We start from the raw sequence: 144179 nt of genomic DNA, 5'->3' as shown, positions 1-144179 counted from the left end.
CCACAAAATAGATCTAACAAACTCTGAAAAGTCGATTAACAATTTTGAAGTCTTCTAGAGCAGTGTTTCCTAACCTTTTCTGTCTCACGTACCCCCTAAACCTCTTAGTTGTGCCATGAGTACCCCCTAATTCATGTTCTATATCGCTTTCTTATGTTACTGCCCCGTTCATTTGATATAAAAATAATATTTTTCCAAGTACCCCCTGCAGTGTGCTCGCGTACCCCTAGTGGTACACATACCCCTGGTTGGGAAACACTGTTCTAGAGGGATGTGGCTGTCGTGAAATTGGCAAGACGTTGGTCACTTTACCACAGAGTTATGAAATGCATCCTTACAAAGTCATCAGTCAAATAAGAAATTTCACTGCCAAAAATTGAGAAGAATTTAAAGCTACAAAAAAGTATTACCCTGCAGTCCTATAATATTACACAACAGAAACCTACACCAAGTGTCCAGAAGAACAGGGCATTGAGCACTCAGAGATATGGCCAAGGTAAGAAGGGATGACACTAGACAAGTTAATTAAGTCAAGACTGGGTCAGAAATACCTGGGGACAGAGTTTTCAAAGTTAGGCCTATATGGACTTGGGAAAGTGACTCTTGACAGACAGGGTGGATGAGCCCATGGCTGGATCATTGAGAGGAAGACATTTGCATCTTTTGAAGACCATGGTATTTATGCTGTACTTTGCTGGCATTTGAGTGGAACTCAGGAACTCATCTAAGTGTGCACATTGCTGATCTAGCCATAGACTCATCTACCTGGTCCATTAACAGTCACCTTCACTAATTCATAAAAGCATTGAAAAAACTGTCTTAAGACATTTCTTGACCCAGTCTTACCTTGGCCTTGTCTCTGAGTGCTGAATACAATGTTCTTGTGGACACTCAATGTAGGTTTCAGTTCTGGAATAGAACAGCACTGCAGGTAATACTTTTGTGGTAGTTTCATCTTCAATTTTTCTAAATCTGGTTGTGACTTTGTGAGCTCATGTAATGCGACACTGGTGGCTTTGTAACAGTGCTTTAGACGGATGGGATCAATATTTCAAGACAGCCACACCCCTCTGGAAGACATCAAAATTGTTTATAGTATTTTTGGAGTTTGTTAGATGTCTTTTGTGGCATATTTTCCCATAGGAAAGCAAAGTTGCCTAATAATTATGCACATTAATGCTGCCCTGATATAGGCTATTGGGCTCCTCCGATCACACCGTCTCTTATTACACAAATATGCATGACTTGGAATGCTTAAATCCAATAGGTCAGCAGTGGTCAACAGTGGTCAAAAACAGTTTATTTGTTCCTGACTGGAATCCTTTTAAATATATTTTAGTTCCTAACGTGAAACACTTCAGACTTAGGCTATGTCTGCAGTAATGGGGGAAATTATTTGTGTGTTTATTTATATAAGATACAAAAAATAACACCCATTTTGTGCATTAACAGCCTAAATCACAACTTTTAATCCATTAGCTATTAAAATACATTAATTGTGGAAGTTATTATAGTGAAAGATTTAGACTTCCATTAGAAATGAATGCGGGCCATTTTCGGTCCACGTCTAGAAATTAGTGATTTCATTCCAAATTCATGTTTATTTGTAAAATAAAAATATAAGAACATTTTAAAAAATACTTTTTTGAATTAAGGACCACCTATGTAATTACTTTTAGAAGAATTATGGGATAAAATGTATTGATTTTAGAAGTTGTGTGAGAGAATACATGATTAATGCTCAGAAATACATTGGAAATGAATGCGGGTCTATTTAGACCCATGTTATGCGTTAGTGTGAGTCCAATGACTTATGCATTAAAGGGTTAAAAACTGGAGCTCAAAGATGACGCCTTGTGCGGAGGTACAGTAGGAGAGGAAGGATTTCAGTGGTAGCTCACTGGACACATTATCATAATGGCCTCTGCTCTAAGAAAGAACTATGCAGTCTATTAGCGCTCTCACTTACTGTATAGCCAACACTAGTATTACAGTATATTAATACTCTCTCTCTCTCTCTCTCTCTCTCTCTCTCTCTCTCTCTCTCTCTCTCTCTCTCTCTCTCTCTCTCTCTCTCTCTCTCTCTCTCTCTCTCTCTCTCTCTCTCTCTCTCTCTCTCTCTCTCTCTATGCCATGTTAGTCTGTGATAAAGTTATTTTATGGCCTCTGTTACAGCAACTGGGATCAAAGTAAAAAACCCAAAATGCAACATTATATGCTTGTTTACACTTCTGTGTGTGTGTGCGTATGTGTGTGTTCATGCTGTTCATGTGACCCCTCATACTTCCTGCTGTGAAAGAAAGAAAGAAACCAACGGGACCCACTAGTTTGACGCCCTTTCGGTACTTACATGGTACGTCACATGATAATCAAACATTTCAAACAAGCGATTTAGGTTTAGGGTTAGGAGTAGGGTTAGGGTTGTATGATGTAAGACGTAAGTACCGAAAAGGCGTCAAATTAGTGAGTCCCAGAAACCAACACACACACAAGCCCTCCTGTAACTGTTGCTATTCTATGTAGCACCATATGTCACAAGGTTACAGTTATCACACCGCCTGCATGAGGTAGATGTCTCCAGAGCAGGTCAAGAGAGAGCAACCTATTGCATGTGTGTCACCCCATGCAGGTGTGGGGTACAGGTAAGGTGTAACCAGCAATTGGGTTGATGGCAATGTAGGCATTTGTGACGCCTGTTAAATAATGATAATAATGATCAGAATAATTTTAGATGTTCATCAACTTGTAATTTTAGATGTTCATCAACCGGTGAAAAGCGGCCTTTCTCATTTTCATACTCTGATTGATAATGGTGCGCTGTGTAGGATGGTGGCCAGAATAGGTATTGCAACTATGTATGCTTCTCATTGAAACTATGCTGCCTATTGCCAAATGTGAGCTTTCCAGGAATATTAACTATGTAATGAAGTAATATTTATTATTAGTATGAACGAAATAGGCCTACAGTATGTTTTGCAGCTACAAATGTCTATTTCTGGAAATTAAAAATGGCGGACAAGGAGAAGGTCAATTTTTCAATGTTTTGGTCCTTTGAGTTTTTACAAGAACTTTTAGGTTTGGGGTTCTTTAAGGAACCTTGTCTGACAACCTTAACAATATAAAAGCCAAACTTGTATTGGATGTGCATGAATTTTGGGGGACAACATTTAATTATGCTTTTTTTGCTGACTTATCAAGCAAATGACATCTGAGACACCTGAGACAAAGTTTTTGTGTTCAAGGTTAAGAAGAGGATCTGTAAACTTGTTCAAGGCTATCGGTCAGCTTTATTGCCATCTCTGTTTCCTTGATGCTTTAAAAAAAAAACGAAAAACAAATACGAGGACTAGCTCTTTGAAATAATACATTTAAAGTAAATGTTCCAGCAAAATAATGCGTCCCTGACAAAAATAAATAAATAATGAAAACAAAAACAGAAATACAAAAACAAGAAATATTCAAGGACATTCCTTTTTCAGTGCTTTATATCTGACTTGTCAAGTTTCTTGTATAATGTATATAATGTGTGCCACTTTTTAAAAATTATATCTGTATGTACTGTATATGGGGCCTGTATGTAATTTTTTGACAACATCATATGTTTCATTCCATTGCCTTTCACATTCACAATTTGTGAAGATCGGGGTTTAAACGTAGTGCAATTCTAAGCAAATAAAATAAACAAATGAAAAGAAAATACCCTCAAGCTCGCTGAATAAGGTAAACACGGTTACTACATAAAGATGCCCCCTTCTGCATATTAGTATCACACTTTCAATCATGAAACTGTGACAGTGCGAGTCCAGTTGTCCTCAATATGCCCTTGTGATACAGTACGGAGTATACAAGATAAGAAAGGGCCCCCAAACATGGATATAACTGTATGGAGTGTGTACTTTATACAGAGATAAATCCCCCCCCAACCCCAAAACCCCACCAATAAGGGTCTGGTATGCAGGAGATGCTTCCTCCCAGCATGATTTGTCAGAGGACTGACAAAAAAATTGGCTCAATCTTGAACCACCTTGCAAATTCCACTCCGCATTGCAATTTCCTTAAAATATTTCTAATCTTAATGCTATTTGACTGGGGGATTTAAGATTTTTCTGGCAAGTCTGAGCCGCCTTTCCCCCTCGCACATTAGCATATTGTAGGTTCTCCAATCACATTAATGTATTCCTTTGGGCTTTGGGCTTGGCCCAGTGCTGTGCAACAGTTTGACACGTTTTGAGTTGTATTTTCATAAGCAGTGTAGGACTAATTTGTATATTACACGGTCATAGTAAAAATAGAATATACACGCATGGATCCTTTTATGTTGGTGTGTTTGACTTTATGAACATTATGTTATGTATCTTCTACTGTATGTGTACTGTACAATGAATTGTATTGTACCGAGACATGGCATTTCCCCAGTGTCAGGGCTGTTGACAGTTCTTTGCACACTGGAAGATAATTCCATAATTTTACTGTAAAATCGTTACTGTAGCCTGGAGTTACTGAGCCCTCAACACAGAGCCTCCCAAATTGTTTCGCGCCATGGGAATAGCAAAACCCCATGAACCTATCATTATCAGGGACACAGGACGGAATTGAATGGGGTATTGGCAGCAGAGGTAGTGGGGTGGCAGTGAGATGATGCAATGGGCATTAATGAATTCTCACAGAGAGACACCCAGCCTCTGCCTCTGACCCTGCCTCTGGGCCACTGGCCAACCGTACAGTTAGCATTGGAATGACAATGACACTGGATTTTACCAGGCGTTGTTTTTCATCTGAAGAAGACAAAGGACTTGACATGCTGGAATATCAGATACAGATTGAGAAATTGGTGGAAGAGTTAAAAGAGAGAGAGCGGGAGAATGCATTTAAAATAATTAAAAATCATAAAAATAAAAGTCCAATAACAATTTGGTGCAAAATCTTTGGCAGTGTCATTATGCGTATTGCATTGAATGGATGCGATGTATGGGGTCCACTCAGCAGGCTAGATTATGCTAGATGGGACAAACATCCCATAGAATCCCTGCATGCACAATTGCTCCCACGAATGCACGCACGGCAGAATTAAGCAGATTCCCATTGACATTTAACATACAAAAAGATCCCTACATTTTTGGACTAACCTATAATTCAGTGCGACTGGTATTGGGTCTGAGGTCAGCTGTGATACCAGTCCCTGAACCGATTGATGCTGGATGTTGCGCTGCAGAACATTGACCTTTGGCACCTGAATCTGCATGACGCCGCATTCAAGCACATGAGATTTGAGACAATTTTATTACAAATGTTTGTATGTTAGAGCTGAATGAGCACATTTTAAAGCAAGATGAGGGTCTTAGCATTTAACCCATGAAGACACTGCATTATAAATGTGCTGTTACCAGAATGGCAATGACCAAATCGTAGTGCATTACTAAAGGCCTTGTGTTTTGTCATAGTAGTGTAACACTACGGTAGTTAACTTTTCAATGCCTATTACAGTGTGCTACTGGAGGTACGGCGTGTATTAAAGGGAAACATGCAACTTATTTCATGTTTTTATGTGCTTCAGAGGCTGAGGGCAACTTTTCCCAAAGAGGGCTTAGCCATTCAGCAGGCGGGTTTTTTTTTGCAGATGCTTTAGGCATCAATGGGTTAACACATTGAGTACCAAGTACTTAAAAGTATGTATTTCACACCCCTGCATTGAGTACCAAATGGTAAAAATACTTTTTTTACGTTTAAATGGAAAATTTCAAATCTAGTTGTGCGTGGAAATTCACTCGGCGTAAATGCAAAAGGGCAAAACAATGAGTAAAGTATGACATTAGTGCATGGACAAACTATAGGCCTACATTTCAGCCATTTATGTTTTGAGAAATATAGTAGTACATTGTCATTTATATGTACTGTTAGAGCCATTTTGCCTATTTTTGTGTTTTGGTGAAGTTCTGAGTTATTATTTATATATTTCGGTTATGGAATCATGGTAGTTATGTTTATGTTTATGGAATTCTATTTGGTAATTATTGGTTATTTATTTTGTTGTTGGACTGTCTTGCTTGGGCTGCTCAGTTTTAGTTGTTTGAAGTGACGTCTCTAATTGGCTTGAATGACGTTTCATAAAAGCGCGTCACTCAGATGGCTTGACAGGGCGGAAGAAGCAAACAGTTTTTCAACCGCGTTAAGTGGAATCTCCGAATAGAGCCTTTGTTTGTACCTTTTAGTTAAGTTGGATTTCGAACAAATAAATAGACTTTATTTTTCTACTACGCGCGTTGGGACAAAAGTTTTTATCCGCTCCAGAAGAGTCAGCTGAGAAGCTGGCTCTATATGTACAGTACAGTGAATCATTTCTGTTTGCAACACACTTTTCATTCGTCCCTCATGCAGGGGTCTTTAATGGAAGAATGGAAATTGTTAATGCACAGACAAAAAGTGTCTAGTAGGCTATGCCTTTTCCCCCACACACATAAGCGTACACATTCAGCGTGACATGGATAACTGACTATCTCACTGGGAGGCCCCAGTTCGTCAGGCTTGGTGACCATACATCCCAGACTGTTGTCAGTAACACGGGTGCGCCACAAGGAACGGTGCTCTCCCCCGTGTTGTTCACCCTGTACACCTCTGACTTCAGCTACAACACAGAGACCTGTCACATGCAGAAGTTCTCTGATGACACTGCTATTGTGGCATGCATCAAGGATGGACAGGAAGGAGAGTACAGGGAACTGGTGGAGAACTTTGTCAGATGGTGCCGGGACAATCAGCTGCAGCTGAATGCCACCAAAACAAAGGAGATGGTGGTTGACTTCAGGAGGACCACCCCACCACTGTTGCCTGTCTCTATCGAGGGAGAGACAGTGGAGACAGTCAACACATACAAGTACCTAGGAGTACACCTGGACAACAAACTGGACTGGGCTGCCAATTCAGATGCTCTTTACAAGAAAGGGCAGAGCAGGCTCTACTTCCTACGGAAGCTTAGATCCTTCAATGTCTGCAACAGGCTCCTGCTGATGTTCTATCAGTCTGTCATGGCAAGTGTCCTCACCTATGCTATTGCCTGTTGGGGAGGTAGCGTTAGGAAGAAGGACGCTGGACGCCTTGACAGGCTGGTGAGGAAAGCTAGGTCTGTGGTGGGTATGGAACTGGAGGATCTCACAACCACAGCCGAAAAAAGGACACTTAGCAGATTGGACTCAATACTTGAAAATGACAGACACCCCCTGCACCCGTTTCTGGCCAACCAGAGGAGCCTGTTCAGCTACAGACTCCGGGCCTTCCCCTGCCGGACAGACAGACTACGGAAGTCTTTTGTCCCCAGGGCCATCCAGCTCTTCAACACCACACAGAAAGAGACAATTAAAGAGATTGTCATTGGTGACTGGACTGCATAAACTAGCCCCCCACACTGGAACACTCAACCTGCAGCCACTACACCTCCCCCCTGTGTCTGTGCAGGGATGTGTGTGTGTGTGTGTGTGTGTGTGTGTGTGTGTGTGTGTGTGTGTGTGTGTGTGTGTGTGTGTGTGTGTGTGTGTGTGTGTGTGTGTGTGTGTGTGTGTGTGAGGGGGGTTGTGGGTGGGTTTGTGTGTGTGTGTGTGGGTGGGACAATGTGTGTGTGTGTGTGTGTGTGTGTGTGAGAGAGAGAACATGTGTGTATGTGAGATAATGTGTGGCGGTAGTACTCAAGATATATTTTTCCTGTAACTTTCAATTATGTGTATAATGTATTGTGTATGTTTTGTATTTGTGTATTTATGTAAGCTGACAGACACCTTAATTTCCTTCGGGATTAATAAAAGTACTCTACTCTCTACTCTACTCTACATTCTACATCAGGGGTGCTGGTTACAGGGCCAGTTTTTCAAAAATCCTCCCAGTAAAAGGGCTGAACAACATATTACACATTTATGTCTATATTCACATTCATTACACATTAATTTCTATATGCAGCCCAATGTCTTCTCTGCTGTGTCAATGAAGGCCTGTCGCCTAACTCATTTTCATACAATTGTAAAACAAAGCCTGGGGAGTGTCAGTAAACTCATCCCAACTATCCCTTCTCTGAAGGTTTATATTGCTCCCAAACCCAAGTTAACTACAACAACTTGACTAAGCTTTAGATCCCTCTGTCTTTCAAGCACTCATGGTTTTCTCTATAGGATGTATTTACTCCAGGAGGAAAATGCAAAGGACATCGTTTTAAAAAACCGGAAATCGTTTTAAAAAAAAGAAAAAAAGTTATTATTATTTTTTTTTTTACATTTTCAGAAACTATGGCGGCCAGTATTAAACTATGGCGGTGCGCCATAGTTTCCTCAATGCATGGGAAACACTGAGTGTCCTTCAAGCAATTCATATGGTGTCTGGCTGAGTATCTTGGGCTGGGTCCTTATCGGATCCTTAGCAAGATCCTTACCGTATCCGTGGCTAGACCCAAATGGCACCTGAACTGGATACCCTTGGATAACCCCCCATTTCAGTTGCAAATGTTCGGAAGTGACAAATAGTTCCATGTAAGGAGTTTGTGTTCAGAAGTTGTGCGATAAACTGCAACAACAAACTATGAATGTTTTATTTTGCCAATAATTTCTCTGATGAGGGTGATCAATTTGAATATATTTATTTCTTTTTGCTTCAAGTAACTTGTCTGCCTTTCACACACACAGACACACAGACACACAGACACAAAGACCACCACCAACTTGCAAGTGCCAACTACAGTTCAGTGTTGCAATCAATTAGTGACAACAAACTGCCGATCTGTCAACCAACCAGTCCATCAGTGAGTTACCCAGCCAGCCAACCTGCCTCCTTCATCTATTCCTGTATTTGCGCAAGTCTCAGCGGGGGATGCTGGCATCTTCCGTCTGGCCTCTCCTGGCCTTTAGCTTACCGCATCCACAATTAGCATCCCCTGGTTTTTATTTCCGGAGGGTGCCATCATGCGCAGGAGAGAGAGAGAGAGAGAGAGAGATTCAGGTCCTGAACATTAATTAGAGCCAGGGAAAGGAGTTGTTTTTCTGGCTCACCTGAGAGAGCAATTAAGCAAACTTGCACACTCCCTTGCGTCTTCCACGCTCAGTTTAGATCTGCCGTCATCAGATCAGCTCAGACTCCTCCGGCTTCCTTAGTCACACGTAGTGTGGCGCCTTGCCGAGTGCGCTGCTCTACATCACACCCCCTATCTGCCCACCGGCTGGGTGACTCAGCAAAACCACTACCTCCAGCGTAAACAAAAAGCATGCTGTTTGAGTCTGGTGTTCAGTAAATGATGAGAGGAGATATGCAGAAAGACAAAAATGGGGTTTAGAGGCTGTGTGTGTGTGTGTGTGTGTGTGTGTGTGTGTGTGTGTGTGTGTGTGTGTGTGTGTGTGTGTGTGTGTGTGTGTGTGTGTGTGTGTGTGTGTGTGTGTGTGTGTGTGTGCGTGCGCGCGTGTGTGTGTGTATGTGTGTGTGTGTGTGTGTTGTATGTTTCCAAGTTTTCAAATTGTGCCCTTCCCAAAACCATCCCTAAACCTAACCTGGCAGAAATGCAATGTTTCTGAGTTGTAAATTTGTGCCCTGACCAAAACCATCCTTAAACCTAACCTGTCAGAGGTGCAACGATAGGCTCGTTCGTGACGAAGCAGTGCTGCTTTTGCTAGGCAGCGAGCATGCACACTTTGCCAGGATTAGGATTTTCTAACCAGAATGCATCAAACTGGCAAAGTGCGCATGCTCGCAGCTTTGCAAAAGCAGCACTGCTTCGTCACGAACGAGCCTAATAACCTGCGCTTTGCCATGCGGCAGCAGTCTACTTGGATGCAGTGGTGAGCATAGAACCCTTTTTTGAAAAAAAGCTCTTAAGTTCCCCGCATTGTATGTTTCCATGTTTTCAAATTGTGCTGTTCCCAAAACTATCCCTAAACCTAACCTGTCGTAATGTGATGTTTCTGAGTTTTCAATTTGTGCCCTGACCAAAACTATCCCTAAACCTAACCTGTCACGGTTACAACAACAACCTGCACTTTGCCATGTGGCAGCAGTCTACTTTGAAGCAGTGGGGAATATAGAACCCTTTTTTGAAAATAGGGTCCTATGTTCCCCGGTAGAGGGGACAGTACAGTCACAGTCTCATCCGTTTTCTCTCTCTCTCTCTCTCTCTCTCTTAATCTTAACATATGGACAACAGTGCTGACAGGGCTATATTCAGCCCCTATGAAAAGGTCACTTCTTACCCAACAAACCAGAGCTCATTTTCCACAGGGAAACAAAGGTCGGCCTTGAAATCACTCTTATGCTTCTAATGCCGCAAACGTGAACGGGCGAGAATAAGGGATGTTGTGCAAGTGATCTTTCTAGCGTCTTTCCACAGACTTCTTCATGAACAATACATTTTGTCTTATAAGGGATTGTGGAGAAATGGTGCGCTTTAACTGTCTCCTAAATTGATCTCTGATGGCTTGTTGTTCAAGGGAGAGGCCAGCAACCCCAACATTTAGCCCTCCTCGCCATCTCCTCCAGCTGCGCCTGGAACTTCAACGTGCCCATAAAAGACCAGCCGTGTTGACATATTAAGGTCTCACATTTTATGTGACATCGATTGAGTTTGGCCATCACTACCACAGCACCTACTCAAAGTGCAATGTTAACACAGAGTTTTGTGGAGATGAAATTGATGATTGGGGTTGCTGACATACGTCCTTCATGTGCTCTCTGTTTGAGGTATCAAAGGCTGGCAAAAAAACAAAAACATTTTAAATGTATTGTATTGATGAGACAATACACTGATTCACTTAAATGTTTTTTTTAAGGTCTTCAGCCCATTGTCTAGTAAAGTGTCTGTGAAGATTCTCATTCATCCAGGTCATGACAGGTAAAATAGCTCAATTTCAAGCATTAGTTGAAAGAAGTCTTGAGCTGCAATGGTGTATAGCAAACCTCTTTTTTGTATTGGGTTCTTGGTTTCACATTATGACCTCATGTTCTACTCACCCCTGTATGTTTTGGGTCATTTGGAGCTCTGCGGAAGACATCTGTTTTGGGTATGTCCATGAAACAACTTCCTATCGGGTAATTGTTTGCAGGCACAAACTATGCTGTTTTTAATTTATTCATCACGGTACGCAACCACTCATAACGCGTAGGTGGATTGCTTGTTTGGAAACTTATTGGTTTTGTGAGTAATACAGTTTTAGAAAGTCTTTTAAAGGCGAATATTCCTAAAGCTGCTTTTCTATTACAGAAAGGGAACAGAATTTAAAAAGAAAAAAATATGATTTTATTTCCTGGTCATTCTAAAGAGCTTATTTTGAACTAGCCAACTGCAAGCCAATATTTGGGCTGTGTCACCCTAAGACATTCCAGATGTTCTTCCTCCGAGATTGAGGCAACTTGATGATAGAGAGTGGGCTCCACTCCGGGCATGAATCCCTCCTGTTCCAACTGGTAGGCTATTGAGGAACCATGGTGCTATTGAAGTGCCCATGGCTTGCCAGCAACTACAGTAGACCATGTTCTTGCTTGGGAGGGGTGAACTCTGAGTTTGAGACCAAACTACAACCACCACCCCATTCGCTAATTATTCCAGGATGGAATGCATCTTGTGATGTATTATATGGGAGATATCACTAATGTTGATCTTGTGTACTGCTACACTGGCCTGGGCCTAAATCCTGTGTGGCGCAGACCCTTGTGCTTTCAAGTCGTATTACTATATATTAATGTGTATAATTGTATCTGTATTCATTTGTACATTGGCCCACATATGTGCAAGTACATCATTTGAGTTGATCTTGCGATCCAAGTGAAATGACATGGCCGGCCGCAATCGTATCGCAATCACAATGGTGTAATCGTAAAGGATAAAAGCATTCCAGTATCTTAATAACTCACAGATCTGAAATGATATATTTAAACAGGAACACTAGCTTTGCAACATTTTTCTCCAACTGACTTCTCTTCACCTGTGCCAGCACGATATTATAACTTATATAACCTACACTGTAAGTTATCATGGTATAATTTTTACACAGTTCAAAGTCTGACTAAAGCACATATCATATGCGTACATCAATAAATCATGATTTAATGATTAATCTTAGCCCAAACGAGTGGTTTAGGTCAACATTCCCACATGCTCAGCAATATATTCATGGCCCAAGACAGACTTCACATTCTTATTGGAGTGTACACCATTCCGGCCTCTGTAGTGTGCCCAAGATGGCTCTCATTCCCCCACCTCGTGTAATATTCATTGATGTCCGGTACATGAGCTTGAGAAGAAGTGTGGCATTAGCCAGACCTGATATAACCATTACATAACATGTCATTTCACTGATGCTATTATCCGGAACAACTTATGGCAAATTAGGTACAGAGAGACTCCCCTTGGAGCCCAAGGGCAGCTCAGGTCTGGAAGAGGATGCAGGAGAAGAAAAAGTCTTTACATATAGGCCGTATGCCTAATAATGACCACCACAGACCTAATATTTTAAGATGTGTATAAGAATCACCATAGTGCATTTAATTGAAAGCTAACATTGACAACTGCAGAGAAAAACAACTAATTACCATATCCCCCTGCTAGCCTCTAGATAATGCAACACGTGCCGGCATTTTTAAAAAGAAAATATTGTAAATGCATAAGGGCATACTATGTGTTTTTTCAGGTGCCCGCATAGTTAATACATTCACAAGCTGTGACTACAGAGCAAGCCTGGAAATGGTCAAAAGTTTTGTTCTCCTCAAAAAAACTGAAGTTTCTTCTGGAGCAGTTCATATAAGTCTGACAGCACTAATCTGTCAATGTATACTCAGCCCACATGTCCGTGCTGACGTTCCACTTTCATGTTGCGTTATGCAAAGATAACAGCGTGTGCTCATTCTGCTTGAAGTAGACAACGTTTGAACATCAGTCAGACAGTGGTTACATGCACACACCTGTCGGTACTGTAACGTTAAGATTGACTAGCTGGCCGCAGGCTGACAAGCGCTAGTTGGCGGAAAAGACGCCACGCCAATCAGCATCATTTCTCAGTCCAAAGAACACAGCGGTACTGAAATTAAGTCATCATCTTTCTGCTGAGGGTTTCATTTATTGTGAAATTGAAAAAAAAACAATAAAAATGTTGTGCAGGGTTTGAGCTTCCCAAAGCCTCCCACGATTCGACAAGTTCTCTATTAAAAAAAAAATAGACAGGAAAAAAGTTTATTTCAAGAAATTCAAGCTGTCAAGGACTCCCATGGTATAAAACGACTGTATGAAAAGTAACAGTAAAGCTTGTGTAACAATAGCCTACTATTCAATAGACAGCTGCAGCAAAATTATTCTGCCCTATGTTGGCTCAACAACAATACGTGGCTGACATGAGTAAGTCACCTTCATGCTGCATGTATCCCACAGATAGTTTGAAAGCTTGTTTCGACTCTGGGTTCAAATTTCTTTATTGGATTTCACGTGCTGCAGCTGCTGCGGGAGATGATGATGCAAATTGAAATGGGTCTCCAATCCATATCTGTCATTAATTAGCTAACCATTAGCTGTCAGAGTAGCAGACAAGCCTCGGTAAAGTGGCTCTATAGGAAGCGTTCTCATTACGTAGAAAGTGAAATGTGCCACAAATCTAGACCCTTGGCTTCAAATGGACTCTTCTCTTTGGCACGCGACCCTTCACAACATATCAAGAAGATGAAATAAATGACGAAAGAAGAAATCAATTCTCTTAGAGAGTATATATGTGAGATGGGTGTCAAACATTGAAATTGGCAGTCACTCGTGTTTTCACATTTCCCTCTTCGGCGTACATACCAATGGTCTTGCCGCCATCTTAGAATACCATTAAAGGCATCAAAAAGTACAAAGTGAACCTGTCACAGACGGCTGTGCTGGTTGGGGGGGAACTCATTCTTACCTCTCTTCCCCTTTTGACTTGAAGGTGAACGCCGGCCGTGACACAGGTCTCTCAGAGGGAACAGGGTTGCCAGATGAGGCTGATGATTTCCAGTCCAAAAAATGCTCAAAACCCGCCTAGAAGCACAAAATCCCGCCCAATTCTATTGATTTCTATGGCAAAAATTGGGCAGGTTTTTCTGATAAATGCCATTTTTACCCGCACACGGCCATCATAAGCAGCCCAATTGGGCGAGAAACAGCCCAATCTGGCAACACTGAGAGGGAATTGGATGTGGGCATGCCACCTCTCACCACTAGGGTACCACCTCTCTCCACCCGCACCCCTCCCCACCCCCCGCTGTGTTGAAGAAATGAAGGAAAGCTTCTGGGCCGCTTTCATGTCAAGCGTTTAGCTCAGAGCGGCTGAGAAATGACAGACTGACAGAACCCGCTCTGAAGTATAGCGCGGGGGCAAAGCGGAGTACCGTACCGTAGGTGGTAAAACTAATGAGCTGATATGGCTTACATTTATGCCAGGCCTCAAATCACACATTTGACATGAACATGAAATCAAAATGTTGGTGTATTTAGTTTGGTTACATGCAAAAAGACATGCAGCATGACACACTGACTGAACAGAATTTAATACTGTGCTTACTTACCTTAGTCGAGGAGTTCGGAGGAAGTCAACGTTTGAAGAGGAATCACAACATACCACATTACAGTAGAATGCTGTAACAGCCAGAGGTGTGTGTGTGTGTGTGTGTGTGTGTGTGTGTGTGTGTGTGTGTGTGTGTGTGTGTGTTTAATCTTCTTTGAATGTTATTATTTAATCTCTATTTTAATATTTTACTTTTCGTACTTTTATTATGTTTAATGTTTTCTGTCTCTATTTCTTGTTTCTCTATTCCTTTTATTTTTGTGAAGCGCACTGAATTGTATCTGTGTATGGACCATATGCTCTATACAACTTAACTTGCCTTACCGTGTGTGTGTGTGTGTGTGTGTGTGTGTGTGTGTGTGTGTGTGTGTGCGTGCGTGCGTGCGTGCGTGCGTGCGTGCGTGCGTGCGTAGTGTACGGTGTTCATGGTATTTGTTGAGTTACTCATCAAGACTGCTTGATCTATGCAAAGTTGAATTACTCTTGACTAATTAATGTCCCCAAGAGGTTTTGGTATAGTACCATTGTTAGGTAATGGATGGACCCTCTGGAAATCATTAGCCACTGAGGCTATTGTTTTCCCTGTGATTAATATGTAGGAGGCCACAATGACTTCAAAATTGTGGGCCTTGATACTGCAGGTGGCCCTCCAGAGGTCCTAAAATATCCTCATGTTTTTTAAGGTGGTTTTAATTACTGTACAGTGTCAAATATATGTGACTGAGTAGACAAAATGAGGGAATATAATAAAATAAACCAACGGAACCTTGTTTGAGTACCATCTTACGTTGATATGACATGAGTTTGCTTTTGGGGGGAAAGCATACTCACATAGTCCTGTTGAGTTGTGAAGGTTTGGTGGGCGGCAACCTTTCACATTTCAAAGTGGGCCCTGGAACGGCTGGTGTAGTGTATTCTCCATGATTAGCCCATGTTTGATATTTCCTTCCGCTTGAAACCTTACGTGTTCCTAAATAGTGCAGAAAAAGAACATGCCTTGAGGAACCATTTACGTTGAATATACTACATAACTTCAAAGGACTTCCTTTAACTTATAGGCCTACACCTCAACTGGTCTGAATGCGGTGAGAGCTGCCCAGTTCCCTTCAGTGCCTCCCCAGTCTCATTTCTTCAGTGGCATGCTCTGCTGGTCGTCGGTCTCCATTCCTAGTAGAGATGCACAGGATCCAAGATCCGGTTCCGGATCCGGCAGGATAATAGGGTTTTTCACAGGATCCGGATCCGGCAGGATCTTAAGCAGTGGATCCGGTATCTGGCAGTTACCTAAAATCAGGATCTGGAGCATCTCTAGCCTAGGTTTTTCAGTCAGTCTTTCACAACCCCAATTGCTGCATGGAGTGAAAGAACTTTGGAAGCGGCCAGTGCAGGCAGTGTGGCAGTAAGCCAATGAGTCTAAAAAATAGTTTGAGCCAACAATAAAAAGGGCCCACTTGTGCGAGTAGGCTATGTGTTTCAACCCTTTTGTAGGATCCGGTATCCGCTTCCGGATCCAGCAGGATCTTAAGCAATGGATCCGGTATCCGGCAGGATCTTAAAAATCAGGATCTGGTGCATCTCTAATTCATAGGCTATGTTGCTTCAGTGCGGTGTGGACGACTGACAGCGAGCGCGAGTGTGCTGAGGTTGCAGATATTGCCATGTCTTTTCACGGAGTGAGAGCAGGACAGCGACAGGGTTCAGTGCAGCCAGGTGTGTGTCTAAAAACATCCTATCAGACAGTTACCAGAAAGTCATTTCCAAACACCTTTGACTACAGGGTTCAATCCCTGGATTCAGATGGAATCCATGCCCCACATTTCACCCAACAAACTCTCAATCAGATGATCGTAATGAGAACTTGAAGTCATCAATGTTAGACGAACAGGACATGGCAGCCCTGTGAACCCTACACAAAAGAAGAATAAAATAAAAAACTACACAGACATGGCAACCCCATAACAAAAGGAAAAGAAGACACTTCACAGTCAGACAGGCAGCCACAAAAGTGAACAACTTTGGCTTGGTACAGAAAATCCTGCCTGACCTCACACAACACCAAAACAAAACATGTACTATCACAGCAAACAACTGTCGATAGCAAATAACTTAAAGGACCAGTTCGGTCAAATTCAACATGCAGTTGTGATGCTCACACTACCCTGGACTTGTCAGTACCTGAGGTTTTTTTTTCTTCTTCTTCAGCCTTTTCCGAGATCTTGGTCATTGTAATGGGGGCAGCTCTGTGTTTACATTTCATAAAAACATTTTTATTTATTCCCAAAAACATCCGAAAGGTTATACAACATCAGCAGACAACTAGCAAACAGCAGTGCCTTATGGGAAATATTTGGAGTAGGCCTATGTTAATTAGAAAAAAAATGTAAACAAAAGCTGCCGCCATTAGAACAGCCTATATATCGGAAAGGGCTTAGCCGAAAAATGTGGCATCACCGAGTACTGACAAGTCAAGGGTAGCGTGAGCAATACAACAGCATATTGAAATTGACTGAAGTGGTCCTTTAAGATTTTTTTTAAAAAAAAGGCCAAGCACACCTTTCCAAAATGAGATCAGATGTTTTTTTAGAACAACACAGCGGTATACCAGGCCTGCACAGCAAAGGCCATCACCCTGCCACACATTGCACCCTGTTGCCCTGGACCTACTGTCAGCCAGTGCTGCTCTTCCAACTCCACATGCACTCTGCTCCAGAATTCTGTTTTCACACAGAGGAGCCATTTCTCTCTCTCTCTCTCTCTCTCTCTCTCTCTCTCTCTCTCTCTCTCTCTCCCTCCCTCTCTCTCTCTGTCTGTCTGTCTGTCTGTCTGTCTGTCTGTCTGTCTCTCTGTCTCTGTCTCTGTCTCTCTCTCTCTCTCTCTCTCTCTCTCTCTCTCTGTCTGTCTGTCTGTCTGTCTCTCTCTCTCTCTCTCTCTCTCCGTGCGTGTTTGGATTGAGGTGGGTTGTGCAGGCTTCAGTGCGTCTCTGTTCTTCGTCAGCAGTCACATGTACAGTACATGTATGCATGAGGTGCAGTGATGCCGAGAGCACAGCACAGGGGCTGAGAAAAGACACACACACACACACACACACACACACACACACACACACACACACACACACACACACACACACACACACACACACACACACACACACACACACACACACACACACACACTCTCTCTCTCTCTCTGAGAAGACACACACATGCACGCACGCATGCACACATGCATGCACACATGACTGGTATTGTGTCACTGAGTTTATTTCAGGTGACCCATTTTTCTGGCAATTTCTTTTGGGCTTCCAGAAAAGTTAAGATAGATTATTGGCTTGGAAACGCATGAATAAATATGTTGTTGATTTAACTTGCTGAATATTTCCAGAATACCCTGAGCCAAAGGAGAGATGGATATTTAATGAAAAGGTCATCGCGCAGTAGAAAGGTCAGGCATGGGCATGCTGTCACTGTTAGTGTTAGAGGGGGATGACTGAAGTGGGCTGAGTAGCCTCTCTGCGTGTGTGTGTGTGTGTGTGTGCGCGTATGCATGTGTGTAGGTGTGTGTGTGTGTGTGTGTGTGTGTGTGTGTGTGTGTGTGTGTGTCTAAGTGTGTGTACTGGTATGCCTGCCTTTGTTTGCAAGTCTGTGTGTCTGTGTGAAATGAAAAAGTGACTGGACATTATGATTCACGATATGGTAGCATCTCAAAGAGCGGGGGAGAAGGGACAGTGGGAGAAAGAGGGTAATACATCGGCCCCATATATCTTCTTAACTGTCATTTATGAAAATGTGTACCGGAGGAGTCAAAGCCTTGAGTCAGACTGCTATGAAGTCAAGGTTACAAAAAGGTATCTTGTGAGATTTTTTTTTCACCTCCCAACCTCCAGTGCACCAAACCAACTCCACCTTTCTGTCGTTTTCTCCTCTCTTACTACCTTTCAAGCTGCCAGGCGTGAATCGAAAGTTATTAATCCAGAGAGCTGTATTTAAGCGCCAAATTGACTGAAATTTACACAGCACCTGTCAGTGGCCGGGGCAGACAGCATTCACCATGTGCGAGCCCAGGGCCAAATACTTCAGCAGCGCCCAAAAACATGGACTAATTTGTCTTGTGGTGCCTGTCACTGAAAGATAAGTGTTATTGGGACGCAAATCCATCACTTTGGCTGGCTGGCTTCGATACGATACCAGCGTGGGCCTCCCCTGATGCTCTCACATTATCTAGTGTGGCCCCTTGTGACAATATTTTCATAACTGCCACTGCAGGGGTATGTGGGGGTGGTGGTGGTGTGGTGGTGGTGTGCCATGATGGGCCCTGTCACATACAGCATATTAATGTGTCCGCTGGTGGTAAATTATGGGGCCTCTCTGATTAAATCTCCATGGCAGTAGTCATTTGGAAAAGGACAACAAACGGTCCACTGATATCAGGAGGGAGGGGGGTAAAGTTGACTGCCATATCCCCATCAACAGCAGCACAACCCTGAGTTCAAGCAACCACAACAACTGGTTGCCATCAAGACTGCACATTGCCAATACATTTCTTTACTCTTCATGCTCTCTGTTGACTGTTTCTGTTTAAACAATGACGAAAAGGATTATTGCCCTTGTAGCAATGCTTTGTATGCATTATGCACCTTGAGCCAAAATTAGACACAGTGGGGGTGTTGCGTCTTATCTTGGGTGTCCTGGTATGCTGTCGGCTGAAAGTATAATAGGCCTATATTTTTTATCAGTGGAAGTTATGAGACCAGATTCTGGCCTACTCTGCGTTTATATCAGAGGCTTCACATCTCATTGCCACCTGATCTCTTTCTTTCCGTAACCTCTCCTGGCCAATACAGATTAGCTCCGTCCCCTTTTTGGCAGAATGGAATCAGTGGAGTTCTCAATTTACTTCTCTTGTCAGTCAGTCAGACTGGCCAAAAAATTGCCACCAAAAAAGTCACTTGTTGATGGTATCATACTTTGGACATAATTGAACGGCATAATTTAGCATTTATTATAAGGCCCGATTGAAGTGCATAATTTTGCATTTATTATAAGGCCCTTGTGAAGAATATTCTGCCGCCAATGTTTTCACAATTGGCCACTGGTCATGCAGACAAATGACTGATAAAATGACTGTAGGTAGGGCCTACTAGTTTCCTTTTACTGATCAAGTTTTTGGTGTGTGTATAATATAAAAATCAATGCCACCAATTTTTTAACTGTCATACTGAGCATGTCATTATTTTTATGGGAATACATGTAGCCTAGGTAGTCAACTAGCGTATTTACAATGCTGACTTATATCATATACAATATAATAATAGTAGTGCTTTAGTACTATGATAGATGTTTTTACATATTGTTGCAATACATTTTAAAAGTCCAACTGATTACAGGGACTTTTCACTTATTAACTATTTCTGTGCATTTTTCTTTGGGTCATGGACGTCGAGTGCCATTTCGCTCCTGAGAGAGAGAGAGAGATGGTGAGGCATGCTGGGGCATCCCTCCCAGTGGTCACTGCATGGGTCATGGAGGCAATGTGGCTTTCCATTGGATCATAGGAGGGAAGCACCCCCCCCCCAAACTCTATCTTGTCAATCTCCCACTGCGTTTCTACTAGTATTTCTCACTATGTTACTTTTCTCTTGTTATCTCCCTTTGTCTCTCCCCCTTTTTCTCTTTTTTCTCCAACTATAGTTTGCACCTGTCTCTGTTCCTGAACTTTTGGGTTTCAAAGAATCACTGTTTTGAGGTCTGGGTTATGCCTGTCATTTCTCTCGCTCAATGGTTCGTGAACGTCTACAGAATTGCAATAGTTACAGAATCGGTGACTCATGAGGACCAAACTGCATTTCTCAGAAACTTTTACAAACGCTGTTTTCCCCATGCACTGCATCGCCTCCATAAGTACATTGGACAGCACATTGTAGTCTTTCCCAAAGACAAGTTAGCATTGTCAGATGATACAGGCTAAAATATTGAGCCAGTAAGAGGTATTATGCATGTACCCCCATTAACATACGTACGGCTGTTAACCAATTTGTGGTGCTCTGTTTTTATTCTGTGGTGCTGCACCACATAATCGTCTGTGGGAAGCACTGCATTCCTAATTAAGTGCGCTTACAAGGGTATAGTGGCTTTCTGATGTTCTGTGGGCTGCTTCGTTGAGATGAGCTACCAATAGGCTGTTAACAATCCCAACCCAAACCCTATCCGTCAACCCAAGAGACAGCACAGCTCAACCTATAGGCCTAGCTCATATTGGCACAACAGTGGTAGAGGGGGTGGCGACCAAAAATGTATAAACTAGAAGTAAACATAAATGAAAAGTAAAACCCTCATGAGGTACTGTAGAATAACTGGTGTGAAAACTTTGGATGGATCTCTGTGCACTTCCATCAGACACGCCCACTGGCACAACTTTGATGTTTGCTTGTGTGTCCCAACGTTAGTCCCTATGAACAAGACTTGGATCCATTTCCTGAGCCAGTTATCTCGTTTAATATGGAAGTTGGCTGGACAATGGATGGGAATGACTAGGCTTAGAAGGCTAAATGAAACTGTCAGAATGTGACACCAGAGAGGCAGATCCAGTCCTCAACATCAGAACGTAAAATCCCTGCCACATTTTTCCCAACCGCTGTGCGGACCAGCTGATCCTAATGAGCCTCAACATCAGACAGGTAGATGAGCTCATTAGTGAAATCCCCTGTGATAGGTGCACAGGCAGAAGAAACATGTTCAGGGTTTAATTTATTACACACTCATACAGTAAGTCAAGAGTGGACTTCATTATTGCCCATGGTGTTTGGCCGGCACTGTTTTCTATTTTATAAAAGCAGGAAAAAATGTTTGTTCTCCGTGTCAATTTTAATTCAACCATCAACAAATAAAATCCAACTCTATACCTATACTACAGGATGTTGTCTGTGCAGTGGGGTAGTAAAGAGTTGAATAGCATCCAGAGCACCTAAAATGTCTTTCCGAGCCCACTGTCATCTCTGGGTGTGAAGATGGAATGACAAGTCTCATTTGTATGCTGTGAACAGTTCTTGTGAATTTCTCAACATTGCTTTCCACATTGTCTTTTTTCCTTTGGATACAATGCCTACCTCTGAGGTTTCACAGCGATAACAGTAAGTTTAAAGTTGAGATTGAGGTCAAAATCTCCTGCTTGCCAGAGTTGAAAATTTCCCATGTAGGCTAGTTAAAATTCACATCTGAATGTGGTATGAAATCCTTATCAGTTTGTAACAAGTCTTCAGACATTTCAATTTTACCTACTTTTGTCAGTTGGGATGAGACAGACCTTTACAATGAATTGCTTTATTTCTTTTGACAAGATACCTATTTAACTAGGTCAAACAGATTTTGTCACATGCATGTAGCCCAAAAGTCTTGAACAGTAACGTGGGCTGTCATTCTTTCTTTTTTCTTTCTTGTTTCTTTTCTTTTCGCAAATTGTTTTTTGTGAAGCACATTGAGTTGCAGCTGTGCATGAAATGCACTGTATAAATAAACTTGCCTTGCCTTGCCTTGCCTATGATAGATAGACAAACTGGACTGGGGAAATAAAAATCCTGAAATATTCCCTTGAGCTGAGCTCTCAGTGCATATGAATTCACTAATAAGCTCTCTCATCAAATTTGCTGAAAATTGAAAAAAAAATAAAACAAAGCAAGTGTCTGACTCTCTTTGCAATCACAGTTCCTTGTGTGATAAAATTCATCTCAAACAGGACCAGAGTGGTTGACCTCAGTGGTGTAGTCTATGCAGAACGCGGGTATACGGAGTATACCCACTTCTAAATTTCAGGGATTACAGTATACCCACTTAAAATTGATTGATCTATTGTTTTGAATAGCACAAATATATACAGTATACCCACTTCAAAAAATGCTCAAATATACAGTATACCCATCATAAAAAAAATAGACTACACCACTGGTTGACCTCCAACTGGCCACGGTTGTGCGCACCTTAAATTACACCAGGAGCATTGAACTGCACCTTACTGTCATCTTGGCTTCAGTGTAATTAAACTCAAGAGATACTGCCACACTCCCATGGTATTGCTGGAAAACACTGTGATTGATATCCCAACATCATTATAAACTTGAATGCTGTTAAGTCTTCTATCAATTATGATGTTCTTCTTATCATCGGAAACCAGACAATCATTTAAAGAATACGTTTAGTAAGTGTGCATACTCAAAGGACTCAAATGACTGATAAAATCAGAAGATTAGAAATATTATCGAAGTAAAACTTTTCAAGGTGTTAGACATTATACAGGGGAGGACTAGCCACCTTGTACTGTAGATAAAATGTATTGCACTACTGCAGAAGGCTAAGGGGGCTGAACCTTGGATTTGAGGCTTTATGGAATGTCTTTCCTGCCCTAAGCCAGCCTGGGAGCCACTGTACATTGTGCACTTTCCAAAATGTGAAATATTCATGTGACACCCTCTTAGAGGTAGTTGTGAGAGTTTCAGGGTCTAGCTACATAAACTTCCCCTCCTTTACCTCCGAGCAAGACCAGGTTTAGGCTTCTTTTCCAGGCACTATGCTGCCCTACAAAGGCAAAGTGCAGTAACTACACTTTTTTTTTCAAAATTGAGTTTAGACTGAAAATAGTATTCATCTTGAGTATTATCTTGTGACAAAGCTGTATGGTCCAAATGTGTCCGGTTTTAGTGATACTGCCATGACACAATTGCAGTAACTACAATATCCAGCCTAATACCATGGCTTTGAAAGGCAATTGTTCTCAGTTTCAATTTTGACATAGTTACTGCACTTTGCCCTGGTAGGACACTATGGTCATCCAAAGAAAATGAAAACATGCTTACACATGACTTGCACAATAAGAGGCATCCATATCTTGAAGGTCACTTGGTAGCATATAAGCTACAGCAGAATAAAGGCTACTATTTATACATTTTTTCCATTGTCTCTGGTAATAAATGACTCAGGCAAAACAATCAAACAAATATGCCTAACATTTATTTTATGAAAGTTGTGCATATTTTAATATCAGCCTGGAAACATGAATGGAAATGCTGTAGATTTTAGCAGGTGTGCAGTGTTTAGCATATGGCTGATTTCCAGAGGGCTCAGCGTTTATGACAAACTCTCTGAATAGAAACCTGTTTCCACAATGCCAATTGTGATCTGGCGATCTTGTATTGAATACAAATAGATTCAGTGAAATTTATGAGTGCATATGCATATTGAAAGTCTTTCATGACTCAGGATTTCACATAAAAACGTAATCATTCATTGACAATGCCAAGGTCTAGCAAACAACAACTCACACATTACAAGCCATCACAATTTTTACCTGATAGAAACCCTTGTTCTATCTCAAGGCCCAGAAAGTGCACCTGCTTACACACTATCAAATGAAACTGATCCAAACACTTTGTTTACAAACCTCAGTAGCTATTGATTAATGGTAGAGAGATGCCCGCCCTTTTCTTCTCTCTCCTCGGCCACCCTTCACGCCTGACTGTCAGCCTGCTCCTTTGCGGTCCTAAATGAAATCGAATTTGCCAGCCAAGTTAAAATATTTCTACGTCAAAAATGTCTCAAGCCAATGTAATGAGATACACAAACACAAGCTCTGTATATTGAGCAGACGGCCCGTTATATAATGAGTCAGTCTCATTTTATGGATGGAAACTTCCGGCAGCTGCCCAAATTTTGGCCTATGATCTTCTCCCTGTATGTGAAGAATGATGTATGCAGAAAGGAGAGAGCTCTGCTCTGCTCTGCCTTTCAGGCCAAGTCTTCCACAAGGGGAAACAGCATCAGCCAGTGCAACGGCTGTACTCGCCAAACCTAAAAACAAAATGTTTTAAAAGTTTGTAGCGGTCACCTGCTGTGTTTCCGATGCTTTGATTTCACAGAAGTTTTACTGTTCACAAATAATGCCTCTAAAATCTTTGCTTTGTCATATGCAGTCTCCGCTTGGATGACGGAAAGTTGCTGAAACACTGTGACAGTCCACACAGACCCACGAGATTAAAATGCTTTGACATGTAATTATTAAATATGCAGAGTGCCATGATTGCTCCTGAAAACCAGCCATGTTGCCCATAATTCCCCTTCAAGTTTGCCTTCTGCCAACAAGGAAATTCAAATAGCCATGACTAACCTCCAGTGTAATAAGGTCATGTGTGTATGGTGAGCTTTGGCTGGGGGAGCAGAATAACTTGCATCCTGCCGTGATTCTCATGAAGCCTGTTTGAAGGATGTAGTGCAGAGCAGAGCAGAGCAGAGGGTGAACCCCATTAAAACCTATAGGGGATCTGGATAGGCATGCACACAGACATGCGCATGCGTGTGGCCACGCACGCACGCACACACGCATGTGCACACACGCTTGCTTTCTCCCTTTTGCTCTCTCCCTCTCACACACACACACTCTCTACCGCTGACACGCACGCACGCACACACACACACACACACACACACACACTGTAAAAGATTTCAAACTGAAATTTACAGCTAATTGATGGGGAATAATTGCCAGCAAATTGTTTTAAATTTACAACAAATTGCAGAAAAAAAACAGTTGCCAGCAAGTCGTTTAAAATTACAACACTGTTCCGTTTTCAAAACTACTCTGACCATGGCACATGTCCTGCCCCCTCATCCGCCCGCCTCCTCCCGCCTCCACCCCCACTGCCCGCCTCCATGTCTGAGATGCCTTCAACAATTGTCCTCATCCACCACCATGACTGAGATAGCATGGTACCATAATGCCACTCTGCTCTAAGCATACTTCTACAAGTTCAGCCTTGCAAGGGTGAGGCACAAATAATAAATCACTCAGCATAGTCTTGTCACAGTCACAGTGATGGTTTCCTCAAGAGGACTTTCATTTATCAAGTCATCTCAAAGGGGAATTCAAAAACAGTCACAATAAGGACTGTATGGAAATGTATTTGTCAAACCAATCAAGTGGTCTAAATTTAACATTATGCAGGAAACGCCATAAAACACGCTATGCTACAAGATGGCTCTCAAGACATGAAACAACCCAACTTGTCAGGCAGCCAACCAGTTAACCGGCCAGGTAGCCAACTGGCCTTGACAGACTGGCTGGTTGACTGGCCAGCTGCCTGTCCGATTCACTGACTGGTTGACTGGCTGCCTGGCTAAACCAGCCAGGCAGCCAATCAACCGGACAGGCAGCCGGCCAGTCAACCAGCCAGTCAACTGACCAGGCGGACAGGCTGTCAGTCAACCTGCCAGGCAGCTAGCTGGTCAACTGGCACTATGCTGTCAGCCACCTTGTCAACAAACCAACCACTCATCTAGTCGGCTAATCAATTGATTGCCAGTACCAGTGAGCGCCAGTGAGTCAGGCGCTATGCTGTGCCATTCAGACAAGCAACCAAAGCAGTGTGACAGTCCAGGTTTATATAGTGGAGCAAGTGAACCATGTGACCAGAGTAATCAGGCATTGGGCAGGTGCTGGCAATCATTGAATCACGGCATGAAAGTGATTAGTAATAAAGTGAGGCAAGGCACTAATTGACAGATTGGTTAGGTATAGAGTGTGACAACAGAGTAACAAGAGAGATCTGTATCAAAAAGCTAACAAGTTCCTAGAATGTTCCAATCATTGATGCTCCTGCTCTAGAACTACAGTTTAAAAACAGACTGGGCTCCTTCTAAGATAGTGTTTAAAAAAGTATAAGGATATTCTTAAATGGATTGGTTTTGGCCCTTGTACATATCAAAACTTCAGTTCAAAAAAGTTTTCATTCTGATCCATGTTTATAAGTAAACATTCCATATATATATGTGGAATTGTCTACACAGTGGTTGGACAAAATAACTGAAACACCTGTCCTTTTAATGTGTGGGAAGTTTCATGGCTCAAGTGGGCCAGCCTGGTGGCCAATCTTCATTAATTGCACATTGCACCAGTAAGGTGAAGTTGAGTTGAATTGCTGGTGAAAAGTTACCACCTAATTGTTGTAAAATTACAACAAATTTGCTGGCAAAACAGTTGCCAGCTCATTGTTGTGAAATTAAAGCAAATTGCTGGTGAAAAGTTGCCAGCTAATTGAAGTAAAATTAAAGCAAATTGCTGGCAATAAAAAAGTTGCCAGCTAATTGCTGTAAAATTACACCAAATTGCTAGCAACAAGTTGCCAGCTAATTGTTGCGTTCTTCCAACGCAAACACTGGAAACTTCACAACATACAGCCTTTGAAAATAATGGTCCTGGGCCTCTGCTTCCATTCCTTCTCATGGGATTTTGAGATATATTCTGTTGCCGAAGCCATCAAAAAGCCAAATTGAACCACAGGGGGGGCTGCCACACCTGAGCATTGTTTATGCTCTATGACCTGCCCATCGTCTGTATAAATGAACAAAGGATCATTGGCCTCTCCCATGCCCTTTTAGCAGAGAGAAGCCCGTTTTGAATTGCACTGAGCTGAAATTAGCGCACCTGGACGTCATTTACAATCAGCTGGCTCATGACCAAAGAAGGTAGATTGGATAAGCAGTATCACTCAATGGAAAATGCATTGGCCACAGTGTAGTAGTTGGGGGCAGTCGTGGCTCAGTGGTTAGAGCACTGGGTTGGCAACCCAAGGGTTCCCGGTTCAATGCCCAACCGGACCGCAGCTGAAGTGCCCTTGAGCAAGGCACCTAACCCCCACACAGCTCCCCGGGCGCCACTCAGCAGGCAGCCCACTGCTCCTTCTAGTGTGTGTACTTCAATGTGATGCACTAGCCCAAATGGGATACATGCAGAGAAAGAATTTCCCCTAGAGGACCAAAATTGGCTCCAATCCAAATTGGCTCCAATTGGCTTCGTAGTATGAGGGTGTTGCTTTAATGCCATAGAACTCATACATTTATGCCTAATGACATGGTGCACATGGTCAGTGTGTGCGATGCCATGATGGACAAAATTTGTACTCCACAAATTTGGTCGAAAGAGGATATCCGGTTGTCAGTGCTCAGTTTGTGGCCAAATTTACTGCAGCTGTCGGTCAGCATTAATTGCGGGGGATAATTAAGGACAGGTGACAAACATTCACTATTGTATCCTATGACCTGTTCCACACTTTACCATGCTTCCAATTTGACCATGGAAAAAGAAAATTGGACTCCCCTTGCTATCATTCCGTACTACGCTCCGATGATGTCTGTAAACCCTCCTATCTCTACCTCCTTGCTCATGACCAGGTGTGTGCGATTGAAGAGTTCAAATCAGTTCAAATCCTTTCCACCTCTATCAGGCCTGTATGCATTTAAAAGCATCCAATCAGAATGTGACCTGAGCTCCATAATTCCTGCATGTGGCTTTGCATACATTTGCATTAGGACAGCAGCCCTGACAAAACAGATCTTTACAACAGTATGTTGTATGTGCTACTGTACATTTACAATTGTGAATTGTACTCTATATGATATCCCACAATGCATTGCACATTACAGCAGTGAATAGTAAACTGGTATATACATCTTCTTGATGTAGAATTCTAATGTGAAATCACGACAATCTTTTACAGTGCACACACACACACGTGCTGGCTTGCAAATCTATACCGCTGTGCATTATTACAGACACACACACAGCATTTTCAAAGAAGAGCCGAGAGGAGGTGTGCAGATTTCAGAGTGCCCTTGTAGTTTGCCATTATAATGTCTTGGCAGATGAGTGCTGAGGAGTAGAGTACAGGACTCTGGGCCTGCACTACAAAAGGAACAGGAGCAGGTGCCTCAGAGTGTCTTCCCCAGATAAGGCCATCCCATGCTGAGCTAAACATTCACAGGGATACATATGCTCTCCCATTCTCAGTTCTTCATCATTGCCCAGTACACACACACACACACACACACACACACACACACACACACACACACACACACACACACACACACACACACACACACACACACACACACAAAAACACACACACACACACACACCTGTATATCTTTGTGGGGCCCTTGTGAGGCCCTTCACATATTAACCCTAAAAATAGCAAAAGAATGCTAAACTGTGCCCAAGCCAAAACAATCCCTAACCCTAACCTGTCAGTGAGGAAATGTTTTACACTTTCACTGTTACCATGTAACAACAAAACTACCCCAGCAAAAGGGGTCAAAGCATGTGGGGTCCAGGATTTGGGCCTCACATGGAGTGAGGGCCCGAGCATGTGGGTGTGCTCCAATAGCAGTGGCCTCACAAACACACACACACACACACACACACACACACACACACACACACACACACACACACACACACACACACACACACACACACACACACACACACACACGTTTTTTGTCATCAAAAACAAAGATTCAATTTTGCCACTGTATGTTTGGATGTGCTTCTGGCCATGCTAATTCTGACCACATGATGCCGTTCCATCTGCATTGTCAGTATACAGTACACACATGTCTGTCAGGGATACAAAATGAGGAACTTTGAGGAGACTACTGTGGATGTTATCTGGTGCTGCTACAACTTATTCTACAACTGACCCTCGATGTGGTGTGTTCTTTACAATTATGTACATTTGTTGTTTTTATATTGTAGCATAATAACCCATTTGCTTTAACATGTACAACCACCCACATGCGCTTTCTCACTCTCCCTCCCTCCCTCTACCCTAATCTCTCCCTGTCTCTGTCTGTCTCTCTGTCTCTGTCTCTGTTGTCTTTTTGGGGTGCTTGTACACACAATATGATGGAATGTTGTACAGTATGTATCTATTTCTTTTATTTATTTATTTATTTAATGTTTTAAAGTCTCTCTCTCTCTCTCTCTCTCTCTCTCTCTCTCTCTCTCTCTCTCTCTCTCTCTCTCTCTCTCTCTCTCTCTCTCTCTCAGGATCTGCTATATAGTTGTCTGCCACATTTCATCATGCTAGCTGTTGCATTAGTCAAGCTGGTGGATATTAGTCCAGGCAGGAGAGCCGGATTCATTTAAGATGGGTAATTGCACACACAGAGACAGAGAGAGAGACAGAGAGAGAGAGAGAGAGAGAGAGAGAGAGAGAGAGAGAGAGAGAGAGAGAGAGAGAGAGAGAGAGAGAGAGAGAGAGAGGTGGATTTGTTGATGAATGATGAGCAGTCAAGAATTGTGTGACAAATGGAGGGTAAGTAGTGGTGGAACTGTGGATGAAAAACTGCCAGTAGGTCTATAGGATCAAACCTAACAAATGTTATGAAAAAACATACATACATACATAATTATTAATTAAACATTTATTATGTTACATTATAGATTATGAATCAATGCAACCAGTTTTTTTTTTTACTTTATACTTGGCATTTGGCCCATTCTGTGATTTATCCTAGAGGATTCTGATCAGAGAGGGCTATATTTATTTTGAATAATCAAGTCTAATTACTGTAAAGTAAAAAAAAAAGATAATCACAGTTTCCTTCCAACACAGGTAACTTATCTGAGGAACAAGTAGACCTGTGTATCTGTCTCACGATCAGCTGACTCTGCACTGGTTGGATTAAGTTTGTGGTGGGTCCTTATAAGGTTTGTAGTGTTTTCCAACACAGTCTATGAGTGCGTTACAATATGCGACCTTGCCTCCTCCACTTGTGCTTGTGGCCTCGCCCCACCTCCTGGCCCCTCCTCCGTGGAGAAAACGATAAAGTTTCCCACCTGTCAGCCTAGCCACAACAACTTTTGAGGGACTGTTTTTCATTCACCATCCCAATTGCAAATGAGAAGAAGGCTTTACAATTGAGCTTTTGCAAGATATTGAAATATAATGCTGTGGTCAGTGATGTCATCATGACATATTACTTCCTGGTCCAAGGAGACAAGCATAAGTGGAGGAGGCAAGGTCGCATATTGTAATGCACTCTCATCAGGTACAATGGAGTAAATGGTGTTCATTTAATGTGGGAATAATAATGATTCAGGCAGGCAAACATTATTTGGTGAGGTCTGCAGAAATGTATTGCGATTGATCGGAGGAGTCCTTGATCAGAAGATAGTGTGTCTTCTGACCAAAATGCCTAAAAAAGGAAGTCTCCCCGAAGGCCAGGGCTGGATTAAAATGGCGTGGGACCCCTAGGCTACAGGTTGCTGTGGGGGCCCCTAGAGGGCAGATTTCGTGACAAACGTACATAGAAAGTTTCATAATGACAAGAAAGGAATTAGGATAATATGTCTACCAGTTGTACTCAATATGACTGATGAATATTTCAACATTGTATCTTGTCACAGTTCAGTTTTTTTTCTTCATTTTTGGTCAATCAGGTGCCCTCTGGCAGGTGGGGGCCCATAGGCTGCAGCCATAGCCTTTGCGATAATCCAGCCCTGCCGCAGGCATCTCTGGCCTAGTGTCAAAAGCCCTTTGGGTCATTTCACGTGAAATCAGACGCTTTGGGACCCGACCGATCCGGATTTCAATCATACTTGGTGTGCCTTTTTAGTAGCAAGGTAGCACCCCAGAACTGCATTGGTTTGAATCTGACACTAATATTAAGGGAGAAACAGACTAGGAAAGGTTCACATTTTAGGGTAGGACACTATACATTCAGCCTTGAATATATCAGTCAGTGTTAGTCACAAAAAGATGCCTGTGGTATTGTTTGAAAGCTCTTTTCCGGCTCTACATATTACACAATCAGCTTGGAATACAACGACTCTCAGAATATGAATTATGATAAATTGAAAAATTAAAAATTGAATATCTAAAAAAACTATATTTTAAAATGGCCAGTTCCTTGTCCAAACGTAGCCGGCAATGCCATTAGCAACACCTCAAATGCTGGTGTTCGGTTCTTTATTCATTTCAGAGAGAATTTGACTCACAAATATGGCATCATACAGACCACTTACTAATAATATGGTAATACCACAGTAGCATCACATGACAAAACAAAAACAAATAAAAAATGGTCAGTTTCCATGGTCCCAGGTTTCAGAACTAAGGCAGATGTCCATTTATACACACCAAATGATGATATGTGAATGTTTGAACATTCCTTCTCTGTGTACCTGTGTCATCTTCCCTTTACCGTACTTTAAAGAGATAATCAATGGCTACACTCTCATTTTGTACTCTACCAGTGCATTTGAAGCAGCAGCTGTGTCTTTTGTAGATAATGTATAAGTACGTCCCGTTGCAGTTAGGTTCCACTACCAGAAGCACATCCTGATGATCCATGACAAGTCTATCTGGTCTGAAGGGAAAAGTGAAGGATGGAGATGGTCCATGAAGATGCAAGAAGTTCAGTTTCACCTCTCCAGTGCCCAGCATACATTCCTCAACACATGCTAGCCACCAGTTGCCATCATATACAGCTACAACATACCCTTTGATGCTTGAAAATGTAACACATTCCTTTACTGAGCTCACTCTTTCAACTCCTTCTCTGAATGCGGAAAATGGCCTAATGTCCATTGACAATGGGCAGAAGCTGTGTAGTTTTTGAGTACCTGGAATAGTTCTTGCAGATTCAAACCTCTTCAACAGGTTCTCAGCTTCATGATGGTGCATCTCTCTCAAGAACATCCATTGCCAGTTTGCCACAACAGAGATGTACCATCATGAAGCTGAGAACCTGTTGAAAAGGTTGGAATCTGTAAGAACTATTCCAGGTACTCAAAAACTACACAGCTTCTGCCCATTGTCAATGGACACAGTGGAAGTTAGGCCATTTTCAGCATTCAGAGAAGGCAGAGTTGAAAGAGTGAGCTCAGTAAAGGAATGTGTTACATTTTCAAGCATCAAAGGGTATGTTGTAGCTGTATATGATGGCAACTGGTGGCTACTAGCATGTGTTGAAGAATGTATGCCGAGCACTGGAGAGGTGAAACTGAACTTCCTGCATCCTCATGGACCATCTCCATCCTTCACTTTTCCCTTCAGACCAGATAGACTTGTCATGGATCATCAGGATGTGCTTCTGGTAGTGGAACCTAACTGCAACGGGACGTACTTATACATTATCTACAAAAGACACAGCTGCTGCTTCAAATGCACTGGTAGAGTACAAAATGAGAGTGTAGCCATTGATTATCTCTTTAAAGTACGGTAAAGGGAAGATGACACAGGTACACAGAGAAGGAATGTTCAAACATTCACATATCATCATTTGGTGTGTATAAATGGACATCTGCCTTAATTTCTGAAACCTGGGACCATGGAAACTGACCATTTTTGTTTTGTTTTTGTTTTGTTATGTGATGCTACTATGGTATTACCATATTATTAGTAAGTGGTCTGTATGATGCCATATTTGTGAGTCAAATTCTCTCTGAAATGAATAAAGAACCGAACACCAGCATTTGAGGTGTTTCTAATGACATTGCCGGCTACGTTTGGACAAGGAACTGGCCATTTTAAAATATAGTTTTTTTTAGATATTCAATTTTTAATTTTTCAATTTATCATAATTCATATTCTGAGAGTTGTTGTATTCCAAGCTGATTGTGTAATATGTATAGCCAGAAAAGAGCTTTCAAATAACACCACAGACATCTTTTTGTGACTAACACTGACTGATATATTCAAGGCTGAATGTATAGTGTCCTACCCTCACATGTGAACCTTTCCTAGTCTGTTTCTCCCTTAATATTAGTGTCAGATTCAAACCAATGCAGTTCTGGGGTGCTACCTTGCTACTAAAAAGGCACACCAAGTATGATTGAAATCCGGGTCGGTCGGGTCCCAAAGTGTCTGATTTCACGTGAAATGACCCCTTTAGATATGCCCCATCCGGCTACCATCCCAGGCCTAGAGTCCGTAGGAATCAGAGCTCAATTGGAATCAGAGTTCTTGGCATCTGATGGTGTGATGCTTATTATTCCTTGAAATATCATCCTCCTATAAATCCTCAAAATGGAACTTGTATGTAATCGGAAAAATATTAACCACAGTTATATCATGTGTTACTGTTGTAGTTACAACATGAATTTACTTTTACTTTTACCTTTGACACCTCTGCAGTTAGGCTAATTAAGGGTTAACAAGACAGGTGCCATCAAATGTTCTGCTATTTCAGGGGGCATCTCTGTGCTAGGATAAGTAGTCGAAACAAGCTTTCCTCATACTCTTCAACTGTTTTCAGTGCCCTGTTTTCTGTAACGGTGCCAGTGGAAAGGAGGGTGTCAGTTTTGTGATTCAGATGGCAGGGCAGCTACAGGTATACACGGCACATTTTCTTTCGGTTGTTGGTGATGAAATCAGGAACGCTTCCCAAAGAGATCAGAGACATGCCATATCTTCACATTAACAGAAGTTCTTACACGTCGTCCTGCACTTCAGTTCAAATGTTAACGACCTTGTCATGACCAAGTCGCGATCTGCTGGCTCAAGCTGGCCAGTGAGCCCTCTGCCAAGCGAACGAGCCTAATGAAGGCAGGCAGGGCCGCTGACAGTTTTGGCTGGGCCCGGGACAAAAATCTCTGATTGGGCCCCCCTTCCACCGACACAGACACCCCCCCCCCCACACACACACACACACACACACACACACAAAAAAAACCTAAACAATTTTACCATTCTGAAAACATACCATTGTTCTATCCATGCAGTCCAGCCTACATTTTTTTAAAGAAACAAAATAAATAGGATTCTCATTCCTATTAATAACAGAAGTGTAGCCTGACTGTAATTTGGCAATTTGAAGGCTTGCACATCAAAACTCTGACTGAGGAGTCACCGTTTGCTAAACTGGCCTCAAGTGACATGACAGAGCAAAAACACACAGAGTGTGCTGCTGTGCTCCCTCCCTCATCAAAGCCTCCCACAGCAGGAGTAGCCTAACACAGGAATATGTCAATTTACAGAAAACTATGCACAACGAATCTACACTGTATTTCTCCTCACAAAGTTAACAGGTTGATAATTTGTTAGCATCTGTGCTAAGCGGAGATTTAGCAATAGCGTTGCATAGCGCTGTTTAAAAAGTTGGTTGTCCCTCTCCTGGCAAACGTGCGCCCAAGGCATTATCCCACACAACCAGAGATTATAATAGGCTACTCCTACAATCTCTGGTATGATTGTGTGGGCTCATATGCATTCTATTCTTAACTGACAGTCAGATTTGAAGCACAATGTTATTAAGCTGTTCTGGTTAGGAAATAATACAATGTCCGTTTTCTATTGTGTTCATCCGTGTGCGCGTCCCTGCCTGAAACATTTGATTTGGAAACATATTTGCGGAGTAGGCTAATGCGCATATTCATAGATTCTATTAGATATAGGCATAAGCAACACAGTGTAATTAAGCCGTTGTGGTTATGAAATTATTCAGTGCCCCCTCTCTGTCTGATTGATCTCCGTGTGTCTTGCTCACGGCCTCCTGTGTCAGTGTTAGGCTAGGCCTACTTGGCGACGGGACTGGAAAAAGTTGGCCGTGTCTTACCTGGATCTGCTGCACAGTTGCTTTTACTGGTACCTGCTGCATCACTGAGTCTTTTCTGAAATATTTATGTAGAGAACCCCTCAGGCTTTTGGCTTCTTCATCTCTTTTTCGCCTTTCTTTCCTTTTCAGCCCTCCTGACTTGTGCAAGTTGTTGACTAATTGGCTCGCGCACTGACCACTTATCGAATGATGTCGTCTTTTTTTTCTAGAAAGACCAAACCATTTTGGAATAGGGGTGATAGGGGGTTATTGGCCGTTTTTTCAAGGGCAATGAAGGCAAATATCTACAAGTCATTGTTTGAATGCAAATAAAGCACATTTCTTCCCTAAATCAACATATTTTTGAAGTGACCATATAATAATTAATCCCAAAGTCATGGGGGCCCATTATGGGCCCCCCTAGTCCAGGGCCCGGGACAAAAAGCCCTTTTGCCCCCCCCCCCCCACCCCCCCCTGTCGGCGGGCCTGAAGGCAGGAAACAGTCCAAGTCCTGAGTCCTGCCACATTACCACATTCACTCAGAGAGCAGGCAAGTTCTTCAAGTCAGCTGCCGACTGCTAATGTTATTCTGTTAGCACACATGTCCCACTGCGTTGCAACAAAACCTGCGCGTGTGCGCGCGCGCACACACACACACACACACACACACACACACACACACACACACACACACACACACACACACACACACACACACACACACACACACACACACACACACACACACTGCCTGTGATATTTTGTTGTTTTTGCTCCTTTGAGAGTTTTCACATTAGTTGCTGGCAACCATTTTCCACTGGTCCTTTGGTCCAGAGAAACTTTAATGTTGAGAACTTTGTGGGGTATCGCACTAGCACCCCATGATCATTAGTATTCACTCTCTTCCTCTGTCACAAGGACTTTGGCTTGTCTCTGATCCCAGCAAACAGGCTGAACACAGGGAATGCGAGCCAAAAAACCCTACCCTGCCTCTTGCTCTTTATAGCCCGTTGTATGGGGCAGCAGAGACCTGTGAAAATAGAATGTTACTGCTGGGCATGCTTTTGTGCAAGAACGCCCATGGTACTTTTTAGATGCGTCCCAGCATCTCTATAAGAGGGTCTGTCTGTCCGTCCGTCCGTCCGTCCGTCCGCCTTCAATTGTGTCTGAAACGCTTTCATTAAATTGTTCCTTCCTGTGGCCACAAGGCGGCAGACTTGCCATTTTGGACCGGAGCGAATGCGTGCAAGCATAGCCTTTCTATACTAAACCGGATGCTAACGTTGGCGAAAAGTAGCCTAGCCACAGGCTAACTGACAAACGTGAGGCCAACAACTCAGCCGATCGTGATGTACGCCACAAATAGACCAATCGACCTCATATTTAGACACTACAATGTTGATTTCTGCCTTCGATTTTCATCAGTTAAGAAATCTAGCGTCGGATTAACACATTATTAAGGTAGTAAAGCGAGTTGCCGCCATGTTTGTTTTCCAGAATCACCCGGGTAGAGCTGACGTGCAGCATTCTGGGTAATTGAGTTTCACGTTATTAATGCAGACAATGCGTGTTTTTAAAAAAATGCAGTGAGTTTAAAAAATCAAACCAACTGCCATTTGGAAGGGCAATGGTGCTTTTCGTTGCGCTCAGAGAGAGTACAGGAGAGAACGCGTCTTTCGTAATTGCTTTGCAGCCCTTACTAGAATATTTCTGTTTGCAGTCGTGTGCATTTGATAAACTCTGGCACGGAAGTTCAATGCTTTGTGCCTTGACGGTGAAGCTGGTATTGAAAAAAAGTCTATAATTCAAGGGTCAACCCATAAGCGCATGATTCACCCAAACGATGTTATTTATTTATTATTTGTCGATGTTTAGATTCTTTCCCACATGCACATAATGCTGAAATGGCGTGATACTAAAGGTTGTTAGGCCTAATAAATGTCTGGTAATTTGTAATGTAGCCTATTTCATCTAGGCTATGTGAAATTTCAAATCATAGCCTATGGTTCTTTTCCAAATCCAAGAATGATGATAAGCTTATTATACCCTAAACTGCAAAAAATAAAGCCATGTCTCGCCATTTTGCTGCCTTGCTGCCTGCCACAATATTTGGAGTGTCCATGATGACCAATAAACAAAAAGTACATCCTCGGGGGGCGTTGACAGGCTAGGAGGAGGCCAGGGGGGCGTTTGGGGGGAAAAATGGCATAGTTGGAACTGGCATAGAGGGACGCATCTGTTGTCCGCCTGTCGGCCTTGTTATATGGCATTTCATAAATGTAGTTTGTCAGAAACATGAAGTGCTTTGTTTGAACAAAAAGAGAACCTTTTGGGACCATTTAGCTCTCAGTGCCCACTGCCCACACTTGTAGGCCTACTATAATAAAATATAATGTTTATTTGCAAAGTATTTGACTTTTTCTTCTCTTGTGAGTTGTTTTCACACATGAAGACAACTTGGACACCAAGTTTTGGAGTCCCTAAATGATACCTGTTTTTGTACTTTGCTACTAATTTCATTTTCAGCTATTATTTGCTGTGCCACCTAGGGAGGGTGAGTAACCTACTCAGTGAATGTTTTTAATTTTAGATCAGTTGAAGCAGTCCGAATGACTAAACATGACAGGGGCTGTCATAGCTGTCGAATTCATGGCTGTATGCCTCACCTCCAATGCTTGCCCAACCGTTCACCGAGCAATGATGCTCCTTTTGGCTTTATTGTCATTAGGTTTGCGAATTTTGATCCTTTGAAGCCAATTATTCAAATTGGGAGTATCACTAAAAGCCCACCAAAGAAATTAGATTGACACCAAAAAGCGTAATCAACCTTCAGATGAATTAAAAAATGAAGCAGAATTTGCTGTCTCTAGGGTGGCATTGTACACAAGGTTGCATTGGGTGACATTTTAAAACTTTTGTTGAGGGAGAGAAACATTGATGTGTACAGAGAGAAAGTGTGTGTGTGTGTACACATGGTCACAACAGATTCTTAATATGCTTAACACCCATATGTTCAGGAAACACCCACATCAATTTGTACTCTCAGTTTCCGATCAAATAGAATTACAGTTCTGGTGTATTCCTATAATTTGTTATTTTGACGAAAATGCCTAATCTTCTAGGTTCTAATTAATAGTAGGTTGATGCTGAATGTTCTCAGTATGTTCTAGCTTGAAGTAAACAAACAAACTTCCCCCGTGAAAACTTAAATATATTTCTTAACTTAGCATAGAAGACAGAAAACTTTCACTTTTCTTCTAAATTGTAATGATTTTCAATGATATATTGAAATTATCATTCATGGCTGAGTAACTGTGAGTCCTCCCTGTAGTATAAAGACATTGGTGGATTCAGTGAATTATACTGAATGCTACTTTCATTAAATGGAATCCTTCTGTGGGAGCCATTAGGCCGATTTCTTTCATAGCGGTTGTATCCTATCCAGTTTCATTTTACCAAATAAATCCTCCTATACAGTTTCATTTTTAAAAAATATATACTGTGCTGATTCTCTCCACTCTCCACGAACGGTCAGTGGCTACCATGGTTACAGCCACTCCACGGAGGCCATCAACAAGCTGTATTTAGCAAAGAGCCAGGAACCCTTGTCCAAGAAAAAGACAAAATACAAAAACAAAAATTAGAGCCAATGGTCAATGATGGCCTTCTCTATGGTGTAAATATTCATGTTAATCTGGCTGTTATGCTCCATGAAATGTTCATATGCACCAGACAGGTTTCGTCACACTCATCTCGAGCCCTGCGGGCAGCAGTCCAGCATAACCTACAGGCTTGCCATGCCAGGATAGCCGTGAACACTCGAGGATGTGAGTAATGATGGGTGCTTAAAACTTTCAGTTCATTGCCAGATGCAGTCTGACTCGTCTGGCCCAACAACGCTGTTTTTAGCAGAGTGCCAATCACCCCTTCCAACAGTGTTAAGTGTTTTTGGAGAGCTTGTTGAACTTAATTTAAGCGAGTCTGTCTCATGTCTGACGGATACGTAATGGCATACATCCCCCCCCCCCCCCACACACACACACACTTTGCCCAGCTTTTAATGAACTCTCCCTGGCAGAGCATCACTGACAAGTTCACTTGGAGTCACATGCTTATCTGATCATGCAGTATACTCACCCTAATCTCCAATTGAAATAAAATTAACTCTCTTTTTTCCAGCCTTCTTCTCACAAAGGATTGCACTGATAATGTGTCTAGTCTCTTGTTGCATCTCTCTCTCTCTCTCTCTCTCTATCTCTCTCTCTCTCTCTCTGTCTCTGTCTCTCTCAGTTAGCACCAAAGATGGTACAGAGGAAAACAAATCAGTGACATCATAAGAGTGTAGTACACCGTGGCCGTGCAGCTTTTGTTCTGACACACATTACCATTTTCAAGTAATTCTACGTAGAGTCTGTTGAAATTTGGTGCTTTGAAATGCGCACAAACTGTCGTTATATCAATTCTTCTCAGACTCCTCAATGATAGTCTATGGAAACGAATGCTACATCTGGAACACGGTGACGGTGCTAAATTGAATGGGACTGTGAGGTCGGTCATATTTGATAAGGTCGGTTTTGCAGCCAATTTTGTCAGCAGAAGTTCCCACGGGATCCTTTGGTAACACGCTAACTTATTTTATAACTTATTCTACGGCTCTGCTGTCAGACTGAGTCCTGATGGGGGTACTGTGGATTCTGTAAACGCTTGTGGTCGTTCGGACATATATAAGGTTCTGCAACTTAATAGTCGTTTCCCTGGATTCACAAGACAGGCAGTGAACTTTGAATGAATGAAGGTTCTCTCGACGATTAGGCCCTACACGTCCAAAACAGCAGAGTTTATCAATTGCTCGTGTCCTCAGGTCATGCTTCCATGCTACACTGTGACCACTGCATTTTCTGGCGTGTGATAGTACTTTGGTTAGTCCTAGTATCCACACATTACCACACATGTTAATTTGACTTACCACTCAGTGTCCTTCATCAAGTGTGCTTGGTTTGCTAACTTGCCTTTTCACCCCCTTTAACTGTTTGTTGTCAGAGAGCTGTGATGGATCACTGGTGTCTCACCTCCCTCCCTCTGCCTTCAAGAGCTCCTCCCAGCTGTCCAGCAGCCATCGCCCAGGCTTTGCCAAACACAACCGTAGAGACGGTCGGTACATATGTTTTCCTCTAAAACTTAATTCATTCATTTATTCAGGCTTGACCCTTTCTCTTTAATCTGATAGCAGAGTAGAAAAAAGACAGGAAATGATTAGAAGAGAGATTAGGTTGTATTCTTTGAGGTCAAGCGCCTCAAGGTCAGACTGAAAGCCAGGTCTCCTGGTTTATGGTATGTGCCACTATGTCGGAGGCGTCAAAATTAAAAGTAAGTAAATTCATTGTGTAAGTATATACAACACTAGCACAAGACATTGCAAAGTTGTTACGCCATTTACTCCATTGTAGCCTACCTAATGAAGTGTAAAGACTATTGTTACCCAACATGATCTCCAAAAATTCTGTGCTCCTGGACACGGATGTTAAAGACACAAAATCTGTGTCCTGGAGCACGGATTTTGCCAAAATTCCGTGCTCCTGGACACAGAATTATTTTCTGTGATGGACACACAGAAGTGCTCTCTATACTCCCACAGCTCTATGTTTCCACAGTCTTGTCTTTCTCAAGTTTTTTCTAATTTCAAATATTTTGTCTAAAAAAAACATTTCTTACTGACAGGTTAGGGTTAGGGATTGTTTTGGTCTGGGTACAGCTAGTTTTCTTTCATTCATTATATGAGTTTGATAGCCTAGCAACCAACTGGAAAAGGTATTTCTCAAAAATATGTCTTTAAAGGTGACATATTAAACCCCTTCATTTATCAGTTAGAATTGGTCTATGGGTTACACAGAACATGTTCATGAAGTTATTTGCACCAAATCATCCAAACATAGAAGTTTAACCCACTCCCTTTCGTGTCAGTGTCAGTCACTTCTACATTGCGCCATTTTTTGATTTTGGTCAATATGTCTTTAATGACAGGTTAAAGTTAGGGAATGTTTTGTCAGGGCACAACTTAAATTGCTGTAGCATTATTTTGTTTAGGATTAGCATTTGGTATGTATTTTCTAATGATAGAGTTAACACAGTGCTGTGGTAATAGCCTATAGAAAGCACTTCCTTGTGCCTATCACAGAACACAATTCCGTGTCCAGGTGCACGGAAAACAATTCCGTGTCCAGGAGCATGGAATTTTGGCAAAATCCGTGCTCCTAGACACGGATTTTGTGTCCTTAACATCCGTGTCCAGGAGCACGGAATTTTTGGAGATCAGGCTGTGTTACCGAAAGACACTAAAAACCTGATCCAACCAGTGAAGTGAGTAAACTGTGTTTACTGTCTTCTGTGTTTCTTTTTTCACTTTTAGTTTTGACACCTCTGTACTGTGCTCCATTGTCTTTTGCCCCCAGAAAAGATCAGGTTTTGCAAAAGGGAAATTTGGCCTTGGCCCATTCTTTTGGGGCCAGAGCTGGATCAATGAAAGAGTTTAATTGCTCCACGATGGCACTTTAGCTCCCCAATTGACTCTGTGAAGAAATGTTGCTAATCTAAATTAGCTTGAGGTTATTAGGTGAGCTTGAAAGAGTTTGTCTGTCTTGAAATTACCTTTTGAATCCCTTTTATGATTCATGAACAAAATTAATAAATTACCTTTGTTTGAACCCCGTCAAACATTCTGATAAGCAACTGAGAGCTTGTCAGTTGGGTGAATCTTGTGGTGCGATTGATGATTCATGCATTTGACCTTCACCGGCGACGGAACCCTGAAAAGAGGCAGATATCATTCAGATGAAGCTACAGTACATCCAAGCAGCAAATGCATGGCTGCAGAAAGTGCATCAAGCATTCTCTCAGCTTTATCAGGTCCCACTCTGAATGTGAAGTGTCCCAACTGGTAGGGTTTTTCAAAAAGAATACAGATTCTCTGCAATGCCTGATGTTTTGTGATTGCTTGCAGGCCTGTAATGGCTCAATGGAACTGTACCCGTCATGGTGTTTTTGTCATCATGACACAATGTCGTTGTTCAAGGCCAGGGGAGGGTATTCGCCACCATTGCCAATGATTGCACACCATGTCAATTGGAGTGCATCAGCGACGTAAAGCTGTCACGGCTCTCCATTATGCAGTTTTAATTAAAGATCTGATTCAGTTGCGCATACATGCGGGTGCTTGCTGTTGCCGTCAATTGCTGTGTCTTTGAAAAGGGCCTCCAATTAATTGTCACCCAGGAACAAGGGAACGCAATGTCTGCTCTTTAAAGATATGATGTCAACAAGGGCCATGCAGAACCCACTCCAGAGCAGTCTTGTAAAAATGAAAAGGTTTTTAAAAAGGAAAGTTGGACCTGTATGCTGTCTGGTTTTTCTGGAGGCCTTTGTTTTTGCATTAATGTTCCACCGCATCACATCCCTCGCTGCTGGCTCCCCTTGCGAACATTACAAATTTCAGGCAAGGATTCAGGTCAAAGCTGAGCTGACAGAGGGTTTAAGACTGTGTGGGTGCTCTGCATGTTGTAAGTGATTGTTAGGTCAGGCCCGGGGGATTTGATTTAAATTGACTGGCGTTAGTATAAATAGTGTTAGGATGTGATCAGCAGGGGAGTCGGCTTATTAGTTAGCTGTCTTAGAGATGACTGCATGCAACCCAGCACAGCTCTGTGGACCTGGGCCTGCATTATGCCACTCCCCCATAGAGTGAAAATGGCAGAAGCAGATTAGCATAACCCACCACTGGGCTGTAGCTTGCCTTATTTGTTGTGTATCTTTAGCTTACTGGAAAGACACCACGGTGTGGAATGCAGTAAGTATTTTGGGGATGATGACCAAAATATAGAGAAGGCAAGGATAAGCTTCCTGAACTTTCTGAAGACACTCTTGACAGCAGGGGAAAATGCTGCCAACAACAACATGTAAAAACCAAGCAAACAGTTTGCTTAATCCAGTTGTGTGGCGTTCACCCCCTGCTAACTGTCTTGGCTTTGCGATGCCTTCTCTGCTTATCACAGGGTTTTGATAGACAACCAGAGAACAAAGAGAGTCAGATTGACTGTATCTGGACCACACACATGCAGAAACCTGATATGGCACCAGGGCAGGGTGTTTGTCTTCCTTTATATCATGTTGCTAAGTAGTCTGGACTGGTTGGATGGGCTGACTGACTGACTGGCTGTTTGGCTCGCTTGTCATCACAACAGCGCAGTGCCTGTCAACAACTCATTTACATCACTGAGTGGACTGATTGTGTTCCTCCATTGCCTGTGTGGCTTGCAGGAACTATTGCACAGTGGAAGCCAAGCTAAATGCATGCCACTGCCCAAGGGCCTTCCTGTCAAGGGCGTAACTTTATGCTGACAATTGGGGGGGTCAAGATTTCCATCTAAATGAATTAAATGGCTAAACAGTTTTCTTCAGTATTTGCATGTACAGTTATGTATGTTACCTGGTCATTTGTGCCTCCTGCGCTGCCTCTCTCTGTACTCTCTCTCCCTGTTTTTGGTCATCTGATTCTCCTTCGCCTCGTTCTCTCCCTCTGTCTTCAACTGATGCACTTCCTCCATCACCTCCTTTCTGTTGCTCAACTGCTACATCTCCTCCGTTGCCTCTCTCTCCTTCAACTGCTGCACCTCCTCTGACACCTTCATACTCTATCTCTTGAACTGGTTCACCTCCTTCTCTCTCCCTCTCATCTGTGCTTCCTCGTCTCTCTCTCTGGACACCCGTCTCTCTCTCATCACCTGTACCTCCTTGGCCTTGGATCTCTCTTTGGTGACCTGCACAATCAAGTTTTTGAACCTGATATAAAAAAAACCTCAGTTAATGTTCAAATGGCTTGGCAGCAAACTCACATCAGAGTTTTAGAGAATGCATTTTCCCAATCAGGCTAAAGTCAAGCTGTCAGAAAATCTCCATTTGTAATGTGGCATATAGCAATAAAGCAAAGATGAGTTAATTAATTAATTAATTAAAAACATTCCTACCCTTTGCTTAGTAGGCCTAATTCATATGATCAGAATAAAGCTACAGTCAGAGATGGTTGATAAAATCTTTGATGCAGTGCCAAATATGAATGACATATCCCAACCATCAATCACTAATCAGGATGCTGCACAAATAGGATCTCTTGTCTGCTGTTCGCCATGTTGTTAATCATATGATCAGAAGAAAGTTGCTGTGGTAGAAATTAAAGTAGCCTGCTGGCTACATAATATCCCATACCCATTATTTATACAATTGACTGTTGTTTTTTTTATAACTAAATATACAGTGGCGACTGGCGACAAAAATATTGAGAGGACCTCCTCTGTCTCACTCCAAGCACAGCCACGCATAGTGTCACGCGAGGAAGGAACCCCTCGTCTCCCCAACCCTCTCTCGTGTCTCTCTCTTCATTACTTCACTGGCGAAACAAACTGTAATCGCTTGGCTGTTGTCAACAAATGCGATTTTGAAAACAAAATATAATGCCACAATACATCTTATTTAAAATGGATGTGTTTACTATTGGTGTCAAAAAACTTACAGGCATTTTGGTTCAGCTGCATTGAACAAGCTTCTCATTTGAAGTGGATACTATCATAGGAAATCACGCAGGCAACTGGACAGGGGGTAACCAAAAACTACTTAAATGACGTGAAATAAAACAAACAGACGTCCGATTGCTAGGGTTTCATAAAATGTGTTGGTTTGAGGGAGTAAATATCCCAAGTGCTATCCATCAACGAAGTCCAAAATAGCCAGCCACGTCCAGTGTTATTGAACTAGCTGTCTGTCGTAACCTAGCATAAAATAGCTATATAACTAACTGACAGGCAGAAAGGCAGTGGTACACTATAGGTTCTCAAAACACTCGGAAATAATGTCTCTTATGCCAAAGACGCATCCACGCATGATCATGTGGCAATTGCAAGTTAAAAGTAGAAAAAAACAATTGCTCAATACTTGATAAAGCTGATCGCTAATCAGTTTGAATGTGGGATAGTGGAGAAGACGATTACCCATTGAGAGATTCCCTGATTGTCGCTCCCAACGCAGGACACTCCCCTGTCGGCTCGCTCCCACTAGCCAGACTATCTATCCCACCGCCATATAACGGAGCTAGTTATCTTTTTGATGTTAGTTTTTTGTTTCTAACCCTAACCCTAACCCTAAACCTAACCCTAACCCTAACCCTAAATTGCTTGTATGTGGCAGTGTATGATAATACGTGAAATATAATCGGGTGGGACTACACGTCCGGGAGTGATAGAAACACCTGGGACTACACGTCCGGGAGCGATCTCAGTTGGGAGTGTCCATCTACCTCCCCCATTGGATACTACGTACACAACTAACGCAGATTTGGGGAATACCAAGGGGGGCAGGGGGGGTTACATTACAACATGATTAAACATAACTGAACGAAACTATTTTTCACTATTTTACATAAAATGGGTAAAGTTGTTCATGCAAGACAAGTGCTGTAATTATATAGGGGGGGTTGTACAATTATATAAGGGGGGTTATATTGTCAGGGTTTGAAGTCTGGGGGGGGCAAAACCCCCGTAACCCCCGTGGAAATTACGCCCATGCTTCCTGTAAGGGGAAAAGCAGTAAACACAGTTTCTGCACATAGTGATGATGATGATGATGATGATGATGATGATTATTATTCTTGTTATTTCCAAAGACTTGCAGACCTACAGTATGGTCTTTATGAACACTAGATGGTAAATATGGAAAAAGGCAGAAGTTGTTAGTAGGAATTTATTCTATGCCTCTCCAGTAGATACGGGGAATACAGAAGTAAATAATGTTTCTATAGTGCATGGTGTATAGAAGATGGGAAATACAGAGATATCACTGCGCTTGTCTCTCTGAGAGTCGTAAGTGTGCCGCTATACTGCAACAATGAAAGAGTATCTCGCAATATAAGACAATGGGGATCACAGTGTTCAACATCAGCCAAAGTCCATGGGTCACCGCAGATCTTTTGCAAAAGCACCGACACAGTAACTTACTAACCTTTTATTGAAAGATAACCATAATCATGTTTATGTTAACTGTTTTAAGTGGAATTTTGCAGCAAGAACAAAGAGCATTGAAGGAGGCTTTACCATACAACATGACGCCTACAGTATGTACTTGCGTATTATTACACAACTACTGTTGTGATCACTTACTGAAATTCAAAAGCTGTTTTTCTCAGGCTGAGCCATGAAATCCTCTCGAGGCTTCTAAGCAGAAGAGTGTTCCCATTTGATAGGGTATTAACATTTTATAGCAATACCAGAGTATTTAGGTGTTGAAAAACCTCAGGACCCCTTTAGATATACCAACCAAGCTCAGCCTGGAGCAGGATCTAATTTGCATAGAAGTGTCAACACTTGGAAAGAAAAAAGAGTGACCTGGTATTGTCCTGCCATCTGTATAGAGTGGCATCTTGCCCACGGAGCTTTGTCACCATATTGTGTGTTGAAAGGACAAAAGACGCAATGCAGAGCATCTACAAAGCAACGAAAGTAAATTGGATAAGAATGATTACTGGCTGGAAAATGCAATTGACATGTTTAGTATGGGGGCGTAGCCTGAGGACACGGTGTGCATGGGCAGTGGGTGCAACACCTTGATGTATATGAAAGGTGAGTTCCATGTCACCCTGGATATCCGGAATTTCAATTGCATTGTGGGTGTGAGGGGCTGCTGCGAGTTCCAGGCCCTGTCGAAAGAGGATGTCCAGTTCTCAATGTTCAGTTTGTGGTCAAATTAACAACAGCTGTCAGTCAGCATTAATTGTGAGGGATAATTAATGACAGCTGTCAACAATTCACAGTGTCCTGACCTGTTCCACACTGGCAGTAGGGGCATTGCACTTTAACATGCCGCCAGTTCTGACCGTAGAAGAAAGAAACTCCCAGGGGCGGCCAGGCTGTACTACGCTTTTATGACGTCAGTGAGCTGTCTTCTCTCTATCGTCTTTGGTACCAAGTGCTGTATGTTACAGGATACTGCAATACGCTATTTTGCTTAAGATTAACATGCCGGTGTGGCAGGTCAAGGGCAGGTGAAGGTCATACTGTTTGTCATTAGCAGTTAATTTGAACACCGTTGCAGTTAAGTGGAATTCTGAGCAAGTGAGACATTAATTGGTTATAAAGAGACACAGAGAGAGTTGCATGTTTTTTATTACACCATTGCGAATCTTAATTGCTCTAATTAATGAAATAAATTAAATTAAATGTAACATTTTATACATGAGCATGGGCATCTCCTCCATTTTGAATTTCCAGAAATAGACCATTTTAGCTGCAAAACATACTGTAATTTGGTCATAATAGCAAATATTAGTTCATTATTTAGAACATATTCATGACAATTTGGTAGTAGACAGCACAGTTTCAATGAGCAGCATAGTTCATGTCCATGAAAGATCAACCAAACTCTTAACCAAAGAGACTTAAGGCTCTTTATTCAAAAATCTGCACCAAGAATCACAAATGAGCTTTGGGCTGATGCCTCACACATTAAAACCAAAACAAGGGCATGTGAGATGGGATACCTATAATTCATTGCCTCGAAGCATGGTGCAGATGGAATTGGCCATCTGCTGGTAAATGGAGAATCTTATTAAACTCAAGGTAAGACCTGAGATCCGCAGTAGCTCACTACCCAGTGGAGACTGTGGTGTATGTGGGGGCGATCTAGCCAGCACTGGTCATTTATAATATACACAGAACTCCCACTCTAGGGCATGAAATCACCTTGGAGGAACAATTATGTATTTTCACTTCTGTTAAATTTATGTTCCTGTCATGATATTAGCAAAGCATCTCAGGACGTTTTTAGCTGTGTTGCATTATAGGTGCACTGTGTAAGATTTTGGCCGGAGTGGGTATTGCAACTATGCTGCTCATGGAAACTGTGCTGTTTACTTGTCTACTGCCACATTTGATCTTTTCATTAACTTTATAATGAACTAATATTTACTAGTATGGCCAAAGCACAGTACGTTTTGCAGCTACAAATGTAGATTACTGGAAATCAAAATGGCAGACAATGGAGAAAATCACCCTTTTCATGACCCCTTTTTTAGCTTGGAGCGGACGTGGTTTTCCCCCACTTGACCCATTTGCTTATTACAGCCCATGAATGTGTTCACTCTGTATTTGTGTCACCCAGCGCACAGGTGCAATTATGCACCGTGAACATGAAATAAGGAGAGCTTTGTTGAGTTCAGTGGTCTTACGTAATTCTCTAAACACACAGTTTCCATATGACCGAGCATGTCACCTTTGCCTTTTCAAGATGTTGATTTCAATAGAGAGCCTCATTACTACACTGTCCTCTCAATTCCCAAGTTGCAAGCAGGTGGAAAACCTGCACCTGGTCCTTCACAGGTATAATGTTCTCCTAGTCAAAATACATGTGCGGACTGTTATGTCTCGCTGCCAGACTAAGCATGGATTTTATTTCCCCACGTATTTGTCCTCTCTCATCTTGTACTCTCAGGAAAAGAGGTTGGCATTTCACATCTTGCGTCTGTAGGTTAGGTTGTGTCATGATTGATCGACCATGGTAATTAAATGGCTAATTAAGTCATTAACACACTAGCCCATTAACACACACTACCAAGGCCATACCTAATTTCACCAGCATGTGAGCTGATTTTCTATTGCCTTTGTTAAACATAAGTGTGTTACAAAGAAACTGCATCACTTCTCCATCAAGTAAAGAACAAAGGTTTGTAAGGTGTACCCTCAAACTGTTAAATATATGGCATGTCTAAGTCTGACGTCCAAAGTACATTTTATATAAAATATTTTAAAAGGGCAGACTGGCAGGAGAATGCAGCTCCGCTTCTGATCTACCCTAGTTCAGTGGGAATGGCCTCTACCTTTTTCATATTCTTTTTAAAGAGGTGGTGGTAGAGAATACCACATGGACTCCTTTATTCTCATTTTTGAGCACATCCTTTCAAGAGAATCTAACTATACAGATAACGTTCGATTTTAAGACGGTGCTCTATACCAGTGCCCCTATACAATACTTCAATTAAAGTTATTTCTTTTTCACAATTTGTTTTTCACTTACTGTATTTCCTTGTAGAGGTCAGATTAGTGTCTGAAAATAAATGCACATATGCAACAGAATATGTTCATCTTGAATTTAATCTGTGGTTTCAGTAGCAGTATGCATTAGTGTGGGAAATACACCACGACCTTGCATAGCCCTGACTCAATGAATGAACAACAAAGCATTTACACAGGTTAATCCAATCAACAACAAGAGGTTGCTTATGCTTCAATACTGCGTTCGATGCTCTGGGCTCAGATTTCCGTAAGGCTTAACCAGGACAGAGGACAGCACTCTAAATGTGTAGTTTCTGTGAAAAGAGCATCAGTATAATTTGGGTTAACAATGGAACTGCTTCAGCAGCATGAATTGTTTATCTCTGCTTGCAATCAATTAACCAAATGCACTGTGCATCCAGGCTTGAACAACCATCAAATCCATCTTCAAAGCAGTGACAAAATGAATTTCCTTCATTGAAGACATTAATGTAATGCTGTCAAGAGTGTTGAGCACCCAATCTGAGGAGGAGAAAGGGTGGGGTTGTTCATGAATACATTGTTCTCTGAGGAGGTAGCTAGAGGTCAAGCTAACTTTGAATTTAATGATGTTGCATATTTAGCTTGTGCTCAGTGGAGCTTGACTTCTTGATAACCCAACCGCCCAAAAGAAAGTGGAAAGAAGAGCACAACCTGACTGGAGATGAGCTTCAGAGACTAGATTGTCTCAAGCTCTGGGAGATTAGCTGCTCATGTCATCCATTAATGTTGCCCTCGTGGGGACCTCCTGGCTCATATACCATTTACAGTAAAATTGGATTATTTTTCTTTCTTTCAGGGAGTGTTCCTGCAGTTCTGCAAGGTTGCATAATATGCAATTAGTGTTTAATGTAGTTTTCATTAGCAATTTGGGTAAAACTTGCCTGCTTATGCCCTGACAGTAATGAGGAAAGGTAAATACTTTTGTTCACTACCAGCACAGTGTCAATGGCAGTGTCTAACTGAAGCTGTCATTAAAAATAACATTTTAAAAATTTCCAAATGTCAAAAGCGTTGTTATTCCACAACAAGTGCACTTTAAAAAATACTGAGGGCAATGGTATTTCACTGCTAATTTGTTTTGTCTCATTCCCACACAGAATGCTTGGCCCTTAGATTCATAATGCGATGGTTTTTTTAGGGTATGACTATAGCCACTTTAGTAATTCATTGTGAGACTGCTGTGGAAAAAAAAATGTGGTCAGTCTGTTTCAAAGTGAAAAATATGTTGAGCTCATCTGCTTGATATATTGCTTGTGTGTAGGTGCAGATGGTAGGACACGATGCCAGTCTTTGACCTCCCAGGCTGGGGGTGTAGGTGTTTGGAAGGGAAATTAATGAGTCTCGATAACTGGCAGTTGTAAATTCAGGCAGGAGGAGAAAGGAAAAAAACAAAACACAGTCCTGGGCCCAAGCCAAGCTGTCTAGCGATAGCACATGTGATTCAGCTAACAGCTAATTAAGGGCTGAGGGGGTGCCGGTGATGACTTGAGTCAGGAGCACTCATGCCAGGAGTGTGCCAGGAGGCTTTCTCAGTGAGAGCCCAAAGCCTTATTTGGGCAAGGAAGGAAATAGAAAACAGTAATGGGGTAGGATGCCAGGAGTACCTGTTACAGGAAGGCTTAAAAACTGCTGTGATGGGATTTAGTTTGTTTTAGGGCCATCTGTTTTGACATCGGAAACAGTGTCACATAAAAAGGAGAGGTGTGCAATGGGGTGGGGTGTCTGCTGTTGCATTGTGGTTGCTGTCATCTAGTAGTAATTCCTTCTCAAGTCAAGAGAGACAAATCTAAGAATCCTAAGTTTACATTCTGGAAGCTTTGCACTTCTGCCCTTAGTGTTGTGTGTTGCCACTTGACCTCTAGGCCCAATTCTGGAGAGATTTTCCCACTTGTTGTAGTGTGGCCTGAACTGATGCTATTGTACGTATCTATCTGGGGGTGGGATAGGGGTCTAAATGTGCTACAAGACGACGCTGTTCCACCATAAAGTGCATCTGACAACTTGGTGGTGGGGAAGTGAATGGAGATAGAGGAATTCTGCATTATCTTTGTGCCATGGATGAAAACAGAGAGCAGGTGTGGGGTTGTTCCGAGTGAAAGAGAGAAAAGGGCATAATACACACATATGATATCAAGACCTGTGCAAAATAGGGTGATTATTGGTAACCTTTTTCCCTGAGTAGCATTGCATTTGTAAGGTCTGTACTCCTCTTATTAATGCATACCACCTGGACATCCACTATGCACATCCTGCTCAGCCATATGGGGTTAGAAGGGGTCGCGTTTGATGGAGCAAGGACACAGTCATTTGAGCTCACATGACCTGTTCCACTTCTGTGTTCTTCATTCCATAGGAAAAAGGTAAAACTAAATGTACATGGCAATGCAAATTTTATACAATATTTACCATATGAGTAAGTATGCATGAGCCTCGGTATTTCATGTGCAATGTTAATATGTTGCAGTATATTGAATGTGTATGTGTGCCTACTACCTTGGCATAATGAGAATGAGGAATGGGCCACTTTTATAGTGCAGCATGTGCCATGTAAGACTGATACAGTTTAGTCCATGTGAATAATTTTTCAAGTTTTGTATAGATTTGTTTTGCATTGATGGCAACTCACTGAGAATGTGGATGTCATTATTTGACACTTTCAAAAAATGTTTGCCATGTTTGCCTGTGAAAGCTTCACCTGGTTTTTTCACTTGGGCTTGTTTGCCTGGCCATCTGGCCATTTGCACTGTGGTGGGCATTGGGAAAGACTCAGCACATTTTTATGTTGTGCACTGGATCCCATCACCTCCATACAGGATTACTGAACCACCCCTACACCCCCCCCCCCCCCCCCTCTCTCTCTCTGACAGATAGTGCTTGATTATAAGTTACCAATAGAAGGCTGGTGGTGGTGTTAAGTACTGCCATTCTCTGCAGAACAGTGAGTCAGGGTAGATACACTTTTCACCCTGTCTAGGTCATTGAGCAAGCGTAATGAGTGTTGTTCCCTTTACGTCGGAAGTGCCAAGAAATGCACACAGCCTCCTAATGTAGACTAGACTACGGCCCAGAGCTTCACAATCTACACGTTTAACATGATTTAGCACACACAGCCTTTTGCCTACTGCACCACCGATGTAGGCCTACTAGTTTTTTGCTGGGGAATTCAGAGGCATTATTCCAGCCCCTCATTTTCAGGACACTGAGGTCAAGCCTATAACTCAGCAGGTTTTCTATGACCACTTGCAAGGCTATTGCTCTCAATAAGAGGACGTTTCAGATAATGCAGAGCTTCTCAGTCAGTGGAATGGTGTGAGGGAAGGCGTCACACAAGAGTATAGAAAAACAGCCCATGGGCTTTTGCAAATAAGGTCTGGGGTTTTTATGTCTATTAATAATCAATACTTCCAGGAGGGTAACAACAACAGTTCTCACAAGACAGCTACAATAACCCATGTCTTCTTAGTTTGTCTCAACATGCATGTTCAAACCAAGCTTTACAAATGCCTTACTTTGCTATTAATGGACAGTTATGCATTTTCCATTATAATATTTCATTAGAGTGGAAACGATGAAAGAGACAATTGAAACACTTGTTCTGTGTTTCACTTATGTGAGCGAATCCGTAGCATATGTTACTCATACATACTCTTTATCGAATGGTATGTATTAATGGTTAAATCATTTGCCATTGTCCACCGGACATGTAACCTTTCAAGTTGCAAAAGTTGTCTGCCTTGCTTAATCATATTTTCTACATATCATTTTATTCTACATTCTAAATGTCTAAGTCTCATTCTGGACAGACAAAAACTGCTCAATTAAAGTTGCAAGAGGCAGCCATTGACACTGAAAATGAACCAGTGATTGATCAGTTCTCTGAAGCAGCACAGTTGGGATTGGGAATACGGTCTCCTCAAATATGCAAAGACAGAAAGCAGCTCATGTTTTGGCCGCATTTTCAAATATGTCCTCGCAGTTGCACATTCTGTGTGTCGAAGCTTGGATGAGAATCATAAGAATGATGAATGATGATTCGAGATATATGCCAAAGAGACAAAGGAAAGCTGTTATGAAAACTAGGTGTATGAAAGTGTCTGCCAAATGTTAACGTAGCCACGTATGTGTCACATAGCATGCTACAGTGCATAAACACCATCTGGGAGGTCTTTAGCAGCATCCAAAGCTGTTGACTGTTGTTAGCTAATTGTAATGCACAGAATATTTGTGCACCTATATACTGTTTTCAGACTGGTCAAAATAGTGCTGGTGCCCGTCCTTGCACCAGTTACATTAGGAACCAAAGTTGTCACATGAGAACCACCCACGCACAGCTATAAAGAAAGCAGAATTCGGCAATGTTTTCATCTCTTTTCATCCATCTTCATATCTTTCATCAATGCTTTCGTCTCTGGTTACATGGTTTTATGCTAGCCTCAAAAGTTCAAAGAAAACCCATGTCTGCCATATGTTTGTGTTAGCATGACCAGTTAGGCTACCTGTGCTAATTCTACAAAGTTGGCTTTTCTGCGTTTGTCCTGGAAAAAGCTACCATTTAAAGTCAAGTAATTACCTCCTCCATGAGTAATGAAAGAAAACCAAGGTGGCACACATATGAATAACAGGGAACGACACATACAATAACATAGAACATGGAAACATTGCACAGAGTTAGGAAGGCCAGCTAGTAGAGTAACTATAAAGTGCTAGTGCATATTCAAGTATCAAGATGGCTTGTGGGTAGGGACTGTCCCTAAAGTGTGTATTGCATGGGATGCTGTGGTACCTTCTCTAGTGGTGTGGATCGGCAATGCCCTCACGATCCGATTCGATCACGATTCGATCATGATTCAGGAGGTAGCGATCCAATTCGATTCGATTCTATGCGATTCGATCCGATCCGATTCAATTCTACAATGCATTGCAATGCATTACATTTCTACTGAAAGCAAAGCAAATGTTTCATCAGTCATGATGAGGCAATACAAGTAGTCAGATACTGAGCAACAATTTATTGGCTGTTTTCTGGATCAGTCTGGATCAGTCTGTATCAGTCTTGCAATGCTTTGAAGTACTTTCATTTAATTTAACATTCATTTGCTCTCGAAATATCCACGGAAGTAATTGAAACTTTAAAAAATTGCCGCATCGATCCTGGAACTTGCCGCATCGATCCTGGATCGTCCATGCCCCGGATCGATTCGGATCGCAGAATCGATCATTGTTGACACCACTTACCTTCTCCCTGATTGTAGGAGTGTGCAGGTGGTGTGCTTGATATATATTGTCATAGGTGATGTTTTTGGCTTTCCTGGCAATTCTGGTGTTGTAATGTGTCAGCATATAATCATGCGTACTGGCCACATGAGAGCACAGTGAGTAGAGAGTTGGAGTAAATTAACCACAAATTAGGGCTGGGCAGTAACAGTATAGGATTTTCAGATTTTCACAATAGCAATATTGTGTCAATATGTATTTTTCAAATTAAAACCCTCCCCCATTCTTCTTTGTCAGGCTTTCATGCACCATCTCTCCATCATAGAGAATGCATTTCACTCAATGTTGACATTGTGAATGTTTTGTATGTGGGGGTAGATTGCTTAGACTAAATGTGAACATTGGGAAGATCAGCCCACATCATTTGTATTCTCACATTTTAGGTAATGATAAGGTCCAAAGCCGCCCGCCAACAGCTGAGCAACCTGTGGTCGACCATTTAGTGCTCTCAATGTCTAAATTTCAGGCAAGTGGACAGCTGCAGGTGAAGCAATTTTGACATTTAGGATCCATTTCCGCTGAATGCAGGAATGCATGTGTGGGTGATTCTCACGAAACGCGCAACAAAGTTGTTTTGACAACCATTTTTTCAAAATGCTTTTTTGATTGAATTTCTTTTTGAATCGGTTACATTAAAGTGTACAGTTACTAAGCACAATAATATCAACTTTCCTGACAACTATTTAAAACAATTTTTTTAACGTTTTAAAAGTCCATGTCTGCTAAAATGCTCATTACCGCAATTTTTGTCTTTCATGAAATGTATTAGGAAACTTAATTGTTCTTGCAGTTTTGTTCATTGAATATTGATAGTTGTACTAGGGGCTACATAAAACACTCAAAAAAGTTTTTTTCCTTATTATTGTAGTTTAAGAATTTTACCATTTTACCTCATTACCGCAATAGGATCATTTGTTTTCCTCTTTAATTTTAGAATAAATCAGTGAAAACCTACAATTTCGGTCCAAAAATATATTGAAGTGAAAGAAACATGAAAGGTACTGTGTTCATAAAAAATATATATGAATACAGTTTTCCTTTAGTACTTTTTTTTTACAATTAAGTGCTCATTTCGGTAATGAGGGATACATTTCGGTAATGAGAATGAGTTTTCGGTAATGAGAATAAGGAGGAATAAATTGAACTAAAGCCTAATATTAGTAAGTGATGTGATTTGTTATTATTATTAGCACAATGACAGAGTCTCCAGGGCAGAACTAATCAAATGACACCTAATAAGATGATAAATATATTCTATATAAAACCATTCATTAAGCTACTGAAGGATATTGGGATTCAAGACTTGACCCAGCCAAAGACCATAAAAGACCATAGGTCAGGGGTGGGGAACCTGTCTCGAGGGCCATTTGAGGCCGTTTAATCAGGCCCCCGATATAAAATCAATGTTATGCAGCTTCACATGAAATATGACATATTTTGTAAAGGAATCAACATTTGCAATACAATTAAGTTATATTCAGGGGAACTAGAGAAGGTGGGGTCTGTTTTAAAGGTGGCTGCCTTCAATATAGGCCTAATGTGCAGGGGGAAATCCTCAGATAAATTTGAAGAGGCCCCTCGAATGAAAAAGGTTCCCCACCCCTGCAGTAGGTGAAGAGGTGAGGCCCCTCCTGGGCACCAAAGTAACATCATAGTATAGGGGGTGAAGGCCATGGGGTGCACTCTGAATTTAAAGTTAGTCCATCATCAAAACACCGGAGGGTAGCCACCTGATGACCCCAATGAAGCGCATACATCCCACTCCTCATCCCCACCCTGAATGACATCACAACTCACCACTTATCTCTCCAGCCAAAAATCTATAGTGGACCAGAAATCTAAATCTGTCATGAGGAAAATCATGTCGCAGTGCAAGGTCGTGCACTGGACTTTTTTTCTGACTCAGCACGCACCGGCAACTAGGAAGTAGGTAGTAGAAGGAACAAGAGATGACTAGAGTAGCTTGTATGGTATGCGGGTTTGGTACACCTTGGTTTTAGGGTCACAGTTCGGTACATTTTCGGTACAGTATCACCATAATGCTGTCCGGACCAAAGCTGGAATTCACAATGAACGTTATGTGTTATGAAATATCACTGAACACCACTAACTGCTTGTGTTGCACATTGCACATCAATGGCAGTCATGGGTTACGTCATCATCAGACTCCCGATTCCCGACCCGTCAGGTTGGTGGAGGGAGTAATTAACCAGTGATCTCCCCCATCCTCCTCCATGACTGAGGTACCCTGATCATAGTACTGCTCCCATTCAGGTGCTATTGGGGATGAGGCATAAATGCCATTCTTTTGTGTGCAGTGTTCATGTGTGTGCTGTGGAGTGCTGGATCACAATGACAATGGGAGTTGTAGTTTCCCAAGTGGGCTTTCACTTCACTCGCATTTTTGAAAAAGAAAAAATGTTTGGTTTTCAGGACAATATCAGACATGCCCATAATAGTATAGGGTGCATGAAACAGAATTAAAATGTTGTTCTCTTGCAGTATTGTTCCATTGCATTACCTTAACTTCCTTGTCATTTTCTAGCATGTTTGGTACTTGTCAACGGGTGGCACAATAGACTTGGAATTTTGAATTGCTGTGAATGGGCATTTTCAGCTAAATCAGTGCAAAGTGCATTTGGAGGCTGTTTTGATCCAGTTGCCTCTCCACTTACCCAGGACATCAAGAACCCACAGCATGACTAAAAGATGGGTACATGGGTGTTTGAGCATGGCTAAAGGATCGGAGTATGGGGCCTGAAACCTTGCTAAAAGTTGCAAACAACATGCATAAGCAGTTTCTAATTTGGGAAAGTGTAAAGGCAACTACAGCATTCCTCCAAATGATTCTTCTTACTAGTTTTGATTGAAATATTCTAAAAACTGCTTCACACTGAATTCGCTAAAAAGGCCTATTCACTGCTATTTCAAATGCCAAGCCTTTTGTGACACCACAAAGATTTTGGAAGGAAGTCAAGTTAGTAAAAAAGGATAAATACTCAAACCCACTACAAATGAGGGTATGACAACCAAACACAGGAAGCAAAAAAACCTGTCAATTTCTGGGAAAGCACATAGACTTGAAGTGAGTCGATTTTGTCTCCCAACTTTTTCCCTTTTTGCCATCTACGCAATCTGACAACTTCACAGCGAGTGCTGGCTTCGTTGTTTGCAATTGCCTTTGCATTGGGTGACATCACTAGGCAATTTGACCATTTTTTGCATCAAAAGACCACATTTCGAGGGTGGAAACAGCCAGAATATTGATTCATGGGTTGGCATGTGAGCAAGAATTAAGTTGTGACTTGCTACTCTCAATTAACTCTCACAACAGGGTTTCTGGCCCATAGTCGATTAAGTTATTGTTCTTCCAAGGGTGGGACAAAATGTAAATGTTACCACAACATTAGCCAGAAAGGATGAGAACAGAAAAATGGTCTATGAACAACACCTATATGACCACTGAATTTAGCCTATGCAATGTATATGGAGATGATCACTTTTACAGACAACCCCCATTAGTTGAAGGAACTATTGTTTATGTTAGGCATTTACTTTTGCTTTGTTTACTTACAATATTGTATATCGAATATCGATTCAATTGCATATTTCAACCTGAAATGGATGCAATTTCACTTAACACTTCCATCAAGTGCTTTAACTATAATTAAGTGACATAGTGACAATATTTATACTGCAAAAATATAATTTCTATTTAAGGTTGCAGTTGCATGTTTAAAAATGTACATAAATAAAAAGTGAAATACATATATGTCATGAAAATATATTCTAAATGTAAATCACCATAGAGTCTCATTACCGAAATTAACAATCCTCATTACCGAAAGGTACTTAAAACATTGCGGAAATGAGAATGTGTATTGCGGTAATGAGATGGCTCAGCACAATAATGCTAACTGTAACTTGAGTAATTATGACATAGCTAATTCATGACCATTGTTGAATTCTGAAAAGGAATACCCTATTACCAAGCAAGTTTAAAATGAAAAAATCTTTTTCATTTCGAAATATTGACTGATTTCGGTAATGAGAACCACTTTTGTCGTATTTGCATATTTTTGAGACAAATTGTGACATTGTACAGGCACAAACAATAAGGCTGACTAATCATGTAGCAATCTTGAATCTCCTGTTAGTACAGATGAATTGGAGGTAGTTTCAGCTCATATTGAAATTCTGATGGCTTTTAATTGTAGTTCTGAAATATATTGCGGTAATGAGAAGAAAAACTTGGGGACACGATCTTTTCTTGAAATATTCATTAGTGTTCATTATTTAAATTGCCAACAAGGAACACTTAATGAAACTTCGGACATAGACTAACGCTCTTGTAGTGTCATTTCTGTATTTTTAAAGTTTTTATTATGTTTTACCCTAATTCAAAGACCAGAAATTTTGGTCGGGACACATTTCGGTAATGAGAATTTGCCTATAAAATGCATAAAAAGTGGAAAATAAAAATAATATTTCTTAAAATGAACTAGTGTGCCAGAAAGTACACGTCTCGCTCTTCAGTCATGTATATTATCAAAAGAATCCCTGTCATATTTAACCATTAAAAAGTCATTGCCATTGTTTTTTTTAGCTTCGTGAGAATCACCCGTGTGCATTTAAAGTATTTGTGCCCACACCTGGGTGCCAGTTTAACTCATCCCATTTTGTGACAGCAAAATTCGATTACTGCAGTGCCTTTAAATAGAAGTGGCTTAATTGGAGCCCAGGGTTGCAGGCAAGAAAATTTTGCTGAATGTTATACTTCTCACTTTGTTTTTGTCTTTGAAGTTACAATTATGGCATCAGTCGAGTGAATGTTTAAAAGAATCCATGGTTTAACACAGTGATGTGAGAAAGTTTGGGCTACCTTTTGGAAAATCATTATCAGTATATCTCTTGTTTAGCTTTTGAAGTAGCAGCTGATTAGATCAGCAAAGGTGAGCTCTACTTCATTTTAATGGTCTACATACCTTCTTTAGGGTTCTGAGTTCAAATTGTGAATATAAATGTGTTTTCATTCCCCAAGAAGTCCAGTAAGTAGCCTATTTTAATGGAAAAAACCCCACCTGAATCAGAAGGCCTACTATGTTTACAGCAATATATTCTGAAGTGCTAGCTAATGTCACTTAACAGGCATTGTCTTTTAGAAAAAATAAGACTCACCAAAAGCTGCTTGTTACTGCTGCCATCCCATCTGTTGTGCTATTTTTTCCTTAATCTCCCATTGTCGCACTTAACTTTTGAAAATTGATGAGAGCAAAACACCTTGTCCTTCCGTATGTCAACGAGTTGAAAAAACACTGGCAACACGGCTTGTTTTGAAAAGGCTACCCCATGAGATTTGACACAATGTGATCAGGAAGTGCATAATTTGATACTTCACTCTAATAGCTGTCAAATATTGTGTTGTGATCAAATACCCAGATGAAATATTCAAATTGTGAATATGTAAGAGTTTTCATGCTCAGTGTCAGTTATGTTCATCACAGAGTTATCAAACTCAACATTCTAGAAAGAAAACCCAACAACAACAAAAGTAAAAACATTTTTACGAGTTGGGAGTCAAATCATGGCGAGTAAATAGGCCTACCTAATTTTATGTGACATATGAGGCAATGTGTAAACATTTTAAATTTAAGTTACTGCTGAAATTAAATTACTGCTTCAAAAACACAGCCAGAAACAAACCAATATAATGATTTCCCAAACTTTCTCATAGCCTTATTCTAAACTATCAATGATCACATCAGTGGTGGTTGGAGGAAAGAACAGTTGTGTGTTCACCTCTGCACATGGTCCCGCTGTTACAATCTGCGGTTAGCTGCAATAGGTGCACATTAGCGAATCCAGGTGACTTTAGAGTGAGATAGCCTACTTACTGTAGAACAGTCGGAGGATGCGTGGCTCCCTCCAGGCATGAACTAAATCGTGCAGTGTCTTTCAGACTGTTACCATTGAAGTATTACACACTTTTTTAATTGCACAGCATGTTGTTCCTTATCATGTGCCTTCCCTGATATGTCCTTCGAAACCACTGAATCTGCCTGAATATGGTTTCTGAAAATGCATGTAACATGAGTGCTTTTGTTCACAAAAGGCTTAAAGAATACGATTCATCCATGAATCAGACCCGTTGTTTAGACTATAGCCTAAAAGTACAGAAGTGAAGTGCAGGACCAACTTTAAGGGGCAGATTCTGCTTACTACTGTAAGTCACTGACAGTGGGTTAGGACTCTGGTTTATAATACTTGAAACATTGGACATATTGAACCAAGAGATTAATACCCATACATTACATTCCTTAGATTTATTATTATTGCTGGGATGGAAGCAAACAGTGGACATTACAATGGACTTTTTCCACAATTGACTTATTTGTTTGAAGATGTCTGTAGACGTAGGAAAAGTTAAAAAAAAAACAACCTTCAACACGTGACTTAACAGAGCAACTAGTTCGCATCAAACTGTGCCTGTCGTAAGATCAGCTGATTCTGAGGTCATTGTGTATGTTTTTTTGTTTGTTTGATTTTTTTTGTTAAAACATCATTCTAAGGGTCACTGTTATTCTACCTCATTAGGTACAGTGAAATAACCGCTGCAATAACTGTGTCATATCATCCACTACTTGTATTCACAATTCATCACAAATCTACTTCTACTTTTGACACTTCCACACATCTGTCTGCCTGAATATCTTCCACTGCACAGGAGCTGGAGGCTGGTCGCCGCTGGACTCCAATAAGTACCAGTGGGTGGAGATCAACCTCGGGGAGCGGACTGAAATCACAGCCATCGCCACTCAGGGCCGATATGGCAGCTCGGCTGTTCAGTGACACGAGACAGACAGTATCGACAAGAAGACAGCACCGGAGTGAGTTGGCAAACTCCTACCTTTAAGATTGTCTTTCTGCTGTGTGCGTGTGTGCGTGTGTGCGTGTGTGTGTGTGTGTGTGTGTGTGTGTGTGTGTGTGTGTGTGTGTGTGTGTGTGTGTGTGTGTGTGTGTGTGTGTGTGTGTGTGTGTGTGTGTGTGTGTGTGTGTGTTTCTGTGTGTGTGTGTGTGTGTGTGTGTGTGTCTGCCTGTCAGCCTGTACTGTATGTGTGTGTGTGTGTGCCTGTTTATGTGGCCTTCTTATGTGTGCTCCAAAAGTTCCCATGTGGATACAAATAACCAACAAAGGGTCCTTTTTGGGGTCCAAACTGTAGTCCCACACATATTCAGTGTTTTCTTGGTCATTTTGTTGTAATTGGTGAGGCTGCTGCTGCTCAGCCCTGAAAAAATCAGAATAAACAATCCAACTTATCTGTCTGGTGACCCAACTACAAGTCAGAGGGTATTGATTAACTCACAGTTCAGTTGCCATTTGTAAGGATCTAACGATCCTTGCGTTATTCCCCAGACAGTTTAACTCGGCCAGACACAATGCAAAATTGCTGTCTTCCGTGTTTATTGCCTGAAGGATACTATAAAGTGCCATAGAGTGGATGCTGACTGTACTAGTAAAACATATTTTTGCCATTTGGGAGTCAACACCTGGTAAAAAAAAACATGGAAAAAGGTCATTTTACCTACATGGGAGTCAATGTGTTAAAAGGGTGGGTGATTGGGCATGCAGGGTCCAGTGATCCCGAAAGAGAAGCCGTGGCAGAAGAAGCAGTGAGAAAGTACAAAGTGCTCGTATCGATCGCTGGCTGCCTGCACAGTTGCAAGCGACTTTCCCAGGTCAACACCACAGTGAAATTCTCTCTTATCCTTGCTGCTCAAACATGCTGGGTTTAGTGTTTAAGAGACTGCCTAGCAAAATGCCCTACTGTCAACACATAGTGTTGTACACAATGTTTAAGGCATTAAGCTGATTTCGCAGGCTGTACTAAAGGTGTAGAGGTCCAAAGTAGGGGTAGAATGTAAACAGGTGAATACACTGTTAGGTGTTCTGGTTATTTTCTTATTATGGAGATGTACGAATGAATGAACAGCTTAATTTGCGCATAGAGCACGTACACTTAATGGGTCATTGTGATAATTGAATGGAGCACAACATTAATTGACCTGCTCTGTCACCTTGTAAATAAGCGTAATCAGACCACGATCACAGGTTCATTATAGAGAGGGGAAAAGAATAAAGAAAATCCTGTACTGCATTGATGCCTTAAACTGCTTCTTGTCATTTCTTTCTTTCTTTCTTTCTTTCTTTCTTTCTTTCTTTCTTTCTTTCTTTCTTTCTTTCTTTCGAATAACACCAATGCTGACAGTGTTGTGCCATTCAAACTGCACCAGCCCATGTTCGCTCGATTCCTAAGAGTTGTTCCCCTGGACTGGAACCCTAATGGAAGGATTGGATTAAGACTGGAAGCATACGGTTGCCAATACAGTAAGTACTTTATGGTGTATAAAATGACAGAGTAGGCAAAAATGCTCTCAAAAGATTGAGGCAGACAAAATGCTCACAAACTGAAATAAGCCATTTTGGATGATGAAATGTGGCAAAGCTAAAGTGTACAAGCTGTTTAGAATGTATACAACATCACTGCTGTAAAATGTTTTTCTATTCCTTGTCTTCTTCCTTCCTGAGATAAAATGTCTTCTTCACAGCTAGACAACTTTTCAGTGTAAATAAACCAATACCCATGAATGTATGGGGGCTCGCCATATAATAGCCTACATTTGCCATCTGCAAACTGATTTATGATTTGCTTTTACATAAATACATTATTGTTTTTTTAATGATAGCACCAATGATAGGAGTAGATGCATTATGGCGTAAATGAAACTGGATAGTGCTGATGGATTGTATTGGACCATCTCCTGAATCATCAAACGTTTTGGAATCCAGAGAACAGATGAACTGTCCCTCCTTTTATAATTAATAATGGTATTTTCATGGCAGTTTTTACTTGCCAGAATCATTACTGGGCAATTAAGCCAGCGAACTGAGCATACCAGGCAAGGGCGATGGGTTGCACATAAAACAGGACGCAATGGCGGCTTTTCACTGCTGGTCATAATGCATAGACGCTTGATCAACTTGTGTTGACAGTTGAACAAAGGAGACCAAAGACCCGTCAATAATAAAAGTGGAACGCTATGCTAATGCATCGTGTTTGAAGTGCTGTTATTTAAATTTCAGTGAAGTCTGACAACTTGCCGGGAATTGTTGAGTGCATTAATTTTAAAGTGTTGGATAACAGGGGCTAGCTGACTGCTTTGTTACAATGAGCTATAAATTAGAGAGAGAGTGCCATAAGAAACATTTCACACCCAGGGATGTACTACTTTTGCTGAAGATGGATTATGAAATTAATGAATGAACAAATGTATTCCGTCTAGCTAACTCTTTTGTGTCTATATGAACTCTTGCTTCATTACTGGTTTGTGTTGACTGTAATACTTTTCTAAGGCCTTTTGATCTTACTTGTAGTTGCTGCGAGTCTGATGCGATGGAGTTTGATGGGAGTAGCTCAGTGCTCTACAAATTCAGCCCCAACTCCAGTCAAGCACCCAAAGACAAGCTGTCCCTAAAGTTCAAAACCATGCTCAACTCAGGCATGGGCTGAGCCTAACGGTGGAACTAGTGAAGGGAAAACTATTATTTCACCTCAGCAGAGGTACTAGTGCTGTTTCACTTACTAATAATATACTATAAATATACTATATTATTAACTCACTATGATCGCAAAATAATGACCATATAATGCAATCTACACTCTGAATGGATGTGCATAAATAAGACAGTCAATGTAAAAGTTGTATCATTATATCTGTGCTGCTGTAGCTAATGAATGGGCGTGCTAAACACAAAACTGCTCAGTCCACAATAGGCTGGTAGGCTACCGTGTTCCCTCTGCAGCAACAGCAGTGTGTGTGTGTGCGTGCGTGAATGCACAGGTGTGTATGCTGGCTTTTTCTTCTGATGTTCTTGTGAAACTGTTAGAAGGAAACATCCACAGTTAAAATATTAAATTCATAATTGTTCACATTTAAATGCACTCCCCACAACTCTTGTGTGGTCAGTGTCATCACCATTAGTAACCCAGCTGCCATGTCCCCTTGCCTTCACATTGTTTCTCATTCCTCCCCCATTTACATTTCATTTCCTCCTTCCCAGCTCATTAGAAGGGACACTAGAGCTTATTTACATCATCAGTCAGTCAGGACTCCTCCTCTATTAGGATAGACTCACTCCACACTCCACGTTTACAGTTAGAGAGTGCATTAGTCCTCTGTGTGTGATTTGGAACGGGTCTGTGTATCACACATTGCCTTTATTAATGAACTACAAAACTCCCGACCAAATGATGTGAAAAATATAACATGACAGAAAACAATTTAAGAGTTTAGGCAGTAGGGCTGATTGTTTTCCGTATCCCCTCTGATGAAGGCCCAGAGATGGATCACAGAGGGCAAATGAAATGCTACTGTCGTAAAAAATATGTATATTCCAGGCGACAAGCAACTCAATTGGTAAGCACTGCAGATTTTTAATAACGGTACCGGAGAAATAAAATGACAGGAAACATACACAGTAAATTTGCCAGTGTTAATTTTGCAGTGTTAAGGCTTATTAACACTATTGGAGTAATTCCAACACCAAATTGAGTGAGATGCTCTCCAGTGTCAGTGACAAATGAAGTTGTTAAATTGTGTGGAGTTAGAAGTACTCCAGAGAGCCCCCGCCTCCTCGAGGTGATGGAGTTTGTCTGCGCCATTGTATGCCCTAGTAACAGAGAACGTAAAGAAAACGTTTGACTTTTGGTTCTCTAAAGGTTGGGGTTATTACCAAACCAAAATCTACCACTTACAAACGTTCCCTTTGGTTACAGTAAAAACCAAGCAGCCATTGGTTCCTGTTCGGTTCTGGATACGTTTCGGATACGTCATTTTTGGTTCTGTTTCGGTTCTCACTGGGTTGCCAGGAAAGTTTAATTTAAGTTCCCAGAACAATATATGTGTGGTTCCCATTCCATTCCCTCGCCGTTCTCTCACCGTACCTTTATTGCTTTTCATGTTTGTTCCCTCATCGTTTTCATATGGTTCCCATAACCTTGATGGTTACATTATAGGTCTGGTCACGTCTGGTTCCCTAGACGTGCTCCTGATGTTCCCCCAACTTTGTTTATACTGTGTTGTTCAGAGCATAAGCAATTATGACTGTCCACCCGATTAAATCATATACGTCTACATATTAGTAACATTATTTCCTCCAGATTTAATCATGTACACAATCTTTTTTTTATTTATTCCATTTCATTCATTTAACTCAACTTGGTTGGGTTGATCTAAGGTTTGGCTGTGCACACAACATCACACAAAAGATGTGTTGAGTGAAAGAAATAACTTGAGAACTTGTTACACCTTTGCCGGTAACAAGCAGGCCCCTCACAACCAATCTGTCCATCAGCGCCTGGCCAAACCTAATTACTTACGGCTGGTATATCAAGATTCAATTGCTTGCACCTGACAAAACTCCTAATCAATCTGGTCACATGGTACTCTTGAGCCTGTATATAAACCTGGACTGTCACAGTGCTTTAAATATTTGCCTGCCTGCCTGCCGGCTGGTCAGCATGGCACAGCATAGCGCTTGTTTACCTGCTTTGCAAGCAAGCTAAAGGCGCTTTTGGCTTATGGCATTTGTTACATCTTGTGCCTTGCTTTGTGAGCTAGTCAGTAACAGCACATGTTACATTGTTTGCTCCATTGTGCACTTGATGTTTGCAAGCAAGCTAAAGGCGCTTTTGGCTTATGGCATTTGTTAGCTACATCTTGTGCCTTGCTTTGTGAGCTAGTCAGTAACAGCACATGTTACATTGCTTGCTCCATTGTGCACTTGATGTAGATGGTATGGTTATATTTTAAACTTCATAAAGGAAAACATTTGGTATTAATCCCCACTAGATTGTGTTTATACATGCTCAGTTGATATTTCTCTCACATTGTGGTGCAGTACAGCATAGACTGATGTATAAAATGTAGACATTTTACATGTTTTCAGTAACTTTAACATTATCTTAAGAGAGCAGTGTGGCAAACTGATGCCAGACGCAGGGTGTTTCAGTCATGGTGGAGGATGGGAGGTGCTTAATTACCATGATCAGGGTACCTCAACTATGGTGAGAGATAGTGGGGCAGGACCAAAACACATTCACAATAATAAACAAGGTTGGGGGAACATCAGGAGCATGTCTAAGGAACCAAATATGCAACCAACAAGGTTAAGGGAACCATATGGGAATGGCAAGGGAACAAACATGACATGAACAGGAATAAAGTGACGGTGAGATAACAATAAGGGAACGGAATGGGAACTACACATATAACATTCTAGGAACGAAAATTAAACTTTCCTGCCAACCAAGTGAGAACGGAAAAATAACCAAACATGACTCTCTGGGGACGTACCCAGAACTAAACTGGAACCAAGGGCTTGTGTTCCAGGAACCTTCTTAGAACTAAAAATTGGTAGTAGGGTGCTCCCCGAAACTGCTTTACTCTTTATAGTGTTAGCTTAACACTATAAATCTAACACCAGTGTTTAACACTGATCTGGAGCAGGACCAAATAGACACTAAAACAGTGTTGATTTTAACTCTTTAAGTGTTATTTTAACACTATACAATTTACTGTGTACAAAAGTCTCAACATCACATCTCTGCCAAATCACAGACCCTCTCCCCCTACATACAGCTCCAGGCCTTTTTATTAGAATACCATGAAAAAGTTGATCTATTTCCATAATTCCATCAATAATGTTAAACTGTCAAGGATTGTAGATTCATGGCCCAGTTTTTTAACTGTTCCAATCATTATTGTTTTTTCTTTTTATATACGTTGGCCTTCCAGCTCAAAAAACCCATGAATTGGGGAATTCGCATTATTAGAATATTGTTATAAAATCACATTTTTCTTCATCAAAATTCGGGTCACATATCAGTTGAAATTTGGTACTTTCTACATAACATGCAATGGTCAATACTTGGTTAGGACATTCTCTGTCTTCATAATGGCCATGATGCGTTTAACATTGAAGTCAATGGAAAAACAGTGCATGGCAGTTATGGAAGCCCAGATATCCTTGATGCTTTGCTGTCAGCTGTTCTTGTTTGTTGACCTGGTACCCCACACTTCACTCTTCAATATACCCTGTAGATTTCCATGCCACGTTTTGGCGCTAACTCACCAGTTTAATTCTAAATAACCAGAAATGAATCCCCATTGAAAATGAATGGGGTTTAATTTCTGTTGAGTTAGAATTAAACTGGTGAGTTAACACCAAAACGTTGCATGGAAATCTTTGGGTATATTGAAGAGGGAAGTGTGGGACACCAGGTCAGCTATACAAGAACAGCTGACGGCAAAGCATCAAGGATATCTGGCCTTCCATTACTCCCATGCACTGTTTCTGCCATTGACTTCAATGTTAAACGCATCATGGCCGTTATTATTAATAATATTAAGACAGAGAGAGTCCTAACCAAGTATTGAACATGTTGTGTAGAAAGTACCAAAGTTCAACTGATTTGATGTGCACTGATGTGAAACAAATTTTGATGAAGAAAATTGTGATTTTATTACAATATTCTAATGATGTGAATTCCCCAATTCATGTTTTTTTTGAGCTGGAAGACCAAAATGTGTAAAAATAAACAATTTAATGATTGGAATAGTTAAAAAACTGGGCCATGAATCTACAATCCATGACAGTTTAACATTATTGATGGAATTATGGAAATAAATCAACTTTTTCATGGTATTCTAATAAAAAGGCCTGGAGCTGTATACAGCTCTGTCCCCCCCCCAGGAAGTCCTTTGTTCTGTGTTTCTTCTCGTAGGACCTGAGGAAGGTGTCAGTGACAAAAGGGGACTTGTTTGCCTTCTTCCCGCCATTTCCTAATTAGTCACCTTTCCCCCGGCCAAAATGACCCCCTGATCTTTTGGGAGTCAGGATGTCTGCAATTGTATTTGTTTATTATGATCCTTTTGTCACAGGGAATGAGATTTGTCACTTCACTACTGTCAGGCCAAGTTAGGCCGTGGGCCAGGGCAGGCAGGCTTGACAAATCCCACGTACATCCTCCTCAGAGATCCTCAGAATATAATATCTTATCCAGTCACTCTGTCCTCCTCTTTCCAGTACTAATGATGCCAGGTGGTGCCAAGGATGTGAAGGCATGCCAAGCCCATGTGGGGGAGAGAGAGAGAGAGAGCGGGGAGTGGGGGGTGTTGTCAGGTGTTGTCAAAGACAGCAAGTTTGTTTTTGTGAGCTGAGCGCCTCTCCTTTCCTCTCCAGTCTGATGACCAAGTTGCTCAGTGATGCCATCTGTCTATGCGTCATGAGAAAGAGATGCTCGCCAGCCAGCCAGTTCCCGCGGGGACCACTTTCTTAGCGCTTATCGCCGATCGCAGCAAATCTCCGCACAACACTGGAAATGTGATACGCCGCTAATGGCATCGTGTTGTGTAGTGTAGGCAGCTGAATCTCTACACTGGAGGCGAGAGAGACGTCGTGCCTCTTGAGCGCGCTAAAATGCAGTTTAATGTCGAGCCAGGACGAGATAGATGAGTTGTGAAGTGTTGCTGCCGGTTCCTTTGATTAAACATCAAAAATGACTCAAGAATCCATGGCTATAAGTGGGGGGCTTTTGAAATGTGGGAAAAATAATGTAAAGCGTGCACTTTAGGCTAGGGCAGACATTCAACCTAGCATGCATTATGCAGATTGTACCTTATAAATGATTTAAATGTTGCCATTAAGCAGGCGCTGGTCCAGGCCTGCTTCTATGTTCAATGCTATCATAACTGCTATCATAACAGATTTTTTTGCAATTGGGGCCTTAATCATGATGTAAAACTGTAGTATTCTACTCAATCTCCCATTGTACTTTGGAGGCCAGGATTTGGAGGCCTCTGAGAGAAATTAAGTACAACAACAACAGTCACCGGGGCATTGTTTTGCAGGTAATAAATCAGGTAATTTTGCAATATGTCCATTGTGATCAGTACTGCTAATTCCATTGCAGTCCTATTGAGGAGTAAGGAATTTCTAGAGGTTCTTCTAGAATTTTACTGGAACACTCTACAGCTCCCATAGATGTCTGTGTTAAAAATCTCGCAAAGACATTATGACATCATAATGAGAACTCAAACTTTGGGCAAATTTCTAATCACATATTTGTGATCCTCAAAGGGTTAAAAGTTTTAAACATCAAAAAAATTGTAAATTGGGAGATGTGCAATTTCTCCCAGAGGGCTCCAAATCACATGGATCCTGTAGTTCATATAATAATTAAGCCTATTAAAGGGGTATGCCACTATTTTGGGGCTTAATACAGTTAAAATCATTGGCTGGGGTTTATAAAGGCGGTAAAGTGTCTTTTTTTTCATGTGAAGCGTTGTCTTGCTTTAAGACAAGGTAAAAGAGGGAGTATGTCGCTAAGCTAGTGAAAGTCAATGCATCCATGTAGCATTGCTACATGCTACACGGATCCATTGACTTTCACTAGCTTAGCGACATGCTCCCTCTTTTAACTTGTCTTAAAGCAAGACAACTTACATGAAAAATAAGACACTTTACCACCTATATAAACCCTGGCCAACGATTCTAACTGTATTAAGCCCCAACATAGTGGCATACCCCTTTAATGATGCAATTGCAAAAAAACCTGTGTTTTCCTTTAAAAGGTACTCAGAAGTTTGATCTGCATTGGTATTCAACTCTTGCGGGAAGGGGCAGTTTAAACTTGGCTGCAAACGGGAGAGGGTGTCGAAATAGAATATTGTAGGATAACAGCGGGACCAATGAAGCACTGATGAATGTGCGTGCGCTGTCTATGCTTGCACATACATTTCTGTGCTATCTGTGCAGCATGCATGCAGAATGAGAAATTCCGATGCATTCTAGTTAGACAAATGCATTGAAATGGCCCAGTGTGCATGCGCACTGCGCAAACTGTGCAGCCATTGCCCGTCGATCACGGCCCCCGTCAATAGGCTCGTTCGTGACGAAGCAGTAAGATTTTTGCTAGGCAATGGGCATGCGCACTTTGCCAGTTTGATGCATTGTGGTTAGAACATTTTGCATTCATGCAAATTGTGCATGCCCACGTCCTAGCAAAGATCTTACTGTGTCGTCACGAGCCTAATCACATGTGCACATCCAGAACTGCTCCAGAGCTACACCATCACTCTCTCTCTACATTGCGCTACAGAATATTAACACTCAGTGGCGTTTTCTGGCTGATACCGGGGCAGGGACGAGCGGAAATGGTCAGAAATTCAGAATGAATGATTAGTATGAGAAAACTAGAGCTGTGAAGTTCACCTCACAGACCACTTCAACAAATCCTACCTGTACTGTGCTTGATGTGTTTTGTAAGCATTCCATTTTGTCATATTGTGAAAGATTGAGTGTATTTGTGCCACTGTGTGTCATCTGATGAGTTCACAGAAGGGTGACATTTTTATGTGTCTTACAAGGACATTGGTTGGTATTCAGGGGTGCTGCTGTAGTATGTGAGAAAAGAGAGTGGAAGAATCTGTCAAGGATTTTAAGCAGCATGATCAAAGACAATTCTACGAAGAAAGCATGCCCCATCAATGTTGCCATACAAAGGCCAAGTGCAGTAACTAGTATATACAGTATTTTGACAAAGTTCAGTTAAGACTGAAAAGGGTCTTCATAACACCTCATTTATCTTGTGATAAAGAAACGGTTGCCGTGTCTTAATTTAATAAACCTCTGACACATTTATGAAATATTGTAGCAGTGGGTCACACAGGAGGCATCTCCTGGTAGGAACTATGCTCTGCTTTATCACACAGCACAAAAGGCTCGAATTGGGACAAAATCACTGACGCAGAAATAGGTGACATGCTAGTGTTATCTCAGGCTAAATTTGAAATTCTTCACACATCAAAACAGCTTACCATACTCTCATTATGGGTTATTCAGACTTACTGTATGTCACTGAAGCATAAAATCCCTTTACACACTAGTGTTCTATATTAGCAAAAAAAAAAAGAAAGACAGCTTGCCCCAAAACGAGGAAGGATTTAGCATGGGCATATGAGTTAATTTATGCAGACATGGAAGGGAAATGGATGGGTATCGTTTCCCACAGAGTTCAAGCAAGAGCAACATTTATGATGAAGTGTTGTGGTGCTGCCTGCCAATAATATCACTTCATGTGGTCATGAAATCTATGAGTGCTGCATACACAAGCACCTTGGATTTATTCTACGGTTTAGTTTTTAGTCATTTTTTTATTGATTCATTTGACAACTTGGCTGACAGCCATATTCAAAGCTTTAACTCACAGCTTAACAGAATAATAATAGGCTAAGTGTCTTTCAAAAACCTCAGAATATAAAATGCAAGAACACGCAATGTCAGGGAACCTTCTTGTCCTTTGAGAAGTTATTCTCTCCCAACTCATTTTCTATGTGTGCCCAATGTGTGAAATGTACCAAATAGCTTCTTTTTTTTCTTTAACAAATCCCAATTGCCAAGACCCAAAATTCAGAGCTTTTTAGAAACACGTTGTGTCTGGTTTTCGACAGGTCTGGTCTTGACAAGTGTGTCGCGTGGTGCATTTCCATTCCTTTCTTCCTCCTCTAACAAACCAAATAGAGAGGTGAAAATTAAATCCATCCGTTGTTATGACGGACGGGAGATTGCATGTTGCTTGGCTGGTGCTGATTTGGATACAGAGTAGGGCTGCACAATTAATCGAAAATAATCAAAAATTGTGATTAAATCATGATATCGAACTAGTTATTTCGATCGTGATTTAATCGTGGCAATAGTGACCTGCCTTCGAGCATCCTTGAAGCCAGAATATACTGATAGGCTGGTGTTTCTGGCCAGATATCTGTCCACCTAAGTTTCATGCTATTGCCTTTTACATAATTGTTACAATTCAATTTTATTTTGTTCGACCCGTACGTAATTCATTCTTGGTTACATTTCCTTTTTATAATTTCAAATAAAATTCTGCAAAAAAAATAATTATCGTGATTAATAATCATGATTCTGATTTTTCCCATAATCGTGCAGCCCTAATAATGAGTGACAAAGCAGCTGTGCTGCTGCCACAGTCAAAGCCTTTCTCTCTCGCTTCTCCTGATTATGTGTCTCTCTTCTCGTCTCTCCCTTCTCCCTATCTTTCTGTCCCTCCCATCTTTTCTCTCTGTTTGTTTCCTCATCATCCCTTTCCCAATTCCCCTTGTTCATCCTCCTGCCTGTCTCATTTCGCACAGCTATGGTGGCTGTGGTTGTACCACCTGACGTCTGAGCCCAAAAATGTCTTTGACCCATTTATGAACTATAGGCCTACTTTTGATGTCACCCAGTCTTCACCGGTGCCATCAGTTGTCACCGTTTCACAAAAATACTTAGACATTCATTTTTTGGTAACACTTTATTTTAGGGATATATCTATTAGCACTAATACATACAATGTCCCTGTACAAGTAACTTGTAAGGCATGTACAAAGCAAAATCAAACATTTGTTAGGCATGTATTCGCAAATGTCTGTTCATGATTTATTGCCAATTTAACCTTAGCAAGGACCTAGTAGGCCTTACCATTTGCTTAGTACATGCCTAACAAGGTACTTATGCAGGCATTAACATTGTATGTATTAGTGCTAATATATGTATCCCTAAAATAAAGTGTTACCCATTTTTTGTATTGTTATCAGCCACTTCACTGACTGAACCAATCTAAGCACACATTCAATAAAAAAGTAGGCCTAAATATATTTCAAATCCATGTCCCTCTGTTATATTGCAGTAATGTACAAAAGTCTACTGTATGTCTGTGCTCAGTCTGCAGTCGCCTTCATTCTCAATGATCTCAACTCATCTGTAGAACTGGTGTGCTTTATCTCTTTAATGTGAATGAGTACAGAACTGACAGCCAAAGGCGCACCTTGCCACCAGGCAAGGCAGGCAGATGCTTTGGGGCCCCCAAGCCCCTAGATATTGAATAACAGCCCATACTGTACGACAGGATAGTAGTGGTGATTTTGGTTCAAATGTACACTCTTTTGCATTTTCGCTTGGGGCCCCACCTGACCCTAGAATCACCTCTGCTGACAGCCATACATACAGTACTGACAGCAGTGCAATAAAATAAGTCAAGGTGAAATGGCATATAGACTGAAGAGAACTTAATACCTTCCAGTTCAACTGTATTATTATTGAACTTTCTTTTTCAAATGTCAGCAGGATCAAGGCACTTTGAGGGAGCTTAAAAAAACCCTTTTCATCCTTTCAAAGGAAATGAGTTTGGTAGGGCAAATTCAAAGACAGACAGTCAGAACTGAATTAACATTTAAGAAAAATATGTAATTCCAGCCTCTGGATGATTACATCTCTGTGTTTTCCATTTTCTTTTCTCATTTTTATGCACATCCGACCTCCTCATAAATGTGCGAGTCTGACTCATTGACCGCCTTTTTTAGTCCCCATACCACCTTTTTCTGGCCACTTCCTGTAATTTCCCGCCAAGAAATTTCATGGTCTGTTTGGCCGTACAATAGGACGGGAAAATGAAATGGCTCTCTGTGGTCCAGTCCAATTCTTTAGAACCGCAGTGCATACTGTCCGCTTGTTTCCTGCCCACAATAGGCACAATATTTTACTGGACTGTGATTATATGATACGTATACGTAGGCTATGTTATTCATTCTTTATATTTCTTTGTCACCAGCTATGGCTTATGGCAGGCTTAGATTCAGGGTGTAGTGGGTGGCAGCACACACTTCAAAAGGCCTTCTGCTGTCTGTGGTTCAGACTTAAACAGACAGCCATCCTCGTCTCTCTCTCTCTCTCTCTCTCACTCACTCACTCACTCACTCACTCACTCACTCACTCACTCACTCACTCACTCACTCACTCACTCACTCACTCACTCACTCACTCACTCACTCACTCACTCACACACACACACACACACACACACACACACACACACACACACACACACACACACACACACACACACACACACACACACACAGAGACACATATGCTGGTCAAAGGCGGTAGACGGAACGTCCTCCACGAAACATCCCATGCCTTATAGTATAAGGCTTATACGAATAGTCCCACGATTTATACGAATGGTCCCCTCGGAACAATTCATTAGACGAAACGACCTGTACCGGTCAAAGGTTATAGCCGCGACACATTACAAGAACTAAAATAAGAATAAAATTAATAAGGAGGCTTCGTGTGAGAAAAGGAGTAATGTTTAGGGCCCGAGCTGTGGCCCTTCATCATATCAGTGCAAAGCCTTATTGTTTTCCAAAAGATTATTAGGGCCAGAGTACCGAAAGGTATTGGTTCCAGTCCCTTGAGCAGTGTGGGGTTAGGTGCCTTGCTCAAAGGTTCTTCAGCCATGGAGGGAGGAAGGGATTGAACCTGCAACCTAATGATCTACAGTCCAGCTCCCTAACCATTACACCATGGCTGCCCAGGTCTTACCGTTAAGCCCGCTGATCTGACACACAAGAGAGAGTAGGTAATAGCAAGGCAAACGTGGAGACATTCTTTGTTACTTCCTGTAGCGTGAAGACATTATTTGTTACTTCCTGTAATGACTAGACATTACTGCTTTGTTCCTTGAGTTGGTACAGTAAAACAATGCAAATGTGTTACTTCTTGCTTCTTTAAAAAAAAAACTGAATTGCTGAATTGAGGTCCTGATGTACTATGTGGACAGATGCTCATTGTTGGCATACACTGTTAACACAGCGGCACAGGTGGGAAGATGAGGAGGAGAGAGAGAGAGAGAAGAAAAATGAAATAAATAAATAGCGTTGCTAAGATTTATGCCTAGCATCCCAAGCCATTTCATTTCTCCTGCAGTTTACATTCATCAAAATGTCTGTTGATATTGTGCCTCAGTGACTCCCATTTGGCCCCAATTCCTCACCGGCGTTGGCAATATTTATCGGGCGTGCAAACAGCGAGAGGTCATTCCAAACAGCTCTGGCAACAAATGCATTTATGGCCACCGGAGCGCATTAACCTGGGGAATATCGTGCACACTTAATTGCCCCCAGTGCTATGGGGTTTGTATTGAGCGGTGTGGGAGATGGAGGATGCTTTCTGTGAGGGGTGAAAGGGGTGGTGGCTTGGCTGTTGTGTGGTGTCCGGGATCAATATGACCTTTGTGATGAAGTGGCACCAGACTGATACAGTGATCACCGCTGCTGCTGTGTGTAGCACAATGAAGTGACTGAGTTGTTGAGACATTCAATCTCTGTGACATGCTAGTGTGTTTTGGATTTGCAGTGTGTAACTTCAAAGGTATCAGTGCCGTGTGAGGAAAGCATAAACCCTTGCCACATTTTGCTTCTATCACAGGCGACTTGACAAAAGTAGCTGATCTATCCACAATGAATGGTCTATTACGCTGTACAATCAGATGCTTCAGAGCTGGTTGGGACAAATTTGTTGCAGCATTTGTAGCCTTCTGTTCAAACCTGTGATCAAGTTGTCTGATTGTGCATCTCTGTGAAATCAAGCTGGTTTTGTTTTTACTGTGTTTCCACAGAAAAAAAAACTTTGCATGGTTAATTTTGAAAGCTTAATCATATGAGAAAAATAATGTACACTGTACTTTCAGGGGTGGAGCAACACTATTCTGAAGAGATGAGTTTACAGAACGGCATCTTGAAAACAGCGATAGTGTAATCCGTCCACTCATCTATGCTATCTGGAATTAAAAAAAAAAAAAGAAAGAAAGAAAGAAAAACAAGTGGTTGCTCCACGGAAGATGCTATGAAATGATTATGTTCTCTGGAGCCTGCCATCCAGAGTGTTCCAATTATTATTGTCTAGGGAGATGTAATGAGATAATCTGCATTAGAGTCACACACCGTTGAAACAGCCACTCCACCATGAACAAGAGAGAGGGGGGAGGGTCTCTTCACCACCAAATAACACAGTTACTCATTAGAACCCTCAAACACATTTTCTTTCTATTTTCTCTTTCGTTTCTCCCTTCAGAAATACAGTGCACCTGAACACTCCTTCCCATTTTCTAGTAATTGTGTGTCTAGTAACGTCAGCAACAGCATCCATGATGACAAATGCAGAACAGCTGTGACAGCGGCTTTGCTGAAAGCGCAGTCACTAACATTGTGTACAACTCACCTATAAGTTTCCAAAGGCTTTTTGATGAGTCTCATATCACCCTTTGACTGTGGCATTTGGATAGTGGGCCTAATTACGATATTGAGTCAATGTCACCACTTATTTCCACCCACTCTTTTTTGCTGCCTCATTTCCAGTTACAAGTTTGTACAAGAAGAAAGAAAATGCATAACACATTGAAGTTAGTTTGAGGACATGGCAGAATATTGCATCTGTCAAATGGAAATAGATTATCAGTACGTTTGATTGTATATCATTTCAAGGGATATGTGTTGTTGTTTTTTTGCTGCAGGGCCAGACATATTGCACGGGCTAATGAATAGATATTCTAGAAATTGTATAACAATGGTCATTGTGCAGTTGTTTTTTTATAGGGAAGACGTTTTTTCTGCATTTTTTTTTTTACAGTAAACACTGCTGTCTTCCCCTGCCCTCTTTTTAAATAGATTAGAATAAATTAGCATATCACAATCAAAAAGGCATTTAACTCATGTACTTTGGAAAAACAGGCAAACAGTCATTAGTCTGAGATGGTGTACAGCCTTCTTTTCGTATCTCTTTTACTCTTATGTGCAGTCATGTGTGCATATGAGCACATGTTTATGGATGAGAGAGAGAGAGAGAGAGAGAGAGAGAGAGAGAGAGACAGACAGACAGACAGACAGACAGACAGACAGACTGTTAACGTAAAGTTCAAGAATGTGGTGGCACCCATCATATACTGTATATTTTTTGAAGTATTGATTACAACTTTGTTTTTTCTCCATTCCGACCATCCCAGGCAAGCAACCATCTCCCGACTTTCACACCTCGGCGTCGCTGGGGAGCCTCCTGTACGACCAGCACTGGCACTCCGTCACGATCGAGCGCGTCAGCAGACACCTCAACCTTACAGTGGACAAAAGCAGCCAGCAGCTCCACGTGCCGGCCCACCTGAGTCTTTCTGACATCAGCGAGGTGTGTTACTGGTTGATGACTCGTCGCAACATCATTCCACAAACACGCTCGGCCACCCACCCGGCGAAAAACTACAAAGCTTCATCACGCCAGTTCTCTCTCTCTCTCTCTCTCTCTCTCTCTCTCTCTCTCTCTCTCTCTCTCTATTAGGGCTGCACAATATCAGAAAAAAGGCGATAGGCTACTCTATAACAGCATGGACTATCTTGATAATGATATTTAACCGATATTTACAAATGTAGTGTTTTTCTTGTGACTAATTTGTGAAGACAATATTTTTTATTGCAGTCTCAGTATGTAATAATAATTGGCGGAATATTGACAATAAAGACTTTATTTCCTAAAGATCAAGCGACTTTAAAAATTCAAAATAATTGCTGTTTTAAAGGATAATTTATCCTTTAAAGACATTTAGGCTAAATCAGTCTTCTCACAGACAGCGTGGCCTTCAAGTTTTTTTGTTAGATTTTTTTTAAAGAAGAGGAACATATGAATGGAGCAGTTCAAAAGTGCATACTGAATTGGTGTGTGCGTCTGTGTGTAGGCCTACTTTGGTCGTCTTTTTCTATGCTAAGTGACGAATATGTCTAACTATAGGCCTAACAGAATATATCATTTTGTGTGCCCCTTCACAAGATGACTGCATGTTGGCTGGGTTTGTACTTTCTGAATGGAAAAAAAGTGCGCTGTATTTTAGATGTAGCCTACAATGTACCAGTAGGCCTATACGTGATATTTGTGTTATTCCAATCTTATTAATGAAAAGTTAATTTTAGTGTTTATCCCAGACCAGATTGTGACATCTTGAAGGGTTGCTGATGGTATAATGATTAATGAATGACTAATGAGTCATTAATTTTATTAATCTACAAAATTGCGGTCCATCCAAAGACACTTTTACTGATTTCAGACTGACCAGAACAGTGCCGGTGCTTACCTGCAAAGTAGGCCTAGGCTACCCAAGTTCATATCTGGCTCTGAGTTTTTCCACACGTGACTGTGTGTTACCCAGATGCACCTGCTGAAGATAAATTGTCGTCTCAGGTAGAAAAAACAAGTAGGCTAATGCGAACGAGCCAACTTTACGGTTCTTGAAGGCTCAGACATGTGACGTGAACACGCTGGCCGGTATGAGGTAGGCCTAAGGTGCGGGAACAGGCACCGCCACGGTTCTCAGTCGGCCTGAATGCGCCTTTTGATAAGTTGTGAAGAGAATTTAGGCTGAAAAAAACAGGATAGATTTGAGGAACTGCTGGACAGCTCCATTAATGTGTGACTTTGAGCAATTAAAAGCTGTTGAAAATGTCCTTTTGAACATGAAAGTTAAATGTGTGTAATTGGGAAACTGCTAGCAATAGGCCTACCTTTCTCTTTGTGTCGTATTATAATTAGAAATCCAATCACACTTGCGTTCAGTCAGTACACAGTGCAATTTGATTTTGACAGCTTGGGGACGGTTTTGAGATGTCATTTTGAAACACTGCACTCTCATTTACATTCTAAGAAGGACTACATGTTTCTGAATAATCAGTGGGTTCTATGTACATGCATGTGAAATTAACATATGGTTAAAGTTATCAAAGTTATATGTACTTACCCGTGAGTTAAAACAGAATGTAGTCTATAACGTGCTGCATTTTTCTGTTTTTGACTGAAATCTTCTGCAAGCTGACTATGGTGTTGGCTTTGCTGATTACTTCCTAGTTGCTAAGTAGAGATTTGGAATGCTAATGGTTGTGCACTCTTAATTATACAGCGCACATGCTTCAGTTGCGCTAGTAATTTTGCAAAGCAGGAGCCCAATTTTACACCCTACGCAGACCTATATGGCTCAGTGGCTAGGTGTGAATGGGGGATGATGAAATAATTCAACATTCTTTCCTCTGACTGAAATGTCTAACTTCCTTCACATTTTAGAAAATGGCACAACTTCTTCAGCATTTTGTTGTTTTATAAATTACTCTGTATGACTCTGTAGGCCTACTACGTACATACATACATACATACATACATACATACATATTCCTGGAAAATGTGTATAATCTGCTTTGTAATGAGCTGATTTTATATACATTACATTACATTTCATTTGGCAGACGCTTTATAACCAAAGCGACTTTCAGAAGAGGACATAATCAAGCCAACATCACAAGCAAATACAAAGTGCACAGGAAATATACAAAACAACAAGTGCAGTTGCACAGAGGGGGTTCGTTTTTTTTCCACAAGAGTACACACACAGCACACACACAAACACATACACACACACACACACACACACACACACACACACACACACACACACACACACACACACACACACACACACACACACACACACACACACACACACACACTCAAACTAAACTAAACTAAAGTAATTATCATGTCAAGGGTCTGCCCTGGGCCTTGGCCAGCTCAAGCATTAGTTTGGTAGCTCCTCTCGAAAGAGGAAGGTCTTTACTTGTTTCTTGAAGGCTGCAAGAGATGTGCTTAGTCTTGCTGCCTCTGGGAGACCGTTCCACCACTTGGGTACAACAACGGAGAACAGTCTTGACTGGGAGTACCTAGAGCGACTGGATGGCAGAGCCAGACGGCTTGTGCTGGATGAGCGCAGCTCTCTTCCAGTAACATAAGGCATTAGTAGGTCCTTCAGATAAGCTGGGGCCGTTCCTGCGATGGTTTTGTAGACAAGGATCAAAGCCTTGTGCTTGATCCGGGCGGCAATGGGTAGCCAGTGCAACTCAATGAACAGAGGAGTAACATGAGTCCTTTTGGGTTGATTGAATATCAAGTGTGCCGCCGCATTCTGGATCATCTGCAGAGGTTTTAGCGCACAAGCAGGTAGACCTGTCATGAGTGAGTTGCAGTAGTCAACGCTGGACAGGACCGTGGCCTGTACCAGTCGTTGTGTAGAATATTGTGTCAGCACAGGTCTGATATTCCGTACGTTGGACATCTGGAATCGACAGGTCCGGGTGACTGAGTTGATGTAGTTGGAGCATGGCAGCTCATCATCAATCATGACGCCAAAGTTTTTGGCGACTTTGTTTGGGGTCACAATGGTGGAGCCTATCTTGAGGTTGATGTTGTGACTGAGCGACTCTTTAGCTGGGATCACCAGGAGCTCTGTCTTGGCCAGGTTCAGCTGTAGGTGGTGGTCCTTCATCCATGTTGACAAGTCGGTGAGGCAGGGAGAGATGTGTGCCGATACCGTGGTGTCTTCTGGACGGAACGACAGGTACATCTGGGTGACACGTCCCAGGGAGGAGGTGTATATTGCAAACAGAAGGGGTCCCAGCACTGATCCTTGGGGTACCCCTGTGGAGAGGGTGTGAGTCGTAGACAGTTTCCTTTGCCATGACACACTGAAGTTGCGTCCAGATAGGTAGGAGTTGAACCATGAATGGACAACGCCAGTGATTCCCATGGCCTTGAGTATCCTCAGGAGGATCTTGTGGTTGACTGTGTCAAAGGCTGCAGACAGGTCTAGTAGGATGAGGACAGAGGATAGTCCTTCCGTTCTTGCAGTCCTTAGAGCTTCAGTCACTGAGTAGCGCAGTTTCAGTTGAGTGTCCACTTCTGAAACCAGATTGTTTTGGGTCCAGTAATCCATTCTGCTTTAGGAAGTTGGTGACCTGCTTTGCAACTGCCATTTCTAGTGTCTTGGATCGGAAGGGAAGTGGTGAGACCGGTCTGTAGTTTTCAACATTAGCAGGGTTCAGCATTTATTGTATTATACAATGTAAGGTTTTGCGGCCGCTGAGGCTTATTGGTAAGGAAGTTGGGTTTTTTTTAGCTCAAAGTTTCAAATACAATGTCAATAGGCAGAATGTGTATGTGAGAGTATGAATATTGTAAAAATGGATAAAAGGTGCTGAATGTTATGCAAGTTTTGGTAACACTTTATTTTAGAGTTACATCTATTAGCACTAATACATACAATATTAATGCCTGTGTAAGTAACTTGCAAGGCATGTACTAAGCAAAATCAGACAGTTGTTAGACATTTATTCGCAAATGTCTTGTTCATGCAAAATACGGGATTTATTATAACAGTAACCCTAAAATAAAGTGTTACCCAAGTTTTTATAATTTCATATACTGATAACACATCCCTAGAATATATGAATGCTCTGCCTACTATTGGGCTGACTTTGCCCATTTCAGAATTTGCTTGTATTCATACAAACACTGCAAACACATCCCCTGAAAATTTCAATAATTTTCGTTCCAAGTAATCTGCATAATAAACAATAACATATAGTACAGTCTGCTTACTAGGCTAAGTAGGCCTAATGACAATTGTACCCCCTCATTACAGGTTGTCCAGAAGGTGCTAAATCAGGTGATCATGGCTGCCGAAACCCCTTCAGCGTGTTCCAGGGTTGCATAACGGTAGGGACACATAGGAGGCGAAGCGAGCGAAGCGAAGAGAGGCGAAATCCAACCGTCATCAGGCCGTCACGGCGAATCAAATGGAATGGAACAGTTATCTTGTTGATCTGATTGGGCCCCGGCAGGCGAATTCGCTCCTCACTTGCATAACATTAAACTTTCTTTAATAATTTCGCTTCGCTTCGCTCATGTTCGCTTGCTTTCGCCTGCCTTCGCCTCTCTGATAGGAATGAATGGCAAAGTTTGCGCGTATGTGTCCCTACCGTAAGGCTCATGAGACCAAGAGGTGGACCTCATCAAGGTCCAGCAGATGGCCCTTGGAAACTTCAGCGACTTGCAGATGGAAATCTGCGGCATCATCGACTGGTGAGTGAACTCAGCTGCTCCTACAAAAGCACCTGAAGCAGTAAGTGTAATCAGCCTTCACTCTCTGGCCTTCTGACCTACACTTGATGCATGTGATGTTGAGTGTGTGTGTGTGTGTGTGTGTGTGTGTGTGTGTGTGTGTGTGTGTGTGTGTGTGTGTGTGTGTGTGTGTGTGTGTGTGTGTGTGTGTGTGTGTGTGTGTGTGTGTGTCTGTGTGTGTGTGTGTGTGTGTGTGTGTGTGTGTGTGTGTGTGTCTGTGTGTGTGTCTGTGTGTCTCTGTGTGTCTCTGTGTGTGTCTGTTTGCCTGCTTGCTGAAGTGTATGACTTGAGTGGTGAGTGCATGGCAGGTACAGTACATGTACATTTACGACAGCATCTGCAGCTAAAACAAGAGCAATTGGAGATGGCAACCTGTCCCCCTGGCCCTGGCCAATGTTAGGTGTGTGTGTGTGTGTGTGTGTGTGTGTGTGTGTGTGTGTGTGTGTGTGTGTGTGTGTGTGTGTGTGTGTGTGTGTGTGTGTGTGTGTGTGTGTGTGTGTGTGTGTGTGTGTGCGCTCGCATTCCTTGTAGGTGAGGAAAAACACACTCTGCAGGCGGACAGACAGACAGACAGACAGACAGACAGACAGACAGACAGACAGACAGACAGACAGACAGACAGGAGAAATGAACAAAATTCAAACTCCCTCTGAAAAATAAAGTAAGAAAAAGAAAAGTAAGTAGTGTTCGGTATCTTTTGGATTCTTTTTATTGTTCACCTTCTCCTTCCCGAGGGCTTGTGCACAAGGACTCTCTTGAACTTCGAGTTTGACAGGGGCATTGCAATATTTGGCCCAATTCCCTCTGGGAGACGGGTACCAACTGCTGCATCACTGACTCTTCCCTTCCCCCATTAAATGACACAGTAAAGCTTGCAATGTTTAGTCAGCACTTTTTAGATAATAGTTGAATTTAGCACTTATAGTGTTGATCCTGCTATCTTAGTGTAGAATTAGCACTACTAAATGTGATGTGCAGTGCAGCCCCCCAGAGAAAAAAAAACTCTTTTTCTCCATGGAAACCAACCGCTGCCTGATAGTGTTTGTTTTCCTGCTGTAGATTTGCCCAAACATAAACAAAAATAGAAGCTACTAATTACACGTTAACACCTTTTATTAGCCAGGTTGGATCAATACAAAACTATTTCCTTGCCTGTTTGTGAATATGCTCTACACAGCAGTTATACCTTATTGTTTGGAAATAGTTGGCTGGTCACGGGCTGGTTTGCTTTGCCATTCATGGTTGTAGCACAAAGTAATGCGAGGTACAATAGATTCCCTCGTTACTTTATTTGATAGATATCATATGCTTTCTTTGTCCTGAATTTTTTGTTATGCAGAAAGTTTGTACTCTGTGGACAACACAATTGATTTATTTTCTATGCAGGGGCAAACATAACAAATTGTGCCATTCAGGTCTTTCACTTAGTACTGGGGACATGGAAGACATGGATTTTTTTTCCCCATTCCTCGTCTAGCTGTGTTTTGTGGAGTAAACGCCACACTTTGACTTTGAAAATGATCATCTACTGTGTATAGACGTTCCTGCATCCATCAATTTGTCATATGTTCAGTATCTCCTTTCATTCTAAACGCTTCATCACACTTTTATCACCCTAGCCCTTTGCTTTGTCACGTATACTACCATCATTTAAAACTGTCCCACACTCCTCTAAGTTTGTCCTCTGTTCAGCTCCTGTAGTTGGATGGAAATGGCACCAGAAAATAACAATAAAGTTTGGGTTTGTTTTTTGAATTGGATGTACATATATTGTATACCAGTTTGCTGTGGCCAAGGTCAAAGATTTAACACATATACTGTATAAATCAGTATAGGGAGGCATATGTCATTGGTTTTGGTGGCAAAAGGCTGTTTTCCACTGCTCCTTTTCTACCTGGTACAGCTCGACACAGCACGACTCGGCCGCCATTTTTTTGATTTACGATTGAGCACGACACAGCTCAACTCAGAGCGAAAAACAGCCGGCCGGCTGAAGCGAGCTGAGCGGGTCTTTCGCAGCCTATTACCCAGAGTATGTTCACATAATGTATGTACTGTATAGACAGGCGCACACAAACACACACACCACACATGAAAGTCACCACACACTCAACCCATTGCCCACCACACATACTAAACACACACCACTTGTCTCTTCGCGTCCACTAAGGGTGAACGTCATCAAATTTGGGGCGTACATTGCTCTCGTGCTTAGTGATCTCTGTAAGTAGCCGCGTTAATGAATGTTGTTTATCGTCCAAAGAGAAGGGATAGAACATCAGTGGCATGTTTACTGCATGGCTTTTCCTACTCTTCCTCTTCCTCCTCCTCATACTCCTCCTCATACTCCTCTTCCTTCTCCATATTATTCACGCCGCATCTCCTCTATCGTGACCACCGTGATAAGTGCTCATATCAGAAGTGTCAATTTGACTCTACTTAGATGTTCACTCATATTTTCATAGTCCCCTGCGCGCTCTCTCTCTCTCTCTCTCTCTCTCTCTCTCTCTCTCTCTCTCTCTCTCTCTCTCTCTCTCTCTCTATATATATATATGTATTATATATTAGTGGTGTCAACAATGATCGATCAGGCGATCCAATCCAATGCGGGGCATGGATGATCCAGAATCGATCCGCCAAGTTCCAGAATCGATCCAGCAATTTTTTTAAGTTTCAATTACTTCCATGGATATTTCGGGAACAAATGAATATATAAATAAATAAATAATAAATAAAAGCACTTCAAAACATTGCAAGTCTGATACAGACTCATACAGACTGATACAGAAAACAGCCAATAAATTGTTGCCCAGTATCTGACTACTTGTATTGCCTCATCATGACTGATTAAACACTTATTTTGCTTTCAGTAGAAATGTAATGCATTGCAATGCATTGTAGAATTGAATCGGATCGGATCGGATCGCATAGAATCGAATCGAATCGAATCGCTACCTCCCGAATCGTGATCGAATCGGATCGTGAGGGCAGTGCCAATCCACACCACTAATATATATATATATATATATACATATATATATACCTATCTATCTATCTCCCTCTCACACACACTCACACACACACCCAAACACACTCACTCTCCCTTTGTCTCATCGGCACTGTTGTTTTCTCTTATCATTCCAGTTCTCTCTCTCATTCAATTTCCCATCCTCTCTCCCCTCTCCCACTCAACTCTCTCTCTCTCTCTCGCTCTCTCTCTCTCTCTCTCTCTCTCTCTCTCTCTCTCTCTCTCTCTGCTTTCCATCTCACCCTTGGAACAGCAAAACAAATTGATTTCTGCCTGTCTGACTGCGGACCCGGTTGTAGCCATAATAATAGAACAATTATCAACCTCTTCTGTCTCCGCACCACCTCAGCAGCAGTATCAGACACCCAGAGCCACCACCCCACAGCCACCGTCACCGTCACCGCCACCACCTCCAATGGCTCAGGCCTGTGTAATCACAGAAATGTACGCCTTTTTTTCAAGGATGGCCGGTGTGGTAGTGAACAAGCTCATCAAATCAGCGGCTGCTCTGCTCGTTTCGGTTTGACGGCGTGCTGTGCCTTGCCACGTCTCCATGCTGTGCTCGTAATGCTGTGGCCGTCATGGTGCTCTCCTCCTGCATTCAGCTCTGATCTCACAGTCTTGCGCAAGGCACATGATAGGTTAGGTTCAATGTAGTTAAGTGGTAATACTTGGAAAATGTTTCTCCTAAAACAATTCGTCATTTTTTGTTTTTACATTCATATGTTTCTGTGTCAGTGGTTCTCATAATACCGTACCATACTTTTATAGGCTATGATTATGCGATGCAAGTTTGCATGGTGCACACTGATGAAGGCTTAAGGGCCGAGACCTGTTTGCATGATGCATATTGATAATGGAAACCTGTTTGCTCGTGGGCATGGAGGTATAATGAATAATAAAGAGACTGAGGTTGCGAGTGCGCTTTTCTCCATTTTATATTATTTTGTTTTAATAAAGTTCTTTTTAAGCACACCCACGGCTATTTATTTTACATTAGAAGTTGAGCACACCAATCACTGTTACAATGCAAGTTTGCAGACGCAGCACCGGTCATAATGTGACATGGCAAAGGCAATTCAGCTTCTGACCTGTTGGATGAGAACATTTGCTTGAGTGTTGCTTGATTCTTCATGCAAAGCCTCTGTTCAGACATTCGTTGTTACCAAAAAGGTAAACAATCTCATCTGCTCTAAAAGGCTACCCCAATAATTCTAAGACAACATTTTGGGTCCTGTGCACCACAGTCCATGCATAAGAAATGCCAATCCCAAATTTGGCGCAAGTTCTTTTCCAATGTTCTTCCCTCTTTGATGTTACTCCTCTCTGTCTGCTTCCATTAGATATCCAGTACTGTGTGTGTTCCAAGTGTGGATCTATGAGCTCTCCTGCTGGGACCATCCAGAAGCCAAGAAAGTCCCCCAGTGCCCCATACACGCTAGAGATAGCAGGGAAACAAGTACGCCCAGGGTTCACATAGCACATGCTGAGTCACACTGTGCCCACATATATATTGGGTACACATGCTGTAATGGGCACAGAAGTACAAAGGCCTTGGGGCAATTAAAGTAGGGGTCAGAAGGTCGGTGCTACAGCAACACTTTTCATGACAGTTGGCCCTTTTGATGTAAAAAACAAAACCCCAAAAAATCTTGGGCAATTGTATTTTTATCTCTTTTTTTGCTCCCTAATGTTGCCTTTCAAAACATAAAAAGTGAAGCAGCTGGCAGGCACTGTGAGTGTAGCTTCCTCTCTCTTTGCCACACAGTTATTATTGCTTCTGTTGTGAGCAGTAACAACTTGGAGCTAGAAATCATCTCAGCAGTTCCTCTCTCTCTCATTAAAACAAAAGGAGAGAGAGAGAGAGAGAGAGAGAGAGAGAGAGAGAGAGAGAGAGAGAGAGAGAGAGAGAGAGAGAGAGAGAGAGAGAGAGAGAGAGATTCTGAGAGATTCTGAGAGATTCTGAGAGATTCTGAGAGACAAAGATAGAATATAAAATCAGCAGGGGAGTAAACAAAAACAAAACAAATAAATAGGGAAGCAACACAAAATAAGACACTGGGATGGGGTTAGGGAGAGTGACTTAGAATGACAGAGACGCAGAAGTAAATATGCAAGAATATTAGAAAGGTACAAATCTGACATTGAAACTGAACTGAAATTGAGAGTGTGCATAGTGGAGGCATGGAATAAAGATACAGTAGGAAGTAATGAAAGAAGGGCGTGAGGAGGAGATTTAAGGGAAAAGCTGAAGAAAAAGCAGGAATGATGGAGGAAGGGCACAACTAGAGGAAGAAGGGAGGCATGTAGTGGGGAAAACTGGAACAACTGAAGAAGGGAAGGGGAGTGATGGGATGAATGGGTGTGGTGGAGGGAGGGTCGGAGGGAGGAAGTGATGCTGGGAGAGATAGAGGGATAGATGAAGGGGGGATGGAGAAAGGCAGCGAGAGAGGAAGCCATAATGAGGCTACAGGACATGATGCTTAGGCTTATAGTATATTTGGGTGTGATTGTGGGAGAGAGAGAGGGAGTGAGCGATGAAGGGAGAGAGGAAAGGAGAGATGGATGGGGCACATTAGGTAATGCTGAAGAAGCGGGGGGGGGGGGGGGGGTGGATTAGAAAGCAGGACAGATGTGGAGGAGGACACAAGGCTGCCTGTGTGTGTGCAGGAGTGGAGGCTCCAGTTTGGGTCATTACCTCTTGAAGTCAGGTAGGGGGCTTTTACAGCCAGAGCAGCGAGCAGAGCAGAGCAGCCATAATGAGGCTAAATGCAGCATGGGAGGAAGACTCCAACACACAGAACCAGGACCTCACCTCCCCCTCTCACACCCATCCTTTGACACAGACTTATATGCATTCTCTCTCTCTCTCTTTATCCTTCCTCTCTGTTCCCTTTCTCTCTGGTTTTGTCCTTGTATCTATGTCTGTCATTCTCTCACGCTGTGTGACTGAACCAGAGAGAGAGAGAGAGAGAGAGAGAGAGAGAGAGAGAGAGAGAGAGAGAGAGAGAGAGATAGAGAGAGAGAGAGAGAGAGAGAGAGAGAGAGAGAGAGAGAGAGAGAGAGAAAGAGAGAGAGAGAAAGGCTCTACCCTCTCCCTCTCACTGCTATCACCACTTTTGTGTCAAAAAGCCGATTGCAGGCTCACTCTGCATTAGCCCTAGGCAGCAGCCCCTTGAAAAAACACGACAGATTTCAACCCACCCTGCCATCTCTCCAGTCTAATAGCCAAAGCAGAAGTCTATTACACAGTAAAAACTTACAAGGATTTCAGAGTAATTTACTGTGAAATCTCACAGTTAATTACTCTGATGTTCTGGTACACTATGATACTGTGATGGTCACACGGCACACAGCAAATTAGTCTGAAATCATTGTATCACTTGCCATTTCTCACCTAACTTGCATATCACAGTATTTTACTGTGCTCTTCAAGGATAACCAGCATGCCAAAGTGATAAACTAGGAAACATCACAGTAAACTACTGTGTGGGTGGAGTATCTATTGAATTATTAGTGCATTGGGGCACAACTTCAGTCATAGACAGGTTGGGCTCTTCATTACAATCACACCTTTCATTGACATTTTCAGCAAATAATTTCATTCTTAATGTCTTATGGTATACATGTATACACCCATCATCAGTTGACTACGTTTTCACCACTCTCTGTCAAATGGCAGGAGAATGAGCTTATATATATTGGGAGATATACATGACCATCTTCATGACGGTGGGAATATGGTCATTTTTCTTGTGTACCACTTTAAATAGTACAACCCCTACAATAAACACAGAATATAACAAGGAGTAATATTTTGAAGCACACTTAAGATATTCCTTCTAGATAAATGGCTCTCCATAAGTGCATTGCATGATGGGACACGATCTGAAACCCTGATGACAAAATAATTTGCTGTAAATGTCGATTAACTGTCTGAAGGCCCATGTTGTGCTATGTGGCAGCCTTGACCTAACGGTTAGGGAGGTGAACTTAAGTTCAATGAGTTGCAGGTTCAAATCCCCCTAAACCCTACATTGCCCTGGGGACAGCAACCATTCTTGTATATTTGTATATCACTTTGAGTAAAGGCGTCAGCCCTCAACCCAACTGACATGCCTTCCCATTGAACTTTCGCCCACTTCAAGTTTGTAACAATATCTTACTGTGAACTCACAGGGAGTTACTGGCTACTAATTGCATTCATTTCACAGTAACATACTGTGAATTCGTCATATCACAGTTAACTACTGTAAAGGCGTCAGCCTTCAACCCAACTGACATGCCTTCCCATTGAACTTTCGCCCACTTCAAGTGTGTAACAATATCTTACTGTGGGTTCAGTAGAAAATACTGTGAACTCACAATGAGTTACTGGCTACTAATTGCATTCATTTCACAGTAACATACTGTGACATTCTGCCATAATTTGTTACTGTGAAATCCAGAGAGACGTTTCGTCATATCACAGTTAACTACTGTGCTGTTATAACAGGTGTTTCATGGCTCTAGGCCATGATTGGGTGCACTATGTGGCTGCCTTGGCCTAATGGTTAGGGAGGTGGACTTAAGATCAGAGAGTTGCAGGTTCTAATCCCTCCTAACCCGGCATTACCCTAGGGACAGTAACCAATGTATGTCACTTTGGGTTGCTCCTGGCCATGATTGATTGTAATTACTAATTGTCAGGCCTAATTAGAAGAAGGTCTATGATTGGAAATGTTGCTGGTTCTGCTTCCAATAAATTAAGTTGCAACCAATGTGCTACACAAACACTTTTTTAAGTTGGCACCTGCTAATGCCTTTGTCTTGGATGTGCACGCCAAAACTCCAGCATCCAATTTTAAATCAGATTATTATATGGTTGTGACGTCATCTGTCGAATGCTCCATTCATTTCAACGGGGCTCCCCAACGTTCGGATGTCTGTTATTTTTCGATAACGGACGGGTTGGTCTATAACAGACCGCTGTCAATGGCAACAAGACTTTTCACTGCTAAAGCGACTTTTCAACAAGACTCTAATCAGCTGCTGTGATAGACAGCACCCGTTGTCCTGGCTACCGCTGTCAATGGCAACAAGACGTTCACTGCTAAAGCCACTGGCTTGTATACAAGTCAGTGGCTAAAGCGAATGTTTCATATCACTCCGCAGGGGGTCCGGTCTTTTGTCACTCTAATCAGCTGCTGTGATAGACAACACCTGTTGTCCTGGCTAGCCTACCTAGCTGTTGCCTAGCGGTGTTCCACAACGGCACTGTTTTGTTTTGCGCAGCAACAATCTTAACATTAAATAGGTCTAAAGAAATGTCCCCGCATGTGTGAATCATGTAAGTATATCCATATAATAAGCGGGTTAACTTTCGGCGAGTCGGTCGCTTTGTGGAATAGCAGCACTTCAGAGAGAACAAGACCCCTCCGCTCCGCGTCGGGGTCTAAAGATTCTCTCTGTCGTGCTGCTATTCCACGGTAGCGACCTTCTCGCCGAACGTTAACCCTTACATATTGCCACCTAGTAAACAAAATTAGGCTATCTTGTGAAGTGCCATTGCACAATTGAAAGTCAAATGCTGCATGACATGATTGACATTGCCTACCATCAACCAGGAACAATGGTAGTGCTCAATCAATCTGTCAATTAGTANCTGACCTCACTTGAGTATATAGCACTGTTACAAGTTCATTGAATTACTACCTGCAGCTGCCACATGCCTGATTACTCTGGTCACATGGTTAACTTTCACCTCTATATAAACTCAGACTGTCACAATGCTTGAGTTGCTTGCCTAAATGACTGGTTCGCTGGCTCTCTGTCCGGCTTGTTGGTTAGTGAGCTAACTGACCGACCAACTGACTGTTTGTTGGCCAGCTAGTTGGCTGGCTAACTGACTCTTTTGGTTGACTGGATGGCTGGTTTGTTAGCTGGCTAGCCATACAACTGACTTGTTTGTTGGTTAGTTGGCTGACTAACTGAGTGTTAGTTGGTTAGCCGGCTCTTTGGCTGGCTAGCTGACAACTGACTCTTTTGGTTGGCTGGTGGACTGGTTTGTTGGCTGGCTAGCTATTTAGTTGGTAATGAGTGTTATGGTAGCAGGTATCCTTTTTGGTATGTTTTTTACTTGATTAAGAAATTTCAAGTTTGTCTAATTATGCTCAACCAGAGTATTCTATGCAGACTTGTTAATGTTCTATCATCCAGGAGACTACAATTAACAAATGGTAATGATATTGCACATACTGCAGATACTTGAGTTTCCCTGTAGTTATGGATAGTTCAGTCTATCATTTGAAGAGAACAGTGTGATGGACTGGTTCCATGCCACAGTTGTCTCAGTCATGGTGGGGAATGGGAGGTGCCACAATAACATGGTAGCTACCTCTTTTGTGGTGATGAATGGAGGGGCGGGATCATGGTAGTGTGGGTAGGGTGACAGTAACTTACTGTGGTGTGGCCACAGTAAACTACTGTGAGAAGATCACAGTAAACTGTGAGGATGGCCACAGTAAACTACTGTGAAATTAATGCAATTAGTAGCCAGTAAGCTACTGTGACATCACGGGGATATTTTTTACTGTGTAACCCTATAAGAAATGTGGTAAGGCATGTGTGATTGATGACATAACACATGCAAAACAGAATGTTGTGACTACTGTGTAATGTCTCAAAGCTCAGAATATGTTTTTTTTTTAATGTACGTCCTCTGCCAAGGACAACATGTTTTCGGTCACGTTGGTTTGTCTGTCTGTCTGTTTGTTTGTCAGCAGGATAACTCAAAAACCCATGAACGGACTTGGATGAAACTTTGTGGAGTTGTTGGGAATGACAGAAGGAACATGTGATGTGAAGTTTTAGTAGTGATCCGGCTCAAAAACCGGAACCAGGATTTTAAAAAAAGATTCTTCCTCTTTGCTAGCAGTCTACACGCCCCTAGTGACCGCAAAGTGAATTGCGGGACAGGGCGAATTTTGACATCCAGTTTCTAACTCCACAAAAAAGAAGGCAGAAAGACTTGAAATAAAAATAAGTGTAACATGGTCAAAGTTTCTATCAATCAGCTTCCTTGGCGGAGGTCTTCACTCGCTGAGTGCATTTCTAGTTTTAAACTTAGTTCTAGGACAACTACAACGTGGAATGACAGGGAAAAAAACCTCATGAGATAACTCTCCGCTGGTCATGACCGTGCAGGCTGTCACCACCAAAAGCAACATCCCCATTTGCGTCCCCTGTCCCTCGTCCTATTCACCTCCACACCCCCAATGCTTTCATGCCCAAAGGCATCACCAAATGGGAACGATACATGTAAGCCAAGTACACACAGGGAGGCATTCATAAACGTGTACACACACGCACACACGCACGCACACACGCACGCACGCACGCACACACACACACACACACACACACACACACACACACACACACACACACACACACACACACACACACACACACACACACACACACACACACACAGTGGCGTCAAACGGGGGGCTGACTCATTCTTAGGGCCCCTGGGGCCCTCCTATGGATAATGTTCTTGGGGAGCCCATGAAAGAGGTTGTTCCTGGGGCCCAAAATTTGGTGTTACGCCCCTGCACTTGACGTTCTATTTCCCAGCACTAATGTTCTATTCCTCCCTGTGACCTGCGATAACGTAAGCTAAGGACAAACAATCTGGTTTTGAAACATGTCACAGGAGATGAGGGAAACGGCACATAAGGGGACACTTTGTTTACATGTGTGTGTGTGTGTGTGTGTGGGGGGGGGGGATAATTGCTTTTAGCTCCTCTCGAGTTGTTTCCAGTCATAGTGTGAGAGACGTGGTGAGGGAGGCTCCTGTGATAAATGGATGTGTGTAAATGGTGTTGAGTGTTTAGAGGGGGAAATTACATAATGCCTCTCCAGACACGCTGGGCTTCTGTCTCTTTCCTCTCCACTGTCTCCATTACCAAAAGTCCACACACACACACAGGCACAAGCACACAAACACACACACACACACACACACACACACACACACACACACACACACACACACACACACACACACACACACACACACACACACACACACACACACACACACACACACACACACACAAACACACACACATTGTCCTGGCAACGTCACCAAGCCCATTCAGGGGACTGAACATGAGGACTCATTTATTACACTCTTTGGTATTGAGTGTTTTGGTGCTGTGTGTTTGGTTGTTGTTGTTGTTGTTGTTGTTGTTGTTCTGTAATGAAAAAGGAGTGCAGTTTTCTTCTCAATCCATAGTTTGTGTGTTCTTTCACCATTTTTGTATTCTTTTATAGTTTTTGTATTCTTTCACAGTTTTTCTTGAACTCTTCACACAGATGCACAAACCTTTACCCAAACCATCCAAACCAATGGAAGAAAAAGCGGATTTGCACTCAGTTTGCATTTCAAATAATTCATTACACAACACTCAATTAATTGTGAACACATCTCATTGATTTACTCATTTGAACATTTCAATTTAGAACTGTGTAGAATTAAGCAAACTGCTTTGGATTTTGTGCTTTCATTTGCTGATTTAGTGTGTTACCGAATTTGTGTTCTATAAAAAGTAGCGTTAGCAATCAGAAAAAAAATGCAATTACTTGTTTTTTTTTTTGTGGCTTTGCTTTCTCTAGGACACAGTTATCCCTCTCTGTAAGCTATTCCTCTGTTTGTTAAGCAATGCAGGATTTGTTAACTCATTCACTCATTCATTCATTCATTCATTCATTCATTCATTCATTCATTCATTCATTCATTCATTCATTCATTCATTCATAGTACATACATACATACATACATACATACATACATACACACACACACACACACACACACACACACACACACACACACACACACACACACACACACACACACACACACATACATACATACATACATGCAATACATACATGTGCTGGTTTGTTGTTTGGAGTTTGTCTCCACTTGTTCACCATCTTCCTTTTTTCAGACTGTCATAATTCACTCTTTTGTCTCTTTCCTGCTCCTTCCTTTCTTTTGTGTGGTGGGGAACGTTGACATGGCAGGGTGGTTGAAAGGCGGTCAATGCCAGAACAGCAGGCTTGCCAGTGCCCTTCAGACGGCGCGGCTGGTAGGCAGCTCTGTTAGCTCTCAAGCAAGCCTCTCTGTACAGGGGTCAGGATGACTGTTAGGGACGAGAGAGAGAGAGAGAGAGAGAGAGAGAGAGAGAGAAAGAGAGAGAGAGAGAGAGAGAGAGAGAGAGAGAGAGAGAGAGAGAGAGAGAGAGAGAGAGAGAGAGAGAGAGAGAGAGAGAGAGAGAGAGAGAGAGAGAGAGAGAGAGAGAGAGAGAGGAGAGAGAGAGACAGAGAGAGAGAGAGAGAGAGAGAGAGAGGTGGGGGGTGTTCATGTGTGGCATATGGCCTGTGTGCAATCGTGCAGGGGTATCTTTCAGGAGTCCAGCAAGGCACTCCACACAGGTCAGCATGATGACTGCTACAGCGAGGAAGAAAGGAGAGAGAGAGAGGGAGAGCAAACAACAGAGAAAACAGCATGAGAACACCCAAAGAGAAAAGGGAGTGAGACAGACAGAAAAGATAGAGAAAAAGCGAGTGAGTGATGTTGGCATGTGTGCATGGAGGGTGGTGGGTTGGGGGGATGGAGGAAGGCGTTGGAGCTGTCAGTCCTGATTTCCTGCCAACCACCTTTGAGCAGAGAGGATGAGGATGCTCTCCCGTAGCCAGGCCGTGCCCTCCTAGGGACGCAACAGCTTCAGCGTTGCTACTAGTCAGGTCAAGAGTCAATGCAAGTACTTTCTGAGTTCCTGCAAATACGGGAACTCCTCACACTTTTGTTGGGAAGCAAACAATCATTAGCAAACCAAGGGAGGCCATTTGGGAAATGCTGTTTGGGAAATGATAATTGTTATGCTTCTGACACCACATGTAGCAGGATGACCGGCGACGGAGTGGACAAGAGACAGTTTTCTTCCCAATGGAAAAGCTTTTCTTTTTATTTTTCTTCTTTTTCAATTTTCTTAAAAGTGCATTTTTACAGGGCTTCCAAAATGAGCAAAACAAAGGTGATCAAAGTCTCATGAAACAAAACATGGCAAGAGTGCCAGACTATAGCATAACAGCTTCTGAGCCACTACTTCCATTCAGTTCTGAGACACAACTGTCTCCTATGCTGCTCCCCTCACACTGAGGCTCTGAGCCATTATCAAACAAACAGCCCCTCCCCTCAGGTAAGACCATTCAGCAAAATAAATCAATCAACTCGATAACAATACTTGAAGCCCAAAATAACAAACCAAAGAAATACAAACAAAATACATTTACAACCAAAATCATTTTCTTTAGCCGAAAATCCTTTCTATGCACAATAAAATACATTCTACACATTCCCAGTAAAACCACCCCTGCTAAAATGGTTTGCCCCACTGAACCTTGGCCACCCCACTATAAATACACAGTGGAACATTCCCTCTGGTTCTCTAACCAAGGAAGTGACTGCAGCTGGTAAGTTGGTGAGTAACTGACACAGGAATGTTTGCTTTACAATCTTTTAACTTAATAAACTTTTTATGATATCAAATGTGGTGATTCTTTAACCTTAGAAATCAGTAACCAGATGAGAATTGAGAAATGTATAACGCTATGAAATGCGCGTTTTGAAACGTGGTAAAAATGGGTCATTGAAACATAAGAAATGCCGGTAGGCCTTTCCCTGCACTCCATGTTACAATGCTAGGTAAAAGTTATGGCAAATGAAGGTGGTTAATGACTGAACAATGAACCTGGGAATGAAAACAGTGTACAGATGAATGAAAAGTGAAACACAGTCGGCGTCAGTGCAGCATGGTTGAAAGTGCCGGCTTAATTGCTGCCTGTACGCTATTGGTTGCGTGAGCGTCACAGCTCAGTCTGTGACATTTCCCCCCCCTTCTGAAGATGGCCCCTCTGGTGGCCTAAAAAGTCAGCATTAGTGTTCCCATACCTGCACAGTACTTCAAAGTCAAAGGGTTGCACTTAATACTTTGGCAGGGGGCAAACAGAGCTCTTATGACCTTCCTGTCCACAATTGTAGCAAGAAATGTTCTGGGGTCTAGCACGGTCTGCAGGGGGTGGGGCTCTATTATGGCCATGACTAATGTCAGTACCAGAGCCAACTCCCCTCCCAAACGATTTACCCCGGCTGCTCTGCTCCAGCACTCCAGCGTACCGGAAGCCTCTGGGACCTCTGTGCGCAGCCACGTAGCTCTCCACCAGTGTAGCGGCCTCTGCTGTGGTCTTCGGGTTACGCTCCCTGACCCAGGTCCTCACATCGGGATACAGCACGCGTAGATACTGCTCGAGCACCAGAGTTTCCATCAAGTCTTCTTTGCTGCTCTTCTCATAGCTGGTCCACTTGTAGAACATGTCCTTCAGACGGAGGTGCAACTCTTGCGGTGTCTCAGTCGGACTGGTCTCCAGGGCTCTGAACTGCTGTCTGTATGTCTCAGTGTTTATTTCATACTTTTTCAACACTGCCTCCTTCAGGCGGTCGTAGTCGGTCGTGTCAGCAGGGTTCATGGCCACAAAAGCACTGCGGGCCTTTCCATTCAGCAACGGGATGAGGTGCACGGCCCAGGTCGCTCTTCGCCAGCCAAAAGCTGTGGCTAGCCTTTCGAAGGTCGTCAAGTAGTGCTCGATATTGTCACCTTCTTCCAGCTTGGCCATCTTCGGTGGACGCCCCTCGGTGGTCAGAGTGGTCACTCGCTGTGCCGATTCCGCCGTTGAACTTGAAGATTCACGGGGTGATGTTGGTTCAGGCGTTGAAGTGCCCTCGGGTGGTGGTGGGGGTGTGGCTCGGCCCGACTCCATGTCCAGCTGGAGCTGCGTCACCTGATGAGTCAGGACCTTGACCTGCTGGGCTTGCACGGACGCACCTCTCTCCATTCTCTCATCTCTGGCACGTTGGACTTCCAAAAACGACTGGAACATAGTAGCAAGTCGCTCGATGGCTGGATCTGCTGTGGCAGGCTGAGGTGTGGGTGCTCCCGTCTCAGTGGCGCCCCCTGTTGCTCCATCTTCCTTGCCTTCAGCAGTCTTCTTCCTGGTTGCCATCTTGTCAGCTGCTTCGGTTGGTCTTCTCTCCGTCTCGGTTGGTCTTCTCTCCGTCTCGGTTGGTCTTCTCTCCGTCTCACTTGGCCATGAAATGACTGAACAATGAACCTGGGAATGAAAACAGTGTACAGATGAATGAAAAGTGAAACACAGTCGGCGTCAGTGCAGCATGGTTGAAAGTGCCGGCTTAATTGCTGCCTGTACGCTATTGGTTGCGTGAGCGTCACAGCTCAGTCTGTGACAGTCAGACCAAGTCTGGAAGAGATTTGAAAGTCGATGATAATCAGGCTAGCTCTCCCGCACCGTCCACATCAGAGAGCCAGGCCGTGGGGGGGGAAGCAAGGGACAGGGTTGGGGTGGACAGGAGAGGGCATGGCTGGGGAGAGTGGCAAGGACAGGTAGGGGGCAGGGGGCAGGTGGGACAGGTGTGGAAGACGTGGGGGGATAGTAGGGGCAGGAGAGGGGATAAAGATGGTAGAAGGACCGTAAGGGTTTGTGGGGTCAGTGGTGACACTGTGGTGTGTGTGTGTGTGTGTGTGTGTGTGTGTGTGTGTGTGTGTGTGTGTGTGTGTGTGTGTGTTGTGTGAGAGGGGCACCACTGTCATACAGTCTCACACTAATTTGGTTTGGCAGCAGGGAATCGGCTGGAAACTCTCCCTCCACCACCCACAGACCAACATGATCTCAGAAAATTCCGTGCTCCTGGACACGGATGTTAAGGGCACAAAATCTGTGTCTTGGAGCACGGATTTTGCCAAAATGACATGCTCCTGGACACGGAATTGTTTTCCGTGCTCCTGGACACGGAATTGTTTTCAGTGATGGACACAGAGAAGTGCTCTCTCTATAGGCTACTCCCACAGCTCTATGTTTCCACAGTCTTGTGTTTTCTCAGGATTTTTCTAATTTCAAATATTTTTTCTCAAAAAAACATTTCTTACTGACAAGTTAGGGTTAGGGATTGTTTTGGTCTGGGCACAGCTAGTATTCTTTCATTCATTATATGAATAGCCTAGCAACCAACTGGAAAAGGTATTTCTCAAAAATATGTCTTTAATGACAGGTTAAGGTTAGGGAATGTTTTGGTCAGGGCACAATTTAAATTTAGGATTAGCATTTGGTATGTATTTTCTAATGATAGAGTTACACAGTGCTGTGGTAATAGCCTATAGAAAGCACTTCCGTGTGCCCATCACGGAAAACAATTCTGTGTCCAGGAGCATGGAAAACAATTCCGTGTCCAGGAGCACGGAATTTTGGCGAAATCCGTGCTCCTGGACACGGATTTCGTGTCCTTAACATCCGTGTCCAGGAGCACGGAATTTTTGGAGATCAGGCTGCACAGACACACTGAACACCCAGAACTACCGTAGATCAGTATTCCTCTGCTAAAAGACGTGTTTTGTTGATCTTTTTTAACCCTTGTATACAAATACAAACTGTAACATGCCGTATTTATCTGTGAAATAACGGATCAGGAATTGAACTGTTTCACAGATGGTACTAGATGTCTCAACAGGCACTATAGAAATCCTGAAATCTGTGTGGGTGTTTGTGTTGTCTTAAAGCCACAGAGGAAGTGGCCTTCAGCAAGGCTCCGAAACCACTAAGGGTGTAAATAATCATTGATATGTATCGATGCATCAATCCTACAGCCCACGACCAGTCATAGCGCATCGTACCATTGGGCATTCTTAAGTATAGAAAATAATCAAAACACTGCCCCCTGCCCAATGCCCTTGCAGGCATAGCTCCATAACATAATAGAAGTGGAAACGTAATTGGAAAAAAAATCGAATGGTATTGTATCGTAGGACAATCGTAAGTATCGAAAATAGTCGAATCGCTGACTTCATCAGTATTGAATTGTATCATCTTGGAGGCTGTGATTCACAGCCCTATAACCCATTAATGTTCTCTTCTGCAAGGCTCCTAAGGGGTCAAACATACCAAAGCCGAACGGAACGGGCACGGGACGAACGCGGTCTTTCTGCTTAGTTTCGGCCGGCGTGTATTTCTCTGCCTTTCACACTGACAGCGTCGGCGTGCGCAGCCAGTCCTGTTCAAATCCCCCCACCCCCAGAGCCAAAGCTAGTGTGCTACTTTGCCGCTCGAGTTCTTTTTTCCAAATGCAGCGCAGCGCGGAGTACCGCCAGTTGGTGTGTAAGGACAGATATGTTTCAATGTATTTTCACCAACGCCGGTAAAAATCGTGGCCGTTCCGCGACGCTTAACTGCCCTAGTGTGTAAGACCCCTAACCCTGTAATGTTCCATAGAGTGGGATTAAATCTCTCTGCTCTGGATATTTGTAGGAATGTGTGGCACAGCTCGCCCCTCTATAGTATGCATGTACAGGTATAGTAATAAAGACAAGTTTATTAGATAATTTTGCCCCTCAAAAGGATAATAACCGAAAGCTATGAATGCTATGTTTCAGAATGGTCAATAATATGTACAGTGTCTTAGTCTAAGTGTCTTTGTATGCCTACATTACTTTGGGTGCTTGTGTCTGAGTCTGTCTGTATGCACATCCGTGTGTGTGTGTGTGCATGAGTATGTGTGTGTGGACGTGTGTTTTTGTCTGTGTGTGTGTGTGTGTGTGTGTGTGTGTGTGTGTGTGTGTGTGTGTGTGTGTGTGTGTGTGTGTGTGTGTGTGTGTGTGTGTGTGTGTGTGTGTGTGTGTGTGTGTGTGTGTGTTGCATGTGTGTGTGTGTGTTGCGTGTGTATGTCTGTGTCTGTGTTCGTATTCATGATGCAACACAGCATCCTCCTCTTACTACCCAGCTCATGTGCTGTGTGCTCTGTGCTACACTTGTACTTAGTAAACAGTGGAGGAGACATCACAGCTTGTTCAGCTGTCATTGAGCTCTCGCTTTGTGTTTCAGATCTGTTTGGCCTTGTGTGCACGTGGCTGTTCTGGCTGTCCACGTGTGTTTCCGACTTCCCCCTCACCTGCCTGGCCCCATCCTTTCATGTTATCCTGACTAACCCCAAACCGCCAGTCTGCCCACCACCGTTCCCACAATCCACATCTCCAGCTCTCCTCCGAGCTGTCACTTGGCTTTTATTCAACGCTGTCTGAGATATCTAGACCAGCCACATCAGTAGTCAGATTTTGTTACACAGTAGAGAGGAAAAGGTATAAGGAGCATGAGACAGAATGCATTTAAGAGAGAGAGAGGGGGAGAATAAAAAGGAGAAAGGGCAGACCCAGGGCTGGACTGGACATCTGGCATAGCGGGCCTTTCTTTTGTTTTACATTTCTGAAAATATGGGCCCACGAGGGTGCGGGCCGGGCCCCACCAGAGAGTCAGTTCTGCGTCGCTAATTATGCAGGGCCACTTTAAGCCAAAAGTGCCCGGGCCCTTTTTCTCCCCTATCAGCCCTCAGGTTTTGTAATATCATTCAACGTATTAATGTACGTATTGTATTGTAATGTATTAATGTAATTCAATGTATATGAGACAATAACGTGTCCAGAAATATCACAAGTGATTTTTTTTTTAATCCGAAAAGAGAGCAGACAAGAAATGGAGTTAATTTGCTATATGCTTGCATATTTACACTGTTGGTGTCACGGTCTTTGTGTCTGAGGCTGAAGGTGTGTGTGTGTGTGTGTGTGTGTGTGTGTGTGTGTGTGTGTGTGTGTGTGTGTGTGTGTGTGTGTGTGTGTGTGTGTGTGTGTGTGTGTGTGTGTGTGTGTGTGTGTGTGTGTGTGTGTGTGTGTGTGTGTGTGTGCGCGCGCGCTGTGGGTGTATGCATCCATCTTTCTGAATATTTTTCAGCTTATGCAGTGGGTTATTCTTGACCCATTAGCAATAACTTATCTCCCTCTGGGTTCCCGCTCTGTAAGCCAAAAACAGCAGTGCAATCCCACCCCTCCCCTTCCCTTCCAGGCTGACCCCAACCCAACCCTCATCTCTGCCAGGCAACATCCACTGCATCACCCTCGCCCCCCCCCAACACCCCTCCACCGGCAGAACCATTCTTTCAGCCACAGTGCCCAGCAAGGGACATCTGCAGTTCACCACCAACACCAACCACCACTATGTACCACACCATACCACACCACACCGCACCACACACACCGCAGCGCAACATACACACCACTCCACACCACACCACACCACTACGCACCACACCACACCGCACCAAACCACACCACTCCACACCACACCACACCACATCGCACCACTACGCACCACACCACACCACACCAAAACCACTACGCACCACACCACACCACACCACACCACACCACACCACACCACACCACTATGCACCACACCACACCACACCGCACCACACCACAATGCACCACACCAAACCACACCACTGCACACCACACCACACCACTACGCACCACACCACACCACACCACTACGCACCACACCACACCACTGCACACCACACCACACCACACCACACCACTGCACACCACACCACACCACTTCACACCACACCACTCCGCACCACACCACACCACTGCACACCACACCACACCACACCACACCACTACGCACCACACCACACTACTAACGCACCACACCACACCACTGCACACCACACCACTAAGCACCACACCACTGCACACCACACCACACCATACCACACCACTTCACACCACACCACACCACTGCACACCACACCAAACCACACCACTATGCACCACACCACACCACACCACACCACACCACACCACTACGCACCACACCAAACCACACCACTACGCACCACACCACACCACACCACACCACTACGCACCACACCACACCACACCACTGCACACCACACCACACCATACCACACCACTGCACACCACACCACTATGTACCGCACCACGCCACACCACACCACGCCTTCCCATCATGCAGTGCTCCCATCAATAGTTGTGTGCCTGGGATCACGGCCAGTGCTGAATCCGACACCTGACAGTAGTGAAGCCAGGGAGCTCAGCTTAGCCCTGGTGCAATATTTAGGTTCTAGTGCTGAGCTCAGCTCAGGTGGCCTACAGTAGCACATATTCTTTGTGTTTCATGAATTGTCAAAATGTCTTTTTATCTTTTTTGTCAGGTTGCCCCTGAAAACGTTCAATAATAGGACAACAACAATACAAGATATTGGATATCTACTTTCAACTACACAGAGCGTCATTCCATTACTTGAAAACAGATTACATTGGGAGTATTTCAGTACTGATTATTATGTGATATTGCTGTAAAGATACTGACAAATTATTAGCTCTCTCTGGTACTTTCTGAACAACTTTTGTTATTTGAAAATGTTTGGTGACACCAATTGACACAACCTGTAACCAGTCTGTATCAATTGGTGTCACAAGTATGTTCCATATGACTATCTTGCTTTTCTTGCTTTCTTCTGTAAATTCTGCATTCACGTGCTCTCAGAGTAGATTTTATCCAGTTGCAAATTGGTATTTATCAACACGTTGCGTTCATGTGCTATTTTTGACCAGATTGAGACTCAGGCCTTTGTTTTAACTAAAACAGTTAGGCCTACTGTGTTGTTTATCAGCTACAGCAAGAAAATGAATTATCTTAAAGTCAAAAGGTATGTTTCTAAAATGATGAAATAATGTATTTGGGTATGAATCTATTTTCAAAACTTTCAAAAAGAGGTGTCACGTCTTTGACCCATGTACGTATATGAATGTTAAGATAAAGCCAAAGAAAATCCCATGCTCTGAAATAAATGTGGGGAGTTACACAGTTGAATAGGCCCACTTCAGCACACCTCTTGCAGTGTTGAGGATTGGATCTTTAAATGTGTTTTATGGGAGTGCTATTGATACAGCATTTTACTCTGACCCACAGACAGATTGTCTATAATTTGAGACTACAAAGAAACTAATGACCCTCCAGTAACTATGTAATAACCCTTTTAGGGATTTTTTTGCCCTCGTCTCCAACCAAGTGACGTTTCTCAATCGTTTTACACAAAATGAACACACCGCTGGACTTCATTCATCAGAACTTGCCAATATATCAGTTTGGGCGCAATTGGGAAAGGCATCTTTTGCTAATATGTAGGCAGTCCAATAAGCCCTCGCACAGCATGGTCAGCAGATGCACAATGGGCTGAAAAGGGGGATAATATGTGGTGCTGACTAAAGGATCTGCAATGGCGTCTGTAAGTTTGCGTTAATGGAATATGGAAAAGTTACCGGAAATGGGTTTGTTCAATATGTTTTACACCTAGTATGTGCATTTTTCTATTTCCAAGGATTATTTTCATTTCAATTTCAATAAGGCTTATATCTGAGTACATGTGGTACAAACATTGTCACGTTGCTCCCTTTATTGGTAGGCTATGCAGTCCAGCATTTTCCGAATGAATCCTGAATAAACGCTTGTCGAGCAAGAAATATTTTGATGCAGAGTCAATAGAGAAATAGCCAGAGAGCCATTTCATATAACAAGACTTGGTGGAGTTCTACAGGTCAAAGCCTCAAGGCACAAACCAACCCACCAATCACAACTGCTATTTGTTTACAGCACAACATTTGAGGTGTTAATCCTTCCATAGATCATCAGTGAAGTTATGATTCTACAGATCTATGGCAAGGGTCATGGCATTTTGTGCTTCTTGTCAATCTTCATAAAGTTTTCCAATGTGGAGTGACGTGTACAGGGATTTTCATAGTGTTTTACTTCAGCTTTTATCAAAGCAAATGAATAACTCTTTTTAAAAAAATCACAAGTTCACTGCAATTAAACTTCCTGAGTGTTTGAGTGGTTCGATGGGTGCTGAATAGTGGTGGCCGCATGTCAGTGCATATTCTGTTCAGTGGCTTTCAGCAGCTGCCCGCCAGTTTTTCAAAGTCGAAAATGAAAGGATGATATCAAAGGGAGAGGTCACCATTTGCCATATAAAGCAAACTTCTCTTGAATTTCAAAACCATCTGCAGGCAGATCATGCAGCAGCTCTGAGCTGCAAGCGTCTCCCCAAACAAATAGCTTCAAACTGGCCACATCCACTAAGTGCATCAGGGATAGGGCCGGGGTGGGGGTTCCGTTGAGAATTCAGCCGCTCTTTTTGCCATTCAATATTAAAGTTTCATGCCTCTGTACCACAATATTGATTTGTTTACAGTAGACTAAAGGGAAAACACATACAGGACATTTCAAATGAGCATTTAACCAATTGGCAGGGGGGAAGGGGTTGTGGCAAACGACTGTCAGTCCTCAAAGTCTTTATATAATGTATGAGGAAGTATGAGCAGTGATATGAATGTAAAAAATACCTGAAAGTAGTAGTGGTGGGTGTGTTTTAAAATGTGTTATTACACACCACAGTGCCTAGGATCACAATAGACTTGAATCATAATGACTTGTGACAGTGGCAACATCACATTGTTACAATATTTGCACTCTCACGCCCTTACATGCTGATTTCAGAAGGTAATCAGAGATTGCTCTGCTGGTTGTTTCAATCAAATCTGAGGCAATGCAGGTGGGATGAAAAGACATTGATTAAAAAGTGTCTTGGATTGGTGTTGTGGTTGAAATTCACTGCAGGTTGTCAGAATGGTTTATTCATTTGTGCCCAATGGTAAAGAAATAACTTTTTGTTATACTAACAACACACATACAAGACCATGGGCTGCTTGTGAATAATAAGCAGAAAAGGGAATTTTAAAAATGTATGCTTTTGGATGCAGTCGAAACCGCGAAATATCATAAGCTGGTTTCTCTATAGACCTGTTTGTCCAGATGTTGTCCAGTTAATCGATGATGATGATGATGATGATGATGATGATGATAACGATAGTATGTTAAGTGTATGTGTTTGTTTATTTTGTTTGTGTGCTTGTGTTTGTTTATCTCTCAGGTGTTCCCCAAGCTTCTGTGAACATGGAGGGAAGTGCACCCAGTCCCCAACTGCTCACACACAGGCTACAAAGGAGCCACCTGCCACAGCTGTAAGGCCTTCTACTCTACTCTTATCCATCACCATCATGCAGTCTCTATTTTAACATTCAGTCACTGTAAATATACACAAGATTTGATCTTTCCCATCTTTTTGCCCACCCCCCAAAAAAACACAAGTTCACTGCGATTAAACTTTCTGAGTGTTTGAATAGTTTGATGGGTGCTGAATGGTGGTGTATAACAAATAGGGGGTAGGCTTGAATTCCCCCTAGTAAACTAAGTGTCGGATCCTCAGTGTGTTTGACAAGTGCTGCATTCAGAAGCAGAAAAAAAACAGTTACATACAGTGCATTCCGAATATCCTGTTTCCGTTTAGTCATTGAGAGTCAGTGATTTCAATGACCAATGCCACTGGCTGGTTGAAGTGTTGTGCTTCATTAGACACGGATGACTAAGAACTCTTTTCCACTGGCGGTTTTCTGGTGGGCCTACAGCTCGACATGGCGCAACTCGGCCGCCACTTTTTGCTTTTCGAATAGGCACATACAGCTCTATCGTAAAGAAAAAATGGGCGTGCAAGTTGCGCTGTGTCGATCTGTAGGCCTACCAGAAAACCTGCAGTGGAAAAGAGGCATTAGTGGATATAGAGAGCACTTGCAGTAGCCTACTGTATATGTTTTGTATTGTTTTGTAGATTTTGTTACCCACCACTAGGTTTAGCATTCCACATAAACACAAAGAGGAATTAATAATTAATGATTAATTGTATAGGCTGTTTTCCTCTGGAGGTTTTCTGGTAGGCCTACAGCTTGACACCGCATGACTCGGCAAGCACTTCTTGGCTTCCAATTGGGCACAACACAGCTCAATTGTGAACAGGCCCGTTTCTAGGATTTTGGGGGCCCTAGGCAAAGGGGTTGTCGGGGCCCTAGGGCATTTTTTTTGGGGGGGGGGGGGGGGGGGTGGTGGGGGGGGGGGGGGGGGGGGGGGGGCTCCTGACGGGGCAGCCACGGCGCCAGAATTTCTGTTTCGGATGGGCCAGACCATTTTTGGATGGCACTTCAGTCATTGTCACATACTGTAGCCTACCAATACAACATCATGTCACATGGAAACATAATGAAACAAACAAGTCACCTTAGACAGTGTTGTGGCTATGCAGGGCAACACATGCATGAAGGGCAATGAATGCATTAAGAGCACGCATACACCAGCATTTTTTCGGTGAGGAAATGCAATCTAGGTATTATGGTAACTAGTCCCTCCAGTTCATTTTATGAAACTTTATGAAGAAAGACCTGGGAAAATATAGCCCATTCCATTCAGTAGGCTCATCTCAAATGAAAGTAGGCCTAAGCTTATATGGCCCAATCAGGGTTTTTTTTTTACCCTACCACGAAAATCATGATCTGCATTGCCAGTCACAAATAAAGAATGGTCTAATCTTTCCAGCCACTTTGAGAATCTAACCGAGGGTGCTCCATTTGTGCAAAACGAAATATTGACTCGTAAAACAAAAGGCGTAGCATACAGTTCAGAAACTCAAGGCTGAGAAACGAATGAGCAGGCACAGTGGGGTTGGGGGGATGTGATATTGGTAAGCCAGAATTCTGTAACCAAGCCAAGGGGGGTCTCCCCAACTACATAGCCTATTTTTTCGTATTGCATCCATCACGCACTTGAAAATACAATCCAAATGTTTGTGTTATTAGTAGTACCGCAGCAAACACGAATAGGCAGCGACCAAGGATCACTGAACAACCTCCGCGGTTGACAACTGTGTTATAGGGACCAATATCCCGGTGTCCTTACCTTGCGTTGTCTTGACCGCAGAATGTATCCCAGAATGTATCCCAACCTCTAACTGTAATCCACGCGTTTCCACAATCATGGTCCCAAATTCCAATGTGTAACCCCACATAGTAATAGCAAGAAATGGACTATTGTGCTACAATTTAGCTATCCCACTCATCGCACTTGTGACTCCTGTTATCCGATAAGCATTGTTCATTCGTTTCTTCTTGCGTTTGTCCACATCCAAAACAGTTCCGTGTCGAAAAAAGGTGCGTTATTGAACAATCGACGTTTGCAGTGCTTACAGCACGTGGATGTTTTTGAAAACATATGTAAACTGTAGGCTAAATGAAGCATCTCGCTGTCTGTGCGATGTCAACTGGCCTGGGACAGTCTGGTGGTTTGGCAGCAGTACAGAGAGTAGCCTAATGTGTCGTCTTCAAGATTAACTTTTATTATAAAAGCAACTGTCTCCAAAAATGTAATGTAAACTGGTGTCTGCGTAAAATCCAGTGAGAGAGATTGTGTCGCTCCATTTTCAGTTTGTATTTACGTGGAATATGATGCTTGAACCAATTGGAAGGGGGGCCCCTCTCCAGATGGGGGTACTTTGACTATATTGTCGATGCGCTCGCTGTTCGGCAATTGACATTTTCACGTTGTCGCTGATGCAAACCTATTGGAAGGGGGCCCCCCTCGAGCAAGGGGGTATTAGGGAGGCGCTGTCGCTTCCCTCGCAGCAGAGCCCTTCATACAGGCGACGGTGCCATATTATGAAGCTATTTAAAATCGTCATTGCTGTTGGGTACATAACCTGTCGTCCTTGGGGGCCCCACCTACTCGGGGGCCCTAGGCAACTGCCTACATTGCGTACCTTAACGCAACGGGCCTGATCGTGAAGTGAAAAGTGGTGGCCGAGTCCCGCTGTGTCGAGCTGTAGGCCTGCCAGAAAACCGCCAGTGGAAAAGAGGCATATGAGACCAAAAATGCACATGAACTGAAAATAAGCTGCATTAAATATAACAGCTAAAATGAGTGCACAGATGAGGGCCTGCTCGCCAACACCAGCACAACAGAAGGTACAGCAGCTCTTATCGGAATTAGCTGCTGTATGAACCTCTCCCCATACTCCTGTCCCTTGTTACAAGGCTTCTGTGTTTTGTTTTTTTTTACATTATGGGCCATCCCAAACCAATTAGTGTAGGAGGTGAGTGGGTTGCAAAATCATCAAACGGTAGGGTTGCATCCACACTGCCTTCGCTAACAGCACTCCGCGGGAACACAACATGGCAGAGTGGAGTAAGGAAGCGTTGCAAGAGCAGCCCATCTGCCCATCCGATCTGGCACATTTCACAAATTGTGACGCAAACGACCTTCTTTTCCATGGCGACGGCGTTTCTGCGTTGTTATTCGCTTTTGTTCAGCTTTTGTTTTAAAAGTAAATCAGTCAATAGGGACAAGAGGATTTGACGTGCCAGCTTTGTCAATTAGTATGGCCCTGTGGATAAATGACTTAACAGCATACGCACTTCTCAGGGATTTTTTATGACGTTTTTTTTCCCCTGGACAACTGGGACAATGACATACAGTTGTTTAACCTCGGAAGACAAAAAAAAACACATGACAAAAACAGCTGTGTCTGTCATGCTGTGAGCCAACCATCTATCAGTATCCATGGTGACAGATATGCCATGCCTCCCATGGGGAGAGCAAGGGGTGTCCTCACTGTTTACCTGTATACCTGTCTTGATTGTCAAGACTTGATTTGGAGTACCTCGCCCAGATGCCAGCTTGAAAGTGGAGAGTGCAGGCACTCTCTGATGAAGAGGTTGTGTCAGGCAATGCGCTTAGTGGATCAAGTCGGGCCCCCGTTTCTCAAAAGCATCGTTGCAAACCAGTAAGCAACTTAGTAGGTTGCCAATAGGAAATTATGTGTAGGCCTACATTTCAACCAAGTCAGTGGAGAAATGCACTGTTGAGGTGGAGTTGTGGCTCAGGCTTTTGTGGCCAGGACTAAGGCAGGTGTTTGTATCTGTTTATTTATGTATGTATTTATTATTTTGTTTTAGGCATTCATTTAGGATCACAACCCTACCCACCATAGTGACCGAGAAATGAACTACAGATTACAGTAAAGCTTCACTCCAAAGTGAACTTCTCAAGTTCTTTAAAACAATGAAGGTTCTACACGAGAAGGTTTTATCAGCTTGGAACTTGTTCCACCCTGTGCACAGTTTTGAACGAATATAGAACAAAGCAAAAATCCATGCCAACCACCAGCGTTGCATATTAACAGTCACATTACATTTGTAAATGGCAGACTGATTCAGATTGCTGCCTATTAAATGTCATGGGGACTCTGTGGTCTTCAGCAGGGCCGAGGCATTTAGCCAGTGTGGCTGGTGCAAGTTAAAGAGTGTTTGTCCCTCTTAAACAAAGCTGACTGCCATCAGCCACAGGGACTCAAGGTCAAACACTTATCTCCGTGAAGCTGCAATAACCACAGAGGGAGGAAAGCCAACTTTGACAAAGCCCTGGCATTGATGAGGATTAAGAATGAACCTTTAATGATGTGGAAAAAGGAGGGTCCTCGCCTTGCCTCTCCTCTTCAAGTCCAGAAATTGCGTGGAACACCATTCCTGTGAAATGAAATGAAGCATTTGCCAGTCAACTGTAATCGCTCGGCCGTTTAACGTTTCACACTTGAGCAAACGGAGGGAGGGAGAGACTGTAGATGAAATGGGATGAGCATTGTCATTCTTTTTCTATCATGTGTCGACTCTTCACAATTAGATTTCGGGTAATAAGACATTTGTCTTAAGTCATTTCCAGAAGGTGGAAGGAGACTGAGCATTTGGAAGTGTTGTGTCCTTGAAGCTGAGAATGCCCTCTGAAGTGTAACGTGTTTACGGAGCATAATAGTAGTGTGGTGGGGCCTGCCATGAATCCTGTTTTCTCCTTTTTCGCTGATCTTTCATGTTTACTAATTCATACCTGTCATGCCAGATTCACTGATAGTTCTGGGAAAACTACGACATGAAGAATTGCCTCTGATTATTGGAGATGGAAATGGCTATAGTCAGGGCCGGATTAACGCACAGGCTAGATATGGCTGCAGCCTAGGGGCCCCCACCTGCCATGGGGCCCCAGGTTGGTCAAAAGTGAGAGATTGCAGAATTATGACAAGATGCAATATTGAAATATTCATCTGTCATGTTGAGTACAGTTGGTAGAAGTGTTGTCCCTAATTCCTAGCATGTAATCATGACACTGTCCATGTAAATTTGTCACAAAATTTGCTTTCCGAGGGGCCCCACATCAACTTGTAGCCTAGGGGCCCCAGGCCATCTTAATCCGGCCCTGGCTATAGTGGTGGAGAGAGAGAAGGGAAACACAACCGTCATTGCATTGTAGCTGTACCATGTCATTTCCATCTACATAACTCATTCCAGGAAGGGGTATTTTTTTCATTGCGATAGCCCAGCTGCATATTTGTCCGTCCCAAAGCGACAGAAGGGACAGTGATTGCTGAAGAAGTGCATCTTTTCTCATGTCGTCGTGGAATCCATCTGCTGTGGCCAGCACAACAGAGGAAGTCCTGATGCTGCATCCAGGAGACGACAGAGTGTTTTTTTTGGGGGTTCTGTTGCATTATGTGGTGTGGTGTTGTGTGTTGAGCTACGCTATGTTGCATTGCATTATGCATTGGGCTTTGCTTTGTGTTGAGGTGTGTTGTGGGATTGTGTGGTGTGGTATTATGCCATCCAGCTATTCACTCTGTCACTGGATTCAGAAAGCATTGAAAGTACCTTAGGAAAAAATACATGCTTCCATTCACTTGGTTCGGAGGCATGACGACTGTAGTAGGCTAATATCATGATGGAATCAGCATCCCCCTCCTTCAGATTATGTGAACAGGATACCTGCAAATCCTGCCGGTAACATAATACCTGTGTTCAGTAGAAAGTGAAATTTTGCATAATGTGTGTCTGTGTGCATCCGTGCATGCATGTTTGTATGTGTCTGTGCGTTAGTGCGTGCATGTGTGTGTGCGCCTGTGTGTGTGTGTGTGTGTGTGTGTGTGTGTGTGTGCTTGTGTGTGCATGCATGCGTGTGTGATTTGCTTGATTCGTAGACGCTGTCATGTCTTGTTGTAGCTCATCCTCAGGTCAGCAGAGGTGAGAGCAGTTGGGGGACTCTAAAGTCCATGTTAGGTTGGGTCAGACATAAAGGGGAGATCAATACTATTCTATACTCAAGTTTATAGACAGGGGCAGGGCTTGTTGAGTTAGACTTTTTTGACCAGCGCCATTAATACCTTTTAAGCAATTCAGAAAAGTTTTTTTTTAAGTTAATTTTTTATTTTTTGGTTTTTCATTTTTAGTAGGAATTCTCCTTCTATGGTTAATATATGGTGCGTCGTGGCCAACACAGCTCATAAATGCACTTCACTTGGGCTGAAATAAGTGGGCTCCGCTGTTGTGGATCAATTGAGTACTTTCCTCTAGCCTCCTATTCTTTGGTTTACTGAAATGGTAAAAATTAATAGTGCTTGACCTTGTCTATTGTATTTCTATTTGTCCCTCTCTGCAGCCATTTATGAACAGTCCAGCGAGGCTTACAAGCACAAGGGAAACACGTCTGGGTTTTACCACGTCGATGTGGACGTGAGTGGGCCCATCGACCCACAGAGGATCTACTGCAATATGACAGGTAAACATCGGACAGCGTAAAGGCAAGCCTTGTGTGTGCTTCAGCCAACAATGTTACATAGGCAACAGATCTGTGATCTGTGACAGATATACAGTAATGTTTGGTAGTATGTATAATACATTCTGTGGTCTGAAGGTTTGTATACAGTACTGTACTGTACTGAGCTCACATTGCATGATACGTTTGTCTAACCTAAGAAGAAAACATAAGCCATGCCTAAGTGATTCTCCTGCAAAATTGAGTTGCTGCTTTCATGGAAAGAACATGCATACGTACATAGAATTGGCTTGCTTTGTTATTGATTTATTAGTTTTGTCACATCATTGAAAAACGTTCTTACTTCATTGTGGTTTTGTAAACCTTGTTAACCCTCCTGTTATCCTTGGGGTCTATTTGACCCCATTCAATGTTTAGTGTCTGAAAAATACATGAAGTACATAATTATTTTGCTTCATCTTTGATGACTTTTCCTAAATATATGGGGTCAATGTGAAAAAAGTGAAATTTCCACAAAAATGTTTTCCCTAAGTGCTGTACACGTTTTGGTTACATCTGTGTTCCTTGGGGTATATTTGACCCCAAATTATTTTAACTGTACACTGTAAAAGATTTCAGACTCAAATTTACAGCTAATTGATGGGGAATAATTGCCAGCAAATTGTTTTAAATTTACAACAAATTGCTGACAAAAACAGTTGCCAGCCAGTCGTTTAAAATTACAACACTGTTCCGTTTTCAAAACTACTCTGACCATGGCACATGTCCTGCCCCCTCATCCGCCCGCCTCCACCCCCACTGCCCGCCTCCATGTCTGAGATGCCTTCAACATGGTATCGTCCCACCTCCCCATCCTCCACCATGACTGAGATAGCATGGTACCATAATGCCACTCTGCTCTAAGCATATACTTCCACAGGTTCAGCCTTGCATGAGTGTGGGACAAATAAAAAAAAACACTCAGCATAGTGTTATCACAGTGACAGTGACAGTTTCCTCAAGAAGACTTTAATTAATCAAGTCATCTCAAAGGGGAATTCAAAAACAGTCACAATAAGGTCTGTATGGAAATGCATTTGTCAAACCAATTAAGTCTAAATTTAATATTATGCAAAAAAAAAAACACCATAAAATTTGCTATGCTACAAGATAGCTCTCAAAAGATGAAATAACCCAACCAGTTAACCTGTCAGGCAGTCAACGAGTTAGCTAGCCAGGTAGCCAACTGGCCTTGACAGCCTGGCTGGTTGACTGGCCAGCTGCCTGTCTGATTCACTGGCTGGTTGACTGGCTGCCTGGCCAAACCAGCCAGGCAGCCAGTAAACCAGACAGGCTGCTGGCCAGTCAACCAGCCAGTCAACAAGCAAGGCAGCAAGCCAGTCAACTGACCAGGCGGACAGGCTGTCAGTCAACCTGCCAGGCAGCTAGCTGGTCAACCGGCACTATGCTGTCAGCCACCTTGTCAACAAACCAACCACTCAGCTAGTCGGCTAATCAATTGATTGCCAGTACCAGTGAGCGCCAGTGAGTCAGGCGCTATGCTGTGCCATTCAGACAAGCAACCAAAGCAGTGTGACAGTCCAGGTTTATATAGTGGGGAAAGTGAACCATCTGACCAGAGTAATCAGGCATTAGGCAGCTGCTGGTAATTATTGAATCACGGCATGAAAGTGATTAGTAATAAAGTGAGGCAAGGCACTAATTGACAGATTGGTTAGGTATAGAGTGTTACGACAGAGTAACAAGAGAGATCTGTATCAAAAAGGTAACAAGTTACTAGAATGTTCCAATCATTGATGCTCCTGCTCTAGAACTATAGTTTAAAAACAGACTGGGCTCCTTCTAAGATAGTGTTTAAAAAAGTGTAAGGTATTCTTAAATGCATTAGTTTTGGCCCTTGTTTAATGCACATATCAAAACTTCAGTTCCAAAAAGTTTTCATTCTGATCCATGTTTATAAGTAAACATTCCATATATATGTCTACACAGTGGTTGGACAAAATAACTGAAACACCTGTCCTTTTAATGTGTGGGAAGTTTCATGGCTCAAGTGGGCCAGCCTGTTGGCCAATCTTCATTAATTGCACATTGCACCAGTAAGGTGAAGTTGAGTTGAATTGCTGGTGAAAAGTTACCAGCTAATTGTTGTAAAATTACAACAAATTGCTGGCAAAAAGTTTCCAGCTCATTGTTGTGAAATTAAAACAAATTGCTGGCAATAAAAAGTTGCCAGCTAATTGTTGTAAAATTACAACAAATTGCTGGCAATAAAAAGTTGCCAGCTAATTGTTGTAAAATTACAACAAATTGCTAGCAACAAGTTGCCAGCTAATTGTTGCGTTCTTCCAACGCAAACACTGGAAACTTCACAACATACAGCCTTTGAAAATAATGGTCCTGGGCCTCTGCTTCCATTCCTTCTCATGGAATTTTGAGATATAGGATGCATTCCAATATGCAACCTTGCGTCCTCCACTTGTGCTTGTGGCCTCGCCCTGCCTCCTTGCCCCTACTCCGTGGATAAAACAATAAAGTTTCCCAGCTGTCAGCCTAGCCACAACAACTTTTGGGGGACTGTTTTTCATTCACCATCCCAATTGCAAATGAGAAAATAACCTTACAATTGAGCTTTTGCGAGCTATTGAAATATAAAACTGTTGTCAGTGATGTCATCGTGACATATTACTTCCTGGTACGAGGCCACAACACAAGTGGAGGACGCAAAGTCGCATATTGGAACGCACCCATATTCTGTTGCCGAAGTCATCAAAAAGCCAAATTGAACCACAGAGGGGCTGCCACACCTGAGCATCGTTTATGCTCTATGACCTGACCATCGTCTGTATAAATGGACAAACCATCATTGGCCTCTCCCATGCCCTTTTAGCAGAGAGAAGCCCGTTTTGAATTGCCCTGAGCTGAAATTAGCGCACCTGGACGTCATTTACAATCAGCTGGCTCATGACCAAAGAAGGTAGATTGGATAAGCAGTATCACTCAATGGAAAATGCATTGCATGTGTGGTCTGAGGGTGTTGCTTTAATGCCATAGAACGAATACATTTATGCTTAATGACATGGACATGCACATGGTCAGTGTGTGCGAGTCCATGATGGACAAAATTTGTACTCACAAATTCGGTCGAAAGACGATATCCGGTTGTCAGTGCTCAGTTTGTGGCCAAATTTACTGCAGCTGTCGGTCAGCATTAATTGCGGGGTATAATTATGGACAGCTGACAAACATTCACTAGTTTATCCTATGACCTCTTCCACACTTAACCATGCTTCCAATTTGACCATGGAAGAAGAAAATTGGACTCCCCTTGCTATCATTCCGTACTACGCTCCGATGATGTCTGTAAACCCTCCTATGTCTACCTCCTTGCTCATGACCAGGTGTGTGCGATTGAAGAGTTCAAATCAGTTCAAATCCTCTCCACCTCTATCAGGCCTGTATGCATGTTTTAAAAGCATCCAATCAGAATGTGACCTGAGCTCCATAATTTCTGCATGTGGCTTTGCATACATTTGCATTAGGACAGCAGCCCTGACAAAACAGATCTTTACAACAGTATGTTGTAAAAAGTACTATGTGCTGCTGTACATTTACAATTGTGAATTGTACTCTATATGATATTCCACAATGCATTGCACATTACAACAGTGAATAGTAAACTGGTATATACATCTTCTTGATGTAGAATTCTAATGTGAAATCACAACAATCTTTTACAGTGTATTAAACATAAATATAACATCCATATTTTGCTAATACATCTGTCTAGATTGTGTAAAATGAATATAAGTTATTTAGAACAGAACATTTTGCTTTATTTAGGGCTCTGATAGCTAACAATATGCATGATGTGGACGAGGACCAAAACTAATTCAATGCAACTGTTGGGCAGTTGTTTCACATTTTCGCCTAGTCATGGATTAGGTTTTTTTGGTGTGTGGGGTGCTGGGACTTATCTAAAGGGCTTTTTATGTCCCCAACAGAGCAACAGTAAATATCTGAGGCATGAACAGGTGCAAACGTTTTTGCTTCTACTGATTTTGTAGATATTTAAGTGGCTGGGGTCAAAATGACCCCAAGGATCACGGATGTAACCTAAATCTGAGGATAACAGGAGAGTTAAAACCCAGATACCCTCAAGAATGTTTTTTCCCCTTTTTTCAAAAAGGAGTAAAATGGTAGCCTGGGCGAATAGCTGACTGTTGACTCCGTCAATCAGTCTGGCAAAAGCCATGAGGAATCCGTCTCCGAGATGGTCTGATCTTACTGTATAATTTAAATTAATTGGAGTTCCCAACTCAAATCAAAACACGTATTGTGCTTTATTAGCATGCCTGTTAAGTTATAGCGTCGCAAAAGCATACAAATAACAAAACGAAAGTATGAATGTAGTTACCTTAACCAATCAGTAACGGAGCTCGCGGGTGAGTTCTATGTGACCACTCTCAACTGTTTGCTGATTGGCTAAACACTGAGAGACGATGCCAGACGATGTGCGGAGCCAAAATCTTTGGGTGGAGTACATGGATGGCGTCACCAGGCTAGTAAAATGGACCATGCATGTAAAATCATCACCAATAGCCTTCAGTTTCTCCAGATTGAACAGTGTCAGGCTATGCAAGTCACTAATTCATTGATCCTGCGACACAAAGCCATTGGCTGTATTGGAGGTGCCCAATGCTCTACACACATCTGTTTATCATTTGCATAATTGTGTATAATTGTGCTCTCTTGTTCTCCACCCTCCACCCCTTTTCGCTCCGCACCCCTTTTCGCTCCGCTCTTCTTCACTGACATTAATTACCCGACCTGGGGTGGATTTCTTGAATCCGACCAAAATTAGCCTTCGGACCAAGTAAGTACGAACGAAGTCCGACACAACAACTAACCAACAACGATGATTTCTCGAAAGCCTCAAACCAACAAAGTCCGATGTAGGTACGAAGTAAGTCCGATGAAATTCCAACCAAGTAAGTTCAGACGCACGATGAAGTTGTCGGAAATGCTCGGAGTGTCTCGCCTCAGCTCGGGTGCATTTGTCGCAAAGCAGTGACGCTGTCAAATTCACACAGTGCCTGTCAAATTCAGGCTATACATCTATCAAAGTCCACAATCTTTGTCAACACAATCATGTCCCCGACTTCACCCCTCTTCAACTGCAGTTACCAAATGCGACATTACAATCCACCATGTATTATTTGTAGGTTTTGCATATAATGTTTAATATTGTAGGCTATAGCCTACCACTAATATGGAAGCACGGTTGGTGGGTGAGTGGTTAGAATGTCGGAATTTCATACACGTTTGCCGTTTCCTTATCGGAGGCGTGAGTTCAATCCCCGGTGAATATAATAACCACCCATCACATCTTTTTTTCCAGAACGGCAAGCGAAGTCATTCTCACATTCATGGGCAACGCAACACTTTCAACAGGTCATGGCCAGGCAGATTGCAGTTAAATGCTGCTTGAAATGATAACTGAAATTACGCTTGAGAATTAATAAAACATATCAGAATGTTTATTTAATTTTCCAGTCTGCACGCGTCTTTACGCGCAACGTAAGCGGGTGGAACTGCCATTATTGCCGTTGTAGGGGGCCTACATAAAGACCCGCAGGAAGGGACCTATGGAAGGGGCCGTTAATGTCTGTAAACATGGCACATTCAAAGTCCTTCAACGTCGGAAAAGACCTGTTAACACAATCATATCCCCAAAATCCACCCCATTAAATGCAATAACCAAATGTCGGTCTACACATCACCATCAATGAAGAGCAATGGGAGAAAGAAGAGCGGTGAATGGTAAGCGCGAAGGCATTTTCAGTGTGACACGATTTCGATTCCCTCAGTAAGATAGGCCTACATTAAACGCAGGTGCCTATTCCTCTGCGCAACTGTTTATCCAACCTCTCTGTGTGTGCGTAAAGTGGCCGATCCACGCGTGCTGTTGGGCGCGCTTGTGGAGCTCTGGCATCCGAGAGTCTTTGCCTCGTAGCCACGCACGCAGTCACATTAAGGCCAAGTCAAATTGCTTTTCACCTGTATTTTACAAAAACACAAAACGATGGCCCAATTCACACAGATAGAGAAAGAATGACACGATGCGCTGTGTTGTTTTCTGATCCCCCTGACTGCACTGCACTTCGTGCGCCATGGGCCATGGCGCTATTTGGAGTGTGCTCACTGCTGAAACAACATTTGCTTTAACAGTAGCCTATTGGCCGGCTACTTGTGACAGACTTGTATTACAATAGTAGAATTGAAATGAAAAGAAGAATATGAATACTATAAGACCTAGTAGGCCTAACGCGAAGACGTGTCCTATTCTTGTCATCACGCTCGCCTTTCCGAGTGCCTTCCCATTACGCACTATTTCATCATACTAGGGCAGTCCATTTTTTGAACTTGTTGTAGCCTACGATGTAGTTTGGAGTTCTTGTGGACTAAGGCATAGCCTACAATGCAAGGAATAGGCCTACAAGAAGGATCACCGCACACTGGTGCCTTTTAAAAATAATAGTGAACAGCGCATTTCGCAATGGCAACTTATAGGCTACATGTATTTCCATGTAGCCTATGCTTGTTGGGGTTTAATCAAAATGTGCTATTGGCTTTATTATGTGTGGAGATATGTGAGCAATTAAATAATCTACATTCATGTGAGATGCTGCTTTTGGTGTGGGTTCAAATCCCGATGGTAATCAAACGGTTCTTTTTTTGGCGCAGCTTTGATTGATCGGAGCTCGTGAAGCACGATAGTGGTATATGGAATTTCCTAGGCCTACTATATTTGGACAATATTTTTATCCCCTATTTGAATATTGTGTTGGTGGGGTTTTTTTCAGCCCTGTTCGTAACATGACTAGACATTTGGTGTAGTATGGGTCGGAGGCTTGTGCACTTGGTGGCAGTAATCGATCGATGTTGCTTGAACTCTGCCTGAACCCGCCCCAAACCACGAGCAAGAGTGACGTGCTTCCCAAAACAAAGGTGAACTAGCTAACCATGCTAGTCGTTCAGACAGTAGTACTAACGAACAGCCCCTACTTCGTTTTGCAGGAACACCTGCGTCGTTCGCACCAACATCGGACGAACGACTAACTACATTACTTGTAAACATTGGGACTTTGTAAGTCCGAACGAAGTGTTCCAGAAACAATTTTGTCGCAGCTGGGTCGTTAGTTGCTAAGTTAGTTAGCAACGAAGGTTTCGAGAACGGTAGCCCTGAATAACTCTGCATGGACTGTGAATAACATAAATTGCATGCAGAGTTTACCAGCATTTTAGGCTACAGCAATACAGTCTGCTGGGTGAAGTCTGGGGCAAAATGGTGGCCGCAGATCTCGGAAACACATGACCGACTGACAGTCTAGTTTAATCTGCCTTGCATCTCGGGGCCACATGCACAATGCGAGGATGGAAGGCAAGACAAACAGAGATGGACACACACTGTAAAAGATTTCAAACTGAAATTTACAGCTAATTGATGGGGAATAATTGCCAGCAAATTGTTTTAAATTTACAACAAATTGCTGACAAAAACAGTTGCCAGCCAGTCGTTTAAAATTACAACACTGTTCCGTTTTCAAAACTACTCTGACCATGGCACATGTCCTGCCCCCTCATCCGCTTGCCTCCGCCCTCCTTCACCCCCACTGCCCACCTCCATGTTTGAGATGCCTTCAATATGGTATCGTTGCACCTCCCCATCCTCCACCATGACTGAGATAGCATGGTACCATAATGCCAGATTGCTCTAAGCATATACTTCAACAGGTTCAGCCTTGCATGATTGTGGCACCACTAAAAAATCATTCAGCTTAGAGTTGTCACAGTGACAGTGACAGTTTCCTCAAGTGGACTTTCATTTATCAAGTAATCTCAAAGAGGAATTCAAAAGCAGTCACAATAAGGGCTGTATTGAAATGTATTTATCAAATCAATCAAGTGGTCTGAATTTAATATTATGCAAAAAAAAAACCCATAAAACATGCTATGCTACAAAATGGTTCTCAGAAGATGAAACAACCCAACCAGTTAACTTGTCAGGCAGTCAACCAGTTAACCGGCCAGGTAGCCAACTGGCCTTGATAGCCTGGCTGGTTGACTGGCCAGCTACCTGTCTGATTCGCTGGCTGGTTGACTGGCTGCCTGGCTAAACCAACCAGGCAGCCAGTCAACCGGACAGGCAGCTGGCCAGTCAACAAGCAAGGCAGCAAGCCAGTCAACTGACCAGGCGGACAGGCTGTCAGTCAACCTGCCAGGCAGCTAGCTGGTCAACCGGCACTATGCTGTCAGCCACCTTGTCAACAAACCAACCACTCAGCTAGTCGGCTAATCAATTGATTGCCAGTACCAGTGAGCGCCAGTGAGTCAGACGTTATGCTGTGCCATTCAGACAAGCAACCAAAGCAGTGTGACAGTCCAGGTTTATATAGTGGGGACCAGAGTAATCAGACATTGGGCAGGTGCTGGCAATCATTGAATCACGGCATGAAAGTGATTAGTAATAAAGTGAGGCAAGGCACTAATTGACAGATTGGTTAGGTATAGAGTGTGACAACAGAGTAACAAGAGAGATCTGTATCAAAAAGGTAACAAGTTACTAGAATGTTCCAATCATTGATGCTCCTGCTCTAGAACTATAGTTTAAAAACAGACTGGGCTCCTTCTAAGATAGTGTTTAAAAAAGTATAAGGATATTCTTAAATGGATTGGTTTTGGCCCTTGTTTAATGCACATATCAAAACTTCAGTTCCAAAAAGTTTTCATTCTGATCCATGTTTATAAGTAAACATTCCATATCGTCGGCTTGCTACCAAAACCGCCTAAGTCCGAATTTGGTCGAAATGACATTTTTACATAAACTTACTCCCCTACCACAGCTGCATCACCCTGCCTTTCCGCCAGGCTCATTGATCAATCACAGAAGTCACCAGAGTCAAAAATCTGTATGTATAAAGTCACACACTGCCTATGAGAAAATGCATGACCAGGGACGTAGCTATAGGGAGGACAAGGAGGGCATGTGCTTGTAGGCCTAGGGCCCTCCTGCAGGTGGCAGGGGTAGGGGCCCTATTATGACCTTGCCAGGTGGTATGGGGGCCCTATCTATTCATCCTGGGGCCCTGTGGACAATTGTTCTGCCAATGTGAATGACTTGGGTAACTTGACTTAGCCATTTTTGGTGCAAGCAACTTGACATGGGCTAGAAGAAGCAGTTTATTTACACCTGTTAAGAGTTTTTTTCTCTCTCGTTTCAAAGACAATGGCCATGTGTTAAATCTTCATCCTTAGACATCATTGTCTGAAATATTATTTTTTGTCACACAATGGTTGTAGCCTTAAAATTAAACTATTCGAAACAAACTGAGCAATTATTAACCAGGTGCTTTATTTGATGTAGTTGATGGTTTGTAGAAGGCTGCTGCAATCTATAACTTCCTATGACAATCAGTTAATCCATTCATTAACTAATAGTCTTTAGTGTTGACATTAAAAACTTTTGGATTGATTTCCCTTATACATTGCATTAGTTTACATACAAATGTATTTCAATCATGAATGTGAATGAATCCAGTAGTTTTTCTATACCATGTTCTGAATGCCACGGTCATGGTGTTGAAGTGGGCGGGGAACAGTTCTATGACCAGGTCACCTCTGTCATGGGTAAGGTTGGGGGGGTGGGGCAGTTCTATGAGCATGGAGAAGAGCATAAGTTAACCAAAGATGATAAACAAGGAGGAGACCGTGTGTGAGGAGGTACAAGGACCAAAGAAGTGCCCCACCCTTTCATCTTCCACCATAACTGATGGACCCTCAACATGGAGATTGGACGCCACTGCAATGCTTTCTCTGAGTAATGCCACAAGCTGGATCTGTGCTGGCATAGACAATGAACCACCACTGATGTAATTGCTCTAGCACAATAACAATAACTTGGAGTGCTTACTTTGGCTAAGAATGTAAATAATGTTATCACTGAAAACTAACATGACTGAATGTAGCAGAAAGTAAAAGAAAACTGAAAATCTGTTAGTAGATATGAGATTTACCAGCCTGTAAGACTATTACAAGTTTTAAATATTTCAATCATTCACCATTTCCAGGATTTATGTTTGGAATAAAAATAAAAATTATAACTATCAAAATAATGTGCAGTGCATTGTTCTTGTTGCGCTGCATCAAATGATTTATTTTAAAGTGTGGAAAGTTTCAAAGTATTTTGTTTTCCTTAGAAGGCGTTTCATGTTTGACTTGCAGCTTCACTCAAAATAAATAAATAAAATAAATTAACATCTAAGATAGGTACTGTTTGTAATAGACCAATGACACAGACTGGATGATAGGATGACACAGAAGTGGTAGGGGAGTAAAGTTCTGCAAACTCTCCTTTTGACCAAAATTATTAGGGGGGGACTCACAATTGCTCTTTGCCCAGGGTCTCAGATTTCCTAGAACCGCCACTGATGTTTGGCGCCCCCTAGGAAATTTAGTTTTTCGCTGTTTTCCAAAAACCCCAAAATCGGACTTAGGCGGTTTTGGTAGCAAGCCGACGATATATATCGTCGGCTTGCTACCAAAACCGCCTAAGTCCGATTTTGGGGTTTTCGGAAAACAGGGAAAAACTAGGCACCAAAGGGGGCGCCAAACATCAGTGGCGGTTCTAGGAAATCTGAGACCCTGGGCAAAGAGCAATTGTGAGTCCCCCCTAATAATTTTGGTCAAAGGAGATTTTTGCAGAACTCCCCTTTTTTACTCCCCTACCACATCTGCATCATCCTGTCATCATGTCTGTGTCATTGGTCCACTACAAACATTACCAAGATGTTAATTTATTTTCTTTATTTATTTTCAGTGAAGCTGAAAGTCAAACATGAAATGGCTCCTAAGGAAAACAAAACACTTTAAAATAAATTATTTGAAGCTGCAAAACAGGAACAATGCACTGCACATTATTTTGATAGTTATACTATTCTTTTTTATTTTTATTCCAAACTTTAATCCTGGATATGGTGAATGATTTAAATATTTTTGTAGACCTTGTAACAATCTAGCATGCTATGTATTAAGTTCATTATGTCTAACTGTTTAACTTAAATACTTAGGGGTTTCTTTTGCCTTTGGTAATTCTCATGTCTACCAACAGATTTTCACAGATTTCTTTCACTTTCTCTCACTTTCAGTCATATTAGCTTTCAATGAAACATTATTTGCATTCTCATCCAAAGTATAACTCTTTTTGTCATTGTGCCAGAGCAATTGCCACAATGGTAATGCATACATTGCTTGTATCAGGGCAGACACCAACTGCAGTGTCACACAGAGTAAGCCATGCAGTGACGCCCAATCTCCATGTTGAGGTCCCATCAGTCATGGAGGAGGATGAAGGGGTGGGGCACTTCTTTGGTCCTTGTACCTCCTCACGAACTGTCTCCTCCTTGTTTATCATCTTTGCTTAACTTCTGCTCTTCTCCATGCTCATAGAACTGCCCCACCCTCCCAGCCTTGCCTATGACCGAGGTAACCTGGTCATAGAACTGTTCCCCGCCCACTTCAACACCATGACCGTGCCATTCACAATATGATATAGACCCACTACTGGATACATTACACATTCAAGATGGTCATCCTTCTGCGTATGTAATAATGCATTGCACTAGAGACAGCAACCCAATTCTGTTCAAAATCTACATTATGAAAAGTTTCATGAGGCCACGACATAACAGATTGTTGTGAGACAATGCAGTCTGTGGCAATCTTCTATAAATCTGTGATAACATCAAATAAAGTACATGATTAATGATTGCCGGATTCATTTCAACGCTACAACTATTAATTAATGTAGGGCTACAACCATTGTGTGATAAGATTATCTCAGACAGATGTCTAAGGATGAAGTTTTAAAACATGGCTATTGTCTTTGAGGAGAGAGAGAGAGAGATTGAGAAAAAAAAAACTCTCAACAGATGCAAATAAACGACTTCTTGCAACGGCTTCTTGCAACAATTGTGCACAGGGCCCCAGGATGAATAGATAGGGCCCCCATACCACCTGCCAAGATCAAAATAGGGCCCCTACCCCTGCCACCTGCAGGAGGGCCCTAGGCCTACAGGCAAATGCCCTCCTTGTCCTCCTTATAGCTACGTCCCTGGTCATTCATTTTCTCATAGGCAGTGTGTGACTTTATACATACAGATTTTTGACTCTGGTGACTGTTGTGATTGATCAATGAACCTGGCAGAAAGGCAGGGTGATGCAGCTGTGGTAGGGGAGTAAGTTTATGCAAAAATCTCATTTCGACCAAATTCGGACTTAGGCGGTTTTGGTAGCAAGCCGACGATATGTATATGTGGAATTGTCTACACAGGTTGGACAAAATAATTGAAACACCTGTCCTTTTAATGTGTGGGAAGTTTCATGACTCAAGTGGGCCAGCCTGTTGGCCAATCTTCATTAATTGCACATTGCACCAGTAAGGTGAAGTTGAGTTGAATTGCTGGTGAAAAGTTACCAGCTAATTGTTGTAAAATTACAACAAATTGCTGGCAAAAAAGTTCCCAGCTCATTGGTGTGAAATTAAAACAAATTGCTGGTGAAAGTTGCCAGCTAATTGAAGTAAAATTCAAGCAAATTGCTGGCAATAAAAAGTTGCCAGCTAATTGTTGTAAAATTACAACAAATTGCTAGCAACAAGTTGCCATCTAATTGTTGCGTTCTTCCAACGCAAACACTGGAAACTTCACAACATACAGCCTTTGAAAATAATGGTCCTGGGCCTCTGCTTCAATTCCTTTTCATGGGATTTTGAGATATAGGATGCATTCCAATATGCCTCCTTGCCCCTACTCCGTGGATAAAACAATAAAGTTTCCCAGCTGTCAGCCTAGCCACAACAACTTTTGGGGGACTATTTTTCATTCACCATCCAGGTTGCAAATGAGAAAATGACTTTACAATTAAGCTTTTGCAATATATTGAAATATAATGCTGTTGTCAATGATGTCATCGTGACATATTACTTCCTGGTACGAGGCCACAAGCACAAGTGGAGGCCGCAAGGTCGTATATTGGAACGCACTCATATTCTGTTGCCGAAGTCATCTAAAAGCCAAATTGAACCACAGGGGGGCTGCCACACCTGAGCATCGTTTATGCTCTATGACCTGCCCATCGTCTGTATAAATGGACAAACCATCATTGGCCTCTCCCATGCCCTTTTAGCAGAGAGAAGCCCGTTTTGAATTGCACTGAGCTGAAATTAGCGCACCTGGACGTCATTTACAATCAGCTGGCTCAAGACCAAAGAAGGTAGATTGGAGAAGGTAGATTGGATAAGCAGTATCACTCAATGGAAAATGCATTGCATGTGTGGTCTGAGGGTGTTGCTTTAACCCCTTAAGACACGGCTTTATATATTTGTTGTTACCAGTATGGCAATGACCAAGTTGTGGTGCATTACTAAAGGGCCTGTGTTGTGTCATAGTATTGTAGTGCTACGGTAGTTACATTTCAACGACTATTACAGCGTGCCACTGAAGGTACGGCGCGCATTAAGGGGCTACTGCCATAGAACTAATACATGTATGGTGCACATGGTCAGTGCGTGCGATTCCATGATGGACAGAATTTGTACTCCACAAATTCGGTCGAAAGAGGATATCCGATTGTCAGTGCTCAGTTTGTGGCCAAATTTTCTGCAGCTGTCGATCAGCATTAATTACGGGGGATAATTAAGGACAGCTGACAAACATTCACTAGTTTATCTATGACCTGTTCCACACTTTACCATGCTTCCAATTTGACCATGGAAGAAGAAAATTGGACTCCCCTTGCTATCATTCCGTACTACGCTCCGATGATGTCTGTAAACCCTCCTATGTCTACCTCCTTGCTCATGACCAGGTGTGTGCGATTGAAGAGTTCAAATCAGTTCAAATCCTCTCCACCTCTATCAGGCCTGTATGCATGTTTTAAAAGCATCCAATCAGAATGTGACCTGAGCTCCATAATTTCTGCATGTGGCTTTGCATACATTTGCATTAGGACAGCAGCCCTGACAAAACAGATCTTTACAACAGTATGTTGTAAAAAGTACTATGTGCTGCTGTACATTTACAATTGTGAATTGTACTCTATATGATATCCCACAATGCATTGCACATTACAACAGTGAATAGTAAACTGGTATATACACCTTCTTGTTGTAGAATTCAAATGTGAAATCACAACAATCTTTTACAGTGCACGATGTCTGTTTGTTTTGCCTGGTCGTGTGCATCTTACTGTCCAGTTTACTTTCGCGTCATATTTCAGGAATCAACCGCCGTCATCTCTCTGGCTCAGCGGCTCTCTCACTCGGTCTTCCATTTTTTTTTTTCACTTACGGCGCCAATTTGTTGCTCATTAGTGTTGATAATTGTTCTCTCGGCTCTTCAAACAAACACGCAAGGCGGCGACATGTGGTTACCGAGGTATAATTGCTGTCCATTAGCTGTCTCATTAGGGCCGGCCCAGGCGAGAGGCAGATGAAAACAGTATCAGGCGTGAATAAATAATTTCTCCAAATGTCAAATGAAGAATAATGAGAGACAGAGAGCTAGCGTTTTGCTTGGCAACCTGTCTGTTTGTGTTTGTTGTGTCAGCTGCATTCTCTAAGACAGACGACTTGAAGATGGATGAACGTGAGCAGACAAGCGATTGGGGCCAGGGAATCAATGCCAATCTCTGCCCCATCTCCCATGCCCATCTCTCCCTCCCTCTTCTCATCTCCTGAGGAGGGAGCTCTGGTCCATAGATTAGACCAGGATCTACTGCCATCAGATTGTAGGGCATGCTCCATGCTACTTCATCTCTTTTCTCATCATCCTTGTAAAACAGAGATAAACTGCATTAAGCAAGTTAATAGTTCTGCTCTGTACTCTTTTCATTCTGCCTGTGCTCTCAACACAGGCAATTTCACTAATTCTATAGAGGACTGAAGCCATGCTCTTCCATTACCATAAGATTTGTATCCAATTGTATGGCTTTTCTCTTCCAAAATGTACTCATTTAGTAACATACTCAAAGACTGTCTAGAGTTGAGCGTACAATATGTAGGATGGTGGCCGGAGTAGGTATTGCAACTATTCTGTTCATTGCATCTGTGCTACCAATCCCCAAATTCGATTGTTTCGTGAATATTTACTAAGTAATAAACTAATATTTACTAGTATGAAGAGCACTAGCATGGAACTTCAAAATGGCAGACATGACACACATGTGATTGCCTATTGCAGTGCAGTGTCAATATATATACAGTATGTATATATATTTTTTTCTTATTTCCCAACCATCCACCCCCCGCCAACACACACACAACCGTGAAGGCGTTCCCTTCACGTGGTGGATGGATGGAGGTGGGGAGGTCTAGACCTACTGGGGAGGCGCCACGCCCGAGAGCAAGCAGTGTGCCTGCGGCCTGCACGAGAGCTGCATCGATCCCCAGCGCTTCTGCAACTGCGACACCGACAGAGTCGATTGGTAACAACCACAATCATCCTACGTAGAGTTTTAACCCTTCTTCCTCTAACACACACTCTATCTTTCTTTCTTCCTCCCTCTTTCTGTAAATCCCTCTAACACACACTCTATCTTTCTTCCTCCCTCTTTCTGTAAATCCCTCCTTCGTTCCCTGGTGCCCTTCCTTTTTTACTGTAATTCCCCGTCTCCTACTTCCTATCTATCTGTCTTTCTATCTGTCTCTTTCCTCCCTTCTTCCATACCTTCCCCGTTCACTCCCTGGTGCTCTTCCTCCATGTGGTAATTGCCTCTTTCTCACACTTTTCCTCTTTCAGTCTTTTCACCGTCCATCATGTAGGCCTACTATTTCTGTCTGTGTCTTTAAGTAAGCTTTTTGTTCTGTCTTCTCGTCCCTATCCAGTCTCTCTCTCTCTCTCTCTCTCTCTCTCAGATATGTTTCACCTGCCCATAAGGCAGGCTCGCCACTGAATATTTAATCGAAGCCCAGACAATGGCCTCATCTTCTTCTGACGACACCTCACACGTTTCCCTCCCCCTCCCTCCCTCAGCACTCCTCACTCTTTTATATGGACAAAAACGCAAGACTATTTCGGTTATTTATGGTGGTGGTGCTGAGGTTGATTGAAGAGACATTGTTTATTCTTTTTTGTGCTCGTACTCTCTCTGACTCCCCTCACCTCATCTCTCTCTCCTTTTGTATGTTTCCATCATTTTCTCTTCCTCTCTCAACCCTCCCACTCTCTCTCTTTCACGTTATCCCTCCCTCTGAATAGGGCTAATGACACAGGACTGCTCTCTTATAAGGAGCACTTACCTGTGCGAGGCATTGCTGTTGGGGACTTGAGCAGGCCTGGCTCGGAGGCCGCATACAAAGTGGGAGCCCTGCAGTGTAACAGTGACTGTGACTACTTGATTGCTCTCAGAAATAAAGACAGAAGAAAGGACAATTATCCCAATATTTTCTGTTGCCTGTCTCGTTGACTCAGCTTCACTCTTTCTCACGGAAACTTAATTTAGCTTCAGACTCCTCCATGCTAATTGGGTTTTGTCTCCAGGAACGAAGGATTTTCGCAAAAATTATTCCCCAGAATTTCTTCTTGTAGCGATGCCTAAAGCACACTCCCAAAGAAGATATCAGCCTGCGCGTGGCAGATTTTTGCCTCAGGCCTACCTGGATAGTATCACACTAATGATCAAGACGTTGGCAATTTTAAGCCGAGTAGGCACACATTACATTACACTACACTCTCTCAGAAAGACTTCACTGCAGTGTTATGTTAGTGAAAATGGTGTGGTCATTCCACAAGCCTGAAGTGTCCCAGTGTGTGTTTGGAGATGAACCCCACTGAGACTCCAGAGCCATCCACGTCCCCCACCGTAGTGAACCTCTTCATTGGCTGAGGACCCCCTACGTGCGCTCCAAGACCAGGGCTTCCAGTGATGCGTTTTACACATGTTTTACACACTTAACAAAAAATGCTGTCCTCAGTCTGGTCCTATTATAATCCCCCTGTGAACTGCACTGCCCCCAAATAAATGCATGTGTGCATCTGTGTGTGGGGGTTTGGATGTGTATGGGTGTGCATATGTGTGTGCCTCGTCAGTGGACCACACACATGTGGGTTTGTCAGGAGAGATATGGGCCTGCACCACCCAGAGAGAGAAGCCTGAGTGTAAAGCTTACTGTTTGCATGATGTCCTCAAGCTCTCTCTGTGTGTTTGTGATGGAGCCCCACGTGGTGCTTCAGAAGCGGTAGCAAGGTCATACTTCAAGCACCTGAAGCAAAGATATCAATGCGAATGTGTCTCTCTTGCTCCCCCCCGCCCCCTCCTGTGGAATGGGGGTAGGGGGTCAAGCTCTGGGCGGAACAAAAAACAACTCTGCAAAACCTTGTGCCCTGACTTTGACCCTCTGTGCTGAGATGACAGATTTCATTTATGAATAAAAAGTGGTTAATTGTCAGATCCATATAGCTGACACTTAACCACATACATTGGGAAGGTTTGCTTTACTGTTTATGGATTACATAAGCCTGCTGTATGTGTTTTTGTCTTTTATTAATGCAAAATGTGCTCTCTCTCTCTCTCTCTCTCTCTCTCTCTTTCTCTCTCTCTATACAGTTTTGGAACACAGCCTATTTCAACAAAGAGATATAGTACCTGCATTTCCCCACCTTCCACAGCGAGCTGAGTGCTGACATCTCCTTCCTGTTCAAGACCAGCACGGCCTCAGGAGTGTTTTTGGAGAACTTTGGCATCAAGGACTTCATTCGGATCGAACTAAGCTGTGAATAGATGCACTTGGACTTGTCACTATACTGCTCCTCTGGAATATCGACGTTGGAGTTCGTCTGGAGTTGTCACATTCTCCAGAGCTGGTTTTGCATGCTAGTTATTTTCCATATGTCAACGCTGAAACTTGCGCCTGCCCAGAAAAACACTTCTTCAGGGAAAGGTCAAAGCTGTTCTATTTGTCTTGCTGATGGCTGGCATTAATGCTTTGGGGCCTTTGGTGCCTCCCAAGGGCAATTATATTTACACTTCCCGCCGTCACTCTGCGTAAAGAGAGGACACACTCATTTTCATGGGTGGTAAGGACTGTTCACATATTATTGAACAATAGCTATAAAGAGAATTAAACAACCCAACTTTGCTAAGAAATCGTTTTAAATTTAGTGTATGGTACTCACTTACCCATTATGCTACCAACAAAAGACAGAACTATGACTGTAGGGATCATTCTCAGAGTGATCTTACAAACTATATATTGGAATGCATTCACAGTTCATACTGCTCTATTACATGTTTAAATCAGGACATTGTGCTCCTTTAAATTGCTTTTTTTTACAGTGTGAACACTCATAACACTGTGGTTGTAATGCACTTTTTGTTAAAAACAAAAGCTCAGGAGAAGCGTAATGACATTTGACATGCTCTAATTAACCACCTGCCTTTTATTCTCCGCTCAACTGTTATTCGTTGGAATTCAGAAGGAAGAGATAGGCACGCCAAATAAACCACCTGCATCTGATTTTCCGCTCAGCTGTCATTCTGTGGAATTTCAGGGCAACCAAATTTGGCATGGCCCTTAATTAATCACGCAGAAAAACCATCCCAATTTTTGCCATAGAAATCAATAGAATTGGGCAGGATTTTGTGCTTCTAGGCGGGTTTTGAGCATTTTTTGGGCTGGAAACCATCACCCTCATCTGGCAACCCTGCTTGCTCTCGCTACACAGTCTCACCCCAAGTAGTAAATTTTTGACTACTCAATTTTTTTGACACCCCAAGACTGCAATTTTTGACGTCTTGGGTATTCCTTCCACGTCACATTTTGACTATGTCCTCAAAGGCGCCCCCTTGTGGCAGCATAGCGTCATTGAGGTTAGGTTTAGGAATAGGTTTAGGGTTAGGCCACATAGTCAAAATGTGACGTGGAAGGAATACCCAAGACGTCAAAAATTGCCGTCTGGTCCAAGGTAGTCAGAAATTGACTACTTGGGGTGAGACTACATTGGCTCTCTCGGCATCACCAACCGAGAGTGTCCACTCTACTCAGACCTCGCACATACCTGAGCTCTCATTATCACGCCATATTCCCGATCTCGAGAATATTTACAGCTTAGACATTTCTTGGGCTTGGCAGTGCTTCAGCACCATGTGGTGCTATCTTGGCTAATATGCTGCACACCATGCCACCACGTAATCCAACTAAAAATTGCCAACATCTCGAGTCCTATGGTCATAAGGTCTCGGTACGCTTGCTGCGAGCCGCGAGCAACCGACTGCACATGCTTGCTTTAAAAGCAGTTGACCAAGACGCAAAATACTGGCGGTATTATCCAGGGGGCAGCGAGCACGCAGCATTTCGATGCAAAAATTGGGAACACGGACGGCAAGGAAAACAAACAACAAAAAGAGGGGCTCCCTGGGCAAGGAAACACTGCTACTGCTCCTATATTTGCACGCTCCTTTTTCAAAGTGCAATAAGAAACCATGATCGCGAATGTTTGTAATTTCAGACAAACTCAATGAGACACTCTTAAAAGTTGCTGGCATTGTCGTCTTCACCAGAAGTGTACGCATGGAACTGGGCAGTCTTTCTTACGATCGCCTCCAGCGAGTTTGAAGATATCGCAGCTGACACACGCATATGGCTGCCGTGTCCAACACGTGCGAATTTGACATTACGCATGTTAACGCGTTCATGAACGAATAGTGCACGCGCTCGCGTATCCTACAGCAAGCAGGGATGTTGTGCTACTTTGTGGAGCGAGCTATACATTTTTATCAGTACTTTTTCTGCTCCTGTTCGCCGTGTGTAATGGGGGGCTCTAATATTTCTCTAACAGGTCACAAATTCATCATGGGCTAGGAGCGGGAGGCGTAACTAGAAACAGGTCAATCCGGTATAGGTATGTTCCATCTCCATAGGTGCTCATCCGCTTAAATTACAGTTTGTCATGCGGAAGCAGCGCTATGCTAAGTGATTGGGAGCCGGTGAGTGTTATTATCAGGCCACTATACAGATGATGAATGAAAGTGGTGAATGCAGAGACTGTATAGGGGTTACGCCTCCCGCTCCTAGCCCATGATGAATTTGTGACCTGTTAGAGAAATATTAGAGCCCCCCATTACACACGGCGAACAGGAGCAGAAAAAGTACTGATAAAAATGTATAGCTCGCTCCACAAAGTAGCACAACATCCCTGAACATACTGTACCTGTATACTACAAGCACAGGAACACACAGGCACGCAACGTATGGCATCACGTACGTCACGTACACAGACACACGCATGCGACACACAACGCACACACACAGACACTTAAATAGAGGGATAGAGTCACACTCATAAACACACTTATGAAAATAAGAGCAAATTTGGGGAGCTTACAATCCAGTATGTTTTGATCCTGGCTGAAAACCTATAAGAGGCAGAGTAATGGTATTTTCTGTAAAATGAAAATCTATAACAATTTTAGCATGGTGTTCCTCTTTGGTGTGTGTGCACAGTATGTTGAAAGAGTTGTTGTCTCTCAATGTGTGTGTGTGTGTGTGTGTGTGTGTGTGTGTGTGTGTGTGTGTGTGTGTGTGTGTGTGTGTGTGTGTAACAAAAGAAAATATGAATATGTGGGTGTGGGTGTCTGAGAGAGAGAGAGAGAGAGAGAGAGAGAGAGAGAGAGAGAGAGAGAGAGAGAGAGAGAGAGAGAAAGAGAGAGAGAGAGAGAGAGAGAGTTGAGTAAGAAGTATTGCAGTAAACAAACTGAATGAGGAAAGCCTGAGCACCTTTAAGCTAGGTAAGTAAAGGAGAATGCATTCACCTAACCCCCATTCTGTTATAGTAGCTTTAACATTCCGTGCTTTCCCATGCAGACATGCTTGTGTTTCTGTGATTATAGAATAGATTAGCCGAAGAGCCAAGCCAAGAGTGTGGATATAGTTTTCACATTGCACAATGCCTACAGTGAAGTATTTGCTTTGCATTGCTTGGGGGTTGCATCAGATACATTTACACCGGTTGTGGCAAAGTACCTCAGTCGAGTTAGATAATGCATTTCCTTGATAGTAAATGTGCTGTGTTTGTTCAAAGTTAAGGCTACTATCTAAACATCCACAACAGTCTAGAAAACTGTGAGGAAATGTGTTTTTTAACCAGCCTTCTAGTTGCCCATGACTATTTTTTACGCTTCAATCTTTTGAACAGAACTTTTAACTAGACTGCATTCTCACAGACAATGCAAAATCCATGAGAACAGCTGCCCAGTATCCAAGTGCAGGGCCGCAAACACCTATGGATGGGTCGGGTCATTTTCGTTTTTTTATTTTCATTTATCCTTTATTTAGCCAGGATTGTCCCATTGAGACTAAGAGTCTCTTCTTTCAGGGAGTCCTGGTCAAAATGGCAGCCTACATATAGTCACAGACGCAGACAGACACATAGACATATAAGGAAAATAAACTTACAAAAAACACATTTAAACAAAAATCTTACATAACACAGAGTATCAGGTAAAAGGTATGTGGTGCATGTTAAGCAATAATGACATTCCTCTGTGTATACAGAGAGCAGCGCCTGATGGGCACATCCACCTGCAGCCCAACAGCCAGCTGTTTGTGGGTAGGAAAGAGACACAACACAACACAACACAACACAACACATTCACATGCAGCTCAACAGCCACACAGTAAAAAAAGAGCTGTTGTTTTTACGGTAAATTGCTGGCAGCAGTGGTTGCCAAAGTCTACCTATAAACAAATAACGGTATATTTCCTTTTTACATTTTACGGTAAGATTATGGCAGCAGTGGTTGCCAAAGCCTACCGTTAAATAAATAACGGTACTATTTATTTTTACATTTTACGGTACAATTATGGCAGCAATGGTTGCCAAAGCCTACCGTTAAATAAATAACGTTTTTTTTTTTTTTTACATTTTACGGTAAAATTATGGCAGCAGTGGTTGCCAAAACAGATTGGACAGATTATATTCAGGTGAGTTCAATTATAGAGTTACAATCAGACAACTGATTGGACTGATTATACTCAGGTGAGTTCAATTATAGAGTTACAATCAGACAACTGATTGGACTGATTATACTCAGGTGAGTCCAATTATAGAGTTGCAATCACAGACAACTGATTAGACTGAGGTGCTGTTTCCACGTAGCCTGGTATTTTAGTAAGCGCACTTGTTTTGGTCATTTGTTTCCACGTAGCCGGAGGTTTCGTGAGCACCTGCGGATATTTAAAAAAACGCAGTCTAGAGATGATATTTTGCAACTGGATTTTTTTTTATCCGCACATTTTTTTATCCGCAGAGATAACGTCATTAACCCACATACCCTAAACATGGCGGACGACCAAGCTTTACCCTGTGTATTGTTTACCTGGCTTTTGTCCTTATGTGCAATTCTTGAGTTAAATTTGGCCGTCTTGCATTATTTAATTGCAACGGGAGCACAGCATGCCACTCCGCTTTATCACATGCTGTCAACAACTGGTCAGCGTCAACAATTACGCCAGAGGCCGAGGCGCAAATTCTGGGTCAGACCGGGTCGCACCAGCCAGTGGTGGGACAATTTTGAAGCAGGTATTGTCGTCGATTCGGAGTGGAAAGAAAACTTCCGAATGTCCAGGTCATCTCTGGTGGACCTCGCGGACATGCTGCGACCCTACATAACGGGGACTCCAACAGTAATGCGCTCTCCAGTCGGCGTGTTGAAAAAGGTAGCCTGCACACTTTATTACCTAAGTGACGAAGGCAGACTGAGGAAGACAGCAAACTCGTTTGGCTTGTCTCGTACAAGCGTCTCAAGAATTGTTCGACAGGTGTGTGAAGCCATAACCCTTCATCTTGGCCCGAGATATATTCGTCTCCCAGAAACCGATGCAGAGGCAGAGGAACTGGTTACCAACTTTCTGCGCGCACACGGGATGCCACAGTGCTTTGGAGCCGTTGACGGTACTCACATTGAAATTAGACGCCCGGCATTCCACTCAACGGACTTCATAAATAGAAAGGGCAAATACACTCTGAATGTGCAGGCTGCTTGCAATTATAAACAAGAGTTCATGGATGTGGTCATAAAGTGGCCAGGGAGTGTGCACGATGCGCGTGTATTCACCAATTCTGAGCTGAATGCCAAATTCAAGAACGGCCAGATACCCGAACTAAGAAAGAGAATAGTTTTGGATGAAGAGCCCATTCCAATTTGTTTGCTCGCAGACCCTGCGTACCCAATACTTCCTTATTTGATAAAGGAGTATGCAAACGGTGGCTGTAATGCCCATGAACAGTACTTTGGTATGTCCCTATGTCGAGGCCGGATGGTAATTGAATGCGCTTTTGGTCGTTTGAAGGCGCGCTTCGGAGCGCTTCGCAGGGCAATGGACATAAACTTGGTCGATTTGCCTAAAGTAATTTATAGCTGTTTTGTTCTGCACAATTATTGCGAATCTCGCAAAGACCGGGTTGCAGAGAATATGGTGATGCAAAGCGTACAGCTAGAGAGGGAAAGTCAGCCCACCACAAGGACGCACTACGAAACTGCGTCTGCAGCTGCTGAAGGGAAGAGAGTCAGGGACGTGCTGGCGAAATATCTGGACCCCTAGTCCTACAAGTTGCATAGAAATTAGATTGGACCTGTGCAGGTTGCTTTTTTATTTTATTTTTTACTCCAAGTCAAATCCAGACAGCAGTTTTAGTGCTGTACGTGCGTAATGCATAGGCCTAACGTCTATTTACGAATTAGGCAAATATTATTTTCAAGAAATGTCATTCATTCATTACTTCTTGCTAAATGGTCTAGCCTATACTCCTTTCTGATCCAGTATCAGTCCATGAGTTGATGTTTTATTTCTTTTTTTGCTCTATACTTCATTCCTCTGTTCTTTAAGCAGTTTGGTAACAAGACATGTCATGATAGTGCACATTAGGCCTACAGCATGTATATTTCTGTTTTCCATGTTAAAACGTTTGAAAGATGACATACTATTAAGCCTCGTTATGTCCATTTATTTATTTCATTCTGTATATTTAATAAACACATTGACAAAAGTGAGCGAAGGCCTATGCCAACCTTTGTTTTTGCAAACAAAAATTCAACTGAATGTAACAATTCCATTCAAATTCATAACAGAAGTGTGACAACTTATTTCCACTTCTAGGTTATACTTTGCATTACGGCTATTCATTCCATCTATTCATTTCTCTGTTTTTGCACACAAACAAAAGTTCAACTCAATGTAATTCCATTCAAATTAATGTAACAGCAGTGTGACAACTTATTCCCACTTCTAGGTTAAACCTTTGTATTACGGCCATCTATTAATTCCTAGGCTTAGTGGTTTATACATCAACAATAAACAGAAATAACAGCGCATTCAGCAAGTGCAACAGGCCATAGCCTGTATTAATAGACTATGCATACTGTAGCCTATATTTCTAAGTAAACTAGGCCTATATCAAATTCAAACTAGGTCGATATCATCAGAATTCAAGGACCGCACATAAGAGAACTGTGATCCTGTTGACATTGAAGGTGTTGAGTGGGGTGGTGTGTGTGGTTGCATATGTAAAGTGGGTGGTGTTTGGAAGTATGAGGTATGAGGGAAGTGTGCAATGGTTGGTGATCGCAAATGGGTACGCATGGGATGTTGCATGGGAGGTGGCATAGCTTGTCTCAGGAGAGAAAACCCTTCTGTGATTGAAGAGGTGAGCTGGCCAATGTTGGCAGATATTTTATTCATGCAGTCCATATTGGCAGACTGTGTCTTCTCCATCAGATTGACCATTCGTCTCTTCAGCTCCATGTCCTCGTCATTGTTTTCGGGGCATCTCCTTTTTAGCTTGTCATGTTTGTAACCTTTCAGTTTTGCCTGTAACACACACACACACACACACACACACACACACACACACACACACACACACACACACACACACACACACACACACACACACACACACACACACACAGAGTGAGACCATAAATCATAACAATGGTTGTGGAACAGGTCAAATGCAATGTAGGCCAAGGCCTATGTGAAGAGTTCAGGTGCAAACCCCCCTAAGTGCCTTTTCAGAAATATTTCATAATTAATTTTTATGTAGGCCTAATACAAATCTATCAAAATTGTATATATTTTTAAATTGTATTCCTGTTATTTAAATATGTAGGCTATATTTATTATCAAGTACATGATTGTAAACCAAATCAACAACGGGGTTCCCTAAAATATACAGAAGTGCCGGTCTTAAAGGATTTATCCGGAGTTGGAACAAGTTTGCCTGATTTTTGCATGTTTGGGATGAAATACAGTCACTCTAGAGCAAAATCAAGGCAAAAGGATGCGTTTTGAGAAAGTTTGATAATATCACGTTAGCCTCGTTAGCCATATCAGCTATGCAATATGAAAGATGCGGGCATTGTTTTTCGGCAGTTACACACATTTCAAAAACACAACATTTTAAAGTCTTGCACAGCTCAAAACAACGTCACACTTACCTCGTAATATGTTGAGGGTATCCACACATAAACCGAAGTGTCCAAAGTCCTTCATGTATTCTTGAAAGGTCTGCAGAATGTGTTTTGTGAAGCTACTACCTTGAGAATATCTAAATTACGGTCAAGACAACTATTTGACACTAAAGCCCACCAAGTAGATTGCAGAGTGCGTCGCACCATCAGCTATGATTATTTCCATAGCGAGTAACCACAGCTGATGGTGCGACGCACTCGGCAATCTACTTGGTGGGCTTTAGTCTTGATTTTGCTCTAGAGTGACTGTATTTCATCCCAAACATGCAAAAAACAGGCAAATTTGTTCCAACTCCGGATAAATCCTTTAAGAACTGGAGGGGGTTTTGCATCTGAACTCTTCATGTGGAAAAGTTGTTAACACAGGTTCGCTTAAACCACCAGTCCAGTAGCCTAAGTGCGATGTTTGCGCATATTGCCTAGTGAGTCCAAAAGTGTTTAACGGTGTGCGCAGTGTTTCTCAACCCCCAGGGGTGCCGCGGAAACTGACCTAAATAAATAAATGATGCACCTAGGCCTACACATTCTAAATTAATATGCTTAGTTAGTGGAAACCTTCATAACGCACAAATAAAGGCCACATTTAGGTCTCCCCATGGCCCACATGCCTGAGATAAAGCTGCAACTTCAAAAGTAGGTGTGACGTCTCCAACTTGAACTTGAGTGGTATCAACGCGATGCAATTTACGGCTTGTTGGTTTGGAGTGCCTTAAGATTTTTCATGAATCTAAAAATGTTGATTGACAGTAGGCTAACACACACACACACACACACACACACACTAGACCTGGCCTGTAGCCTACGCGCGCGCACCCACAACAATAGGCTTACAATAACGTCAACGCAAGAAACACACAGAGGCTAGGCTGAACTCATAATCTCGATAGCCTCTGGGTTTGCATATAGGGCCTAATGTGGGAACACCTGAAAGTGTCGTCTACGGACCTATTCAGATAATTCAGTTGTTTGTGCCCACCAACCAGAGGGTAAAAGTCTGCCTGTCAGGTGTAGGCCTATCGATAGGCGTAGGAGGTTATCTTACCTGCAGCAAATTCCGTCGCTGATGGACATTGGCTTCTGCCTCGGATGTGTCGTCCTCTTGACCCGATGTCTCCACCACATCACTCACGGCAGCATTTATGTCACTGGACTCAAGACCCATTTCAATACTCTGTGTTGCCGGCGAGCCTCCCCATATTTCATGGCATAACTCATAAAAAAACAACACCACTCGCCCATGACCACTCTTCCTCCCGGAATTAACCGCATCCCGATACTTCGCCCTGATGGCTTTCAATTTCGTGATGATAATTTGCTTGTTCATGCTGTCCTTAGGGTGTGGGAATTCTTTCCCCATCCTCGCGGCCTCCTCTTCTCCTGGATATTTCTCCAGAAATACCTGCAATATGTCTGGGTATTTTGAGTGCACTGTCTCCCAGTCAGTGCCCTCTTCAGTTTTTTCGCATTTGTATTGCAGTGTCACTGACAGCAGCAATTCCACTTCGTCATCAGTCCACATAAATGAATTTTTCGCCATCTTTCCTGATGATGATCCGCGAGACTGACCGTTATTAGCCTACCTTTTAACAATGCCTTTATCTATTTTGCCGCCTAGTGAGTCTCGCGCCTGGAATGGAATCCCGCCATTGTGTTTATTAGGCCAATTATTATTATTATTAGGCTATTATTATTATTATTATTTATAATGTTATGGGTTATATTATTATTTCATTATTCATTTTATTAGGCCTATTTATTATTAGCCTGTAAGGCCGACAATAGGCAGGCTATTTGGCCTGTTATTAGGCTCTATGCCCCTGCAGCGTTGACCAAACGTAAACACACACACACACACACATATTTTGGTGCGTAAAAAAAAAAAACCTGCGAATCTCCAAGCGGAGAAAAAAATATCTGGCTTTAAAATATCCGGAGACGTGGAAACAGGACCGTGAAAATGACAACGGTTGAAAAAAATATCCGCATTAAAAAATATCCGGCTGCGTGGAAACAGCACCTGATTCTACTCATTGGAGTCCAATAAACATCAACGTAATTAGATACCTAAATAAATGCCCAAGCGCCAGATTGTCTAGTGCAGGCAGGTGGACCAGTCTAGTATCATCAATGAAGGGTATGCAAATCCATTCTTTATTTAAAAAAGGCCTGAAAATAACCTTAAGGAAAATGAAGGCCAAAGCTAGCGGGGCAAGCAAGCTAACAAACAAGCTAGTTAGCAAGCCACTATGCAGCCACCCTTACAACGTGACCTGCTAGCCGGGCCGGCCAGGTGAGGGCAGGCCAGCAGCCGGCCAGCCGGCCTTACAGCCAGCCAGCCAGCTAGCTAGCTAGCAACCAGTGAGCAGTACAATGCAACAGTCCCTGTTTAAATACATGTTCAAGTGAACCATGTGACCCGAGTGATGAAGCATTTGGCAGGTGCAGGCAGTAAGTTAATCATTGCATGACAGCCCTTAGCACTCAGGTGAGGTCAGGAATTGATTGATAGATTGATTTGGATGGGGTAGAATGACAGTTTCAAATAGACTGGGCTACTTCTAAGAGCTCAAGGGATTACTGTCCCAGGTAGACTTTTTCAGATTATACTAGCCTATAGGTATATTTTACACATTAAATGAGGCTAAACTGTAGGCTGTTACCGGAGAAATAATAAGTTACAGTGAATTACTGCAAAATGTGCAAACTGTTGCCATTTGCAGTCCTTAACTGTTGCACAGTTTATTCAGTTGCCAGCTTCATTGTTGTCAAATCTACAACGTGGAGGCACCTGGAGCCAAGCAGACAGGCAATATGTTTTCTGTGGAGTAATTAATATTCAATTCATTATAACCTCCATTGCTTTCTGTTGGGTAGGAGGAATGCAAAAAAAGATATTCTGAATTTTGAAGAGGTTTACTGTGTCAATTTGCCTCTCAATCGAAAACTCTGATGGCAAAGCCTCAAAGTCCAATAAGGGAAAAAATTATTGCAGTGGAGAATTTTTCGCAGGATGAACTACAACACATGCAGAGGGTTGTACTCTAAGTTAATACTCATTGATGGCTACTAATCAAATAGCGTGTTGACATCAAACTCTGCCTGTTACAACCAGCCTATCAGTGGTTTGACAAGTTACACCTGGAACAAGTGCAATCACAAGAGATCTATTGGACTAAAAGAGCCTAACACGACCAGAAAGAGCACCTACTTTTTGTAGTATACACAATGTGAAGAAAAGCAGAACAGAGTTCTTTGTCTGTTGGTTCACAATTTTGGTCCATTTACAGATGATTGAGTTTTGTTCACTTATAGGGGACTTAAAAAGTGACTGTTCATGTTGCCAAATCATTCGAAATTTGGGGAGGCATGTTTTTCACAACTCTCAAGGGAGTTAAACATTAACTCTCTAGCTCTCAGTCAAATACCACTCTGTAGTGTTGCTGCAACTCTTGATGTTTAGATTTTGGCTGAACACCAGTCTAACTCTGATCAATCGAACTCTGGCAAATTTGCTGTGTACATATGTGTACACCAGTGAAAAATAAAGTCATGTACCGTTTCTTGACTACTTCATCTTCACTTAACGGTATTTTCCAATATTTTCTTTTCAGTGAACAGTTCAGTATTTTCTACATATTGACACCAGTGAAAAATAAAGTTATGTACCTTTTCTTGACTACTTCATCTGACTTAACGGTATTTTCCAATATCTTCGTTTACAGAGAACAGTCCAGTATTTTCTACATATGACACCTGTCAAAAATAAAGTTATGTAGCGCTTTTTGACTAAATAGTGGCTTGCCATATTTAGTACAGAGATAAACTGTTTTACATTTTACGGTCACTGACTGTTGCAATTTGACAGTTTTTTGCCGTAATTTCAACAGGCATTTTTTACAGTGCAGCTGTTTGTGGGAAGGAAAGAGGCACAGACAACACAATTGTTGGTGGACGCAATAGCCACAACACAACACAATATCACACACATCCACCTACAACTCAAAGGCCAACTGTTTGTGGGTAGACTAGACATACACAGCACGACATGACACACATATCCTACCTGCAGCTCAAGGGGTAAGAAAGAGACACAGACTGTTACAACGGTGAAGAAAAATCCGGGTTTGATACCCAACTAATCTAAGAATTGGACTCAGATGCAGATGTAACGAAAGGTTCAGGGATTTTAATGAAGTTCAAAAGCACAGAAGATTCATAATCCACGATTTTCAAAGGTAAAGCTCCACAACGAAAAAATCCAATAATGAAGGGCAAAAAATAAAAATAAAAATAAAGTTCCAAAATCCAAATGGCAAGTTCACAAAGTCCAGGTAATCCAAAATTCCAATAATCCCAAAACAAAAGATATCTTCAGTATAGTGTCTCTTTAAAGTAATTCTCCTCAAGCAAAAGTTCTTCAAATCAAAAATAGTCCAGAGCAAAATATTCCACAGAGCAAAATGAAAACGTTTTTAAACAAGGATAGCACAGTCACTCACCGAAGCAGCACTGCAAAGACTCAGTGTAGAACAAAGGAACAGGTAGCTAGTAATACCAAACAAACTTGCAATCAGGCAGGCAGCGATGGGCTACAGGTGGCAGAGGCAGCGAATCAAAAACAAGGGGCGGAGACATAGCACATGGCAAAATGGATCAATGAAAACAAAAACAAACACACCCACCAACGAAGAATAACAAGTCCACAATGGCCACTAGATGTCACAATAGTCCCAAAATCACAACAATGTCCCGAAATCACAACAGTACCCCCTCCCTTAGGAACGTCTCCTGACGTTCCCAGGACGATCAGGATGCCGGCGGTGGTACTCCCGGATAAAGTCTTTGTCAAAAATGTCCACGGACTTGACCCAAGAACGTTCCTCCGGGCCATAACCCTCCCAATCAACCAGGTACTGAAGCCCACCACGCACCCGGCGGGAGTCCACCAACCGCCGGATGGTGAAGACCTGTTCACCATTGAGGACCCGAGGGGGAGGGGGGTCTTTGGGGGCAGGGGCATGGGGCGATGAAAGCACAGGTCGCAACAGCGACACATGCAGGGCTCTAAATTAACTTTTTCCACCACCAGCCAATTTGGCTAGTGGACATTTTTTCTTACCAGCCAAACAGAAGTTCAACTAGCCATTTTTTTTAATCTCGCCAAAATAAACTATGCATTAGGCTAGTTATTTTTTTTCTAATTAAATGGTCATTTTGTCCAACTGTTTCTACAACACAGATACACTATAGGCCTGCATAGGCTACTATATATGTCTACATAATAATTAAGCATATTATAGGCCTAGTATATATTTTTTCATTATTTTTTAACTTCTGCTTTATTTTTTACTTTCATTACTTAGGCCTAATTAATTTGATTAGTTTTTGTTCAATTCCTCTGAAAACAGCTGAATCACATCGCACAAGCCACTCACATAACAGACCTTTAACATACAGTAACCAAGCACACAGCCAAACACTACAAAACCTCACATACGCACACCCCAAGGAAGGAGAAGGGATGAGAGGAAAATGAGAGGAGAGAGGAGGAGCTCTTCTCTACCATGCGCAACAAAATGACAAGAAGCCTAGTTTAATTAAAAGTAGGCTAAATAATATCTCGGGAATCTTCGCTTCCTTTGTTACTTCCACAGCTTCGTCGTTGGTTGCTTTTTTTTCCTTTCCGATGGCGTGGGCTTTCCAACTTAATTGCGCCAGGACTCTGAACATTTCAGAAGACAACTGAACTGACAGCTACGGTCACACTGCTCTGACAGTCGGCTCTCCTCCTCTGCCTTGGTCGCTATTTCCTTCCACAACCACTCATTTTTAACGTCACTATTTACAATTACTACTAGCATTCACCAACACACAGAACCTTGCTCTAACCCCCGCCACATTCTCATCATTCGCACAAAACATAGTCTACACAACAGAAGTAGCGCTGTGCATAATCTGCGTAAGTCCTGTTATTGAAACGGTCAGGGCCTCGCTACTTTAAAAATGCAGCCTGTTACAGCAAGGTTCATATAATAATAATAGCAGTGGTGACGTTAAAAAGGTTGTAGCGAAAGCGACGAGAGCATAGGAGGAGAGCTGCCTGTCAAAGTGTGAAAGCAGCTTAGCTCACAGAAGGCTGGTCGTCTGAAATGTTTTCAATCCTGGCGCGCGCAACAGCATGGAGTTCACGCTCGATGCACTGGAAAGCCCACGGTGGGAGGCTACGTCGTGACGCTAGTGTCCATGGGTAATGTAGGAAATCTCGCCCTATAACGTTCGTCAGAGCAGCGGTTTACCGTTCATAAGTTACTGTACTCGGGCGCTACTAGCCAAATTGGCGGGTAGGTATTTTTTTTCTACTAGCCAAAATGAATTTTCACCCGTGTTTGGCGGTATGGCGTCTGTTAATTTAGAGCCCTGGACACATGAAAGGTCGGGTTAATCCTCAGGGAACGGGGCAACTGGAGTCTGTAAGCAACAGGATTGACTCTGCGGACAACCTTGAAAGGACCAACATACCGGGGGGCCAACTTGCGAGACTCCACCTGCAGGGGGAGATCCCTGGACGACAGCCAGACCCTCTGGCCAGGCCTGAAGTGCAGGGCAGGTCTGCGACGTCGGTTGGCCTGGGCCCGTATGGCCGCAGATGTCCGCAGAAGCGTCCGGCGAGCCTTCCTCCACGTCCTCCTGCAGCGCCTCATGAAGTGGGTCACCGATGGCACCCCCACCTCCTCCTCCTGTTCCGGGAACAGAGGAGGCTGGAAGCCGAACTGGCAATGGAACGGAGAGATCCGGGTTGCAGAGGACTGGAGAGTGTTGTGGGCG

At 42.6% G+C, this 144179-nt stretch overlaps 2 protein-coding genes, 1 long non-coding RNA gene and 1 pseudogene across 3 annotated transcripts; 2 read left to right on the top strand and 2 right to left on the bottom strand.

Annotated features, from left to right (window-relative positions):
- Positions 1 to 13062: 13062 nt before the first annotated feature.
- LOC134460071 (uncharacterized) lies at positions 13063 to 39951 on the bottom strand. Its single transcript, XR_010036969.1, has 4 exons — positions 39858 to 39951; positions 15360 to 15498; positions 13887 to 14002; positions 13063 to 13152 (listed from the first exon to the last, which is right to left on the bottom strand). It is a non-coding gene; the product is annotated as an uncharacterized LOC134460071 (long non-coding RNA).
- A 19924-nt stretch (positions 39952 to 59875) lies between these two features.
- On the top strand, positions 59876 to 127261 carry LOC134460327 (contactin-associated protein-like 4; annotated as a pseudogene).
- A 7181-nt stretch (positions 127262 to 134442) lies between these two features.
- LOC134460325 (uncharacterized) lies at positions 134443 to 135426 on the top strand. Its single transcript, XM_063212760.1, has one exon. It carries the CDS (start codon positions 134443 to 134445, stop codon positions 135424 to 135426), a length of 984 nt encoding a protein of 327 aa, XP_063068830.1.
- An 858-nt stretch (positions 135427 to 136284) lies between these two features.
- On the bottom strand, positions 136285 to 139145 carry LOC134459339 (uncharacterized). Its single transcript, XM_063211659.1, has 2 exons — positions 138397 to 139145; positions 136285 to 136692 (listed from the first exon to the last, which is right to left on the bottom strand). The coding sequence occupies exons 1-2, from the start codon at positions 138889 to 138891 to the stop codon at positions 136285 to 136287; spliced, it is 903 nt and encodes a 300-aa protein (XP_063067729.1). The 5' UTR covers positions 138892 to 139145.
- Between the last annotated feature and the right edge of the window lie 5034 nt (positions 139146 to 144179).

The sequence above is a fragment of the Engraulis encrasicolus genome, chromosome 12 (genome assembly GCF_034702125.1).
Source record: "Engraulis encrasicolus isolate BLACKSEA-1 chromosome 12, IST_EnEncr_1.0, whole genome shotgun sequence".
Lineage (NCBI taxonomy): Eukaryota > Metazoa > Chordata > Actinopteri > Clupeiformes > Engraulidae > Engraulis > Engraulis encrasicolus.
Note: the sequence above shows the minus strand (reverse complement) of the source record. Positions and strands in the feature narration are given on the sequence as shown.

Bases quoted from the DNA above. Each gene is read 5' to 3' on its own strand.
- LOC134460325 (XM_063212760.1), top strand. From the start codon at position 134,443: ATGTCCAGGTCATCTCTGGTGGACCTCGCGGACATGCTGCGACCCTAC.
- LOC134459339 (XM_063211659.1), bottom strand. From the start codon at position 138,891: ATGGCGAAAAATTCATTTATGTGGACTGATGACGAAGTGGAATTGCTG. The intron at 136,693-138,396 runs GTAAGATAACCT...TGTGTGTTACAG, and splicing joins AGCGACGGAATTTGCTGCAG to GCAAAACTGAAAGGTTACAA.